Consider the following 123,567-nt stretch of genomic DNA (forward strand, 5'->3'; position numbering starts at 1 on the left):
GGTATTTTGGTGAGCGATAGTGCTGAACGACATACGCAGCTAGCAAGCTGAAAAGGAGGTTCCGCTAGAGGTGCATAGCGGAAGATGCCCAGCTTGCAGGATGGCAAGGGAGAAGTTCCGCTGGCGGGGTTTCGCTCAGTGGAGACTTCGTCCCTTGGCAGATGACAAGGGAGAAGTTCCGCTGGCGGGGTTTCGCTCAGCGGATACTTCGTCACTTGGCAGATGACAAGGGAAAAGTTCCACTGGCGGGGTTTCGCTCAGCGGATACCTCGTCACTAGGCAGATGACAAGGGAGAAGTTCCGCTGGCGGGGTTTCGCTCGGCGGATACTTCGTCACTTGGCAGATGACAAGGGAAAAGTTCCGCTGGCGGGGTTTCGCTCAGCGGAGAGTTCGGACGATTGGTGAACTCTTCCCAAGTGGTTGCTTCCACCAGACGCTTCGTCTGGTGGTGGTTAACACGTGTGGAACCCGTAGAGGGTTAGCGTGCGGAGGCTTGTCTCCTAAGCGTAGCTGTCTTCTCGTCATTAATGATAGTAATTATGGATTTCGTAACCGAGGCGACGCCTCGGTTAATCCGGAGAGTAAGTGAAGAGTTGTGACACGTGTACGGCTGGTGTGTGATGTCGTTTTTTAGCGGACGGCCTAGAACGCGTTGATGTTGACATAAAAGGGGGGGAACCTTAGCGAGATTTGACACTTTGTGAAAACTTCAAACCCGAGTCGTCGTCTTCAAGCTCTCTGTGATTTGCGAATAGAGTTCTGCGGGGCTAAAGCTGTGGAGTTATCGGATCTTGGGGACGAGGTTTCTTTTGGTGAGGACAAGCGCTTGCAATCACAGCAGAGGTTTCATCATCAAGGTTGGTGCTCTGAACCTCATCCCTGTTTCATTGAATTTCTATGTACCTGCTGTTGTCAGTTTTCTGGGTTTTGTGAATTTGGGGTGTTCTGAGTGTGTAAAGTGGGCTTTTGGGAATGGGTTTTGGTATTTCTGACAGTTGGGATTTCTGGATTTGCTAGATGGTCGAATCTGGGTTTAGTAGATGGTCGAATCTGGGTCAAGTGTTTGTTGGTTATTTGTTCTTGTTTTTGTGTTTTCTGGGTGCTGTTGGTGATGTTCTTGTCGATAACTGATCTAAGAATAGGCTAGATCTGTGCTTGTGCTAACTGGTTTGGGTTTTAGGGTTTGGGATGGCTAACGTCATAGAGATATCGAGCAGTGAGGATTCCGGGTCTGACGTGTCGTTCAGCGCGGCGGATAGGATATTTATTGACTCATTGCGTCCGTCTGCCCATGCAGGAACCTCACTGCCTGAACCGCTAGAGGTTGAACCGCTACAGACCATACCTTGGGCAGTAGCCATGGGTCGTACGTCACGTCCGGAGAGCTCTAAGGCGGGTGAGGTGGCGGCGGCCAAAGCTAGGCGCGACGAGCGCTTGGCGAGCAACAGTGCCGCCAGCGGATCCGCTGGGGATGAGGAAACAGCGGGGGAAGACGCTGAGTCCGCGTGGTTCCTCCGGGATGGCACCCCCGTCGACGAGGCGGGAGGGCGAATGACTCTCGCCGCTGTTACCAAGATGAAGCGGACGTTCCGGCTGCCGGGCTCGGTGAAGCTGCGCCCGCCGACTGCGGATGAGAAGGCGTCGATTCTTCCAGTGGGATTTGCGGCCGTTCATGAAGCGATACTCCGCCAAGGAGTGACACTACCGCTGGTGCCGAATCTACAAATCCTGGTGTGTGAATTCGGCCTTGCGTTCGGTCACGTTTGTCCCAACATGTGGCGTCTGCTGCTGGCGATGAACTCCTTGTGGCGGTTGTCCGGGTGCGAGGGGCCAACCGTGGCGGAAGTGCTTCACTTCTACGAGCTGGTGTATGTGAAGCGCCGGGGTTGCAGAGGGCAAGTGAACCTGAGCCGCCGCCAGGGAGCGCCCAAGCTGATCGAGAATCTAAGGGATTCGATGTCCTACTGGCGGGGGACCTTCTGTGTCGCCACGGAGGGATGGGAGTACCAGGCTGGAGCGAACGAAGAAGGGCCGACGTTTAGGATTAAGTCGGAGTTCCAACCTATCCGAGGTTGGTGACCAATTTCCGCTGGCGGTAGCCAGCGGGGTTTCGATCTTGAAGACTTGGTATTCTTACTGACTTGATACACATTTACGCAAGCGTACGTATCATTGTCAAGATAGGGAAATATTATGCCCAAAGTTTATCGTACCACGGGGATTAGTGGCTAACCCACAATCCTTGGGTAATCGGAAATAAAGACACTTAGCAAACAACGAAAAGAAAAAGAAAATAAATAAAAAGGCTAATCTAAGGCACCAAGCCTTAGCAATGCTCGGCTTTGATTTTCACCAAAGCCTAATCAAAACTAAGAGCCTAGTGGTGGATATGCACAAATGAGTGGAAGAGTTTAATGTTTGGGGGTTGATTCTAACTTAACAAATAATAATGATATGTAAAGCAATAAAAAATAAAAATGAAATGTAAACAATAAAAATGAAAATGCCGGGTGTTAGGGAGGTTCCTTCACCCAAATCTCATGTGTTGGAAGCTAATCTAATATAGATGCATATTTCCTATTTTGGCCGTAGTCGTATCCAAGGCGGTTCAAGGCTCAAGGACCGAAATTCCCTTTCATGGTATTCCTACTCCGGTTCAAGGGCCGTAGGGACTCACTTGGCATGAATTAGAGCCGGTTCAATGGTCACTAATTCACATCAAGAGGCGTAGAGATCGAGGAATTAGACTACTAAGCGACCCGCCCGCGCAATCACGCAACGGGTGTAAATCACCATGCTTATAACCCCTCGAATACGAAATTGAAGGTTTCTAGCTTAGGAATTAGAGGAAGTCAAGCCCCTAACTCCATCCTAGACATGCTCAAAATACACACCCTAGAGTTGACTAGGCTCCTAGACATGCATTTTAACCCAACAAAAATAGATATAAGCATCCATCATATGAAAATTGCATCATTACATTAAATTAAACATCTTTTACACAAAATTTGGGTTAGGGACACAACCCTAAAACCCAACAAGAAAATTACTCACAACCCATAATTATAGACATCAAAACTACAAAATTCAAAGAGAAAAGAAAAGAGAAGTGTAGGAGAAAACAATGATAGCCACAATTAGCTAGAAAGCCAACATGACTACTCTTGAATTATAACTCCCACAATTACCCAAATCTTGAATCTTGTAGAGGTTGAGCCCTTTGATGAATCCTTGAAGCTTTGTGTGAGTAATTCTTGAAATCTCAAAAGAAAATATAAAGAAAAGAAGAAAAATGGAGGGGAAGGAGGGAGAGGGCAGTAGCCCTCCCCAAGGTTGCTGTGCGGCGGAATTAGGTTTCGTCTGTTGGGTTGTCTCGAATGAATGGGATAGGTGGTATATATATGTCAATCAATCATGTGGCCTCGGTGGTCTGGTGAGAGATAGGAAAAGATAACAAAACAATGGGTGAGGTGGCAGCATGGGAGAGGCTAAAGAGAGAAAATAAAAGAATTTAACTTAAATAAAAATTGAAAAGATGATCAGGTCACGTGGCTTGAGTGTGAGTTTGGTCAATTAAACATTGTTTAATTGACAACAGTAGTTGCAACACGTTTTTGCTAATTAAACAATTAAGCAATTAAGCTTAATTGTTTAATTAAAATATATCTACCAACTCTCTTTTTGTCAAAAATCTCAAGTTGCTTCATTTTTGCACCATTTTCTTTCGTTTCTGCAACTCCGCTTATTTCCTACAAAATAAATAAAAGTGGATTAATTACATATTAATTGACTTAAGGATTAGCTTAATTCTAGTATTTAGAGTGCCATTACGCGCATAGAAATGCGTGTAATCACTTACTAATCCACTTGTGTTTGTGCAGCGGGACTGCGGTACAACCTAACGCGGGAGGAGGAGTGTCGCATTGCTCGTATCAGAGGCTGTTGGCGGAACCGCAACCTGCTGGACTTTAGACTCCTGACTGGCTGGGAGTTGCTAGTCGACCAGAAACTTACTCGCTCCGTCGGTAAGAAATTTCCGTCAGACCGATGTCTCCTTTGTAATAAGTAGCTGAGACTGACTGGTTTATGTATAATTTCCTAGAAACTCCGCCAGGTAATAAATCGAGTCGCGACGCTTTCGAAAAAGCAATGGACCGCGCCGAGGTGGACAACTTTCTGGAGACCATGTACGCCGAGGGGCTGGCGGCCCAACAGACGCTGGTGAACCCCGAGACGTTGGCGCTGAGTCAGTCCGAGGTTCCAGTGGTGCTGCCAATGCCGCACCACTCCCATCTTGGTGAGGATGGTCTGCCGGTAGTGCAGGCGGGGGTCCAAGTGGCCGGCGGGAAGAAGGGAGGCGCTGCGGCTGGGCAGCAGAAAGAGCGGATGCCCGCCAACAGGCGTGGCCCCCAAAAGGAAAGGGTGGTGTCGCCGGTGGAGGTTGTCACTGCGCCAAGGGAGGAACCGCCGGTGAGGGTGACGAAGACCGCCGCCGGGAACCAAAGGGTGCTGGAGAGAAAACGACGGCAGGCTGACTCTCCTGACGAGGAAGAGGGGGAGGACGTGGAGGTGATCGGGTCCCGCCGACAGAAGAAGGCCCGAGAAGCTCCGTCGAAGACTGTTGTTGTGGAGGGAGAAGAGACCGCCGCTAGCGATCTGGACTCATTTGCCGAGTACGCGGCGTTTATGACAGATGGGTAGCGGGAATTCCTCTTCCACCTCTGCGAACGACTAGGGTTCGGCGGCCTAGCGGGTATTTCACGCCCGACAGCAATCGACCAATCGCCCTTCAACCTGGCGTTTGGGCAAATATCGGCGGGACTGCACGACATGTTTTTGGCGGCGTCGAAGCAGTCCATGGTCGAGGGGGAGCTGAGGGAGGAAATTCAAGGTCTCCAGAGGGAGTTGGCGGAGGAGAAGGAGAAGCTGGCAGAGGCAGAGCGGCGCCTGGCGAAGGCAGAGTGTGACCTTGCCGATGCCCGCGGTAAGCTCTGCGTGGCCATCGAGCGTGACTTGGAGAGGAATGACCGCGTCTCCAAGTTGGAGCGGGACGTTGCGCTGCTGGAGGAGCGGATTGCCGCTAAGGACAAAAAACTTATTATCGTACAGCGGGAGTCCGGCGCCAGGGTGACGGAGTTGAAGCGGTTAGAAGGTGAGGTTGCTTGTCTGAGAGCTGAAGGGAATACCGCTGCGGCAGCCGCTGTCGAAGCATTCAAGCGGTCTGCGGAGTTTAAGAAGGCGATGACCGAGTCGGCGAAGGCTGGGGCTCTAGCAAACATAGATATGCTGAAGCGGAAGGGCGCCATCGACTTCGCCAAAGCGTCGCAGCCGCAGCCTGATGCGCCGCCAACCAAGAGTACTCCGCCAGAGAAAAACGTCGTGGCAGCTCCAGTGGGAGGTGCTCGGTCAGGGAGCGGGGAAAGTGGTGCACATCCGGCGGAAGAGTCCCAGCAGACTCCCAACCCCACCCCATCGGAGGTGTCGCGCGCTGGTTTCCTGGCGGCGCACACCCGTGCGGATGGCACCATAGAGACCCCAAGTCCGACAGCGCGAGGGTCCGATCAGACGAGTCGAGCGGTCGTGCCGCCGCCTGCCGGAGCAGAAGATGCCGAAGACCACCCCTGAGGCCAGTTCGGACCGCTCTCGATTTTGCAACTTCCCTGTTTCCTTTGTAGCCGTTGAGGCATATCATTTTGTAATGTGTTGCTGAATAATATGAAATTTTGAGTTGGTGTTTGCCGGGATGTGTTTGTACCGTTAGTACTTTGAGTTACATTTTGCTTTTGTCAATCAATGACACATTAAAGGAATTAAAATTGGTCCAAGTGCACCTCGTAGCGGACGAGGTCCGCTGACGATCGCTGGCGTTGCCAGTTGCCCTCAGTGCTAGACTTGGTAACAATGGTTTGAATAATTCCTCGTTTCATTGATAGATGATTGATCAGCGTACAAAAGTGGGGTAGTACCCGTCGGGTAGCTTCCCTTAGCTAAATATTAAACAAAAATTTAGCTAAGTCAAGATGCTCCTGGGTAGCGGTCTGACTATTTGTAATAATACCGAAGGTGTTCAGTATTCCAAGGGTGGGCCGATTTGACGCCATCCTTGTCCATTAAGTAGAAGGTGCCTGGGCTCACGACTTCCACAATGTTGTATGGGCCTTCCCAAGTTGGGCGGAGCTTTGTTGGTGGTGGAATGACTTCCTTCATTACCCAGTCCCCCAGTTGGAGGTTCCGGGCTTTGACTCTGGCATTGTAGAAACGCGATACCAGCCTTTTGTTTTGCAAGTTGCGCAAATGGGCCTCGAGTCTTTTTTCTTCTAGGAGGTCCCTGTCCAGTAGCCCTCGACCCTAGCGGTAGGCTGAGTTACTTCAATAGGTAGGACCGCCTCTTTGCCGAACATCATGCAGAAAGGAGTTTCGCCGGTGGCGGTAGTTGGAGTTGTCCGAATGGCCCATAGGACTTCTGGCAGCTTCTCCGCCCATAAACCCTTGGCGCTGTCGAGCTTCTTTTTTAGCAGCTTCTTGATTATCTTGTTTGCCGCTTCGACCTGGCCGTTGGTTTGGGGATGGGCGACAGATGCAAAACTCAACTTGGTGCCCAAGTTGGAGGTGAACGATATGAGTTCCTTGTTGTTGAACTGTGTACCGTTGTCTGTAATGATTGTGTGTGGGACACCATAGCGGCGGTAGGTGTTCTTCCAGAGGAAGCGAATGACCTTGGCGGTAGTAATTGCCGTTAGTGGCTCCGCCTCTATCCATTTGCTGTTGTAGTCGATGGCTACAATGATGTACTTGAACTGGCCCTTGGCGATTTGGAATTTTCCCATCAAATCGAGGCCCCACGTGGAGTGGACCCAAGGGCCGATGATAACTGACAGAGGTTCCGCCGGTGCATGTGGGAGATCTGCGAACTGTTGGCATCTGTGGCAAGACCTCGAAATTTTCCGGGCGTCATCACCCAGTGTGGGCCAGAAGTAGCCCTGTCGCAATGTGCGGTTGGCCAATGATCTGGCGCCTGAGTGGTTTCCACATTCTCCGCCGTGGATTTCCGCCAGGACGATCTTTCCCTCCTCTGGGGTTAGGCAGTGGAGGTTGGGGTAGGTGAACCCCTGACGGTACAGCTTGCCATTCTGAATGTTGTAGCGGGTTGCTCTCCGCTTGAGCTGTCTTGCCTGGATCTTATCCTCTGGCAATGTGCCGCTGCGCTTATATGCCATGATCTCGTCCATCCAGCTGGGGTTGACTTCAATGTTGAAGATCTCTGCCAGGGTCTTTGTGATGCTTGGCTTGTCAAGGTATTCTACCCTTGTGTCCGCTGGACTCTGATGTGGCTGGGCGGTTGCCAGTCTCGCCAGTGAATCAGCCTTGGCGTTCTTTTGCCTGGGGATTTGTGTAATGGTGTGAAATTTGAACTTTTTTAGCAACGTTTTGACGTACCCCAAATATGCCGCTAACTGCTGGTCCTTGGCTTGGAAGCTGTCGTTGACCTGGTTAACGACTAACTGGGAGTCGCTGAATATGTTGACACTGTCAGCCCCTGAGTCAATGGCGAGGAGTAGACCGGCGATGAGTGCCTCGTACTCCGCCATGTTGTTTGAAGCTTTGAAGTTGAATTTTAACGCGTACTCCGCGTTCAGTCCCCCGGGTCCTGTTAAGATGATTCCAGCGCCGCTGGCCTTGGCGCTGGCGGAGCCGTCCACATGCAGGTTCCAATCTGACTGTGGGGGAGCTACCTCCTCAACGGTTACCATTTCTGTTCCAGGCCTTGTCTCAACACCGGGTTCCGGCTGTCGCTCGGTGAGCTCAGCGATGAAGTCCGCCACTGCCTGGCCTTTCATGGCGGTTCTTGGCCTGTAATCTATGTCGAACTCGCTGAGCTCAATGGCCCACTTGCTGAGGCGCCCCGAGTGTTCAGGGTTCTGCATCACTTGCCTCAGCGGCTGATTGGTTAACACATAGATTGTGTGAGCCTGGAAGTATTGCCGGAGGCGTCTGGCAGCGACGATAAGTGCGAGGGCCAGCTGCTCCAAGGGAGGATATCTTGTTTCTGCTCCGTTCATGCCTCTGCCGGCGTAAAACACTGGAAGCTCATCTTGGCCTTCCCGCCGGACGATGGCGCAACTTACCGCCGACGTCGAGACCGCCAGGTAGATGAATAGTGTTTCTCCTTGCACAGGGACAGAAAGGAGAGGGACTGCTGCCAGGTATTCCTTTAGGCCCTGGAACGCCGCCTGGCACTCTGGGTTCCAGTCGATGACCTTCTTGTGAGTTGTTTTGAGGAGTTTGAAGAATGGGGCGCACCTATCAGTGAGTCGAGAGATGAACCGAGAAAGGGCGGTTAACTTGCCCTGGAGGCACTGGACGTGTACCTTATACTCAGGGTCCGCCAGGTCAAGGATGGCCTGGACCTTATCTGGGTTAGCCTCGATGCCTCGCTCGCTGACGATGTATCCCAGGAATTTGCTAGCGGTGACCGCAAAGAAACACTTCTCTGGGTTGAGGCGCATACCGTAGGCCAAGAGAATGGTTACTATGACCTTGAGGTTTGCCACATGTCCGCTGGCCTTTATGCTCTTGACTAGCATGTCGTCCACGTAGACCTCGATGATTTTTCCCAGATGCTCAGCGAACATGGCGTTCATCAACCGCTGGTAAGTTGCACCGGCGTTCTTTAGGCCGAAAGGCATGACATTGTAGCAGTAGAGGCCTTTGTCGGTGGTGAAGGTGGTGCATTCCTGGTCGCTGGGGTGCATCTTGATCTGATTGTATCCGGAGAAAGCGTCCATCATGCTGAGGAGCTCATGTCCGGCAGTTGCATCGACTAGCTGATCGATACGGGGTAGCGGAAAGCTATCCTTTGGGCATGCCTTGTTGAGAGTTTTGAAGTCGACACACATCCGCCACTTGCCACTGGCCTTTTTGACCATTACCAGGTTTGAGATCCACTGGGGATAGATGACTTGGCGGATGAATCCAATGTCCTGGAGTTTGGCGACCTCCTCTCGGATTGCCCGGTATTTTTCCTCATCAAAGGCCCTTCGCTTCTGCTTGATGGGATAAAAGGAGGGTTTGATGGTCAGTTTATGAGTGATAATTTCAGGAGAGATACCTGGCATGTCCGCGTATGACCATGCAAAGACGGCGGCGTTATTACGTAGGAACTGAGTGAGTTCTGCCTCCACCTCTGGGTTTAGTTGGGCGCCTATGCGGACTGTCCGCTCGGGGTGTTCGTCTAAGAGGCAGACAACCTTTAACGACGTGTCAGGGTCGACCGGCTCCTTCCTTACATACTTCTCCTCCTCATCCCTAGGATCCTCAAAGATGTTTGGTGGCGGTGCCTCACTACCCACTGTCAGAATTTCATGGCGGCGCGTCGACCGCGCTATAGTCGTTGAGTAACATTCTCGTGCCAGCTGCTGGCTTCCCTTGACACAGCCCGTGCCATTGGGTGTGGGGAACTTCATGAGAAGCATGTACCCGGCAATGATGCACTTGAGCTTGTTAAGCGCTGGTCGACCAATGATGGCGTTGTACGAACTGAAGCAGTCGACAATAATGAATTCTGTATGTACCTCCGCCATGCAGGGGCTAGTGCCAATAACCAGCCGCATGTAATCTGACCCTAGCGGTTGTGTGACGTCACCGGAGAAGCTGAGCAGTGGCTCGTGATCCTGGAGTAGTTTTTTGTTCCGCTTGAGATGGTCGTAGCAGCCACTGAAGATGACGTTGACAGCGGACCCGCTATCCACCAAAATTCTCCCCACCGAGAATTTGCCAAGAATGGCATCGACCAAAAATGGGTCGTCATGGGGTAGATGCACTCCGCGCTCTTCCTCCTCCGAAAAGGTAATAGGTTCCCAACCTGATCTTGGGAGTTTGGCGGATCTTTCGTAGCGGATGTTGCAGACTTCCTTTGGATGATTAGCGCATGTATAGCGCTTTCTTGCCCTGTGAGACATGCTGGTGATTGGAGCACCGCCATCGATGGTGTTGATGCGGCCCAAGGTCTCAACGTTGGCAATTACTGGTGGTGGTTAACGCACCTTGAACTGCTCCAACTTGCCGTCACGGTACAAGGTCTCAACGGCAGTTTTGAGAGCATTGCAGCTGTTGGTATTGTGGCCGCTGTCCTCGTGGTATTTGCACCACTTGCCGGTGTTCCTGGGTTTGCCTGTCTTTGGGTATTTTGGAGGGGGTGGCGGCGGGATCTGATCCTTGCACTGATTGTAAATGTCTTCATACGAGGCAGTCAGGACCGTGAAAACTGCATACCGCTGCGAGGACTCCGCCTGCTTGTTGCGGTTATCCCCATGAGTTGGGCGGTTGCCCTTATGGTAATGCTGGTCCTTCTGCCGCTTATTCTGGTGGTGGCCCTGTTGCCACTCCCTTTTCTTGTCAGTTGATGGTGCTGAGGGGGTCTTGTTAGCGGTTTCCTGATGACTGGAGGATGGCTGTGTTGACTTTGGTGTTGGTGGTGGCGGTGGGGTTTCTCCATATGTGATGAATTCCGCCTGGGCGTGAATGACCGCCTCACTCATGACGTGGTCATACGTCGCGTTGGGATGATTGTAGTTGAGGTGATAGAGGAACGGTCCCTTGAGCAGTCCCTTCCTGAAGGCCGCTGATGCCATCGTTTTGTCTAGGTCGCGGCACTGAGATGCTGCCGCCCGCCACCTTGTGACGAAGGCCTTCAGTGACTCGTCCTCTCCCTGCTTGACGCTGAACAGCTGACTTGTGTTGTGATGACCGGCGGATAATAAGATGAACCGAGAAAGGAAAGCATGGGATAGTGCATTGAATGAACTGACAGACCCCGGCGGACACTCAAAGAACCAGTTCATTGCCTCGCCATCCAATGTTTCGCTGAACAAGTGGCACAAGGTGGCGTCGTCGAACCCCTTGTTGTTGGTGACCTTCTTGAAGGTGTCCATGTGGACGAAGGGATCAGACATTCCGCCATAATGCGCCATCTTTGGGGTTTTTGCATATGCCGGTCTGACAGCTTGCAGAATTGCAGCGGTGAAGGGCCCGGGTCTGGAAGCGAAGAGCGGATTCTGAGTTGGCGCCGGGACGCCCGACTCCGCCCGGATCAACCTCTGCTCCAGCTGGTGCATCCTTTCCAATATCTGAGCGGCTGCATCGTTGGTGGAATCAGCCTGAACGACCCGCTGGGACAGCCTGCGCCCCGGCACAGGCGGATTATTCTCGGTCCGTGCCCTAGCCTCCGAGCAGTTGGTGTGCGGGAGTGATTCCGCCTCTTGTTCTAACATTGGTTGGGGTATGGGCGGTGGTCCCATTCCCAATAACTCGGGTGGGTTCAGCGGTACCTGCATCTGTATGACCGGCCCTGGTCCCAACGTTCCGGTGCCGGGTCGGCCACGCCTGGTGCTATGTGACTGCTCGCTCTGTGCTGGGCGGGCGGTGGTCTCCAGCGTCTTCTTTAATTCCTCGAAACGTGTCATGAGCGTAGCCACCTGCCGCTGGGCTTCAGCCTTTTCCTTGCGCTCCGCCTCACGTTCCTTGTTTGCCTTGTGAAGATCCGCCAGTGCTAGCTCGTACATAGTGACGAGATCTTGGCCCGGCGGGCGGCTGCTGCTCGGATTTGCCTCACCGCCGGGGTTGGCCGGGGTTGTGAATAGTGCGCGGTTAACGCCTACTGCTGGGTCGGGAGGTTGGGGGACGGCGGGATGGTCTGCCTGCTCCTCAGCGTTTCCCCCGCTACCGTTAGTCATGGTAATTGTGGTGGGATGGCCTTTTGTTCAAGGATTCCCACAGACGGCGCCAATGTTAATGTCTAAAAGTTCGGCGGTAGCTGAACCTTTGTTAACGCTGATCCGGTGGGCGGATCTATACTTGTGACGTTCTCAAAGCCTCCGCTACCTGTCAAGTAAAATACAAAGGGGCGTCAGAGGGAGACCGCGTTGGGCGGTCTTCAACTCTCCGATGCCTAAGTTAGTCAATGTATTTATGTTGACAAAGTAACAGTAGGTAAGTATTGAATGCGTAATTAATGAGGAGAGAGGAGAGGACCTTTTATAGGTGAGGAAGAGGTTGATCTTCTCTTTGTTTTCGATGTGGGACTGATATGCCTCAGTTCCCAGTTTCAGAAGCTTCTGATGTCATCTTGGCGCGGCGCGTGGCGGCGCGTTGGCGGCAATCTGGAGGTGGTCCGACGTTGGGGCTGTAGCCCGCCTGGCGGTGTGTCTGCATGTCATTCCTTTGGTTGGAATTAGTACCTTTGGCGGTAGAATGAGCGTAGCCCATTAGAGCTAATTATGCTTGCAAATGTACATGTATGTACAGCATCAGAAGCTCCTGAAGCTGGGGACTGAAGCACATCAGTCCCACATCGAAAACAAGGAGAAGATCAGTCTCCTCCTCACCTATAAAAGGTTCTCTCCTCTCTCCTCATTAATTACGTAATTACTACTCATTTATTATTATGCTGTCTATATGTTTGGACTGACTTAGGCATCGGAGAAGTGAAGACCGCCCAACGCGGTCTCCCTCTGACACCCTGTCTTTCATTTGACAGCTAGCGGAAATCACCAAGTCTACAGAGTAGCAGTCCGCCCACCGGACCCGCATTAAATGAAGGTTCGGCTACCGCCGGACTTTGAGCATTAACAGAAACACAGATATCACGAGGCATCGACTAATGAACAACCAAAAACGTACTTGCAGGCAACATATTATGATACTAGAGCATTCCACATATAGAAAAGCCTCTAACAAGGAAGGGACAGCTCACCCTACCTGGATATGGAGTGCTCGTCCACATTCGGGTTCGTTCCCGACTTTCGATCATTTGTCTAAATCCATGTGCACACGCTCGAGTCCTTTAACAAAAATCATACCGATAAGTAATTGATTCATAACTCACTTTAAAATTCACCAAATAACCCATGATCAATAATTATTAAAAACCATTCCCGAACAATTCACTTAGAAAAATAAGCTCATTCGGGATATAGTGATCATACTTCTTTCGATAATATAATTCGGATTAAATATTTAATTCCATTATCAAGCATTCCCTTTTCTTAAGCAACAAATATACTTTACCATTCCCAAATAATCCAAATAATCATTGTTGCATTTGAATCATTCGGAATATGGTGATTATATCCCCTTTATTTGTTTAGCATTTCTACTTTAAGAAAACAAATGATAGTTACCATTCCCGAAGGATTACGATTTTGGGATATGATAACTTTAAAATACTTCACTTTTAATTGTTTCCTTAACCATTATTAAAAATCCTTCTTTAACTTAATGGCATAAAGTCCACTATTCACCATCACCAATTTCCGCTCGATATTGTTATTACTTATTACTCAAGCTCCTTACTTATTACCAACTCCTTTCAAAAGCTCGCTAAATAAGCCATTCACCTTCTCATCTTGCATTATAACCATTTCAACATTGATAACAGATTCACTCCCTTTAATTCTCAAGACAACTCTCCTTAATACAACAAACTGATTCATACTTATTCATGCCAAGTTTCCAACATAACAAACCAGTACAACCATATCTCATTCTATTTACTCAACATAACCGTACACTTTCGACCACTACAAAGAACATAGCCAAATAGATCCAAGATGCAGTCCCTTACCATTCTTCTATCCAAAACTAGAAGTCGATTTAACATGACTGCACCAAAACACCATCAACCATTCGAACCCCTAACATGTAGAACAAAATCAACAGTCAACCCATCACCAACTTTCGTATCCAAAACAGAAACTGCAGAGTGTCCTTACCGTATCTGAATTCGATCAAAGCTATCCCAATAGCTCACCTTCTCCATAAACTTCATATCGCAGATTCATAAACCTCACACAGTCCAAATTACATGGCAGTAGGTTAGGGTTTCTAATCCAAACTGAAATTGGATGCTTCAACTAAAGGAAGGTATGACAATTACCTAATCGTGACGACCTGGGAGTATGGCAACACGAGCGGCGGAGTTGCAGTGGCTCACGCGCCAGCTGCGGCGCGTGCGGTGGTTCTGGCCGGAGCTAGAGGTCGAGATTTTGGGGGCTATTGTAAATCGTGAGGCGCTGATTCGAACTATGGAGGTGGTTTAGCTCGATTTGGACTGGAGTCCAGAAAACGAAGACATGCAGAGCTAGCTACGAGTTCCGGCGAGCTCGTACAGTGGTTTTCCGACTTCGAGATTTAAGGCATGGTCTCTTTAAGGCTTGGTGCTTCAATTTCTGATAGTGGTGGTGTGAATCGGCGATTGGAAATCAGAGAATGAGGATGAACAGTGATTTGCAGGTTTGGAAATCGAGTGTGAAGGTTGGGGCTGATGCATGGCTGTGATTTCTCTTAGGTTTTGGTCGGATTTGGACTGTGGTTCGACTGCTGGTAGCAGTGACGAGAGGTGATGGCCGGAATTTGATGGAGGTTAGGAGGCAGCAGCTTTGGTGGTCGCGGGTGGAGGTCGAAGGCAGTGCATGTCGACGGTGAGGCTCTGGTTTGGTTGGTTTTGGGTGCTGGATCACTTGGTGGTGGCGGTTTTGCGAGGTCGTGGCCGGAGATGAGGTTTTCCGGCATTGTCAGTGGGAGGACGAGAGAGAAAGGTCGTGGAGAGAGAGAGAGAGAAAGGATGTGGCCGAGAGGGAGAGAGGAAGAGAATGGGATTTTAGGGTTTCCAAGTTTCTATTTATACCCATGTCTGTGAAATACCCATTTTTCCCTTGCGACAAATTACGGAACTCTCTTCGCTTACTGCTTTCGGTTTTGGGCTCGTAACATTTCTTTTACTCATTTTTCATCGAAAACTTCCTAAATTATTTCTCGACTTCGTCCTAGGTCCAAAACTCAATTTCGTAAAAACCCAAAATTCAAAACTTTGTTACAACTCAATTTATCATCTTCGAAAATTCGACAGACGGTCGCCTCACTAAGCTTTTGTAACCTTCTAGGCCCAAATGAAAGAATTTCGGCCCAAACCTTAAATCATAAGGCCCAGTAGGTGGTCTCGACACCAAAACAATCTCCGAAATAGATTTCTTCACTTAAATTACCTTGCGAAAAATCTTATTGGCGAGAAATTACTTTCAAAAAATTAAACAAAATTTTCGGGGGCTCACAGCTTGGGTCAACCATTTCTTGCTGGGCCTAGAGTTGGGCCTCTTCTCTTAGGTTGCCCTCTAGGCTTTCTAATTTGGGCTGAGGTGTTTTGCCCTAAGCCCATCCCTATGTTTTTAGTTTATCTATTTACAATAATTTCCTTGTATTAGGAAGCTATACATTTTTGTGCACTTTATGTACCTCTAGCGCCTCTGGAGTAGTACCAAAGGAGGATTCTCGCTATGTCTACGTATTTATTTGTCTAATGAGTAGGTCTATATGTATGTACCACTGTGGGTACTACCACTATCTTCTTGTCTACTGCGGTAGGGTATGTAACGGCATGTTCTGGATTGTGATGAATATATATATTGGCACCCGATTTGGGTTTGATTCAAAAAAATGGCATTAACTGAATTGTTGTTTTCATTGTTCTCAATCAAAAGAATTTCCTGCTTAATGACAGAACAATCCAATCTCAAATAATTATTTGAAAACATTCCACAACCAATGTATTCAGAACCCTGAAATAATTTTATTCCACTAAAATCAATAATAAGTTTGCATCCAATACTAACTAAAAGACCTACTGAAATAAGATTCATTTTTAAAGAAGAAATGTAATAAACATTGTCTAGAAAAATAAATTTGTCTAAGCCTAAATCGATCTTTAGGGTTCCAATAGCCTTAACTGCTACCCTTATTCCATTTCCCACACAGACCTGCTGCTTACTTCTTGTTGGTGCCCTCCTCTTTGTTAAACCCTGCAGTGAGGTGGTAATATGAATAGGTGAGCCTGAATCTAACCAATAAGTATGTGAATCTACATTTATGAAATTAACTTCTAGAGAACATACTGAATTAGGAAATGACTCACCCTTCTTGATCATCCAAGCCTTAAAGCCACTGCAATCCTTCTTCATGTGCCCTATCTTTTTACAGAAATAGCACTTATACTTAAAGGTCTTTCCAGCTTTAGCTTCTGCAGGTTTCCCATGCTATTTTGGCGATGGTGGTCTTTTTAGGCTTAAGTTTATTCTGCTTTTTTCCACTTTGGCTTCTCAACTAGATTGACTACAGTGGTTGGTACTCATTCTCTCCTAATTCTTTCCTCCTCATCCACATAGATGGAGATTAGCTTGTTCAGGTTCCATTTGGTCTCTAAGGCATTATATGAAGTTCTCAGGTTGCTGTAGGTGTTTGGCAGAGAATGAAGTGCCACATGCACCACCTGCTCATCTTTAACTCCCATGTCTAGGTCTCTGAGCCTAGAGTTGATGTCAATTAGCTGCATAATGTGCTCCCTCACACTGCCCTTCCCAGAGAAACTCAGTTCATTAAACTTCCTAGACAGCCTAGCTGCTTCTGCCTTGTCACTCTCCCTATACTTGTCTGCTATTTCCTCCAGAAAGTCCATGGCTAGCTCGGGCTCCACTATTGACCCTTTCACTATCTCAGACATAGTACACCCAATCACATTTTTGGCTTTCCTGTTGCTGCTATACCACTCCTGCTTTCCTGTTGCTGCTATACCACTCCTTATAAAGCCTCCTATCCTCATTCGTACTCTTATCATCTAGTTCAGAAAGCTGATCCTCAATCAGGCAAAGATCCATGTTTTGATGCATGGATAAGTAAATTCGACCTGGTTTCTCCATTTCTTATAGTTCCACCCATTAAGCATCTCTATCTGACCTAAGGTCACAACAAGAGGTCCTATACAAAAGAAAAATAAATAAAAATGTAAGTTAATGCAGTATTCTATTTTCTGTGTGTTAAGACTGTATTTTAAATTTTATGTGTTTCATGCATAAGCTCAAAAGAAGGCAACATTACAGAAACACAATCACAAACAATAACCCCACAAAATGTGGTAATATCAAGTAATGCCTTTGTGGCATAAATCTTAACATTCTTAAGGTCCTAAATCATCATGCCATATCCTACACATACCAGTTATTAATTGAAACAATCATATCTTTAGATAAGAAAAGTCTCAAAAAATCAAAATAGGCATTTGTGTTTATACATGATGCTGTACCATAATCAAGATTACACAGCTAAAAACAGCTTCTTTAGAAGAACAAAATATAAGTGTAATTTTAACAATAGTAACACAAGTGTCGATTTGTTTAAGAATTTCTCTAGAAAATGATGAATTGCTTTGTGCAAATATGATCAAGACTGTAATTAGAAATTCACAAATTAAAAGTTAATAATTTTGTGTTTTGCCTAATCGTTCACAGTTTATTAACTATATTCTACATATATGAAAACATAACAAGACTGCAAAACTACATATTGGGAGATTTCTACTGAATTCTTGTTAGCTTCAAAATTTCACATTTAACTGAAAGCATCAGAGTTATCAAGAACGAAGTGGTGTTAGCTCAGTGGTTAGAGCACCCACTACCTATGTATGAAGTCATGGGTTCGAGTCTGTTAATGCTTGGATCCGTGGGGATCCTAATTAACTATAAGTAAGAGAGATAGAGAGAGAGAGAGAGAGAGAATTGACATGAGATGTATAGTGGTTCACCTCCCGCCTTAGCGGGAGACTACGTCCACTTGAATGTGTACTAGTGTGTCAAGCCTTGCGGCCTAACAAGATTACAAGAGATGTAATGAATGTGTTGAGTTGTGGGAGGAGGCATTCCTTTTATAGATGAAGGAATGCCCTTCCTCTACTTATTCTTCGATGTGGGACAAGTTTCCACATATTTCTAGTCTAGAAAGCCTAGAAGCATGTAGAAAGCTATGTTGTGGAGGCATCTTGGCAAGGGCGGGAACGTGGCTTCCCGGTGGCGGATTTGCGACTTCCGGATACCGCCGCGTAGCTTGAACATAGGGCTACAAGATGCAAGTCTCGGTTGGGCCTCACCATGGCTTGTGGATGTCCCAAAGAGGGTGTTACTTATGCTTGGTGATGTAGAGAACTAGCTTGCTAGTGTAGGTATGAACAAGTCCCCGAAGTCCCCGAGTAAGAGTAGCTTCTTGGTTGGGGAGTTCAAATCATGAAGTCATCAAGCATAATTAACATCCGAGGGGCGCACGGCCCCTACAAGTCCCCGAGCTCCGCAAGCAAGAAGAGACTCGCTATCCTGTATCACAAAAGACAAAAATTCGTATATGTAGTTACATCGGAGGTGCACAACCATAGACTCGTGGAGCCCGGAGGCTAGACCACATGTAAGAAAACGTGAAAAAGTGTGGTGCCCGGAGGCTAGACCACATGTAAGAAGCATTGTGAACCAAGAGCGTAATTAAAGCATGTTGGATAAGTGTAGCGAGTTAGGTGTTCGAGCAAGTTAGGTGTAGGCGCTGTATGAGCGTCCGGGGCGTAGCCCAAGCGAGTCGCGGCCATGCTTTGATACCTAAGCGAGTCATAACCGTTTCGCAAGCATTTATCCAAGCATGTTTAATTGAGCTATAAGTGTGTCAAGGTTCTAGATGAATTTAAGCATGTATGTGTGTAGCATGAACTTGTAGGAAAGCTGCTAATAACATGTTGTGGGCATGCTTAAGGGTCATGGAGACATGTATAGTCATGGCAAAGGCTCTAATTGCAAGAGCGTAAGAGATAAGATATAGTGACTTATCTTATGCCGATTTGGAGCGAGTTGGAGTTGGAATTGATGTGAGTACCCAAATCATGTTGGAGTTGTCCAAGCATGATGCTCCATTGCTCCGGCGGTGCATCTTAGTAGAAGGATGATGATTTCGTTTAAATGGAGAGGTGATTGATGATTATATCTCCTTGTAACAAAATAGGTGATTAGTACATGAATTTGTAAAATTGACATCCACAATTTGCACATGTACTTTGCTAATTCATTTGCGGGCTTCTACCAATCATTTGCGGGCTTCTACCACAAATTTCGAAGTTTGGAGTGAACAACTCAATTGCATGGAAGAAATAAGCAAAGCCCATTTGAATGTTTTGATAATATTATGAGCATGGTAGCATGTGTCTAGTAATTAAACTATAGCCGTGTGCAGGCGTATAGGAAACATAATCCAAGTTCAATTATATGTGGCCATGCTATTATAAATATGGAAAAGGAGTTAGTGTGAGCCATGCGTCTAGATGAGAGGCTATGTATGTGCATGTGGCACACAAGTATTGTAGTTGATACGTGCAGCATGGGTAGGAGCATGAATGTGTGCATAGCTACAATGGTGGGTCATGTTATGTGATAACAAGTATATGAACTCATGGTCTTACTGCAGCACGTAAATAACCATATGCATAATTATGTATAGAAAGTGTGCACAGGGGAAAAGCATGCATTGAGTTATGAACCATGCTCCAGTTGACCAACTGTGCTAAGCTAGTTCACCTGTGAAAGCTAGGCACGTGTGCACCAAGGAAAGAGATAGAAATACTTATCTTGATGGCTGGCTTTGCTGGTTGCGCTCTGACCATCATAGAAACCCACAGTTCGACTGCATAAACGAAGGCAGAGTCCACCGCAGTATCCTCCGGCATATGAGAAGATTGGATGATCGTCGCTGATCCAAGAGGATGGCAGTGGGTGTCCAAATCAGATGTCTGGGTGTGCAGGTAAGAAACTCTGCCCAGAAAATTGAACCTCCGCCAGAGATTTTAGCTCCGCCTCCTTAAAGCTCGGCCCAAAAAGATTGAAGCGGAGTATGGCTGGCGGTTGTTGGCGACTAGCGGAGGTTTTTCCGCTGATGGAGTTGGGCGGAAGATACCGCTGAAGAAGTGTGGCGGTGGAGCCCTTCCGGCGGTGTCCGCTTGGCGGAGGAAGTTCAGCGGGGGCTGCGCACGAGTCCGGCGAAGTTGGGCGGAGCGGATCCGCCGGCTAAGTTGGGCGGAGCGGAGGAGAGAGATAGCTCAGCGGAGGTGGATTTCCAGCGGAAGTTGGAGCTGCAAGTTGAAGCTCAGCGGTGCTGAAGTCTGGCGGGAATTTGCTGCCAGCGGAGCTTGGGTCTCCTAGTGGAGCTCAGAGGAGCTGCGGTCGCTATAGCCGGGCGGAAGAGCGCAGCAGAGGCTCAAGATGGCTAGGGACTTGAGGAAGTTCGGCGGATGCTGGAGTTCGGCGGAAGGTGGCCAAGCATCAGTGCAGCGGAGCGGAGGATGCCGCCGCTGGCGGAACTGTGCAGCGGACCGAGGTCGAAGTCCGGCGGAGTGAAGCCAAGTTGGACGCGCAGCTGCAGGCGGTGGTGGAGCCAAGTCAGGCAGTGGAGTTCGGCGGTGAACTTCCAGCGGCGTCCGCCTGGCGGAAGAAGTTGGGGACTTGGGCTTGCTAGCCTGGCTAGCGGGAGGTGGTCACTGGTGTTAGACGTGATTGGAGTTCGGTGCTGCCATGGTTGGACCTCGTCGGTGCCGCTGACGGAATTTAGAGGAAAAAGTAAAAAGTACCGTTGACGGTTCTTAGCGGAAAAAGTACCGCTGGCTGGCTACCGCTGCTGGTTCCGGCGACCGTTGATGCTGACGTAGCCTAGCGAAAGAAAGAGCCGCTGATGGTGCTTAGCGGTGGAAGTTTGGCGGTTACGGAGCTTCGCTGGCGGTGGTGGCTGGCGGAACTGCAGTTGCGGTTTGGCGGAGCGGAGGTTCCGAGCTTGATTTCAGCGGAGCGGAGTCCGAGCTTGAGTCCGGCGGAGATGCAAGTTGGGCGGCATTTGGAACTCAGCGGAGGGGAGAAGAAGATCTGGCGGAAGTGGCTGGGTGCCCAGAGCAAATCTCTGGGTGTCCAGAGAAGTTTGCTGCCCAGAGAAATTTTTTTTTTTTTTTTTTTTTTTTTTTTTTGGTGGCTGGCATTGACCAAGCCATGGTCAGTGTTGACTTTGAGTTGGGCATTGACTTACCCTTGACTGGCGTTGACCAGTCATGCTGAGCGTTGACCAAGTGTGACCAACTCCGCTGGGCGTTGACCAACCCCGCCGGGCGTTGACCAAGCCATATTTGATGTTGAACGAGCGTTGATCGGCCAAAGCTCGTGGTAGGTGACGAAGCCTTTGTGTGCCGGCTTCCCACAGACGGCGCCAAATGTTAATGCTTGGATCCGTGGGGATCCTAATTAACTATAAGTAAGAGAGATAGAGAGAGAGAGAGAGAGAGAATTGACACGAGATGTATAGTGGTTCACCTCCCGCCTTAGCGGGAGACTACGTCCACTTGAATGTGTACTAGTGTGTCAAGTCTTGCGGCCTAACAAGATTACAAGAGATGTAATGAATGTGTTGAGTTGTGGGAGGAGGCATTCCTTTTATAGATGAAGGAATGCCCTTCCTCTACTTATTCTTCGATGTGGGACAAGTTTCCACATATTTCTAGTCTAGAAAGCCTAGAAGCATGTAGAAAGCTATGTTGTGGAGGCATCTTGGCAAGGGCGGGAACGTGGCTTCCCGGTGGCGGATTTGCGACTTCCGGATACCTCCGCGTAGCTTGAACATAGGGCTACAAGATGCAAGTCTCGGTTGGGCCTCACCATGGCTTGTGGATGTCCCAAAGAGGGTGTTACTTATGCTTGGTGATGTAGAGAACTAGCTTGCTAGTGTAGGTATGAACAGAGTCACCATGAAGGCAGGAGTGAAACCCTTTGATCATTTTAAAAAAAAAGAAAAAGCACAAAAAAAATCAAGAATGTCAATCACATATGCATTTGCATATCAAAATCATCACATCCATACATTTATCAACAATTGAAGAATCAGTCTACATTCAATACACGATATGCAATATGACAACCTTTTCCATATGCTAAACAATAATCCATATGACAACCCTTTCCATAATGTAGAAATTGAATTGCAAGTTTTCGATTCTCAGAAAACATACCTTGGCCTCTACTACAGCGCTGCAACAATTATTTAGCGGAAGCAAAAATGGAAACAGGAACCAGTTTTAACCTGTTTTGATAATCCAACATCTCTAAAGCGGGGTCTTGAATCCCAAAAACTGAGAATTTCAATCTCAGCAACAAAACATAACTTAATCCGATCCCTAAAACAAAAATGACCGTTATGTTTTAACGATAACATCTGTTAAATTAATATTTACTTTTGAACTCTGGTTTGGGCTTATTTTCTTAATGAATTCGATTAAAGCCTAAAACCGGGTTAACATATCTTAAGGCATGCTTTCTAAATGCAAGGAAAAATCATTTTATTTCCTTGAAACATATTTTATTGTTTTCTTTCCTTAAATATAACAATGGTTCATGAAGCATGCGTTTTGTGAAAATCCTAAGCTCTGATACCATTTGTTAGAAAAAACAAGATGCATACAAGATCAATCACAAAACAGCATAACACAAAACCTGCACAAGAACTAAACTACATATACGCAGCACACCAGAAGTTTTCCTAGTCAAGTCAGGAATAACCACCTAGATTCACACTTTCAATTCCAGCAGCCACAGCTTGTCCAAGAGCATTCATCGAGGCAGACATCTTCAATGATTAGAGATGAACAGCTGCACAATGGAAGAAAGTCTTCTATGCTTCAACACTAAATGCTTCAGAATGGGGCTGAGAATGTATGCAATAAGCCATGTTGAACATAGGGACTTTCTCTTCCTTTTATATTGGCCAAAACCTTATCTCGGACTCATCCCATAAGGAGTCCTGAATCCATTTCATGTTTATCAAAAAGAGACTTGAGCTTTATCACAAAATCTTATGTTAATCAGGTTATTAACAATGAGAGTCCTACTTCTATTAAGAGATATACATCTCAATAGATAACTGGTACTAGAATTATAATGACATATTTCTTGTTATTTATTTAGTTAAATCAATTGTTTTATTTACTTAATGCAATTAGATAATGTTAAGTCCACTTTATTCTAACATAATTTATTGAAACATTCCCTCAAATCCTTTTTTTCTTACTATTAATGGGATAGAGCCACCCTCGGTCAGTTTTATTGTCAGTCTATTTGTGATTTACTATATCCAGAAGTTTGTCAGTCTTGAAGACATTGTTGCTCTCTTTCTGAAGATAGTCGGCATATGTAGTTGACGGGAAGGTTAAAGTTCTAAATGATGAGGAAGCCCCATCAGACTTCAAGGTCTTTGGTGGAGATGTCATTTTGGGACAGATTTTGAGAGACAGTTTACATGAATGCTTCTGTGACATATCATATGTTTGCGTCATTAGTAACTTTAACATCCTTGTATGCTAAAAATTACTCCTGGACTTCTGTAGTTGTGCTTCTTCAAAATATGATGCTTCCAAATAATCTTATGAAGTTGAGTTTTTACCATGCTACCAAGGTTTCCCGTGCATATGTTATTTTTGGAGTTGGGATAGACCCACAACTGTCTTGGTGACAATTTACACACCGACAAAATGAAACTTTTGAGTTTTGACAATGAAAGCTTATGAATATTTGAAAATTTCGTATCATTAGCATCTTTGCCTCTCTATAACTACTGAAGAATGCTCAGCTCTTCTGTTTTATCTATAAGAAATGGGATAAATTTCTCGTATTTTTAAATTAACGAAACAAAATTCAAAAAAATGGTTTTATAATTCCTAATTAGAGCCGTCAACTCTCTTTCTCTCAAAACCTAGGGTTAGGGTTTCGGTTCTTTGCTTCTCCTTGTCAACAAGATGACTTCTATTGATGCAATGGTTGCTAGACTAGCCTCCTCTCTTGCTATTGCTGAAGGCAAGAGGTAGATCGATTTGCGGCCAACGCAGGGTAAAGGTTTGTGACAGGCGAACGTATTCTTGGAGGGCAAGCTTCTCACAGCCCGAGATTTCAAGGTCAAGTCTTTTATGGGGATGTTTCGCAATGCTTAGAGGATTAATGGAACGTTGCAGGTGGAGGAAGTAGAAGGGCAGAGGGTTCTCTTCACACTGTCGGACCCAACTGATAGGATTCGAATCTGGCGTGGTGCACCATGGGGGTATAATCACGCTCCAGTGGCTCTAGCATGGTATGATGGTGTCATGCCAGTGGAGAAAGTACCCATGACCACGGTATTGTACTGGATTACTCTTCAGGGAATCCCGCTGACATTCCGGTCTGAGCGTGTCATGACCATGATTGGGTATACACTGGGGGATTTTTCAGGAAATTGACAAGAATGCTAAGAAGGTTGGGAAGCTCTAGATTAGGGTTGATATCCCGCTGAACAAACCATTGCCATTCAAGCAATGGTATTTGGTGGAGGATGAGGTTGAGTTTCAGTGCCAATTCCGATACGACAAGCTTTTCGAGAGGTGCTCAATCTGTGGATTGGTAACGCATGTGGGGTTGCCGTGCTCAGGGTTGACGCTAGATGAAGACGATGATGAAGCTGAACGGACCGTTCTGGGGTCCAAGACTACGGTGCCAGAGGCGACTGTTGGGGGCTTGCAGGTGCAAGAAAACATGGCAGGGTCAACCTCTGGTACTGTTAGCAGCAGCGGGGTCAATACTGGTATGAGGGCTAGGGTTTCTACTCTGTGCCCATCACTGGTGTTTCGGACTCCAGATCCTGGTTCGAGTGGTGAGCCTTGCTTAAGTGCTTTGATCCTGAAGCAGAAGAGACAGGTTGTGGTACGAGACCTCCAGGAGACAGTAGGAACTCCGGAAGGCTTAACTGGCGAGCGTCGGGGTCAAGAAGACAGCCTGACTATCTCCGCAAAAAAGTTGAAATTGAGTTTGGATGTGGATAAGAGAAATCTCATTCTTGATTCTGAAAATCTTGGTCTGGATCTGACACTGCATGAGGAGACCAATTCTGGTAGCATGAAGAGGAAGCGAGGGCAACCTATTGGTAGTAAGAATAGGTTGTCTTCTGGTGACAAGCATAAGCCCTTAAAGCATGGTGAGGGTAATGAGAAGATCAAGTCTCCAAAGAAGAAGCAGTTTGTGGGTAAACACTCCAACTCGAAAGGGAAGGAGTTAGCTCTTTTTTAATTTATGTACTTGGGGTCAAGCTTATGTGAGAGTGAATGGACCTCTATGAGTCTTCTATGACGTTTCTAGTTTCTTGCATGTACCACAATTGCGTGATTGGCAAGGAATGGCTAGTTGAATGATTTCCTTTCCGAAGAGGGCAAGGTTTATGCATTCTTAGATAGGCTTGCTTAAAAGCGAGCGTCCCAGAGATTTTAATGATCTACTCTAACTTAGATAGTTTAATTCGGATTTTCTTGCCGAGTTTTGCTTATGTAAGTTATGGTATACTCTAACTTTTTGGTTGTTGATCTAATGAAATCAACTTCTATTTCAAAAAAAAAAAAAAACGAAACAAAATTCAAATATGTACGTGTCCTACACAAAATTGTCTCTATAGAAAGGTACTTATGTGATAAAAGTCCAGAAAACACAAATCAATTGATTATTTTTTTCGATAAAATATTTTCATATTAGAAGAGTAAATATAATTTTCAATAAAATATTTTCATATTAGAAGAAAAAATTTAAATAATGCTAGATGAGCTATATTATTAGGTATCATCTGTATCTCAGCTTATGTGCCAACTGATGTAGCACCAAAGCCTAACCTATAAGAGAATTTCAACAATAAATAGGTTTGCTTTGTGTGCTAGGTTAGCTGCTGCATAAGCTATGATGTATGTGGTACTAAAAAGGTGGCTCACCTTGCCACATAAATTGTGATGTATGTGATACCAAAAACGCGGTTCACCTAGCAGTATTCAAAAGGAAAATGATGTCAATATTGTTACAAAGACAAAACAATAATCTCTGGACCTAGAAAGCCTTTGGGATACTGTGAACTATCCGAAAAGAGGGTAACAAAATAAGAATCACCGACATATCCAACAGCATCGACATCGGCATTGGCCTCACCCTTGCCCACCATGCCGCCTCCAAGGGCGCTAAAGTCTCCATCCTCGCGCGTTCCCTCAGCAAGCTTTCTTCAACACTAGGTTATATTTATTGAAGTTGGTTTTAAACTTATTTACTATTCTTTGATTTTTGTTAGTTTTTTGTCACCAAAAGTTTTGAGATATCCTTATTTCAACTATTAAGTTGAGTAATTGCGTTTAAGAGTTTTGCCTTAAAGACAAACACTCAACTTGAAAACCTTTGGCTTTTCAACTTGTTTATTTTTTTTTTTTTTTAAATGTAGAATGTGAGAATTAGCTAGTATCTTTATCTGATTTCCACAATTCATTTGGTTATTTTACTTATCTTAATTTGAAAACCTTGCGCATTTTAAGGGGTTTGAGTGTATTTATTATTTTTTTTTTTTATCAATACTAAAGCTTCGCATGATTCGCGGCGCTGTAATGTCAACTATGATTACAAAGAGGCTTGGTCAAAAGTCACTATGCCAATAATGCCTTCAGATGACACACTTCAGACGACAAAATTCTTGTTTTTTGTTGTCTGAATTTTTTATACTTCTTTAGACCACATATAAATTAATTATGTTGTCTGAATAGCATGAGAATCCATACTATTTTAGTTTTTTCATCTTTTTTGTAAGTTGAAAAATTCGGACAACAGATAACTGTCGTTTGAAAAAACTGATAAATTCTCATTAAAGGTTGAAAATTTGGACAACATTTATATGTTATCTGAGTAAACAGAAAAATAATTTCCCCTAGTCTGACCAAATTTTTTTTTTTTTGGCACAACTAAACTTATCCATCCTCTTTGCCCTAATACCCCTGTGTTTTTCCCACACTTCACTGAAATTTTAAAAAACTCAGCTTTCTTTCCATCGCGCCTCTCTCGACCTAGAGGTTCATTCCACAGACACTCAGATTGATTCATTCATGTCTCAAAAACTAGGAGAGGTTCTTCTCCCCCAAAAGAGACAGAAGCTACAAACACCCTTCTCGAGCTGGGTTTTGGACAGAGAAGAGTTTTCTCCAGTGTTCTAAAAGTCGTCCCCCCAGGCCGCCTAGGCTAAGCCTAGGCGCTGGGCGCACCCTTACCGCCCCGATTATGGGCTAGGCGACTGAGCAAATCGCTCGTAGCTTTGGCAGATGCCTAGTCGGGCACTAGGCAGTGTAGGCGATCGGGCTTAGGCACTGGGCGCCGTTTTTTGTTTGGTTTTTCTCATCAAAACTGAAACCAAATCTCGACCGTATGTCCTCTCTGTTCTCTCTAAACCCAAAACTCGATTCTGTATGTTCTTTCTCCAAACCCAAAAGCATACTCATTGACTTGTCATTTTTCTCTACTCAATTTGATCTTGCTTCGCACTCTTTGACTCTTGATTACATCATACGTCCCTCTCTCTCAATTTGAAAGTGAAGAAGGGATAGAAGAAAGTAAAGAGAGAAGAAAGATGCAGTCATGAGAAAGAAGAGATGAGAAAGGAGAGATGCAGAGATGAGAAAAAAGAGAGATGAAGAAGATGAGTCCACGTGTGGTGTGGTGGTTTTTTTTTCCTTTTGTTTTTTTTCTTTTAAGAGAGAAGTGGTGCAGTGGTTGACAACTAAAGTTTCATTATCAATTATTCTGATAAGATTTGACTTTTGAGATAAGTTATGCATACCATTAGGTGACTAACAATTATTATTTATTAAGTTTATATCATAAAATAACTAAAAAATTAAGAAAATAAAAACCGCCTAGTCCCCTAGGCGCTAGTCCTCGGATCACTGCCCAACTAGCACCTAGCATTTTTCAGAACCTTGGTTTTCTCAACCTCTCTCCGAGCTTGTGGCTCTCATCACTGTTGGTGGAGTTCTTCAATTTGAAGAAGGAACGAGGCTAAAGAATTCATTCACTGTTGTTCATTGGTAAGCCTCTTTCTTCGTCGATCTTAGGGTTTCGACTTTGGTTTGTTTTGGGTTTGAGGGTTTTCTTGGATATTGATTTGGGGGTTTAATTTGCTTAGGGTTTAGAAATGGATTTGGGAATGGTTTGTTCGATTTGGGTGTTTTATGGGTATAAATTTTCACTAAAATTTGCTGAAAATTTGATTTGGGGATGGTTTGTTCTTTTGATCGAAGGGTTGTCAGCCGAATGAGTAGAGCATTGGGATTTTAGTTCGTGGGTATTCTAGAGCTGGGTTTAGTAGTGGAGGATTGGATGTTTTGGATTGTGGTGTTGTGCCCAATAGGGTTGTGTATAATACTTTGGTTTCAAGTTTTTGTAAAGAAGGCAAGACTGATGAGTCGAAGAAATCAGAGGGTATGTTTTTGGATGTCATTACTTTCAATTCTTGGATATTGGCTCTTTGTAGTGTAGGGAAAATTCTTGAAGCCTCTAGAATATTTAGAGATATGCATATGGATCAGGCTTTGGGTAGATAAGGGAATGGAACCCAATATTTACTCATATAACATTGTGATAAATGGGTTATGCAAAAATGGGATGCTCTATGATGCAAGAATTGTGATGGGTCTAATGGAAAGAAACAATATTTTGCCATATACGGTTTGCTTCTGATTTAGTTATGCATTTGGGGACTACCTAAGTGGTGCTTTGAGACTTGGTGGCTTTCAATTATGTAAAGAACCATATATGTACTTAAACTATCTGATTTTTGCTTATCAAAAGTTTGTAGGAACAATCAAGGTCTACTAGTTAGGGTCAGGCATAAATGTAATGCTTTATGCCTTTATCATGGTTCCTTTAGGTTTCTGCTGCATTGTAAGTTCTGCAACAATGGCAATTCTGATATGGTAGTCATGTTCTCTGTTTCAGTATTCCACTCTTGGTTTTTAGGACTTTCTTTTTGTTTGCTTGTGTTATTGCTCTTCTCTCCTTTATTGCTTGCATGTGGGTTAGTACTTTCTGTATCCTATCATATCTTTGCTTACATGTTTTTTGTGCTTCCAAATGCAGATTGTCCACCTTAGTGTCTTTTGGATGGCTATGTATGTTTCAAGGAGAAGACCTGCTATTGCTTTGAATTTGAAGGTAATACCCTCCCATTTTTTACATCTGTAGAGAATATAAGGGTTTTTAAGTTTTAGAGCTTGCATCATAAGGGCAGACCATTATTGTACTGCTTGCTGAAATGCTTAATGAGATTGACCTTTTCAACTCAAAAAAAAAAAAAAAAAAGTTTTAGAGCTTGCATGTAATGTCTGGCATTTTACTTTTGGGGTTGCTAGTTTGTTCTAATATCCATATACTATGTTTGTCTAAATTGGTTCCATAATGGAGAGTGGTTCTAAACGGGAAGTGGATATCACGAGATGTGATTGTAAGGTTTGGTTTGAAATGGGTTGGCCAGATTTCTTTAATTTTATAATTCAAGGTCTGAGCTTTACCCTTATGTACCTTGCTTTTTGTGTTTGCAATGTGCAGGATATGGTTCAGAATAGTTTATGCCTGTGTAGTGGGACAGTATTCCGGTGCTAAAAATAGAAAGGTTCACCAGGTTGTTGATCCAAGAATTCATGGAAAGGTGCTAACTTCCCGAAGAAAGATAAGTTTGAATCCTTAGCTCCTTCCCAAAGAAAGAACAATTAGCTGGAATTCTGCAGAAACTGCCCTGCAGCACAGCTCTCTTTGGTATTTGTTTTACCCTACTTACTGATCTTCAAATATCCTGAAATTTTGACATGTTTCTGTTATGTTAGTTAACAAAGGATCTGGAAAGTTTTATCTTATTCTAAATCAAGGTGATTTTTCGGTGATTTTTTCAAATTTGGTCTGCATTTGGGAAAGTTCCAGCATTTTGAATGTATCTTCTGATTATCTGTTGAGATTTGAACTCTTATCTGAATCATTTAGCCTCTAGTTCTCATGTATATTGAATTATACATTTCAAATGGTTGTTTTAAAACTGATTTCATGTCAATTGGACTTCCAATGAATTTTTGGTGAATTTTCTAAGTTGACCATAGTGCTGAGATTTTTTTTATATAACTCCTGCAGTTTAGTCGGATTGTGTTCATCTTTTTCCTTGCTTCCTAAACTCCAAATTGCATGAAATTTTAATATGTTCTAAATTAACATGTTTAATATGAGTCTGCAAAATTTCAAGCTCATGGTTAAACAAATGAATTTTTAATAAATTCCCAAATCTAAGCTATTCATGCCTTAACATTCCAGTTCGCTTATGTCTCCTTTTTTATGTGTGATGCAGATTGCTTTGACCCTTTCGTGTCGATTTTACTGGGAGAGGAGAGCTTGCAGATCTTCATGTCAGTTCCACATATATGTATGGCAGTTGAGTAGTACTACGGAACTTTTCTTGTCCCTATACATAGAACTGGTCACTATATGATCATACTTAAACCTAGTATTTTTGTGCCTTCATCGATCATACTTCTAGTATTAGGGAACTGATGGGATTGATCACTATATGTATTGATGTATTTTGGTGGAGACAATGACAAATATGGCTTCATTTTGATGACTAATTTTAGATTGATATGCCTAAATGGCTTTGGTGATTGTTATTTATGAATGATGTTGATATGGTTGAAATCCAACATAGGATTGATGATATATGTTGTCTCAACATATATAGGAACAACTAAACCAAACTATAATCTGTTGTTTCTTCTTACTTGTAAACAACAGAAAAGTGAAATCATAACCAATATGAAACAACATAAAAGTGAAATCAAAATCAATATCAAACAATAGAAATTGCAATCAAACGACAGAACTCACCACATAGATGTTGACTAGAAGAACCATAAGCAACATATAGCTAACCTTGAAAACCAATTCAGTCAACATATTTGTCAACTAAATGCTAAAATTGGTATATTCAAACAACAGAAACACATGTTTTCCAGTCAATTAAGAAGCATTAAAATCACAGATATATGTCTAAGTCTGTTGTCCATAATGCTTCTGGAACAACATTTATCTGTTGTTTCTTCTTGTTAAAGACGACAGAAGGTCACAAATCCTTCAAAGCTGGATTGTTCAGACAACAGACCCTTGCAAAATTTCTGTTGTGTGAAGGAGGTGAGACGACGGAGGATGTCTGTCGTCTGATGCCGTAAGAGACGGCAGCCGGATACACAACAGAAAATTTGCATATCAGACGACAGATGATATCTGTCATCTGAAGGCATTATTGACATAGTGAGTCTTCCTTCATCAAACTGAGGATTTTAGTCACTCCTGGTCGGTTTCTTAATTTTGACAAATTCTTCAACAGAAAACTCCCGTTATGGTTTGTTAGTTGGTGGAATTCTCACGGATGCCCTTTCAACCTCCTCACGAAACTCTTGTAAGACTCAATAAAAAAATTTGCAACCACTCAAAACTTCAACAAACATTAAGAGCATTTCTCAGCAACAATCTACTTCATGTCTAAATTCAAAGTTCCTTAGATATTAAAGTGGCAATGAAATGAAAGATATATTATATCTCGCCATATTTTAGTTAAGTGGTGGGATTGATTCATTCATGAGTGAGTTATCACTCAAGTTAATTAATAATTCCCAGTCAAAACACCACAGTCACAGCAAATCCTTGATGTCTAGTCACCAAGTTGATTCTATTAGCTCTTTCTTGTCCGAAGGGAAGTTCAAAGCAGAATTGAAAGAGCTAGTCATGCAATGGTTAAGTAATGATGATGAAGAGAATGATCATAAATCTAGTTCAGCTTCATCTTCAGCAGCCTCATCTAGTCACACACCTCATCAGAAATCTTGTTTAGCATCTTCAGCAAAGCCAAAGATGAAGATAGGCAAATTACCAGAATAGTCAGGACCGTACCCTTATGATTACTGAATAGTGCCTCCAATCAGGAAAAACACTATTCATGTTCAGCTCAATCTTCAGTAGTCTCATCCTGTTTATAAAATTTAGTTAAGCTCCATACCCTGCAAAAAGGTTTCAGGGTAAGTCAAGACCCTACTGAATAATGCCTCCAGTTAAGAAAAATATTATTTATGAATAGTAAATTATCAATCAAGCTGGCCAATCTCAGCATGGTAGTTACCCCCTCACCCTATATAATAAGGGATACAACCTCAGTTTGAGGCAGGTTTCTCTTCCAGCAAACATTGTTAACTTAGGAGCTCATGTGTTGAGCAAAATATTCCTAGTGTACAATTGTTTCTTTTTACCAGTTAAATCTCTGTAAACACTCTCCAAAGTCCAAACCTTGCATATGCATTCATGGTTTTGAATTTGTAAGTCATCTTTCAGTTAATGAAGAACGACCAAAACAATCTGTTCGTATTCAAGAATTAGGTCAATCTTCAAGACTTTCACATTCTTTTGCAGATTCTGTTTATGCAAACAATCTGTCAAGAAGAGATTCCAACCTAGATAAAGAAATTAAAAATATTAAAATAAAGGAATTAGAAGATAAATTAAAAAGACTTAAATTGATGAAGACAGTAAAAATAGCTTCACAAGTTGTTACCCATGCTACGAGGATACGAATAAAACAAATCAAATACCATATGATCACTCGCTGTCGTCTGATACCCCTCTTTGCTGTTGACTGAGTGGGTGCTGTCTGATGTCGGTATCAGACAACAGCAAGATTCTGTCGTCTGAAGAAAATTTGGACAAGAGCAAGAACTAACAAACCTGTTGTCTGAACACCAGAAAAGACAATAGACAACTTAAAGTAGCTGTTGTCCAAAGTAAATTAAGTCAACATAATCTAAAGAAAAGTAGCTTCTGAGGTCATTAAGACAACATAACTTATAGTGTAGCATTGTCTGTTAAAGTTTTACACTCTATTTTTCTCAAAGTAAACTCTTGTGTGTTGTTTGCTCAAACAACAGCTTTCTAGGTTTTGCAGTTATTGAAGTTTATTTCTAACCATGGTTTTCCTACTTTGATGTAGTGGTTAATGAAGTGAGACAATAGAATATATACCTTTGACATTGTGTTTTACAATGTTGGGCAATAGAACCAGTTTAAAAGATATTGTTGTTATGTTGTACAGACAACAGTTTTTTTATGTGATTTTTTTGTGCTCAATTGTCAGACAATGGTTTTCTGGTGAAATTGCATTGTTTGAGATTGGATAACAAGACATACATTCTGGATATTGCATCTAACAAAAACCTATCAATCAACGCATCCACAAACACATCCAATATTGATACCAAAAGCTTTCCATTGAATCCAACAAGATCTACAATATTTCATCAGCAGTAGGTTCATCCCAATATTAACACATATTAACCTTGCCTATATACTTAAAGGCCAAAAACATAAACTTGTCGATAAATGTGTCAAATGCACATTATCCATGCCTATATATACCTAAAGAGTCTAAATACCAAAACAGATCAAGGTAAGAGGATCTCCACAACACTTCAGTTCCTACTTGCAGCTGCAACATCTATTGGCTTCAAACCCTCCTGTGGTGCAATAACAAGTCTATCAATTAGTAAAAGAACAGAAATCATGATTGTTGCCTTATAAGGTTTCACTCATAATAATCTATTGAACATAAGCAAGTAGTGCTATGCTGTTAGCTAATAAGTAAACCGCAGACTATATTAAGGGAAACCAAGAAAGGATGATTAACATTCATGAAAACCCCAGATTATATGTATTGAAGATAGTCTAGCTTTCTGAATTTCAAGTTGAAGTATCAGACGTTCACAAGCTTTGGAATACCCAAATCCCAGCCAAAACATCAAAATCATATTATAAACAAAGCCTAGCATTATTATATAATCCATATACTCATTGTGAAATCAATAAACCAAACCCAAGACCTATATATATATATATATATTAGTGCAGCGTATAAAAGTGAAATGTACAGCAATATTTTCATATTGTTATATATATAGTGCAGTGGTATAATTATACACACACACACACAATTATACCTAGGTGTGAAGTAGGTATTATGAGTATAGTGTTGTGCATATTATGAGTATGTATCCCCTCCTTTTTAAAATCTTGAAAGCACAACATTGGAGGAGACAAAGGAATTTTGGGGAACAAGGAGTGGTTTTCATTTGCAAACACCATACCCATATATTTCCACTTTAAACATTGCCTTTATTTTATTAAGATTAAGACAGAGAAGATGGTGGTAATGGTATTCCATGATAGATATTAGTTAATAAACCTAAAGTATTTGTCATTTCAACCAAAAGTGAAGCATAATTAGCATATATTAAAAAGAAGAACAACTTTAATCTTTCTAAGCTAGCATATTAGTGCTACTCATAGCTGCTATATAGGGATATACATATAAACTTTGAATCACTCCAAGCAATGTCGTTATGATAAATGTCTATTGTGAACAAAAATATGAATAGAGCAGGGATGACTTGACTTAACCTTCTCCGCCATAATAATGAACATAAATAAATTAATAAAAAATGCTTATCCATGGAGCAGAACTCTTACAACCATATGAGGAAATAATGGATTATAAAGGAACAAAATTGCTATAGAATTCTATCTTGAAAGGTATGACAACAGACTGATTGTCTTTGCAACAGACTGGTGGGATGGAACACAAAAGGGTGGGTCTATAAAGGCTTCTGAAAATTGTGGAGGCCATGTTCTTAAACTCAACTCAATTCGATATCAAACAATGCAGGGGCTTGTCTTTGCAAACATGAAGCAATGCCTGAAAGATAGGATTTTGAATCTAAATTGATGATAAATATCTACAATTGTATAATCAAAACGAAATCATTCACCTTTTTCAAATAATCAAAGCATAAGAGAACCCCAACTCAAGCTATCACAATACACACAAAACCCAATTCCAATATCACCCAAAAACCAACATTCCCAGCATTCACAACTCGTCAAACAAGTGGCGGGCACAATCAAAATGGTAAAGGGAATTCATGGCATTATAGAAAGCACTTGACACAGAAATGAAAACACAATTAAGGGTCCGACAACCAAATCAAAAATACAAATTCCAAACTAAGAATGCACTACCTTGGAAACAGAACTCTTGCTATGTGCACTTATGGGCAGGCTATTTTTCCCGGAGGATTTGAAAAACCGAGTCCGTCGCTGCAGAAATTGAAGCCCTAACAACAATCTTTCCACAGTCATCGATTGCACACTTGGTGGTACCCTCTTATTATTCTGTCCATTTCTCAGCCTTTTCTAGTTTATTTCTTCGAAACTTCATCTCCTGCTTGTTCAATTTCAGAGTATCTTGCTCTTCAATTTTAATTTCAAATCCTGTTTCTGATTATCATGAAGTGGTCTGGGTTTGCAACAATACCAAAATTAGGGGAAATAGAACAATAATAATTAAGAAGCATACATATGTATGCTTCTTAATTATTATTGTTCTATATCAATCGTATATGTTAGTGTAAACGCAAGAAATCTAAGCAAATCATGATAAAATCCTTGGCAATCAACCCATATCAGAAACAATCAAAACTTGGTAATCCAACTATACTAAGCAATAGAAAACAAATCAAAAAATGAAATCTGAACCCAAAAACAACACAAGATAACGATAGACATAAACCCAGAACAAGAACAATCATACAGAAATGACACCCAACAAAGAGCACACAAGCAATCATAAGATTAGCCCAAATTTCGAGGTTAACAAACTATAAAGCATAAATCTTTAATACCCAGAAAGCGATTTCAGTTTGGAACCGAATCCGATCAAGAACCCAGAACAGCAACAGGTCGAGAATTCAAGAATCAATAATGGGTATTGAGAAGAATAGGAGACCAAAGCATCTGAAACAAGAACTAGCTTTTTTCCTCTGTCGGCACATTAAAAGTAAATTTAGGTAGGCAAGCACCAAATTGAGGTGATAATATAAGAGAGATAGGAAAAAAGAAAAATGAAATAGCAGATTGCAAATTTACAATCAAGGGCTAAATACTAGTTAGTACCCTGTGGTTTAGGTCCAAAATCAATTCAGTCCCTGAACTTCTAATTTCATCAAAAACACCCCTGCACTTTCAATTTTGATCTAATAGGTCCAATTTGTTAATATTCTGTTATGGGTTCAAGTTATAGTTGGATTATTTGTTGAAAAACTATTTATTTTTAATAGTAGGACTCACTCCTAAATTGACTACGCAGACCACCTCGACACCACATCATAAACATAGGCCATATATGAGCCACATTAACAAGTTAAATAACTCAATTGTTGGAAAACTAACAAATTGGACCTATTAGATCAAAATTGAAAGTGCAGGGGTGTTTTTGATGAAATTGGAAGTTCAGGGACTGAATTGATTTTGGACCTAAACCACAAGGTAGTAATTTGTATTTAGCCCTACAATCAATGCCCACTAACTAGAACCCAAAATTCAGTGACAAAATCAAAAACCCTTTCAAATTTTATCAAATGAGCAATTGGAATCGAGAACCATACCGAGTGAGTAGGCCTCATCATTTAGCCCTTAGGCCCTAAACCCGCCCTAAGCCCGCCCGGCCCGTAGGGCCGAAGCCCTACCCGGCCCTTACATTAGGGCGGGCCGGCCCTACCCTTTCTCAAATAGGGTAGGGTAAGGGTCATGCAAATGAAGCCCGGCCCTACCCTACGGCCCGGCCCTAAAAGCCCTACCCGGCCCTACCCTAAAATTTATATATTATTTTTATTATTTTTCTATATTACATATTTACATAAAAAGAAATAAGAAATATGTTATTTTAGAGAATGGGTATTAGATTGAACATTTGAACCCAATTAATTTATGTAAATCTAATTTTTATATCATACACTCCAAAGAGCAACCTCTATCAATTCAAAGAAAATGAGAAAATCAACCGTTGGATGTGATTATTACAATAAATTATGCGTGTGGTTAAAAATTTAGTCAATTTCACCATAGTTTCGAACCCGATCGGATTGGTCAACCATATTCACTTGTATGTTTTCTTGGTTGACCGATGGCGTGACAACCGCAAAACGTGCTAATTTTTTTACATCACATTTTTAAATATTTCATCAATGGATGTGCGTAGATATAAGATAAAAATTTCAAATTTAATTACAAATATGTTGGTATATACCAATTTGCCTCCTAAAGTTGTATAACTTATACATTGCATTTAAATGATTGAGGTTACCCTCCATGAGCAAAATGGGGGACGAAATGGAATTTTTTAAAATGAACTGCTGGATGTTGTTTTCATATGAATATATGTTAGTGGTAGAAATTTCAGCAATTTCCGCCTTCGGTTGGACCTCGATCTACCCGGTCAACTCAATACCCTAAATAGAACATAAAACAAATATGCTCTTAACCGGTCCTTGGAAATTCACTTTTTTCGATCTTTCAGCTCCCACACTCTCATGGGTAGGGGGTCTACTTACGGATGTCAAAATTTCGCAACGTTTGTCCGCGCATGGTGCCGCTCCCCTTAGGGAAGTTTGCTTGTGCAAAGCGTTGACCGCTACGTTGGACGCCTTATTCACGGCAGATCGGCCTAATTTCTTTACACAATACCTATCAATGTTGTATAAACATATGAGAATTTTCAGATTGGTCGATTTTCATTTCAAAATTTTTGGATCGCACATAATCCTTATATGCCTTGTAATGTAGTATAACTAATTTATTAGGCTTGTTACCCTCCATGAGGAAAATGGGGGACGAAATGGAATTTTTTAAAATGACCCGCTGGATGTTGTTTTCATATGAATATATGTTAGTGGTAGAAATTTCAGCAATTTCCACCTTCGGTTGGACCTCGATCTACCCGGTCAACTCAATACCCTAAATAAAACATAAAACAAATATGCTCTTAACCGGTCCTTGGAAATTCACTTTTTTCGATCTTTCAGCTCCCACACTCTCATGGGTAGGGGGTCTACTTACGGATGTCAAAATTCCGCAACGTTTGTCCGTGCATGGTGCCGCTCCCCTTAGGGAAGTTTGCTTGTGCAAAGCGTTGACCGCTACGTTGAACGCCTTATTCACGGCAGATCGGCCTAATTTCTTTACACAATACCTATCAATGTTGTATAAACATATGAGAATTTTCAGATTGGTCGATTTTCATTTCAAAATTTTTGGATCGCACATAATCCTTATATGCCTTGTAATGTAGTATAACTAATTTATTAGGCTTGTTACCCTCCATGAGGAAAATGGGGGACGAAATGGAATTTTTTAAAATGAACCGCTGGATGTTGTTTTCATATGAATATATGTTAGTGGTAGAAATTTCAGCAATTTCCGCCTTCGGTTGGACCTCGATCTACCCGGTCAACTCAATACCCTAAATAGAACATAAAACAAATATGCTCTTAACCGGTCCTTGGCAATTCACTTTTTTCGATCTTTCAGCTCCCACACTCTCATGGGTAGGGGGTCTACTTACGGATGTCAAAATTCCGCAACGTTTGTCCGTGCATGGTGCCGCTCCCCTTAGGGAAGTTTGCTTGTGCAAAGCGTTGACCGCTACGTTGGACGCCTTATTCACGGCAGATCGGCCTAATTTCTTTACACAATACCTATCAATGTTGTATAAACATACGAGAATTTTCAGATTGGTCGATTTTCATTTCAAAATTTTTGGATCGCACATAATCCTTATATGCCTTGTAATGTAGTATAACTAGTTTATTAGGCTTGTTACCCTCTCCATGAGCATTGTCAGATTGATCAATTTCCATTTCGAAATTTTTGGCCCGCCCGAATAAGCCATAATTTTTATTTATTTTTTTATTACGTTTCTCTTTTTTCTATAATATGCAATTTATCTCTTTCTTTGTAATTGATTTCATAAGTTTTGTTTTCTTTATTTTCTATTTTCTTTGTTACACAACAATTAATATTGGGAGATTTATATAGATAATTAATTGAATATAACCACCTTAAGTAATATTAATAAATGTTATAAGTTACAAGTATTATATGAATATAAAATATGTTCAATAAAAAACAATGAGTCTTTTATCACCAATACATACCATTAAGCCATATTTTGAGAAGAAAAAAATAATGTTTTTTTTTTTGTTAAACAAAGTAAGGCCCTTTTTGGCCCATTTCGGCCCTATTTGGCCCTATTTGAGGGCCGGCCCGATCCGGCCCTTTCGACCCTAACGGATCGGGCTTTTCGGGCGGGTAAGGGTTAGCATATTTAAGCCCCGGCCCGACCCTACCCGGCCCTAAATTTTGTTGACTTTGACTAGGCCCGGCCCGGCCCGACCCTAAGCCCTAAAATTTAGGGTAGGGCCGGCCCTAGCCCGGTCCATGATGACCCCTACGAGTGAGTGATCTGGTGGATGAGGAGAGAAGGCGAGCTCGAAAGCAGGCACGGAACCAGGAATTAAATTTGAGGTGTGCTAAATTTACCTTATGCTGGCAAGAAAAATTATTCTTAAAAATTTGACAGAGTTTACTATGTTTTGATGGAATATCTCAATTGCATAACACTTGTCAAAATATGATCCACAAGATGCATTTTGTCACCCAAATCTAACAATAGAAAATTGAAACAATTCAAAGTTAAATATTCAATGTCAATACAAATTCAACTACTTAAGTTGTGCTCTTCGGTTACCTGAAGCATAAAACTCATCTATAACCGAATTTGAATCAATAGTATCAACAATTTCTCTCTCAATATGCACTGTCATTAAATCTGCAAGAAAATCATCACTCATCTTGCTTCGAAGTCGGTTCTTAATGAGCTTCATGGCTGAAAATGCTCTCTCTGTTGTAGCCGTAGAAACAGGAAGAGTCATCACTAGACGAACTAGTCTCTCAATCAACAAGAATGGTGTCCTTGTGTTAACAAATTCTTGACATAACTCAGAAAGGGTGCATAAATCTTGAAATTCTGAAAGTTCAGAGAATTGATACTCAAAATGCTCTAACTGGTCTCTTAGATCATTCAAATCAGGCACATCATGAGGATAAAATTTCTCACCCAAACAACATATTTTGTCAATGTCAAATGATTGAAAATCAAATCGAGGATCCAATGCAGAACTAAGAATCAAGAGTTCTCTTGTTTGCTAATTGAATCTACTGTTTAGTTCCATCAATTGAAAATCAATTACAGCATTGAATATTTCAACACGATAATAATGCTCAATAGTGATACAATTTTGTTGTTGAGAAAGACGACCCGTACCTTCCATATGGCGAGCACTAAAATCTGGAGCATCAATTGTATGTGCGTCACAAAACGATACAACACTAGCAAAGAAATCAACCCAACCATTTTCTCTCAACTTTTGAAGACGACCCTTCGTACTAGAAACTAGATTCATAGCATTTATGATCTCTTGAGACTGTTCTTGCAATGACTTACAAAGAGCATTTGTGATTCCCATAGTTTTGTCCAACAACAATAAGCAAAACACAAAGTCAAATGATCTTAGAGCTTTAGAAGCACCTAAAGCCTCTCCACGTATTTTTCCATTGAGTCCATTATCTATCATGTTTTTCAAAACTGAACTAGTTGAGTTATACAATTTCATCAAGTTCTTGATAGAATAATACCTTGAACTCCACCTTGTAGCTCCAGCTCTTTGTAAATTGCATGTCTGATTAGCTCCTTTTCCAGTTTCAAGTTCCCCAGCAGCAATTTGTTCCACAACTTCAACTTGTTGAATAGATTTTAACTCAGAAACACGCTTAGCAGATGAGTCAACAACATTAATGATACTAGTCAGCATTTGAAAGAATAAATAGACAACACCCACATCTTTAGCTGCAGCATTTAAAGCTAGTTGTAGGCGATGAGCAAAACAATGTACATAGTATGCATATGGACACTTTTGCAAAAATAGTGCTTGCAACCCATTCCACTCACCACGCATGTTGCTAGCACCATCATATCCTTGACCACGCAAATTTTCAACTTGAAGATTGTATTCAGTAAGAACATTGTCTATCTTACTCTTAAGAGTTGCAGCACAAGTATCGCTAACACTTACAACATGGAAGAATCGTTCACGAACAAACCCATGAGAATCAACAAATCTCAAGATAATTGCCATTTGTTCCTTCTTTGATTCATCAAGTGCTTCATCAACAAGCAGACAAAACTTAGCCTCCCCAACCTCTTCACGAATTTTTCTTCTAACTCTATTGGCAAGAATACTCAGAATTTCTTTTTGAATCTTTGGTGAAGTATAAGTAGCATTTCGAGGGGCATTTTCTAAGGTGACTTTTGCAACTTCCTCATTCATTCTCCCATAGGAATCCACTATCTCAACAACATTTCCACGATTAGATGACTCAGCAGATTCATCATCACCTCTAAATGCAAGTGCTTGCTTTGCTAACAATCTTACAGCCTCTATAGTAGCCTTGAGCCGCAACCGATTTTGCTGTATCAATTCTGGCGGTTGTGGATTCATGACTTTATCAATATGTCTACACACATGTTTTAAGCCCAACATATCTTGCATAGACTTGTGATGTGGGGAGCCAGTCTTCCCTACATGTTTTTTAAAGCAACATTGAACACCACCGATCCTTCTCCAATTGTCAAACCCATAAGAAGTGAACAAAGAATGCCTCGAAGGATCGCTATCAAAAAGAAAGCATGGAAAACAAAATGCCTTATCATTCTCATCAGAGTACTCAAGCCAATGATATTTTTCAAACCACATCCCATTGAATCTGCGATCTTGATCTCCACAAAGATGAGTTGGATACTCTTCTAATTTTGGTTGATAAGGAACATAAAGTTTATATTTTCTTCGAACTTCATCACGCTCATTAATAGGATATGACGAGATTGCAGGGCGTTTTCCCGGATCACGTTCAATGTGATTAACATCAATTTCATGAGACTCAACTCGTACAGAACAAGAAGGTTCTTCCACAACCGAACTTGGAATATCACCCATAACAACATCATTTTTCAGAAAATATGAATTTACTTTCTTCTGAACTTTTCGTGGCTTAGGATTTTGAGGTTGATCTGTCATTAAAAACAAAACCTAGAAAAAAGAAAACATGAAAACAACCAATCTTAAGTTGCTGCTTGCTGGCCATGTATAAATTACAAACTTAAGTCAAACTCAAATATACAAGGACCACATCCCTCCCCACCAGGCCACCACATCCCTCCCCACCACAAGGGAAAACAAATTTAACTTACTCAAAAGCTAAAAAACACCCAATCAAAAGTATAATCAACTCAACACAATAAAGAAATTGCCACTATCATGAGCAATTGGGTATTAATAATACAAATTCAATATCTTTTTCTACAAATCAATAGATTTGATTGCTTACATCAAGAAATCTAGAAATACCCAAATTCTAACCTAAATTACATTCTAATTTCGTCAAAAAATTTTATTATAGAAGAGAAGTTAAAGTGTAATACCTGAATAAAGTTGAGAGATGATCGAGACTCATGAGAGCAGATTATTAAGGAGAGGAGATAAGAGTGACTTGGTAGAGAGAGGTGAGAGTCTGAGGCTCTGAGCTTGAGAAACGCAGAACAGAGAAAGGGAGAAAAGGAGGTGAGGACGAGAGGACAGAGAGGATAGAGAAAGGGAGAATTTTGTCTGCTAGTTGGTACATACATTAATTATATATGTTGACTTTTTTTATTTTTAAGGGTACTATGACTTGTCTGTTAGTATACATATATTAATTTTTTTCTCCCCAAAATCTTGAGGTGTGCTGCAGCACACCCCAGCACACCCCTAGGTCCGTGCCTGCTCGAAAGAGAGAAGGGTGAGAGCACCGTTGTTCGGCGACAGTGAGCTGGGTTTTGTTCGGCTACAGTGGGTTGGGGTTTGTTCTTCAACCCCCGCGGTACGGTTTGGTGGTGGTAGTGGTGGTGGTGGTGACGAACGCCAATGGCCGGAGGCTGGCGTTGGAGTTGCAGCAACGAAAGCGGTACATGGAGTGAGGCTCCGGCCTGAGGAAGAGTGAGAGAGGGAGAAGTTCCTAGGGTTATAAGTTCCTTTAAATAGTAGTCGACATCAAAGTCAAATTTTGTCGAATGGGGGGAAAGAGTGAAAAATTAAAAATTTGGCTAGGTATAACAAGGGCGGGCAAGCAAACCCTAAAACTCAGACAACATCAATTTAAGTACATTGTTTGAAAGAGAGTGGCACAACAGACAACTAAAAACTGTTGTGTGATTAAAAACAATCAGACAACATCTTTTTCAACCATTGTATTAATAGTAATTGCACAACAGAGAAGTAATAACTGTTGTGTGATTAAAAACAATCAGACAACATCTTTTATCCACCATTTTGTTAATCAACCTTGGACAACATCACATAATAACTGTTGTCTGAATTAACTCATTCAGACAACATCAAAAAAATCAACCATTGTCTGAAATGCTATTGCACAAGAGCCAAGAAAAAACTGTTGTTGGATTCAAAAACTTAGACAACAGAATATTTCTTGCTGTCGTCTGATTAATTCAGACGACAGTTAAAATGTTTGTTGTAGTCTGATATGTGTTGTCTGATTCCGAAATTGGTGTAGTGGATGAACAAATCTCTCCCACGGCTACTGATTAATTGTTCCTCCTATTTCACCCTGAGATAAATACAAGGGGCCGTGACCACTTACCCAATTTTTGGCTAAAAATTGCTCACTTACTCCACCAAGAGTTTTTTTAACCTCATTTACCCAATCTAACAGTGTTTGACAGTATTGCCCTCATTTTAATTAACAAATTACACTCATATCTCTCTCTCCTCCCCCTCATCGATTTCTCTCTCTCTCTTTCTCTCTCTTTTTCTAACCTCGTCTCAGGCTCTCTTTCTCTCTCTCTCTCTAAGCCACCACGCCCACCACTCCACCGTCGATGTCGGCCTCCACCGCCGCCGCTCTGTCCCACCGTCGGACCACCAGAGGATGACGCCATCCAACTCCACGATCCCAACCCCTCTGGGCTTCGCTGGTTTTGTTCGTCAGATGTTCGGGAAGCTCTCCACGCCGGAATCGGGTCTGGGTTTCGCCGGTTTTGTTCGTCAGATGTCCGGGAAGCTCCGAAGCTCCACGCCTGAATCGGGTCTGGGCTTCGCCGGTTTTGTTTGTCAGATGTCCGGGAAGCTCCGAAGCTCCACGCCGGAATAGGGTCTGGGCTTCGCTTGCAGGTCTCGGACGACGTCAAAACTGTGGTCTATTAGGGGGCAATAGACAGATTATTGCCCCCCAATAATTTCTTAACTGTGGTTAATTAATCACTGAAATTAGAGTTTTGATAAGTCTTATGTTGTTTTGAGTTTATTAAAGTACAATAATCTGTCAATGATAGAAACTGGTGATTTTTGGGGTGGTCTATTGGGAGGCAATAGACAGATTATTGCCCCGCAATAATGTCTTAACTGTGGTTCATTTATTACAGGTCATTTCAACAAAATGCTGCTAGATTCATTAACCAAAATAATTAGGTTTATTGGGGGGTCATAAAAAGTTTATTGCCCCCCAATAATTTTTTTATAGATGGTCAGAAGTAACTCAGTTTGGTTTTAAATTAGTTTACAAAAGTACAAGTATTCAAATTCAATACTTGGTGAATTTAAGACCACAACGAATTGGCTTTTTTTTCACACTCTCCACTTCACTTGAACCGCTTCACCCTAGGCCTCCCGGGTGGCCTCTTAACAAGAATAAATGCACCTAACAACAAAAGGATCACCCATATTCCTCCAAAAAATAACAAAACAAATATATTATTGCCCCCCAATAATATATCAGAAATACCAAAACACATTAGAAGCAGTCTTTAAACACAAAGGAAAATATCACTGAACACAATTATAGAGACTTTACAACAATTAAGACACATTATTGCCCCCCAATAGGACGATTATTGCCCCCCAATAATCTCGACTCCGGTTGACGATTTTGCCCACAATTCCAGTCATTTTGCAACAATTCCGGTTGACCATTTGCCTTCACACTGATTTGACTCCGATTGCAACGACTCCGGTTGCAGGCCGGGACTGGAGATACAATCAAGTTGCGATTTCTGTGATGATCAGTCGCCGGCGAGAGAGACAGAAGCAAATCGAAGACGTACCCGATTCTACTGGCGGTCGTCAATTCCTTCAGAAGGTCAAACCCGGCCTCGCCAATCTTCTCAGCGACAAGGACCGTCGGCTTGGCGTCGAGCCTGGCCGCGGAGAACACGACGACGAGTTTCGGCGCGGCGATGGCGAGAGCCGGCGTCGTGGGCGGTGCTGGAGGGATGGAGGGAGGGAGAGAGAGAGAGAGATAGATAGAGAAATCGGTGAGGGGGGAGGAGAGAGAAATCTGTGAGGGGGAGAGAGAGAGAGAGAGAGAGAGAAACTGAGAGGAGAGAGATTGAAGGAGAGGGCAAAAAAGTCCCAAAAATTAATAAAAAAGAATTAATTGGGTATTAGGGAAATAATCCCTTAGAGTGTTTTGGGTAAACGGGGTTAAAAAACAGTTAGTGGAGCAAGTGGGCAAATTTTAAGCTAAAATTGGGTAAATGAGCATTTCCCCTAAATACAATGAACAAATTAAAATAAATTAGAAACATTTAAACAAAGATATAGAGTCAATAGATGATATCTCACAGAGACAAAATTATTGACAAACTTATAACCCTAGTCAAAGGGAAGTCATCTTTGAAAAACGAAAAAAATTTATGCTACACAACCAGAATATGAATGTCTTGAAGATTGACATAATTTTTTTAATACGAATAGATTGTTTTGGTCGTTGTTCACTAAAACCAATTTTTACAGTACTATCAAAGTACTACCGGATACAATTAAAATTTGGAAGATTGTGTTGGATATTGGTTGGTTGTGTTTCATTTGATAGACACCATCCATAAGATATGTGGGACTCGGATATTAGCATTTTCTTGACTACTTTGAATTAATAAAGTTTGATCTTTTTGACGTTTTCATATTTCTTGGAAATTCATATTTGTTCCAATGACTTCAGCAGACCTGTTTTTTTTTAATTCTCATGCGCTAGCATGCAAGGCCCATGCGCAAGGTATTAGATCTTGTGGTCAGATTCCTTCACTTTTTTAATTCTTTCTATTGACAAGTAAATTACGAAACTGCCCTTGTGGTTTGGATAATTTGAATTAACATTGCTGAATGTCAGTAGCATTATAAAGAAATAATATTTCTACATTCTATCTTTGTTTTTCTTAGAAACAACTCATTTATTTAATAATTCCAAAAACTATTTATACATATTACAATATCAAACTTGAACACTATATCATTTATCTCTGGCTTTGCTGCTTTCACATAAAGTTGCTTTGAATTTTAACTCTTCTCATGGTGAAGAAGTTTCTCCAGCAGGATTTCTTCATGTTTGAGGCTCTCTTTGATTTCATTTTCAATTTGTAGCACATTGTCTGCCTAAACACTTCTATCCTGGTTCTTCTCATGTTCTTCAATCAGTACATCCTCTTTGTCTATTGCAGCAGGCCAGCAACCTTTCTCTTTGCCATTTGCGATTAATCTGTGTATATGACAAATGCAAACATATGAGTACTGATGCTCAGTAGTATACTGACTCTCAATAGTGTATTGACCCTCAATTTGATTAAAAAACCATTATAGCTTATAAGAATGCAAAAGACCTAATCAAAAGATACTCACAGTTGCAGCAAATCAATGACCAGAATTTCAAGCAGAAAATAAAGACTAACAGCAATAATAAGATCAAATATCCACAGAGCCTATAGGTAGACATAATTGCAATGACCTTCCCATAAAGTAAGCTTAAAGATGAGGTTGCAATACATATAAAATCAGCTAAAGCTACTGACCCTCCAAAATAAACATAAAAATGAGCTTGCAATAAACATAGGGTTGGTGAAATCATGAAGCTAAAGCTATTGACCCTCAGAAACTGAAGCTCGTACAATTCATTTCGTACTATTGTTGGTCACAGAACTCATCATTTTCCATTAGGACAAAGAAATCTCAGAAACTAAAGCTACTGACCCTCAGAAACTAAAGCTAATGATCTTTAGAGGGTCCATATAATCATAGATTGCACATATTACAAAATTTTAATGCTACTGACTCTCAATAATCATAGATTGCACATATTGCAGCATTTTAATGCTACTGACTGTCAATAAGCTCAAACAATTAATTTTGTACTATTATCAGTCACATAACATCAATTTTCACCACCTAGCTACACATAAAAATGAGGTTGCAATACACATAGGTTTACTGATCCTCAATAGGATACTGACCCTTAATAACCTAAATGTTAATTTCTTTGTTAAAGCTACTGACCCTCAGAATTTCTCAACCATTGAGAATAATCAAAATTTCTCAACCAAAATCATTTACCTGAGGGAGAGACTGTGACAACACGAGGCTGAAGATACTGACCCTCAGAATTTCTCAACCAAAATTTCTCAGCTAAAGCTACTAAGCATAATCAAATTTCGACAGTGTTGAATGCATAACACAAAAATCAAGCTATAGCTGCTACTGACCTTCAGTAACTACAAGTTTCTCTGATCTTCAAGCCCTAGCTTTGCAGGAGCCTCGCCACCGGTGTCGCTCCCTTACTTCGCCGCCGGGGTCTCCCCCTTGCTTCGCCGCCGGGATCGCTCCTAGCTTCGCCTCCGGTGTCGCTCCCTAGCTATGCCGCCGATGTCGCGCCCTTGCTTGGCAGCCGGGGTCGCGCGATTGCTTCGCTGCCGAGGTCGCTCCCTAGCTTCGCCGTCGGGGTCTCGCCCTTGCTACACCGCTGGGGTCGCGCGCTTGTTTCGCCGCCGAGGTGGCGCCGGAGATGTTGATTTAGAGAGGATTTTGATTTTCAGACGGTTTTGATTTTGGGATAGCTTTGATTTTGGGAGAACTAGATCTGATAGATTTGGTTTGAGAGAAAATTGAAATGACAGCTGTGGCAATTGTCGTAATTAACCAGAACTTGTTGTGCCCTTTTGTTTTTGTACAAATGTGCCGCTACTGTTACTCATCCTAAAGATGACCGCATGGGCAACGAAATATAAATCCTGCGCGTGGGAAGAATTAATGGCTCATTGTAGTTATTGGTAAAAAGCTCAAATTATTAAGGATAGTGGTTACTATGTTTCCATAAGTTAGGTTATCGTAATTTATAGTGTCGTTCTCATTGCTTAGAACTTGCCTAATTTTATGGGCAAACAGATTAGGTAGACCGTTGATGAATTTTTCTTTTCAAAAAAATTGATTGCTATTGTTTTGTAGCATGACTCTAGACATAAAAACATCTTACTTTGTACCATCTGAAATCATTTAGGGTGGGACAAGTAACATTACTGAGTTGGTCATGAATCCTAGAGGTGACATTACTGGGTGTTCCTAAAAAGTGTTCGATTATCGTGAAAAATAACGTAATGACTGCATCAGGGATTCACATCTCGATAGATTCATCAAAAATTGGGAATATATCCTTCTTCGTCATGTTTGACTGCATGTTTGATTGCTAATTTTGAATCATCAGTGAGGTGCTAGCTTGTCCTACCAGAAATGAAGCATTCCAGTGAAACTTGTTACTAAGAAATCAATGATCTCCATTTGAGATAGGTTATGGTTGGTAATATAGCTGTTAGGTTATAGGGAAAAATTCACCAACGGTGTCCGGACACTTAGGGGACTTTCAGAATGATACCTGAACGTACAATGTCATCAATGTGATACCTGGACTCATTTTTTCGTATCATCGTCGTACCTGCGACCAATTTCGGTCATGGAGCCGTTAAAATTTTGCACGTGCCAGGCATGTGACTTGATTTTCAAGGGTAAAATTGTCTTATTACACTTTTTATTTAAAAAAAAAATGAAGAAATTTCTTATTTCCTCTCTCTCTCTCTCTCTCTCTCAACCCTATCCTTTATTCTCTCCTTTTCTCCTTGCCAACACCACCGCAACCAACACCAGACCATACCAGTCGATCAGTTCAAGAAACCCAGAAACTCCCACCCATTTCAACGGCGTCTATTATCACCAACCCCGGTTTGGCTTCTTGCGGCTACAACAAATTGTCAAGGCCAGGTTTGAATCTTAGCAGCACAAGAGCCACAACATTCAGAGCTCACAGCTTCGCATACCCTTTCGGAGCCGATTTCCGTCGGAGGACGAAGACTATCGCGTTAGTGAGAGGGAAGTTCAGCCGATTACCCCTGAAATTAGAAAAACTGAGGTGAAGGTTGTGGAATCTATTGTAGTCACTGTGCTCGTTAAGCCCACCCACCCTGATATTCATTCTCTCTTGGAAACACAAAGCCACCAGACCTATCCATTCCCTTTCCTTTTCCTCCCACCACCGAAGCCACCACTTCCCCATGATCATGGGCTACCTTTTGAACAAAGTTTCATCTGGTCGTCTATCCATCCTCAGTTTCTCATTTCAAAAGGCCTCCCATCATGGCTGCTGTCTTCCAACACTTGCCGGCCACCGCCATTCCTCTTCACGACTCTCTCTTGCCCTCCCTCTGGTGCTCCCTCCCTCTCTCTCTCTCATATTTGTTCGATTGTTTGGGTTTTTAAATTCTGGAAAATCAGTTACTGCTCCTCCAGGTTGATAAAGCAAGCACTCAATGACTTCAACTCCAGAAACCATTCCGGGTCGGATTTCACTGAACTTCTATCCGGTTGCATCGCAGCTTTCAAGGACAATCTTCAATACCGAGACGACCCCAGATTCCTCAAGATTTGGTTCAACCCAATTTCCAGATGCAACTCATGGATAGAAACTCAAGCTGAAACTGACTAAAGCAACAAAATTACGAAGAGAAAATTGAGAAAAAGAAGAAGACTAGCTATTAGCTTTGGTCGTGCCAGACAATCTCATTGGTCTTGAATCTGTGATTATTCAAATCAGGGGAAGAAGAAACCAAAAAAGAAGAAGAAAGAAATAAAGAAAGAAAGGAAAAAAAATAATAAAAACTTGTGAGGGTAAATCGGTCTTTTTGTCTTCATTATGTGAATCACGTGCACCGCACGTGTAAAATTTAACGGCTCCGTGACGGAAATTGATCGTAGGTACGACAGTGATACGAAAAAATGAGTGCAGGTATCACATTGATAACATTGTAAGTTCAGGTATCATTCTGAAAGTCCCCTAAGTGTTCAGACACTGTTGATGAATTTTTCCCTAGGTTATATTAACATGGTAGTGTGTGTGTACACACACACAATTTCTATTCACAACCCTTCTTAGATCTTTATTCTTCTAAATCAATTTTATTCGATAAAATGTCACAACTCCCTTGCGTTTGCAATTCCAATTGGCTGGCCTAGTTTGCCTACATCTTTCTTCCTGCAAATTAAACTCTCTCTCTCTCTCTCTCTCTCTCTCTCTCTCTCATGTGTTCAACCATGGGATCTCAGATCATCATTAATGGTTTTGTCAATAACATGATTTAGCAATTGATCCCATGGCAAAAGCAATTAAATGAAACTTAACTAAAATCTGTCGTTAGCCAAGTAGAACTCAGTAGAAGTGGAGAACAAGGACATAATGATGATTTAAACGTTTGAATAATGAATTCTCTCAAACGGGATGCGTAAATACTACTCTGATGCACTGCCATCATCTTTTATATTTCTAAACACGTCTAGTACACCAATTTATTTTACTCAGATTCATATCTCAAATACAGCGAACAAAATGATTGATTTCTATTTCAAATTAAATGTATGCATTTATGTAGCCACGAAAAAGTTGATCAAAATTTAAGATCCCGATAACGAATGATGAAACATCCCAGAAGTACATGTTTAGCCCGATCAAAAAAAAAAAAAGTACATGTTTAGTGTGCCAATTTATATGCTGCTAAAATAAGTCCATGCTCTTTTGAATTAGGGTTGTCGTCATATATTCCTGTGAGTGCCTAGATTTGGGTAGTTGGTCTATTGTCAATATGACCGAGTTTTCTAACGGTTTAAGGTCGTGCGTTTTATTACCAGCATGCATTGATGTAATCAAGAGATCCTGGGACGGCCTACACAGTAATTTCTTTTCTTTTGTTGTCACATATCCAATTATTATCGACTATTTTGGTCAATTTGTCTTCGTCAATTGCTCAATTTTATTCTCATCGTTGAAACCATTGACATGTCAGTCTCTCATTTTTCAATAAAAATGTTTAGTTTATTGCTAAATATCATTGATTTTAATTCCTTTGTGCTGTGATTGCTATCAGTTTATAATCACAATTTATTAAAATAAAATCAATAAAAAGAAATTATCAATTGACACATGTGAAACGGAGTTAGTATATATTACTTCAATATTCACACGCTAAGTATCGATAATCGATTTATCTACCGCCCGCCTAACAAAAGACCTTTTGGGGAAAAAGTTATATGCTCTTCCTAACCCTAGGCGCGCCTCCGCGACCTACTCCCTTCTTCAATTTGGTTTTCTTGCTCGTCCGACTGCGCTGCCATGCAGTGCGGACTTTTGGCTTTGGCGGTGTGTGCCGTTGTAACATCCCGTATCTTAATTCACCGGTTACTAGTCATTTGGACAGTAAACGACAATTCGATTTACTTTTACTCTTTTTCGGTAACTTTAGTGGCCCTAAAAGTTGACTTTTTGTTCGGGTCAAAATTTGAGGAAATGTTCTTTATGAAAGTTGTAGAGGACGTTAAACCGAGCACGTGCATATGTGGTACGTAAAAATCGGAGCTCATATGCGAAAGTTATAAGCGAAATTGTGAAAGTTACTGTTCACGGTAAGTTTCTATAAATATAGGAAGTTACTGTGGTAAGTTTCCAAATTTGGGAAACTTACCCGGCTCTTTCTCTCTCCTCTCCCCCGACCTCTCTCTTTTCCGGTTCGGCCATTTTCGTCCTCCCTTCGATTCTTCACTTTCCGGCCACCAGCCGGCGTGCAACCGGTCACCAGAGGAGCGCCTCCTCCCTCCCAACACGCTAGTAACCTTGGTTTTCGAAGATTTGGTCGGAAAAGCTCGGAATTGACCTAAGAAGATCACTGTAGCAGTTGGGGTTTTTCGGCGATTTCCGGCGATTCCGACCACCTCCGGCCACCAAATCGCCGTCGAAGGTTTGGTTTTCATCACTGATCATTTCCCCTATGGCCTTGTATCATGATTTATTGTGTAGAAGTCGAATTGACGAAATGAAATTCTAGGGTTCTTGGAAATTTCTGGGTTTGTGTTCATCAAATGATTTCGGCTGTTTTTACTTGTTATTTGGATGTGTTGTAGTTGAGAAAGAGGTTAGGTTTGTTGTTTTGCAGCTACTGCCAAAATTTGGTGGCCATCGGAGGTGGTGGCCGCCGGCGCGTGGGGCCCACGCGCTGCCACTGTTGGTGGCGCGTGGAGGTGTGTGGGGCAGTGTTTTAATTCCAGTTTTTAGCCCATTGAATTGTGTAAATGTTGTAGAGCTTGTATGTGAAGTTTGGTGATTTTTGGAGAAGCTTGGAATTAATTATGAATTTTTGAAGTTTAGGGTTTCGATTATCGAATTATGTGAATCCGACCGTCGGATATCTCTCGGTTCTGACTTGGAACCTTTAAGATAACGAATTGGTATTAGTGGTAGAATGTGGGTTGAATCCGAGGAGAAGTGGAGATGTGATTATGAGGAATTGATTTTAGGAATCGTATTAATTTGTTGAATAGTTATTCACGGAATATAATTGTGTACAGGATGACGCACCGAGCGATTGCTCGACGAAGGAACTCGTATGCGTGATCACCGGAATAGTACTGTGAGTGGACTTTTATTTTTAAAGAATGATGCATGCATTTATTTTTCTAGAAATAATAATTTATTTATCATTTTATTATCGAGCATAATATTTTGCCTTGGATTATAATTTTGGCATTGTTTTTCCATATGAATTTCATATACGAATCTATTATGCTCAGATTTGGATTTCATGATTTGTTTTCGGAATATGATTAAATTTTCAGAGATTAATTATAATTTATTTTCAATTATGATTCGGGAATGGATTTTGAGCCTTTGATAAGTATCTTCGATATATGGTTTTTATTTGAAATCATGATTTAAGTGATTTTCGACGAATTACTTTCCGAGGTGATTTCCGGAATTTATTAAAATATTTTATTCGTCGATATTGAGATTTTTTGGAATATTTTTCGAAAATGGGATTTTCGATTGAATTATTTTATCGATTATTTCTCGCCTAATGGTTTATGAATTCTAGAATATTTTGGCGTGCGGGGCCACGTCGTTGGAGTATATATTTTCTTGAGATTTTCCGAGTATGGATGGGATTCATACTCGTGTTGTGTTGCGAGATTGGGGAAGCCTTACTGATTTACTGGTTTTTGATTGTTTTTCCTCACCATACTCGGGTCATTTGATTAGGTCTCCTCCTCACTTACTTTGTGTTTGTGAGTGGCAGTTGAGGTAGCTTATTCTCCTCCTCACTTACTTTGTGTTTGTGAGTGGCAGTCGAGGTGATTTATTCTCCTCCTCACGTGGGTGGCAGTCGAGGTTATTAGTTCTCCTCCTCGCACAATCTATGTGTGAGTGGCAGTCGAGGGTAGGTAGAGCCTGAGAGGCTCCATTCCCGTATGGTGAACTCTCTTCCCCGTATCATTTTATTGTTGTTCTTGACTAGCGGGGCTAGTCCGATTTCTGTTTAACCAGCGGGGCTGGTCCTATTTCTCGAGCATCGGAATTTATATTCTTCTTCGTGGTTATTTGTGACTAGCCCCATTTCTTGAGAGGAGCTTCTCGTGGATTGTTTTCATAATTATTGCATGCATCGAAAGTTTTTAATGAAATAATTGTGGGAAAGTATAAAAATCCATTTTGTTTAAAAATTGTTTATTTTGTCCACTCACGCTAACGTTTTTATATACTTTTCCCCTGGGCCCTTCGGTTTCAAATGCCCAGTTTGCAGGCGAAATTAGTTGAGGTCGGGCGTACATGGAGTCAAGGCATAGCCAACAGCATTGCTTCCGCGTACTCATTCTATTTCTGTTTTCTTTGTTACTTAGGGGATTAGTATTGCTCTGATAATCTATGAGATTAATATTGTCTTTGGGTTGAGACTGACATCCGATGAAATTGGAGTTGTGATTTGGGGAGCAGATGGCTCCAGGAGAATAAGGATGGATGATTTAGAAGTGTAAATGTTTTCCTACAGGTTTTGGGTAGCCTACTTTTAGGGGAAGTTCCGCCAAATTTTTGGTAGAATTTCTTCTAAAGTGGGCCCCGCAGGGCCACTTCGGATTTCGGGGTGAAATCCGGGGTGGGTCTTGTCAGTTGGTATCAGAGCATTAGGTTGTCTGATTCTGTAGACCATTTTCTATCTTGTCACCTTATATGCTTGATGTTACACAGTACCTCCCGAGTGATGGCCCGACTGCAGCGGTTCCCCATCGTTTACTCTTCGGTGCTGATGTATGCATTAAGTGTGTAAGGTGCATGTCTAGATGGTGTTCCTTTAGGTGCTATGCCTCTTGTACGCTGACCTCCTAGGATTTTCGTTGCGTAGCGGAGTGTTTGCATGTTTTGCACATTTCCCTGCTGATGGTAGAGTAAGACTACTCTACATATTTGAGTTGTGCTATGAAATTCGAGGAAATGTTGTGAGTATCTCTTCCTCGATGCCAACAAGTTTGTTGGGGCATGGTTTGAGGTGCGAGACCGGAATTTGATTTTGTGCCTGAATGTTAGAGATGAGCGTCCATTGTTTTGGGCTGTCTCTGAGTATTATAATTGATTCAGAATCAGGATTGTTGTTGGAATTGAATTAGTAATAATGATGGTTATGACTTTGAATCGAGTTTGGGGATTGTGTTACTTGACACAATCGGTCTTGTAAGTGGCATGTGGAACATTACTAGAATTCGATGGAGATTCTTTGTGAATCTTAGTGTTGGGAACTATTTGTAGAGGAATCCAGATTGCAATGATCTCTACTGGGCACCTTATGTCGGTGTCAAGTATGCATCACTCTCCGTTAGACAATAGAGAAATTTAAATAAATATTATGGGTGTTATGGCTAGAGGCTTCGTTTTCAAGTGATTTTGGTCACTGATGTTGGCAAGTGAGAAGTGACGACAGTAATTGAGAGATATAAGTAGGATGAGATTTTTAGAAATTGTCATTTTGAGTCATACCCTAACCAGGGTGTATGGGTATAGTTTTGCTCGGAATAAAAGAATTGATTTCAGATACCACAACTTATAGTTTTGTCTTCCTGAGTCTTGGATGATAACGAGTAGGGAGATTAACAAGAGTGGGCTTTTGCAGTTGATATTAGTGGTTGGTGGAATAATTTTAAGGAAATAAGTTTTCAGTTGGCTCCGGAAATTTTAAGTCAAGGCTTGACCAGGACTCTTGTTATTTTGGGTGGAAGGTATTGTAGCCTGTTTTTAAGTGACGTACTTCGGTAATGATTACTTTGAGGAAATTGGATCATTATTGTGGTGGGACCACGTTCGGATCCGGATATTGCTTGGTGTGATACAAAATGTTGGACGGGTGTCCTTTGATTTATTTTAAGGATTGTCCAGGAAAGACCTTGTGAATTGTGTTAGCTACCTCGGGGAATTAGTTATTGCTTGAATTGAATACATGTAATGGACTTCTTTAGAGAAATTGAGCAAGTTTTACTACCATGGTGACCCTTAATTGGAAATGTATAGGAAGTTGTTGGTACGAGTGAATCCGGTCACCACTTGTCTGACGGTAAGATGACTTGAACAGGAAGTAGGAGTTGAGTTGGTATAAATTGATTGAACTTATGTTCTAGCAAGGTTTCAACAGATATTTAAGTACTAATTGTTGAGCTACTATGGTTAAGTTATGTTATTGGATTAAATCTTAGTGAGAAGATTTGGAAGAGTTTTGGGTACAAGTTTGGTTAGCACAGGAAAGTCATAGAGATTCTTGTTGTAGCTGAAATCTTATAAGTCAAGTGTCGATCGAGGAACGGATTTGTGGCTATTTTATCCTCTTTTCGATATGGATAATAGACGTTTATTAGTATTGGCCTTAAGTTAAATAAGAAGAGTTGGCTATATTCTAGTATTTACAAGTTCAACGTTGTTTGACATGACTGATTCCTAGTGATTCTTGTAACATCAGATAGTGAACTTTTTCGATATCTTATTTTTCTTGTCTTAGGAGGTAGACTGTTTCCGTGGTACGCAAAGTGTTATTTGTTTAATTAATTGACTTTGAGCTTTTCTATTTGGGCTCTTATTCGACTTTCTTTCCAGGTTGTTTTGAGTAAAAGAGTAGTTGCAAATTTTTGCTTAGCAGTGGCTAAGAGTTTTCGGTAATGCTTGAGGGCATATCTATATTTTTTAGGACTGTTGAGCCAACGGGGGATGCTGTGAATTTTGTTGGGATTGCTGTCACTGGCCAGATTCCAGCTGGAGGATTTGGTACATACGGGATTTGGAACATATCCTTGTTGTCGTACTTGTAGTAGAATTGTCATGAAGTGACGTCGGACAGTTGGTTGGAGATGTTCTGCATTGGGCTAGTGAAGCAGTATAAGAGCGAGTTTTCCTAGCTAACTAAGGAAGCTATTTTATTTGAGTTTGATCAGAGTTTTAGTCAAGTATTGTTTTCAGTGGTGGGAATTACATTGGCATATTAATTAGAATTATCGTTGTGGCATTAGAGGCCAGGGAGAACGACATAGATTCAACTAGATTTTAGACCTATGACTATTAAAGAAGTGTAGCCTCAGCTGAGAACAGCTTTAGTGTGATGCATCTCCTCTTGGATTTGAGTCTTTGGGCTGGAATAGAGTGAGTAGTTACGGATCTTTCTCTGCACCAGGTTTCGAAAGACGTTGTACATGTTGTGAGTAGTTTTGATTGGAGACGTTGGTAATTAGTAGATTCATTGGAACACATTTGATTTAGAAGAGTTTTCCACCACATTATATTTATACGAAGTTTTCAAGGGACAACGCAAGATAGCTAGGTTGAGATGCTAGTGTGGCCAGCAGGGTGGCTATTAAATGAGTTTTTCTTGTGACTGGGAATGTCATTTCAAGGCGTGATCGATGTTCCAGTCAGTTATTTGAGTAGCGCAGAGAAAGTGTAGTGACCCTCTTAACTTACATGATTAAGAACTTATAGGTTTGTTCGGAGCTACCCCTTGTTATACTTGACAATTGTGGAACCTTTATGTGAATGATATTTGATTAACAATCTGTGCAAACAGACAAAAAGAAAGTGTTGTTTTGTGGTAACTAAGGAAATTACTTGTTTTGGACTTGTTGGGTAACAGTAACCATCTTGTGGAGTGTTAGTAGCGGTTGGGTTACCCCATGAATGCACGCACGGAGACAAAATGTTTTAAGTATGGATTATTATATATATATATTATCGCAATGTTGTTGGTGAACAGGGTGGATCTTCATCGTACGACTTATATGAAAAGGTTATGGATACTTCTATTCCAACCGAATGACTTGTGATGTCAATACCTTGTGCTATCTGAGCTATAAACATGTTGTGATGTGCTTGGGTAGTTTGGATTGTCAGAGTCTATATAGATTGTCAAAATGGTGACGTCTGAGCTAACCATTGAAATGAATTTTTTTCTTTTACACCGGAATTCATGTGCTTGCAAGTTTATGGTGCAACATGGTTCAACAAGTCAAGTGATTTGACTTTGGACGTTGATGATTTTGGATTATGAGCATGTTTTCATTGCTTTTGTAGTGGGGATCATCAGAGTTTTGTTGGTTGTTGACTTGATGTTGCGAGAAGGAAAGTTTAATCTGAGGAAAAGTTGATAAGTTTTGAGATTATGGTATTTTGAATCAAGGGTGTGTCAATTCTCTTCTAACCGGCATGAAATTTCGAGGGCGAAATTTTTATAAGGAGGGGAGAATGTAACATCCCGTATCTTAATTCACCGGTTACTAGTCATTTGGACAGTAAACGACAATTCGATTTACTTTTACTCTTTTTCGGTAACTTTAGTGGCCCTAAAAGTTGACTTTTTGTTCGGGTCAAAATTTGAGGAAATGTTCTTTATGAAAGTTGTAGAGGACGTTAAACCGAGCACGTGCATATGTGGTACGTAAAAATCGGAGCTCATATGCGAAAGTTATAAGCGAAATTGTGAAAGTTACTGTTCACGGTAAGTTTCTATAAATATAGGAAGTTACTGTGGTAAGTTTCCAAATTTGGGAAACTTACCCGGCTCTTTCTCTCTCCTCTCCCCCGACCTCTCTCTTTTCCGGTTCGGCCATTTTCGTCCTCCCTTCGATTCTTCACTTTCCGGCCACCAGCCGGCGTGCAACCGGTCACCAGAGGAGCGCCTCCTCCCTCCCAACACGCTAGTAACCTTGGTTTTCGAAGATTTGGTCGGAAAAGCTCGGAATTGACCTAAGAAGATCACTGTAGCAGTTGGGGTTTTTCGGCGATTTCCGGCGATTCCGACCACCTCCGGCCACCAAATCGCCGTCGAAGGTTTGGTTTTCATCACTGATCATTTCCCCTATGGCCTTGTATCATGATTTATTGTGTAGAAGTCGAATTGACGAAATGAAATTCTAGGGTTCTTGGAAATTTCTGGGTTTGTGTTCATCAAATGATTTCGGCTGTTTTTACTTGTTATTTGGATGTGTTGTAGTTGAGAAAGAGGTTAGGTTTGTTGTTTTGCAGCTACTGCCAAAATTTGGTGGCCATCGGAGGTGGTGGCCGCCGGCGCGTGGGGCCCACGCGCTGCCACTGTTGGTGGCGCGTGGAGGTGTGTGGGGCAGTGTTTTAATTCCAGTTTTTAGCCCATTGAATTGTGTAAATGTTGTAGAGCTTGTATGTGAAGTTTGGTGATTTTTGGAGAAGCTTGGAATTAATTATGAATTTTTGAAGTTTAGGGTTTCGATTATCGAATTATGTGAATCCGACCGTCGGATATCTCTCGGTTCTGACTTGGAACCTTTAAGATAACGAATTGGTATTAGTGGTAGAATGTGGGTTGAATCCGAGGAGAAGTGGAGATGTGATTATGAGGAATTGATTTTAGGAATCGTATTAATTTGTTGAATAGTTATTCACGGAATATAATTGTGTACAGGATGACGCACCGAGCGATTGCTCGACGAAGGAACTCGTATGCGTGATCACCGGAATAGTACTGTGAGTGGACTTTTATTTTTAAAGAATGATGCATGCATTTATTTTTCTAGAAATAATAATTTATTTATCATTTTATTATCGAGCATAATATTTTGCCTTGGATTATAATTTTGGCATTGTTTTTCCATATGAATTTCATATACGAATCTATTATGCTCAGATTTGGATTTCATGATTTGTTTTCGGAATATGATTAAATTTTCAGAGATTAATTATAATTTATTTTCAATTATGATTCGGGAATGGATTTTGAGCCTTTGATAAGTATCTTCGATATATGGTTTTTATTTGAAATCATGATTTAAGTGATTTTCGACGAATTACTTTCCGAGGTGATTTCCGGAATTTATTAAAATATTTTATTCGTCGATATTGAGATTTTTTGGAATATTTTTCGAAAATGGGATTTTCGATTGAATTATTTTATCGATTATTTCTCGCCTAATGGTTTATGAATTCTAGAATATTTTGGCGTGCGGGGCCACGTCGTTGGAGTATATATTTTCTTGAGATTTTCCGAGTATGGATGGGATTCATACTCGTGTTGTGTTGCGAGATTGGGGAAGCCTTACTGATTTACTGGTTTTTGATTGTTTTTCCTCACCATACTCGGGTCATTTGATTAGGTCTCCTCCTCACTTACTTTGTGTTTGTGAGTGGCAGTTGAGGTAGCTTATTCTCCTCCTCACTTACTTTGTGTTTGTGAGTGGCAGTCGAGGTGATTTATTCTCCTCCTCACGTGGGTGGCAGTCGAGGTTATTAGTTCTCCTCCTCGCACAATCTATGTGTGAGTGGCAGTCGAGGGTAGGTAGAGCCTGAGAGGCTCCATTCCCGTATGGTGAACTCTCTTCCCCGTATCATTTTATTGTTGTTCTTGACTAGCGGGGCTAGTCCGATTTCTGTTTAACCAGCGGGGCTGGTCCTATTTCTCGAGCATCGGAATTTATATTCTTCTTCGTGGTTATTTGTGACTAGCCCCATTTCTTGAGAGGAGCTTCTCGTGGATTGTTTTCATAATTATTGCATGCATCGAAAGTTTTTAATGAAATAATTGTGGGAAAGTATAAAAATCCATTTTGTTTAAAAATTGTTTATTTTGTCCACTCACGCTAACGTTTTTATATACTTTTCCCCTGGGCCCTTCGGTTTCAAATGCCCAGTTTGCAGGCGAAATTAGTTGAGGTCGGGCGTACATGGAGTCAAGGCATAGCCAACAGCATTGCTTCCGCGTACTCATTCTATTTCTGTTTTCTTTGTTACTTAGGGGATTAGTATTGCTCTGATAATCTATGAGATTAATATTGTCTTTGGGTTGAGACTGACATCCGATGAAATTGGAGTTGTGATTTGGGGAGCAGATGGCTCCAGGAGAATAAGGATGGATGATTTAGAAGTGTAAATGTTTTCCTACAGGTTTTGGGTAGCCTACTTTTAGGGGAAGTTCCGCCAAATTTTTGGTAGAATTTCTTCTAAAGTGGGCCCCGCAGGGCCACTTCGGATTTCGGGGTGAAATCCGGGGTGGGTCTTGTCAGCCGTGCTTGGTCGGACGGGACTAGCTTTTCTAGGAGATTGATGAGGCTTGAACGAGACTTGAATCTGGTTGGTGATTTGCTCGGTTTCAAGTTGGTAACGGGCTGGTGAGGGGATTAGAAGTTGATGTGAGGGGTGCAATCTGATGTGATCTCTCGATTTGAGGAGGATATGGCTCGAATGCAGATGGGGGTGGCTGCGTGACTTGGTTATGGCGGCGGGAGGACGGTTTCTACTGGATTCGTCTCGGATGGAGTTTCTCGCAGTTTGGGTTCGGCTGGGTCGGTGCCTTGGTGGGGTGGGCACCTGGGGTGCTGCTGAGACAGCGGCTTCGTTGGCTACCAGTGGTGGCTTCAACGGCGTTCTGGTTAGTGGTGCTGCTGTTTTGCTCGTCGTCAGTGTTCTGGGCTGGTCCTGGTGGTTGGGTTTGGGTGTTTGGGCTTTGCCCTTGGGCCAAGTCTATTGGTCATGTGGGTTGGACGCTTAGTTTATTGTCTAGCTTTCTAGTGGACTTAGGGGCCTTTGCCTTCTAGTTTTAGCCTATCAAATGAATTTTGATCTTTGTTGGCTTAATTCCTAGTTTCTCTAGTTGTACACCAATTGAGGTCTTTAGGCGACTAGATTTACTATTTGGGGGGGGGGGTGTTAAGTTGTAAGGGTTTGGGTCTTTTGGTTTTTAGGCTCGAATAAGTGAGCTCATTTTGTTAATAATGAGGGTTACTTGTCATTTGCCTTGCGGCGTGTGCCATCTAGACTTTTTGGTATAAGACAATTTATGATGTACGTGCCTTCTGGCCATGGATAAGTAATGAAATTACACTAGGCCAATAACCTTAACACACGACACTTTTTACACAACGAAAAAAAAAAATTTGTTGTGTGATGTGGGAAAGTGAATCATACAACTCTTATAAGAAAGCTTCATCGTATAAGGCTGTTAAAATTCAAAAGAGTTTAGTTGGAAGGTGATTGCACAACAATTACAAGAATGATCTGTTGTGTGAATGACAAAAAAAATAGCGGTAAATTTCCCTCATACTTTGACTCAAATGTGGCTCCAAATTTTTACTACATTGCACAACAGAATAGTTACATTTGTTGTATGAGAGTAGCTTGCAGAATGTCATACAACAATTTTTTACTTTGTGTTGTATGATCAAGGAAGATATATTGGGAATGCCCCCAAATGCCACTCATTCCCCCCAAAAACATATATTTTGGAAAACATATTGTAAGTTCCTACAACATAACTCACTTATTTCTGTTGTGTGAATGAAAATGCCTATCCTAGCGCCAAAACCATTGAACATAGCGGGAACTTTCCCTCTTTGGAACCTGAACTGAAATTTAATTTATACATAATCAGACAACAAAATTTAGTATATATGTTGTCTGTTTCATGAATACAAAAAAAAAAAAAAACAAAAACAAATTAAAAAAAAAAAACCCTAGGTCTTTGACTTCATGGACAACCACTTGGACACTAAAACAAAATAACTGCATTTGTTGCTCCTCAAACCTCTTGACCTATAATTTCATCAGTTGCTGTGTTTCCAATACTTACAAAATAGCCTTCTCTTCGAGCATCTCCTCTCAACACCATCTCTCCTGAAAACACCCATCTCCTCACAACATCATCTCTCATCAAAACACCCAGCACAACCATCACTCGACTCAGCCATGTTTGATTAGGGTTCTACTCAGCCGTCACTCGACTCATCTCTATTAGGGTTCGACTCAGTCCTATTTGTGGGTTCTTCTTATTGGGAAGAAGGAGGAGGAAAAAGGGGTTTCGATCTGCTGAAGATTGGGGTTCTTTGACTTGGAGATTTGTGGGCTACTATTTGGGGGTTTCAACTAGTCGATAAATTGAAGGAGGAGGAAAGGGGGGTTTCAATCTGCTGAAGATTAGGGTTATTCGATTTAGGGATTTGGGGGCTAGTCGATAAATTGAGGAGGAAAAAGGGTTTTCATGGCTACTCGATTCGTGGTCAAATCCATCGAGGTTGATAATGGAGGATCTCTCTGAGCTAGAGATTAGGAATTTCGTCAAGTCCTTCCACAAGTTCGTCGACTTGAAGAGGGAGCTCTTCCATAGCCATATTGATGAGCTCCAGAAAATCATCGTCAATCAATGTAAACTCACCGGCACCAATCCTCTCTCGCAAGAGATGGTGCGTTTTTGAATTTTGATTTTGTTCTGATTTTTTTTATATATTTTTTTTAATCTGCTGCGAAATTAGAGAAAAAAGAAGAAGAAAGGGAATTAGAACAATCAGCTCTAATGCTGTGTTTGTTTGGATGTGCAGGCAGCTGGTGCCTTTTCTATTAATATTGGTAAGTCCTGGAATTGAGACTGTTATTGCTAATTTTGCTTAATGGTTGATGTGATGGTCTCAGAGATTTTGAAGTTAGAAGAGAGAGTGCGACTAAGATAAAGAGTGAAGACAAGTAGAAATAAGTAATGGACAATGGCTTCCAGTTTCTCTCCTTGGAGGACTGTCAGGGTTCATTGGCATGTTACAATCTCTTTGGTTTTAAGCATAATGCTGATTCTTCCCTTATTTTCAACTGCAACATGATTAGTGTTTCTTATGTCTCAGGATCTTGCTGATATCGATGTATTTCAAGAAACCAAAAAGGTTATTGAAGCTTTCCAGAATAAGGAGGTAGGCCCTACCCTAGCCTGGTGTGCCGAGAACAAGTCAAGGTTAAAGAAATCCAAAGTATGCATTCTCTTTTTCTTTTGTGTACGTTGGTGGGGAGACCTTGCTATAATTGGGGTGGTTAGATGAGTTTTTTTGTACAATTAGTTGTTGTATTGCTTGTTCTTGAATTACAAAATGAATATGCTATATAAGCTAAATCTGGCAATTCTTTCATGGCATCTCTCCTGCTGCTTGGCTCATCTTAAATTTGACTTACTATTATTCTCAGATTATGGGGTACATGTTTTAGTTTTAGTTACACATATCTCTTGCACGTGTCCTACTTACTTGGACTACATAACATGAGATCAAAGTAAATGGAAAAATGACTTCTTTCATGGATGCTTAATCATTCTTGTCCTATATGGTTGATATGGTTGTCAAAGGTCCACCATAGTGATAGCTGAACTGCTTTGACAGTATGTTGACTCTATCTGATTTCTGATAATTGCTTGTGAAGTTATATTTGGTTGTGGTGCAAAGAAAATAACGATGTCTTTCCTTTTCTGAGGGGGCAATGGGTGGTTTACTTCTGCTAGTTAGATAATTGCTATTGTATACATTTAAGCCAGTTAAAATGGCATATCTATTCTCTTGGCTGTACATGGACTCCATTTATGTGAGTAATTGGTTTGAACTGCTTTTATTAAAGGAGACACATAGGGACTAGTTACTACTTCGAAACTTATCCTAATTGTATTGTGGTAAAATTTAGCTATTTGTCTAATACTGCATCTTTTATTGATGGCGGAGCAAATTAGAGTTTCAGCTAAGACCTCAAGAGTTTATAGAATTGGTACGAGCTGAAAATAACTTGCGAGCTATCACATATGCCCAGAAATACCTTGCACCATGGTGATTCTACCTATATGAAAGAATTGCAGCGAGTCTTCATAACAGTAGCTTATAAGAGTACTACGGAATGTGGTACATACAAGGTGATTATTTTTTCTAGTTCAGGAAGCTCCTTTTCTTGTTGGACTACTTTAATGCATTTTTCTTCTTCTTTTCTGATATGGTGGAAAGCATTATCAGTCTTTACTAGTCTGGAATTAGTTGTATTGCTTTGTTTTATTGGAATGGACTTGCAGATTTAAAGATATAACTCGAATGCGAAAGTAGTAAACGAAGTACTTTTGGGACTATGTTATCTCTGATTGTTTTAGTCGTTTATCTCCTCAGATATGTGATTGATTTTCTCATTGGTTGGTTATGCTATCCAGGTTTTATTTGAACCAAAACAATGGGATTACCCGGTTGACCAATTCAAACAGGAATTCTGCAAGTTGTATGGCATAACGTTTGAGCCTCTGTTGAATATTTATCTGCAAGCAGGACTCTCTGCTCTGAAAACCCCGTATCTATTTACTGATATTTATCTGATTTCTATATTGTGGTCCTCATATACATTTAATCTTCTCTAGGGTGATTTTGGCTAATGATTTTGAGTTGCAGGTCTCTCTTTCAAAACTGACTGGCCTGGAATTGTAGCCACATGCTATTGAGAGCTGTTATTTGTCAAAATATCAGGTTGTTTATATCTACTGATTTCATGTTATGCTAATTGTTTGTTTGTTTGATCAAATCATACTCTTAGCTTTGATAAATAAAGTAAGTGCTGGGATGCGAAGGCACATATATTATAGCTTTGCTTCTCTTAGTGTATGAGGCTTGTTAATGTTACCTTGCAATGTTTCTTCTATTTTAGCTATAAATGTAGTCAGTTTACTTGGTTTCTATCAAGATTGTGGACATAATAGTTATGTATGTCCATGCCTCACTTTGATATAATAAATTGGTTTCAGTGGGAGAGGAGAGGTAGCAGCCAATATATATACCCAAGCAGACATTGATCAGATGCGAAATGAGTGGGCAAAGTTTGTGGTCAAGGCGTATGTGTAGGAGCTGAAGGAAAACATTTTCCGTGACTTAGGTTGTTGCTGAAGGCCATCTTTTTTGTGTGCTTCTCTGTTGGTACAATATTCATGCACCATGTGGCATGTTTTGAAACAAATATTATGTATTTGTATTAGCTTTTGATATGCATTTGAATGTTTTTCTTCTTTTCATTTTGGCTTGGATGATTGGTAAATACTCCATTTTAATATTTGAGGTTTATAATATGGGTTGGATTATTCATTTGATAGTTTGCAATATGATTTTTTTTACAATTGATCACTGCTCATCAGGTCAAAATGGAGCACCATTAGTAATGCACAAAATGCAGGCAATGAAAATTGTCATACAACAGATTTTATATAATGTCAATGTTACGTTGTCTCTACACAAAATTTGGGTACTCACACAATGCATTCTTATATATCACACAATGGTTTTATCAAAAATGTGTCTTCTCATTTACACTCACACAACTGTAAAAAAAGAACTACGTTGTCCACAACTAAGCTACACAACAACCATAGTCTACAACTGAAGTGTGATGATAAATCAGAAGACAGTGAAAATAAAAAAAACGTTGTCTGAAAATGCTTTCCAACAACAGCTTGAAACAAGTTTTGTTGTCTGACGCATGCACCTGCCATGCTCAGCATGACTGCGCGGCAGCTCTGCCTAGCATCTGGCAAGGGAAGGCACAACGCTGATAACAAAAATATGTCGACTATTGTTATATCAGACAACGGTGCAGCACCGTTGTGTTATTTTTCATCACACAACGCGCCGATACACAACGGGAGTTGTCCATATCCCACAACGAAAAATGTCCGTCGTCTGTTTTGTTTTTTGGCCTAGTGTTATCTATTCTTCAAAAATCGATTTATCTACCGCATGTGAATATGTATGAAATAAAATTCATCTGTTCTTATATATATATATATATATATATATATATATATATATATATATATATATAAGAGCTTAATTCATTTTATCACCTTTAACTTTACACCTAAAATCATTTGTCTCCAAACTTCTAATTTGATCACATATGCCCTTATACTCTCCAATATGATCAACCAATGCCATTAGTAAACTAATTTATCAATTTCTTCATAAATTGGTGATCATGAGAGTCCACTTAGGGTCAATTTTTTGCTTTGGACATGTAAATTGTGTGTTTCTTGCATGATTGAAAGCCAAAATATAGTTTGAGTGGGCAACACTATATGAAGAAATTGATGGATTAGTTAAGGATTGGCTATAAGCAATCACATTGGAGATTACAAGGGCACAAGCTATCATATTAGAAGTTTAGGGGTTCAAATGATTTTAGGTGTAAAATTCAGGGTGGTAAAATGATTTTAGCTCTATATAAAATTTCAAAATAGATAAAAGCTTGAATTGTATGACACCTTTCTTTATTGCTAATTTCATACCAATCAATGAAAGTGTAGACAATTGAAGATTGCGCAAATCGGAAATGGATTTGGGTGATACACCATACTAATTGGCAATGTTTCATGGTCAATATTCTCATGCTTTGTTTGTCTCATCGTGCTTAACCTCTTCTTGAGTTCTTTCCCACACACATCACATTATTATTATGGGATTTTAGCCTTTTGGTCTTGTCAAACTCAATAACTGATGGATCATAGATGTGGGGTTTTCCTTATATCACTTCAATATAGGACCTATTTTATTCTCCACTCATTCATATTAGTAATTTATGCTCAAACTTTATCCATTATAGTTTTTTTCTTTCTTCTTATTCTTTGTATTTAGATGAATGAAATTTTGACTTTGTAATCTTTGTTGGGACAATGCCACTCACTTTGAGAAACCTTTTTGCATTCCTTTTTTTCTAATTCTTCTTGGTCAAGCAGATCGGCATACGTTTTTAAAATAATTATTTGATTCATGATCATATATATTATTAGGTAGACAACTAAGTCCATGAAGGACTAGAAATTTTTTTTGAGGTAGAAGATCTGCATATCTTATATTATGTCTTTTCTGGCTGCTAATTCATGGAAGACCAGAACTTTACTTATAGATATAATAGTTTTGTCAAGAAATGTATTGATGTTACTGTAGTTTTTGCGAACATTGGAGTCAGTAAGTTTAATTGGTAAAATAAGATTCTTATCGCAAATAGTACTTAACTTAAATGTCATTGACACTATGATATGATCATGAATCACCACACCAATACCTCCCACTTGGCGGGTTATATCAAAAGTATCATTCATGGTAATGTCACCTTCCCAAAGAATATTGATGTCAACTTACCCGCTCACGTAATTGCTTACGGGGAGCGGCATTGGCTCACTAGATCACCACATCAGTACACATCGTTAGCTTAAATTTCAAATCTTTGCTCTCTAAACAGCCTACAAGAATACCATAACATAAGCAAACTGGAAAGAGGACAAACTCTCATCACAGGTAACCAGGGCTGGAAGGACTAGTTTGAACGTGAAAGGAGAAGCAAAGACAAACGCCCCGCAAAGATGACTCCATTGTCTCATAGAACACATTTTAGCCTTCCCCTCTACATTTTAAACCAAATCTTTTTTGGTTTTGGCCAAATAAGTCAAATCTTTACGAGAAAATTATTGTTTGGTTTTTAAAAAATATTATTAAATTTAGAATTTTATATATCAATTTAAAATTTTTTGAATGAGGTACCGAATTATATGACATATCAAGTACTCAAGTTTGAGTATTACTTGAAACTTTTTTCCCGTAAATTTATAAAAATGAAGGTTACATTTTAACATCACTTTTCCCTTACTCATGTTTTTCCTTTCATTTTTAACTTTAATGTGCTGACTTTTTATAATCATGAAGAATTGTTCAGTGGAGCTGTTTAGGATGGTCTAACCACTCAATAAAATCCTGACTCATGCAGATGAATAAAATCACTCGTCACTACTCACTAATTCTCCTGTTCTCTAAAAATTAAAAATCTTAAGATATTTTTATCCTTTTTTTGTTTTTTAAAGTTTTTACACATGATAACTTTTTATTGGTCAGTTACACAAAATTGTTGGTTAGACGGTCCGACTAGAAATAACATTTCATAATTGTAGCTGTAATGCGGAGTAGTCATGTAAAAAGATCCGAAAGAAGAACAAAGATCCTACTCTACTGCGTAGTTCATCTTAAACCTTTTTTTTTTTTTATTCTCTTTCTTTTCAAAAAATAGAGTTCATCTTAAACCTTAACACATAAAGAGTTCAAAGTTAAAGTGAATCAATATTTAATCGGGCGATGGAGTAAATTGCACTCTTGCATATGCAGATTGGAATAATGGCTACATCTGAGTATCTGATAGCCTAAAAGACTAGAGATCTCAGTCAAAAATTGATATTGAATAATTCAAGGACACTCACATATGAATCAAAATCTCTTTTACCCATTTCCCCACAAAAATTTACTATAAACAATTTTAACAAAAAGCAGAGCAAAGCACAAAAAGGAACACACTCATGTGTCTGCAACTACTGCTCCATCTTTTCATGCCCTTGCCAATTTTTTTTTATTTGTTGCAAAGAATGAAAAAGAATAACCAAAAGCTACTAGGGAAGCAGACTTAACCACACTATAACTTTGCGGGTCACTTGGCGGTCTGTTGGCTTTGCTTGGTCCCAAGATTGACTAGCATCAACAGCAACCACACTATAACTTTGTGCATCCGTTTTTTATTTTTATTTTTTGTAGCATACTGCATACATTTTGATATTAGATTACAGTTGGATAATGAAGAGTAATTAACAATGTTTTATATATAATGCAGACATTAGTTGAATATTCTGGCTTTATTTAAGGTTACAGGGATAATGACTGGCTTGTCAGCCAACCAGAGTCATACCCAAGGCATATTCAAGTTTAAATTAAAACAAAAGAATAGAATCAAAGGAAATTCCCACTAGTAGAATAAACATATAGCCAACTCTAGGGTTTCGAGAATAGCGGAGGCAACAAACTCAGATTAATTGGGTTAACTATTTAGACAACAGCTTTTATTAGGGTTTAGGCTACAACTGTTGAGTATTTGAGATTATTCATTTGAAACTCTATTTAATGTTCTACATATGGCATTTTGCTTGTATCAATTGACTTTTAATGCTAATACAAGGATTTTGTAATTCCAATACGATAGAGAATGGTTTTTTTTTTTTTTTTTTTTTTTTTTTTTTTTTTTTACTTTTTAGCCTTGCAGTAATAAGTGTATCAAAATCTTGTGTGTTGATGACTCACTCAATAGAAGTGTGTTCACAAACCGGAAACATTATCCAAACAGAAATTCAAGACGTACCGCTAACGGTGATAAGTACAAAAATTGATCGGTGTAGGTATAGTTAACAGTGGGCATCATTCATGTGGCTGGCATGGTTGTCCGATCTTCTCAAGAGAGATGGCCGCGGCTCCTTCATAAAACCTTGGTAGAGATAAACCCTAGGTGTGTAGCTAGTTTGATTACTACTATAATTTCAATGGTTACAACGTTAACAATAGCGAGAGCTTAGACAAATGAAAAGGATCAAAATTCTTCTATGCACTCCATTGCAAGTGACTCGGCACTTATTAAGTGATTTGAGCTGTGACCTATTGATAAGTTATAAATCTAATATTGTAAAGGTCATGAGTTCGATTCTCATTGGCATATGTAAGGGCGGGTGGGCTAAGGGTTTAAAAAAAAAGAAAAAGTGATCTGAGCTCTTAATTTTTGTAGTCAATTTGAAAAAAATGTATTTGAGCTGTCTATTTCTATTGATGCAAGTGCATATAGGTGTTCTAAATTCATTTCTAAGAAAAAAAAAAAGAAAAAAGAAGAAGATGAAGATGAGAATGTGAAAAGGAAAGCAAAAAAGTGGGGGAGAGTAGTCAAATCTCCACAATCATGGCCCTTTCCTCAACTTTAATCATTAATCATGATTTTGTGCATACACTCTGACGACACAAAAAATTACCAAAAAATAAAACAAGCATGAAATTTATTTATTTCGCTAGGAAATAATCGCCGCCGTGAACCACATGATCCCACCTATGGGGCACTCCCGTAAATAAACCCAAAAGAAAAGGCAGTGTGCAAAGTGGCGTCACGACGAGCTCAACCCGCACTAGCAATTGGTTCAGACCGAACAACAAATACATCGCAATCTGACTCAAACACGACAAAATAAAAGGAAGAAAACAAGAATAGTGAAAAAAACAAATGCGGAGTGACAGCTACCGTCACAGGCCTGTCTCCCAATCCTTACCTCACCTCACCTCACCTCTCTTTATTGTGGCGCACTTTAGCGCACTCCAACACACACACTCCCAGTCCCAGAGAATTTCACAGAGCATTAGCAGCAGCAGCTGAAGAACACGACCTCACCAACCCCCTAGATCAAACGACGCCGTATTCGCCGCTCTCACACCGATAAACCCTAACACTCCTCAAATTTTCAGCTCTAGGAAAGAAAGAGAGAGAAAATGGAGGCTCTGTACAGGCTCGAAGCTTGTGGAATAGTGTAGGTTCTCTCATCGGCGTTTCGGTTTCTCTCTCTCTAGGAGTTTCACTCCGTCGCGTTCTTCTCAGTCGCTCTCTCTCTCTCTCTCTCTCGTTCTCACTCTCGCACTCCAACATTTTCATGGCTTGCCGGAGATTGAGATTTGCGGCGTGGAGCTTGGATCCGGAGAGGAAGAGCAGCGGCGGATTGAGGACGAAGCAGGCGGGGAGAGGATCGTGCCGTGGAAGTTAGGCTCGACGGTTTCTGACTCGCCGGAAATGTACGGTCTGTAGTCTCCGGTTATATATCTCTGAAGTTTACCCTCGCTTTGAAATCTCGGTTTCGCGCTGTGATTGTGTTTTTGGTATTGGATTGTAAAATTTGAAATTTTTGATTACTGAGATCGGAAGTCATGGGCGTTTTGCTCAAAGAAGCGCTTAAGAGGCTGTGCAGTGCCAATCAGTGGGCTTATGCCGTCTTCTGGAAGATCGGCTGCCAAAACCCTAAGTAAGTCACCTCCATAGAAAAAGTGGACTAGTTTGATTTACAGGTAGAGAGGACTCCATGCAATGGTAGACTAGTTAGGAACTACCTGTGTTTCTGTGTTTATTAATTTGAAAACTTTGTTTGTTTGGTTGCTCAAAACAGCTTGGCAAAAGTTCAGATAGATTTTATTTTTGAGGTTAATTTTACGTGATTTTGCTGTTTTAATTGAGATGTTGTGAAGCTTTTTCCTGTTTTGGTATTCAACAAAATGTTTTTGAAGCTTTTGGAGATTTATTGCTATTTTGTTTTTGATTCAAACAGAGTGGATCTGAAATAAAAATAGACTATTTTTGTTTGGTTTCAAAGGATTAGTAGGAGGTTCGGATATTTCGGGGATGTTGAAGTCTCATTGTTTAGTGTTCTCTTGTATTGGATTCGCTATCTGATGTCTCGTCTCTGTTTTTGGAAGTTTATGTTTTGGTGCTTCTGCTTTGTCTGAAAGAATCCAAGTTGAAAAGTTAGTTTCACAAACCTGCTGTTTATTAAAGGCATTTATTGCTTATGAAAATGTATTCATTTTGTACTTCCTTTGTCTATATCCCCCTCTCTTTTTTTTTTTTTTTTTTTTTTTTAATCATAATATTTTTCCATCAGTAGTGATGGGATAATTTCAAGTCTATTGCTCTCTGTAGTGTAGGAAGGTGCATCTGTCATGTCATCTTTTGATGTCTGTATGTGCATTTTGTTTTTCCTGCTTTGAAAGGCTATTGGTGCTGGAATTATATGTATCTGTCTACTGATATACTGTTGAGACTTTAATTTGATTTTGAAAAGAAAATATTTCCACTTGGTTGCAGTTTGTTAATTTGGGAAGAATCTCATTATGAACCATCACTATCGTCTCGACATACAAGCATTGCTGGAACTGAAAGTGGTGATTCACCATTTGGAGAGTGGGAAGGATGTTGGGTTTCCTCTAAAGTGTGTTCATCTTCTCATGGCATTCAACCAGAGGAAAGAGTCTCTGCACTTCTTAACAAAATGTTGATGGATAAACCATTTACTATAGTGGGCGACGGGTATGCCTTTTTTACATATTTTCTGCCTTACGTGTTACAAAAGTGGTTTTCTTTGTTAGTGAAAACAGCCATTTGAAAAAAACTTTATGTCGGGACTTTTCAGGATCGTTGGACGAGCTGCATTTACTGGACATCATCAATGGATTCTTTCAAGCAATTACTCTAAATATGCCCATCCACCAGAGGTATATATTATTTAACTACCTCATTTTGCTAATAAAAGATTCTTTTGCTTGTCAAGATGGTATAAGAAATTTCTACCATACAAAGTCCATGCTCCTAACTGTGGAATGGAATCAAATCACTGATGTTAATATAAGAAAACAGGTATCCTGTTGGGACTGGACATATTAATCTTTATATTTTGACGGTGTTTGGTGAACATAAATTTTCTAGTGGGTAGAATAACAATATATATATATATATATATATATTTATAGACACGCATATATTTTGTTGAAAATGGTGGGATATATAAAGTAATTTCTTCCTTTGCCAAGAGAGTTCCGCTCTTGCTGAGAAAGCAAAGCTAATCTGTTTTCAGTGTCTTCGTTTATAATACAACCATGCTTGGACAGGTAAAATTAAATTCAAGTGGAAGCTAAATGATAGACTATTCCTAATGGTCAGAGCAAATTGCCATATCTGTAAAAGGGTAAAAGTTTATAAATATTAGGGTTTGGCATTTGTATGTTGGTATGACTTCACCTTCTGACATGGAAGCTCAGTATTGGACCTCATTACAAACTGTTATACACATGGTTTCATTAATGGCTACAAAGTATTTTTAAGTTGCCATTCAAAAAGACATTCAAGTTTGGAAGTTTGGCAGTGCTACTCTGTATGTGACTTAGTTTTTGTTGCTGTTTCAGGTTCTAAATGAGATGCACCACCAATTTTCAGCTGGAATGCAGGTATGCTAGTTTCCTATATATTCCACTGTTTTGCATATTGTATATTTTGTTGTTTCGTTGCTGTACTCGTGTTCAATTTGTTTGCAGACAGTTGCAGTTATTCCTGTTCTCCCTCACGGCGTTGTTCAGCTTGGTTCTAGTTTGGCTGTAAGTCTTCTATTTAGTACTTGTGGTCCAAAGAATTTTTTTTGAAATTCATGTTTCTTAGTCCTTTTTAATATGTGGTTTAATAAATTCACATAGCTGAATATTTTCTAATGAGAAAATCCCTTTAGGCGGCTTTCTTGATTAGTCTGGGCGGCACCTAGGCGGGCCGTGTTTAGAAAAATGTACTTACAAATGACATTTTATTTGTAAATACTCATTGTATGCTCAACTTTTTTACTATATTTTCAATCAATTATACTACTAAGCATATGTTGTATAATAAAATCACATTAAAATGAACATCTGCCTAGGCGCTAGGCCTCTCCCCACCGCCTAGCAATTTTTAGAACATTGTGTGTGATTCCCTTTTTAGAAAATATTTTGTTCTATTGGTTTATCTGCTTTTCCCCCATATCTGATTCCTATCATTTGCTTTCTTACTAAACTACCAGGTCTGTCCAACCAATAGGATAATCTTTGGTTGGTCATCCTGGTTTAATTTCCACCTGTGTGCTCAGGTTTTGGCACTATGTTAAGGCAAGATCTCTGCATTTATTTATATATTTAAGGCAACAACTCTGGATGTATCTAGTCAGAAGTGGTTAGGTTGTAAGGCAAGACCTCCAAATACTATACTATAACCTATTCAGAAGTGGTTAGTTTGTAAGGCATAAAAGATAGTCATGGGACTGGGGACAAATAAATCATATTATTGACTGCCAAATTTTATTTTACAAAAATGACTGTCATTTACACCTTTCTTTTGCAAGCAACAAGGGCTGTTTTATATATTTGAGAAGCTTCTAGCAATATCATTTTATTTTAGTTCACCTCATATGACTAAGTATTTTTTTTTTCCAAGTATAGTTCTTATTTTGTGTCAGTTGCTCCCAATCTGATAAATGTCTCCTGCTTCAGATTATGGAGAATATAGGATTCATTAATGACGTCAAGAGTTTGATCCTGCAACTTGGATGTGTTCCTGGTGCTCTTTTATCTGAAAATTATGAGACAAAAAGTTCAGATGAGAAAGTTGGGGTACCTTATACTATTGGAATGCTGACAACTGTTCATCCAGGTGGACATACAACAAGTTCTACTCATACGACAAGTAGCAACAATCATCAAAACCACCCATCTCAGGCTTCCAGGCTTGTTGGTCAACCTTCTCATTCTCTTTATGAAGAGATTCAGAATATTTCTCAAGCTACTGCTTCAACATTTCAAACTCCTAACCTTACCCAAATTCTGCCTAAAATTCATGATGACCGTCGACAACCAGTGATGAAGCCAAAGTTTCCTCTTGGAGGCCAACTAAGGGATGGAGTTGGGGTAGCTGAAGTGATCTCCTCCAATTCTGATGCATGGTTGAACCACCTTGCTCCTTCTAATTTGAGGTGTGGACTGAAGTACCCATGTGGTTCTGTTCAATCAGCTGCAAGTCAGGGAAGCTTAGAGTTGATGGAACATCAGATCTTGTCTGGTGGTAGCATGAGGCCTACTTTTAGTAGCAAAATTAGTGCATCAAACGGTTTCATGACTGAGCCTAGAACAGGTGGAATTCTAACCCTTGATCAGAGAAAAAGTTTGATAACCACTCCAGCATTGCTTGGGGGAAGTCAAACACATGGTGGATCGAGTACTCATTCGAGGCCAACTTCAGCTACTTGTTCTCATATAGAGACACATGGGGCAGCTGACATTAATCTCTCTGGAACATATCTGTCTGGGGTTGAATTTCAAAAGGCTGATTCATTCAAAACAGACAGGATTTCTTTATCTAGTTTGGCAGATCAATCAGCTTCTCAGGATATACTTTCAAAAGGCTCTGACCAGAGGCAGTTTTCCACGGAAGTGAAGCTTACTCAGAGTGATTTGCCTCCAGTGGAGCAAAGGACAGATAATAAATTGTTTCAAGCCCTTAACATCCCATTGACTCATCCATGTGAACATATATCTTCGAGTGATCACATACCTCAGATTCATGATGGTCTTGATAAAATTTGTACCCCAGGATCTGTAAATGCTACAAATGATGATATGTGTACTCAAACAGGGGATGACTTGTTTGATGTTTTGGGTGTGGATTTCAAAAATAAGTTGCTTAATGGTAATTGGAATAGTTTGCTGGCTGATGAACCAGGTTCAAACAAAAGAGATCTTGCTGAGACTACTTTGGCATTCACAAATGTGAAGGATCTGGTTTCTGATTATTATTCAGCAAGTGAAGGCATATCAAACAGTAGTATCTTCTCTGGGGCAGATGCTGACCATCTTTTAGATGCTGTGGTCTCGAAGGCGCACTCTACTATCAAGCAGAGCTCTGATGATAATGTGTCTTGTAAAACAACATTGACAAAAATCAGTACCTCTTCTGTCCCTAGTGGTTCTCTCACTTATGGACAGGTTAGCGTGTCTAATCAAGTGCCGGGGGAGACATTTGACCTTCCTAAGGATCTTGGAAAAGCAGGCTTAGTAGAAATCAGTTCTTTCCTATCTGGGTGTAGCAGGGATGATGCAGGAAACTGTTCCCAGACTACCTCCATATATGGATCTGAAGTTAGTTCTTGGGTTGAACAGGGAAATAATTCAAAGCATGAGAGTAGTGTTTCAACTGCATATTCTAAGAAGCCTGATCTAATGGGGAAATCAAATCGCAAAAGGCTGAAACCTGGCGAGAATCCTAGACCAAGACCTAAAGATCGCCAGATGATCCAAGATCGTGTGAAGGAGTTGCGTGAAATTGTGCCAAATGGAGCAAAAGTAATGCCTCTCTTCTTTGTCTCTTATTTCTTCTTTTGGAATTTATGATATATTCAGATGCTGATGCCATTCTTCTGATCCCATTATATGGTTTTGCAGTGTAGCATAGATGCACTGCTTGAACGTACCATCAAGCATATGCTTTTCTTGCAAAGTGTCACTAAGCATGCTGACAAGCTAAAACAAACAGGAAGAGCCAAGGTACAAACACTTTCTACTGGCTGGATATCTTTAAACAAATAATCTAGCTCTCATAGATGTGATATATCATGAGGTTAATATTGGGAAGTTTAGATATGAGATATTTAAAAGGATTGATGTATTGGGCTTCATTGGTACTCGTAATTATATATGCAAATATATTGCAATATATCCACAAACTGTATATAATACACCTGATGCCATAAATTAGTAGTAGAAAATCATAAAATGTGGAAGAAACAACTGCTTACGTGCTGATGTGTTATCATGATTTAGTGGTACATTGTTGTTTGCTTTCTGTTATAACAATTATGGGAACCTTTTGAGATGGTGTATGTTTTTTTCTGCCTATGCAGATTATTGGCAAAGAAGGTGGACTGCATCTAAAAGATAACTATGATGGAAGGGCAACATGGGCTTTTGATGTTGGGTCACAATCTATGGTCTGCCCCATCATAGTTGAGGATCTAGATTCACCTCGCCAGATGCTTGTGGAGGTAGTGACTAAAATTTAATCATCTGAAAATTGGAATATCGCTTATCAGTGAAGTGTATTTATCACCTTTTTTTATATTCTATTTTGGCCAGATGCTTTGTGAAGAACAGGGTTTCTTTTTAGAAATTGCTGATATAATTAGAGGTTTGGGTTTGACCATCTTGAAAGGGGTGATGGAAACTCGGAATGATAAGATATGGGCACGCTTTGCTGTAGAGGTAATATTCAAAAAGAAGCCTTTTGTGTTTCCAACTATCTTTGTTGGAACTCTTGATATTCCTTTATTTGTTCCTGTCTAGGGGTAGTTTTCGTTACTTTAATAGTTTTTCCTTTTCCTAATTTTTTTTCCTGTTGTTTTCCATTAGTAAGTTGTTGTCAAGTCTACCAATGAATTCTGGAACTCTGTGATCCAAAAGAAAATGGAACGTTTGATGGTCAATTTATCAGTAGTTTTTGCTCTTTATTTATGGCCAGAGTCAAACCTGGTTCAAGACTCTAAAATTCCTTTCAATACCATGCTGAACATGGCACAGCAGAGCATGGAATACCTGCTGAAATTCCACCCAACTTGCCTGGAATTTTGCATCAATGAAGTGTTCAATCTCCTGCAACCAATGACTTTTTCTATTTCCACACACTCATGCACCTCTTTAACTCTTCAAACCTGTTAGATACATAGAATGACATGAATTTGGGAAACCCTACATATCAGTAACAAAGAAGCCTGCAATCTTTAATGTGAGAAGTTTGTTCTAGACCATGTCTCGAGTTTTTTTACCGTTACTTTCTTGATTTGAAGTGATAGCGGTTTCGAAATATTTGATGTCTTATAAATGGAAATGCATGCAATAATATAGACTTTGATATGACTTGCAATTTGTACATATGCCTTGTTCATGCTATTATATATAGTGTTATTTCTGAAGCTGAGCTTTAATCTTTATCCTGTAATATCAGTCCACTTGTTACGCCAGGCTTTTGCTTCATTGCACGTATTTCTTCATTTGTGTGATTCTATTTTCCATTTCAAATCTTCTTTCTAACCTTATTTTGTATATTTGATATTACTTGTTTTCATTTGTCAACTTTTTTTTTCTAACATACTGTTTCTATCTGCAGGCAAATAGGGATGTAACAAGGATGGAAATATTTATGTCCCTTGTTCACCTTTTGGAGCAAACTGTAAAAGGCACAGCGCCATCAGTCAATGCTATCAAGAACAACAGTATGGTCCACCATTCTTTCGCCCAAGCAGCCCCAATACCTGCAACTGGTAGGCCCAGTGGTTTTCAGTGAACCACTTGCTAAATACAGTGTGTTAATCTGGACACGTTGACCTAAACCTGCAATGCATAGGCCGGTAGTTTGAGATGAACTGTTAGCTCAAGTTGTTGGTCTGGACATGTTCAGAGCGAGCCACTTTTTTGCTTGCCATGACAAACATGAATTCTAGACACAAGCACCCTGGTAGTTCTTACCTTCACCAAAGTCATCTAGCACAGCCCAGGATTCCTGACCTTTCTCACTTTTGGCGAGGAGAAATTTGTCAAATTATTGAGGCTCAAACATTTTTCATGTGTGTTTTCTTTTACACTAGATAAGTATCACATGCCTGGATTTTAGCCCTACTGAACTACTAAAATTCTTAGTCACATGATTGACACTGGCAGTTTATGTAGAGGCTAGTGATTGCGTTTCATTTAGGGGATATAGATTTCTACAAATGTATAGAGGCTGAAGGTTTATTTTCTTTTCTAAAGTTGGTGTATTGATCATTTCTGGTTCATCTGTATTGCATCCTTTGCAATTCTGTTTTAGTTTTGGCTTAATTTAACAGTTGCACATATTAGACGTCCAAGGAAACTGCATCACTCACATCAGTCATTCACTTGCATTGTCCAAATATCTCTACAGTTATTTTTGTAGTTTTGTTCTCATGAAATTATAAGTGATAACCTGAGGAATTTTCATGGTCAGGCGTGAAAATTCTTCCCCTGTGGAGGACAGAGGTCGAAGACTTTCTGGACAATCTGGACAGAGGTCGAAGACTTTCTGGACAATCTAATAATAAATTATCTAGCTTTAATCAAGTTGCTAGCTAATATGTGGAAGTAATTTGTCAACCTATTTCTATTGTTCTCCTTTGAAAGCTGAAGAATATCCAACCATAGTTCTTGCACGCTAGAAGACCTTCCTTCATCTGGAGAAATCTACTATATATGCAGTCGAGAATTATCAAAATTTGGCACTAGCTAGGTGGCGAATCAGAAATTGGTTTGAGCTTGAGAATGTATGGAAGGAAAAATGAATCAAAATACCAGTGTAGGTCTGAGCTGGTAAGAGCTTCAGGTTCTTTTCTGCCACATGAAGAAGATTTGATTCTCTGTGTAGTTCTAAACACGGGGTGGCAGCCTGGATTTCACTGCCAATCCGGGTTCTGGGCTGCACGGCAAATTAGCGGAGTCAAGTAAGCCATCGTTTGTAACTGGCAAGTACAGGTGGAAGTAATGCTTCAGGTTTCTCCAAGAATGAGTGGGAATTTAAAATCAAAGAATTTCTCTAGCGTGCATGCAAGGGGTTCTTTCCCTGTGCGATCACTTTGACGTAGATGATCCTTATCATACAGTACTCCAAGCATGCTCCTACAAGAAGGTATTGAAATTACCTTTCCTCAGTGGTGACGCAGTTGATGCAGTCGAGCGAACATGGGAAGGTAATTTTGATACCTTGACGGTCCTTCCACATGACCCACTACTAATGGACATTGCACCGATATTCTCCAACTTAATTCCATATGCACCCAATTGTGGTACGTTGAAAACTAAATACTTCTATAAAGATTCTTAGAGGAGCTTCCACAAGTATAGACTATAAAACAAACCTAGCCACTAGCAAATAGATGGGTCATCAGCCCAAACCCATAAATTGGAGAAAAGAGCCCAAGCATACCCTGCACCCCTGGGCCTTCTACAGATATTGGGCTGCACAAATATTTTGGGCACCCAAACTCGTGACACCCCAAAATCAGCACGGACATTGGCTACCACCCATCTCAACCATCATCTTCAGTTAGGTTTCTAGATGGACATTGTCTTCGTCATCGCACCTGTCAGATTTTCAAGCACAAATAATAAACAAGTTAAACAACACAATTACACAGGGCGTGATGATTCAGACATTAACACTAAATATATAGAATTTTTTTTTCTTTTAAAACAAGTACACGCTGTTGCACTGAACTCATAATGTCAATACAGACTTGTTCTTTAGAGTCATATATTACATCACACAAAGTTTACGAATTAAGTTGCATTAACAATTTAATAAGTAAACGCTCCCTCAGGCTTACTACATAGTGAAGTCTAGTAAAAACAAAGCAATAAAATTAGCTTCCGACACCTACAGTTGCGACTGTAAGACCTCAACTTCAGCCACGATTACCTTGACCTATAAGATTAACCCGTACACCATTGAATAGTGCACTGAGTTGCAACAACAAACCCGGTAAGCTTTTGAAGCTCGTATGAGTAAACTCCAACCAAAAAAATAGAACACCAGAATAGTAAAATCAAACAATTCAAAAGCATAGTAACTCCTGCATAAAGTTTAGTTCAGGAGATTACATTAAAATCAATCAATTCAGAAAACAGTAATCCCTGTATATAATTTAGTTCAGGTGATTATGATGAAAACAATTAACAAAGATCCAAATAATGCAACTACACACAATCAATAATCTCGAAATCAACATGCTTTCAAATACAAGAAAACAAAAGTCACCGCAGTGACATTTCAAATAACAGTTATCTCATCAAATCAATTTCAAATCAATGTCCCTTTTGGACAATAAAAGTGAGAATACACTTTAGACTTCTTTTGAAAAACAATTTATGAGTCGCAATAACTGCGCAGTTACCCCCATTAATACATTGGCAGACAGACTAAAGCTCTAACTAGATCAAACCAATCACCGAAGGGCATGGTTTCCAATTTCCTTGCCACGGTCACACTATACCGAAAAAATTTAAAGAGATCACACAAGACAGAAAACATTTAAGAAATGTCACACCAGACCCATGGTCACACTAGACTGAATACATTTGAGAAATGTCACATAGGCCAAAAACATTTTGCAAAACTCAATAAAACAATATCACAATTGTACACTTTACAACTATCGTTTCCACAACTAAAAGCATTTTCAAAACAATATAAATCATCTTTCTCACAATATATTGTTTTCTAAAAGAGTCAAGTCTCAAAACAATAATATGTTCGAAATCACAAAAATTGTTTTCACCACAATACAATTCCACTATATATATATATATATATATATATATATATATATATATATATATATATATATATATATATATATATATAATTTAATGCTAAAGACCTCTTTAGATTTAAAAATCTAAGAATTAACTTGAATAGACTCACTTTTCGATCCCATATCCATATCTTGACTGTTCAGTTTTTAGGTCCTAATGTATAGATCACTTCTGCAAATTTGCAGCTAAATTGATGATCGTTAAAGTATAGAACTAGATTAAATCGATGAACGAACCGAATCTGTCCAACCTGAACCGTTCGTGTTCATAATTGTAAATCGCTGTTTTGAATGTCTTAGCGATCATCAATTTGGCTGAAAATTTGCATAAGTGATCTATACATTAGGACGTAAAAACTGAACGGTTGAGATGTGGATATGCGAATGAACTGTGTGTGTGTGTGTGTGTATATATATATATACAGTCCTTCTCAGGTAAGGATATCATTACCTTAGCCTTAGGAACAGATTTTCAGTTTTGACCACTTTTCGATCACATATTCAGATCTTAACCGTTCAATTTTTAGGTCCTAATGTATAGATCACTTTTGCAAATTTTCAGCCAAATTGATGATCGTTAAGGTATCGAACTCGATTAAACCAATGAACGAACCGGAACTGTTCGTGTTCATTATTGTAAATTGTAATTTTGAATGCCTTAACGATCATCAATTTAGCTGAAATTTTGCAGAGATGATCTATACATTAGGACATAAAAACTGAACGGTTAAGATGTGAATATGTGATCGAAAAGTGGTAAAAAACTTGAAATCCGTTCCTAAGCTAAGGTAAGGACATCCTTAGCCAAGAATGACTGTATATATATATATATATGGTTGGACAGATTCGGTTCGTTCATTGATTTAATCTAGTTTGATACCTTAACGATCATCAATTTGGCTGAAAATTTGCAGAAGTGATCTATATATTAGGACCTAAAGATGTGGATATGCGATCGAAAAGTGAGTATATTCAATGAAATCCTTAGATTTTAAAATCTAAGGAGGGCCTTAGCATTGAAAGACTGTATGTATGTATGTATGTGTGTGTGTGTGTGTGTGTATAGGGAGGATCAAGAGAGGACGTCCGTAAACTCTTAAAGTGAGGATGTTTTTATTTTTAGCATGTATTTTAATAATCACACCATTCATTCTCTAGTAACCTACACACATATGAATCCAACAAAAAATTAGCCAAATCAGAAAACGTTTAACCATTTGATTAACATAATGTTTGTTTTAATTTTATCTAACAGACTACATTTCTTTACACACTTTTGAGTAACCAAATTATTATGGATTTCATTGATTTTTTGTAGACACAATTACTGCATAGGAATCTAAAGGATCAACGATTGAAATAGTTGAATTATGTCATATACTAACATAAAATAGTAAAAATCCTCAAATACTTAAAGTAAGGATATCCTCTCTTGATCCTCCCTATATATATATCACGTAAATATATACATGTACGTATCATTCTCTCAGGAATGTCATTAATACGAACTATAGTTCACAATTATGAAATTAATCCAAAGCAACAATGTAACTCTGTTCATACAAGAACATCGTGAGATTTACTCACCTCAATATCCCGCTGCGTCTTCTTACACAGAACAAGATAAATTACATAACACACTCTGTCAAGCACCTAAGGAAGTTAGTACCCAACGAATAACGAAAGCGTTTAAAATTCGACTCGTTCACTTGAACTAAAAACCGAAGGTTACGCCAATCGAGATGAAAATTCATACGAGACGCCATAAGGTATCCGGAACACTTCTAGGAGAACTGATCGGGTCAGGCGCCGCCGTGAGTTCAAGCTTTGATCCACTGTGTACGGAGCAAAGCTAGGGGAAGAAGGCGAGGTAGCGGCGAATCGATCTGGATCGGTGGCACTGCCGGAGGATGCCAAACGGCGAAGAAACAGCCGAGTCGGGTTGACGGTAAGGATTTAATGCGAAATGCTTCCGAGTTATAGTCAAGAACTGACTTGAAATGACAGAAGCGGAGGCTATGCCATCTCACTTCTAGGTCAGGAAGCAGGGAGTCACGGACATTGCCAAATCTTTCTTCGAGTGAGACCCACATCCTTCTGGGGTCTTCTTCATTCATACACTCGTATTGGAGCGAATCATCCATATGACGAGTCATTAGGATGATGGTTTTCGCCTTATTTGCCTCTAAGGCTCTATTTGCTTCCAAGGCTTGAGCTTGCTCAACAGTTAGCACGTCCTGGCTAGGCTCGAAAATCGTATCCAGGATTCCATCGGCCTTGAGATGCTGGCGGACATCACGAACCCACCTGTGATATTCAGAGCTATTTGTTCCCAATGGAGCAAAGTCCAATTTGTTCAGGTTACTCATCCTGAAAGAGAACAAAAATTAGGGTTAGTTTCGGAGCGTGAAAGGCTACCGTTAGTTTCGGAGCCTGAAAGGCTACCACGAAAACATATAAAATTTCTGAGCGTAGTCGCTTCCAAGAAATTAAGAATTTCCGAGCGTAGTCGTTTCCAAGAAATTTGATTCCAAGAGGGGTTGGATTAGATCGAAACAATGATATTTGCGGTCGATCATTTTATCTCAACAAACTCTAAGTTTGGAGGACTCTACAAGCTCCAAGCTTGGAGTGAGCACGAACCCCCATAGTTCGGCTTAATTTAGTCTCCCCTATGATAAAGAAAGGGGGGTAGAAGAAGGGAGGTTGCAAGTCCCCGAGAAAATGAAGAGAAAAGAAATAAAAACTTCAAAAACGGGAACTTTTAGTAAAAAATACCTTGAAATAGGTCGCCGGGAAATTTGACCGGAAAAAGTCGCCGCCGGTGGCCGGAATAGTGGCTGGAAAGTTGACCAGAGACGGTCAACCGGCGTTGAGTGAAGTTGACCGGTGCTGATGTGGCAGGGGCCCGGATGCTGACGTGGCAATGGGGTCCCTGATGATGACGTGGCTGCTGACGGCGTGCTGATGGGGCAGGGTCTTTGGCAGTGGGCCTCTGGGCTGCGTCAAGTGCTTGGGCCGGTCATTTTCTTCTCTTTGGGCCGCGTCCTTTTCTTCTCTCTGGGCCTCCTCCTTTACCCTTTTTTTTTTTTTCTTTCTTTCTGCTTCTGCCGGTTTTTCTGGACTAAGATCAGTCGGCCGGTTCAGTACTGTTGAGACCTGTTTTTATGATTTTTCTTCCGGTTCCTGAAACTTCATGTTGAGGGGTGTCTACGGACAAAATTTTGTTGAAATTGGGTGCCCAGAAGATGGTGAACAGGTGGAATATTTGCTGCGGGTTGGATGGAGCTTCCGGTGGCCGGTTCGGTAGGTTTCCGACCGGTTCTTGGGGTGGCGCCGCCGGTTCTGGACTCCTGGGATCGAATTCTTCTAGGTGTGAGGTGGAGGCAGAAAAGGCTTCAAGGTTTTGTATTCGGATTCAAGGTTTTTAGCTTCTTGAATCAGGGTTTGGCTATTTGTTTCAGGGTTAGGGCTTCGTGCTGATAACGTGTTGTAGAGAAACTGAAATTGAGAGGAAATCGTTGTGTGTTCTCATTGATAATAGGGGCCTCTTTATATAGAGGATTACAATGCATAGAGTCTGAATCATACAAGGAAAGATAATCTCTAGATTCTTTTAATTAAACCCTATTACCACTAGGTCAAGTAACCTAGAGTTTGGGCCAAATACAAATTAGGGTTTTACTTGAACAATAGAGAGAGCTTGAATGAAGTCCAGAGATGGGCACATGGTCGGAGCCGCTGTGCTCGTTGCTGCCACAAGATGGTAGCACTAGGATTAGCACAAAGGGGAGCGCCACTAGAGAGAGAATACGGTTTTCCATATACCTATTTGAGCCTTTAATTTGCTTACATTTTATTTTATTATTTTTCATGCAAAACGAGCTTAAAAATTCAGTGTGTTCTAAACATTTGTGACCTCTTTTTGGTTCTTCTTAAAACAATAAAGTGTAATCTTCGAAGTCGACTCGTCTGCATAGCAGTTTCAGTAATCTAGGTGTAATACCCCGGAAAATCCAAATTAAATTCCGTGGATTTTTAGAAATGATTTCACGATAGTAGGAGCGAGTACGAAGCTTGGAGAAGTTGTGGAATTAGTTCGAACGATTTTATTTTCGAAAACGAACGTTTTTAGGGGGTCAACAAAGTTGACTTTTTATACGTTCAAAATTTGGGAAAACTCCCTTCATGAAAGTTGTAGAGCTCGTCGATACGAGTTCGTGGACATGTGGAACGCAATATTCGGAGTTCGTATGATTAAGTTATGAATATTTGAAAATTGGGAATTTTCTATAAATAGGAAAAATATCAGATTTATTCATTAAGGACGAAAAAATGCAAATTTTGCATTTTGGCCCCCGGTTTCCTCCGTTCTCTCTCCTCCCTACGCAGCCGACCCGACTGACCCGACCCGGACCCATCTCCCTCCTCCGGCGTCCTCCGGCCACGACCCGGCCCTCTCCGGACTCGCCGTGCCACGCCCAGCCGCCTGGTGGCCTCCCCTTGCACCGCCGCTGCCCCCAGACGTGGATCGAAGCCCCCCAGAGCCTAGCATTCGACCCGACCGGATCTTGGCCGTGCCGGCGTTGCACGGGCCGATCCTCCCCATTTTCGTGATCTCCTCCTCCCCCTGATCATCCCCATATAGGCCTTGCTTGACGATTTGGAGTGTGGAGTGAAAGATCACGAGTTGAAGATTTCGACGTCCCTGATTCAATCTGGAATCTGATCAGACGGACGAGATTAATCCAACTTCAACGCTTGATTTAGGACGATCTAGGCCGAACCAGGCTTAGCTCCAGGTATGAAAGTCGACCACCCTTTCATTTTGAACCAGTTTGTAGTTGGTCACTTTGCCATCTGAGGTGGTTGACCGGCGTTGACCGCCGCGTTGACCGCCCACTGACCACCGCTTGTGGCGGCGCATCAGACCATATTTCGAGTTTTCATTATCTAGGCGATGATCTATGCATCCATACGAGCGTTTTGATATATAACATGGTCATGTTAAAAAAAGTTGATAAATAGTGGATTTTCGTTTTGACGTTACTATTTAACGTTTTTACGTTTATCTTCGGTTTACGATCTGTGAAGATCTGACCATCGGTTTTGCTTCAATTTTGGATATGTTGATCGTATGACTGTCCCGGTGACTTTGTGAGGTCACGGGCGAAGATCCGACCGTTGGATCTTCGTATAATTGAGAAATAGTGATTCGGAAGGCGATTCGTGAGAATCTGACCGTCGGATTTTCATATAATTTTATGGAGATGTTTGTTAGAGTGATTCAAGAAGATCTGAGTCTTTAATGATAATTTTGGAGGATGATCCTAAGGGCGATCCGTGAGGATCCGACCGTTGGATCATCGTATAAATTCGATCTGACCGTTGGATCATCATTAAATTAGAATCCGACCGTTGGATTTCCGTATATGTGTGCTTTTGAGTTGTTGGCTAAGTTAAGATCATTATTGGATTAGGTGATCGATGGATTTATTTGGCGGACGATTCGTGAGATTGTTAATGGAGCTGTTAAGAAGACGCAGCTGGATTAGAGGTGAGTAAACCTCACGTGGTTCATATTACGAACCCAATATATTTAATTGCTTTATTTTGCAATCATATGAACTATTGTTGGTGTATTAGACATTCCTGTGTGAATGTCTGTATATATATTATTACGTGAAATAATATGTATTGTTGGAGTTGTGTTGAGTTTATTGTTGAGAAACAATATATTGTGAGAGGTGTTGAGTTTTATTGTTGAGGAACAATAAATTGTTGTGATCTGTGGAGATCACTAGGTCACGAGGTGACCATGGCATCTATTAGTGAATCACGCTCTCGTACCGGGCTGGTGGTTATTAATAGTATTAAATCGTAATCACGTCTGTGGCCGGACGAGTGGTTACGTTCAGTTAGAGCTCTAGTCTGTCTGCCAAATGTGGAGTGACCTTATGAGTGAAATTGAGAGTAACTCATAAGTGTCAATATATATATGGTAACCTTATGAGGGAAATTGAGAGTAACTCATAAGGGTCTATATATATATATGAGTCTGTCTACCAAATGTTGGGAAATCTTATGAGCGAATTTGAGAGTAACTCATAAGTGTCTATATGTATATATGAGAGTGAGTGATCTTATGAGCTAAATTGAGAGTAACTCATAAGTGTCTACATATATATATGAGAGTGAGTGATCTTATGAGCTAAATTGAGAGTAACTCATAAGTGTCTATATATATATATGAGAGTGAGAAAGTAACGTGGGTTTGTGGTAGTCTTGAAATCTAATAAATCAACAGTTCTTTCTTGTTTACTCATACTGGCTGTAAAAAGCTTACCGGGTTTTGTGTTGTTGCAACTCCCGGTACACTATTCAAATTGTGTAGCGGGTAATCCTACAGGACAGGAGAACCAGGACGGTGATCGTGCGGTTAGAGCAATTGTTAGAGTTTTACAACAATTGTAAGTTGTGAGGTGTGTTATGCTCATTTGAGCTTTATAATATATTGTGAGAGTGAATTGTAATAATGAACTCGAAGTTTCGAGATTTGGTTTTTTTGTAATTGTAATTATTCAGGTTTCGGATTTGAATTTATCATTCAAAATCCGGGGCGTGACAGTTTGGTATCAGAGCGTAAGGTACATATTTGGTGATAATCAGTACCTCCCGAGTGATGGCCCGTCTGCAGCGGATCCCCATCATATACTCTTCGGTACTGGTAAAATCATTGGGTATGTCTTAGTATGGGGTCTAGACAACGTGTAAGTCCGTAGGACGGTAGAGTTGTCTACTAAGTTCGTATTAGAATAAGTTTAGTTTCCGCGAGTTGTGATCTTCGAGGAATAGGAACCTCTGGATTTAACTCTGATGAGTCGGTGAGGTAGAGGTCGAGTCTGATGTAGGGACAGGACCTTTCTATGGAGACAGTTGAGGATGAGGTGGAGGCATTAGAGGTTGAGTTGCCTAGTCTACCTGTAGTTGATGTGATGGATGTTATTCTTGGGTTGAAATGGTGAAAGAGATTGAGACCCTAGGAATAGTTGAAAAGAGAATTGATCTCACCAACTCAAGATGATAGGAGTGTGAGAGATTATGAGACAGAATTCTCAAGACTATATTGGTGTTCGAGTGTAGTGATGTAATTTGGGAGATACTTATGTTACCTTTAATAAGGGTAGTATGTCAAGTGATCATGGCATAGGTTGACTTTGTAAGTGAAGTGGTGGAGCTTGTGTAGCTTCTTTGAGTTATCACCTTTGAGGAATGGGAACCTTTGGATTAAACTCTGGTGGAGTTATTGAGGATGGTTTTCACGAAAAACAGTATCCTTATGTGCATTGTAGTCGTTGGTTGTTGGGGTCATGGTGTTTGACCAATGCTTGTATCTAAAGTCGTTACGAGTATTTGACTAGTAGTTGTGATACTTTCCATTAGTTGGATATGCAGATGTTTTGAGTTGAAGAATACTTAGCAGTTATTGGTTGCTTAGTGATGGAATTGTGTTATAATGGAGCATTCATTCATGCACAGTTGTTTGGTGTTTAGGATAGCTACTATATATTAGCTAAATGTCGGGGTGTGGTTTGAGATCTGCGGATGGTATTGGAAATTATTGTGGAGTGCTGGTTCACTGACTATTGTTGAGTAGTAATGCATAATTCGTTGTTACTATGATGGATTTTGTGTATGGTTGACTTAAGGAAAGATTGATATGACCTCGTGATAGGATTGACTGTGAAGAGACATTGTGTTGATGTATGAGCTTAGGTAATAACGTTGTTTTCAACTCTAGGAGTGCTAGGGTTGTATAACTAATTTATGAGGCCAGATACTGTTGTGAGGACAGATTATGGATTATGACGTGGTTAGTGTGAAGTGCTATAATCACAGAATTTTGACCCACTAGATGTTGACTTACCACCAAATGAGCAGTGAGGTGATTCGTGGGTGAGATACTGAGTGTGGTACCAGTATCGATTAGTGGATGCTAAGATGGTACATATTGCTTGTTGAAGCAATTGATAGATGGAGTGATCGAGATTTTTTTTAGAGTTGTAAGTGTGACTCTAAAGATGTGGGTTTTTCCTAGCTAACTCAGGAAGTGTTTAGCTTTATTAATCCCTAATTCTAGCGACGAAATTATTGTGTTTGGTTTGACTCAGAGGATACTAGCTTGACCTCTATGTGACTTAATTGATTGCTAGGTTTTGAATGATTGTTTGTGATAAATCATTTTGAAAGATGTGTGCAGCAGAGTCTCGATGGTTTTGAAAAGAGTATTAAGTGACCAAGGTTCGATCCTTGGTGTTGTTGTGGTTAAACAAAAAAAGAAAAAGAAAACATGCACACAATCTTATTGATTTTATATTACAAAAAGGGAAACGAGGACTATGCTATACTAAGCCTAGTCAGCAGCTCCGGATGGGTTGAGGCTGAGCTCAAGAGAAACGTTTGAGCCACTGTGGTAACCGCCTGAGCCACCAGAATAGTAACCAAAAGCGCTACCTTCCTCGGAAGTAGCCTTCAGGTTACCAAAGACGTCCTCGCCGTGCACGGGGAACAGAGGAAGAGTTTGAACCTCCTGGTGATCTCCTCCTCGTTGTTGCAGGGATGTTTGTCCTCCTGTTGTGCCAAAAGAGTTGTACTAGTATTAGTGTTGAAGTGTGAGGAAGAATATGAAACAGAATTTAAATCAAGAAATCCTTCATTACCAGTAGAATAGGTGGAACCAAAGTTGAGATCAATGGATCTACCATCATCAGTAGAACTAGTGGACCCAAAATTGATGTCAATGGATCCACCAGCTGGCCCAAAATTGATGTCGATGGATCCACCAGCACCAGTAGAACCAGTGGACCCAAAATTGAGATCAATGGATCTACCAGTACCAAGAGAACTAGTTCTCATGGGCACTGGAGCAGCCTGATTACACCTATTCATCTGCTTCTCTCGAGCCCTGACGTTCTGGAACCAAAAGTAAATGTTCTTACCCTCAACATACCCATACTGGTTCAGCTGGAGACAGATCTCGTGAATCTGCTCTGTAGTTGGGCACTTAAATCCCTTGACGTAGTAAAGATCCTTGAGGATTCTTATTTGTTCTGGAGTAGGAATCCACCTGGTACGGCTTCGCCAGAAATCCATGTTGGCACTACTTCCAGCTGCTTGGGTGTTTCCTCCCTCCTCTGTTGGTTGCTGTTGTTGTGGTTCCATTTGTTGCGGGGTTTGGAGCTCCATTAGTTGCAGAGTTCGTGGCTCTTGGGTCATGGGGTGAGAGGATGTGGAAATCGAGGAATACATGGTTTAGTGTTTGAGGGAGATTTTGTTAGAAGGATTGGAGTTGTTGAACTGGTGATTGGAGATCTGAGATTCTCAGAGGAAAGATGAGATCGAATCTTCAAATGGAAGAAAAGATCTGAGAAAGAAGGATTGAAGATTTGGAGGAAAAGATTGAAGATCTGAAAGTTCAGAGGAAAGATGGGATTGAATCAACTAGATGGGAGAGAAGATCAGAAGAGAAGGATTGAAATTGATGAAGAAAGGATTTGAGAAGAGAAAGGCTGAAGAGTTGAGAGAGAAAGGCTTGAGCTCGGAAGAAAATTTCTTTTCTTTTGGAGTGAACAGTTTTTCCCCAGAATGCACCTATTTATAGAACAAGGTGAGCAGATCTCCACCGTTGGATGAACGATCTCAGAATTTGAATCCACGCGTTGGATTAAAGTCATCCGAAAACCCGGAAAAGTTGTTGGCGCGTGGAGAGCGTGTAAGGGGACAGGCCGAACCTCGAGATGCTGTGGCAGACAGCTTTAGCCGAAAGCAGATTTGACTGCCGTAAATCACGGAAGGGATAAGCCGTGACACAAGTGGGCCGTACTTGGGCCTGTCTCGGATCAAGGCATCACTGTAGCTGTGGGTGGAGGCCTGATGGGCCGAGTTTCAGAAACAGTTTTGGACATGATGGGCCGAGTTTCTGAAACAGTTTTGGATGAGTTGGGCCGGATTTCTGTAACAGTTTTGGATACGTTGGGCTGGGTTTCTGCAACAGTCTTGGATGTTTTGGGCCGAATTGTTGAAACAGTTGGTTTAAATAAAAGGATTGGTATGGATAATAACGTGAGCAGCCGTGCTCGAGTGGTTGAGTGTACAGTTCGTGTACAAGAGGTCTGAGGTTCGAACCTCGCCTCTTGTTTATTTTTATTATGTTCGTTTATGACATAATAAGTATAAAATTTGTACACATTATATTAAGCACAGCTTGTGCTCCAGTGGTTGGGGGACAAAGGTTTCGTGCGGCAGGTTGAGGTTTCGAACCTTGCCTCCCCCGTTATTTTATTTATGTCGCTTATGACATAATAAATATAACACGTGAGCATATATTAATGAAGGCAGCTCTTGCTTCAGTGGTTGGGAGCAAAACCTTCGTGTTTGAGGTCGGGAGTTCGAACCCTACCTCTTACAAATATTTTTGGGTCTCGTATATGCTTGATATACGGACGTATATACGGTATGTACGGTATACATACGTATATACGGTCTGTACAGTATGCATACGTATATACAGTTGTACGGTATGCATACGTATACACGATCTGTACGGTATGTATACGTATATACGGTATGTACAATTTCATACCGTAGCCGAGCTGGAAGTTGGTGGGCCGATTGGTAGGCCCAAATAGTAAGCCCAATTGTTCGGCCCGAATAGTAGGCCCAAATGTTAAACCCAAAGTGGTTTGGGCCGGTTCGAAATTTGGATGGTTCGGTTTCTTCGGCCCAATTGGCCAGCCCTAGTGCTTAACCCAAGGATTGAGCAAGCCCAAGTCATCATCATTGGATGACATAATTTATTGGCGTGCTTTTGGGGATGATTTGTTTTGAGTGATGCATCTTAAGTTTTACTATGGAGATTTACCGTGATGCTAATTGAGTAGCGAAACACTTTGTGAGAGTGTTTACTGTGCTTGTATGCCAGTACAGAGTGATGATCTATGTGAAGATCTATGTGATGATCTATGTGAAGATCTATGTGAGGATCTATGAGATGATCCATGTGATGATTTTGTGTAATTGATGTGGATTGATGTTGAACAATTGTGTTGTGCGTTTACGTTTGTGATGAAAGGATTTAGTGGCCATAGGAATGTATTTTTATACAAGGGTTGAGGCTTTGTAGATTACTACAGCTTTGGGAAAGATGGATATTCGATGGTTAGGTCAACCTTAATCGAGAGGAATTGACTTACGCTCAAATTTCGGGACGAAATTTCTTTAAGGAGGGTAGACTGTAATACCCCGGAAAATCCAAATTAAATTCCGTGGATTTTTAGAAATGATTTCACGATAGTAGGAGCGAGTACGAAGCTTGGAGAAGTTGTGGAATTAGTTCGAACGATTTTATTTTCGAAAACGAACGTTTTTAGGGGGTCAACAAAGTTGACTTTTTATACGTTCAAAATTTGGGAAAACTCCCTTCATGAAAGTTGTAGAGCTCGTCGATACGAGTTCGTGGACATGTGGAACGCAATATTCGGAGTTCGTATGATTAAGTTATGAATATTTGAAAATTGGGAATTTTCTATAAATAGGAAAAATATCAGATTTATTCATTAAGGACGAAAAAATGCAAATTTTGCATTTTGGCCCCCGGTTTCCTCCGTTCTCTCTCCTCCCTACGCAGCCGACCCGACTGACCCGACCCGGACCCATCTCCCTCCTCCGGCGTCCTCCGGCCACGACCCGGCCCTCTCCGGACTCGCCGTGCCACGCCCAGCCGCCTGGTGGCCTCCCCTTGCACCGCCGCTGCCCCCAGACGTGGATCGAAGCCCCCCAGAGCCTAGCATTCGACCCGACCGGATCTTGGCCGTGCCGGCGTTGCACGGACCGATCCTCCCCATTTTCGTGATCTCCTCCTCCCCCTGATCATCCCCATATAGGCCTTGCTTGACGATTTGGAGTGTGGAGTGAAAGATCACGAGTTGAAGATTTCGACGTCCCTGATTCAATCTGGAATCTGATCAGACGGACGAGATTAATCCAACTTCAACGCTTGATTTAGGACGATCTAGGCCGAACCAGGCTTAGCTCCAGGTATGAAAGTCGACCACCCTTTCATTTTGAACCAGTTTGTAGTTGGTCACTTTGCCATCTGAGGTGGTTGACCGGCGTTGACCGCCGCGTTGACCGCCCACTGACCACTGCTTGTGGCGGCGCATCAGACCATATTTCGAGTTTTCATTATCTAGGCGATGATCTATGCATCCATACGAGCGTTTTGATATATAACATGGTCATGTTAAAAAAAGTTGATAAATAGTGGATTTTCGTTTTGACGTTACTATTTAACGTTTTTACGTTTATCTTCGGTTTACGATCTGTGAAGATCTGACCATCGGTTTTGCTTCAATTTTGGATATGTTGATCGTATGACTGTCCCGGTGACTTTGTAAGGTCACGGGCGAAGATCCGACCGTTGGATCTTCGTATAATTGAGAAATAGTGATTCGGAAGGCGATTCGTGAGAATCTGACCGTCGGATTTTCATATAATTTTATGGAGATGTTTGTTAGAGTGATTCAAGAAGATCTGAGTCTTTAATGATAATTTTGGAGGATGATCCTAAGGGCGATCCGTGAGGATCCGACCGTTGGATCATCGTATAAATTCGATCTGACCGTTGGATCATCATTAAATTAGAATCCGACCGTTGGATTTCCGTATATGTGTGCTTTTGAGTTGTTGGCTAAGTTAAGATCATTATTGGATTAGGTGATCGATGGATTTATTTGGCGGACGATTCGTGAGATTGTTAATGGAGCTGTTAAGAAGACGCAGCTGGATTAGAGGTGAGTAAACCTCACGTGGTTCATATTACGAACCCAATATATTTAATTGCTTTATTTTGCAATCATATGAACTATTGTTGGTGTATTAGACATTCCTGTGTGAATGTCTGTATATATATTATTACGTGAAATAATATGTATTGTTGGAGTTGTGTTGAGTTTATTGTTGAGAAACAATATATTGTGAGAGGTATTGAGTTTATTGTTGAGAAACAATATATTGTGAGAGGTGTTGAGTTTTATTGTTGAGGAACAATAAATTGTTGTGATCTGTGGAGATCACTAGGTCACGAGGTGACCATGGCATCTATTAGTGAATCACGCTCTCGTACCGGGCTGGTGGTTATTAATAGTATTAAATCGTAATCACGTCTGTGGCCGGACGAGTGGTTACGTTCAGTTAGAGCTCTAGTCTGTCTGCCAAATGTGGAGTGACCTTATGAGTGAAATTGAGAGTAACTCATAAGTGTCAATATATATATGGTAACCTTATGAGGGAAATTGAGAGTAACTCATAAGGGTCTATATATATATATGAGTCTGTCTACCAAATGTTGGGAAATCTTATGAGCGAATTTGAGAGTAACTCATAAGTGTCTATATGTATATATGAGAGTGAGTGATCTTATGAGCTAAATTGAGAGTAACTCATAAGTGTCTACATATATATATGAGAGTGAGTGATCTTATGAGCTAAATTGAGAGTAACTCATAAGTGTCTATATATATATATGAGAGTGAGAAAGTAACGTGGGTTTGTGGTAGTCTTGAAATCTAATAAATCAACAGTTCTTTCTTGTTTACTCATACTGGCTGTAAAAAGCTTACCGGGTTTTGTGTTGTTGCAACTCCCGGTACACTATTCAAATTGTGTAGCGGGTAATCCTACAGGACAGGAGAACCAGGACGGTGATCGTGCGGTTAGAGCAATTGTTAGAGTTTTACAACAATTGTAAGTTGTGAGGTGTGTTATGCTCATTTGAGCTTTATAATATATTGTGAGAGTGAATTGTAATAATGAACTCGAAGTTTCGAGATTTGGTTTTTTTGTAATTGTAATTATTCAGGTTTCGGATTTGAATTTATCATTCAAAATCCGGGGCGTGACACTAGGATTGCAAATAAACTGCAAGAACCTACAAAACCTACCGAAATACACACACAAAAAACATAAAGGAAGGTGAATTAGGCACAAATATCAAGATTTAGAGATATAAAATTATGAAAAATTATGCACACATCATTAACAAAAAAAAAGTCAATATTTAAAATTATAATCGAGTAGGAAATTTATTAAAAAACATATATGGACGTTTTGGCTAAAGTAAGGAAATTTATCTCAATTTAATTTTAGCGATTTAGTTTGTTTCTATTATTTATTTTAAAAGTTAATCAACAACGGACGCTTGTACGGGTTGCTTTCAGTCATTTTTATAATAATCAATTGATTGGTTCGGTGCATTTAACAATTCACCGAATCAGTAACTTTAGTATCAGTACATTGTTTTTCAATTCCAAAAAAGCCACCGCTAGTTCTAAGTAATTATATCCTAGGGAAAACAAAGCATATATAGGTTTGTATAAGTGGAAGTCTTAATCCGTTCATAGGAACCAAATTGAATATGCCTATCTTTCTAATTTAAACAAACATTAGATGGTGTTTGCTACAACTGCATGGCATAATTTGATCTGGATCAAACAGTAGATGTCTTAATCATCACTCCATCCCAAAAGTTTCCTAATATTGTCAAAAGAAGATGCTGCTCCCTATTTCCCCTAGTGACCATTCTTTTGAGGCTTAAGTTGATTTTAAAAGCCCTATTTGGACGGTTCTGGTCACCTGAAAATCAATAGAGCAATCAAGTTAGTGGCCGGCCTAGTGTCTACAGGCTGCATTATCATCCTCTAAAGCTGCATTATCATCCTCTAAACTCTTCTAAGTTCTTATGCGGATCAAGTAACCTTTAGAAGATGATCATGAAACTTGGTTGAAAATTACACCATTACAAAATTTTATCTTTAAGAGGAGTAGGTATACAACTAGTTCATCGAATCTTATTAACAGGTGTGGTACGCTCTAAATGAGCTACTGGCTAGGAGCAAAGGGAAAAAGCTATGGGTTGTGCCCAACGTGATTAAAGGTTGAAGGCTAAATCCAAACTCGAACATATTCAATCCGAAAAAGATGTAAGATATTCTAATCGTACCTCCAAAGTTTCAGTGGTTTGCAGTCCATGTCCATCACCAAATGAGTTCTTTTTTCACATCCAGATTTTATTTGGAGATGTGATATTCGAGTACGGTATGTGACCCGACGCTGGCTAGTAATGTATGATGTAGATTGTAGAGTAAAGGCAACAGAACATACGTTCAATTAAAAGGTGGAGAAAGAATTTCAGAAAACAAGTCTAATCAAGTGGATGAATTTTTTTTTCCCCGCTATGGATGACAGATTTTGTTCCTCAAATTATGGAATGAAAAAAAGAAAAGAAAAAAAAAAAGAATTTTGCTATTGGAACCTCCAAATTTACTCACTTAACCTCTATGTTTTTTGCACCTCTTATCAAATTTTCAAATACTAAATTTACTCACTAAACCTCACTAAAGTTCCTCAAATAACCTCACTCATATAATTTGCAAACAAATTATTATCTTTAAAATAAAATACTTAGTCTTTTCAATTATTTAATTACTCTATAAATCTTAATTACATATACATTTCTTAATCAAACACCATGCATAAATCTCTTTTCCAATAAAAAAAAAAAAAACCAAACACAAGATATTGAGTTTCAAGAATTAATTTCTAATCAATAAGAAAATACAAGTCTAGTTGGTGCTTGTTAGAATACAAGTCTTCTGTAAATATTTCTAATATTATTTCAGAAAATATTCTAGATGTTTATTGTAATCAGGGGTTTAGGCTCAATGTCCCCCCCTTGTATTCGACGGTTTCATTAATCAAGACTTGAAAGCAGCCGCACCAGCCCTTTATTCAAAAAAAAAAAAAAAAATATGAACTATTCTATTTTTTTTATAATTTTTTTTTTCTATTTTAGCTGTGCAAAAAAGATATATGAAGAAATCATTTTTTTAATGTTTATTTTTTTCTCTATTTTTTGTACCTCATGATTAATTATTTAAATATTTTTTTTAGTTTTTTTTATTGCTAGCTAGCTCTTTTTTTTTTTCCTTTTTTTTTGCAAATATAATAGATAGACTTAGATTTAGGTCATAAATCATAATAGGATTTATTTTGTTTTTCCTCACCAATATGCGTTTAACATATATATCATACATTTTTATGTCACATGATCTTACTCATATTTTTAATTCTTATTGAATATATATGAAAGCTTTAATGAGTATCTAGTGAAATTGGAAAATGAAAATAGATAAGGAAAATAATAAAGAATACAATCTAATATTATTGAATTGGAAAGTCTACATAAAATAAATATAATATTTTGGTATCATTATTGTCCTTAATAGTCATTTTATAGTAGGTTATATATGTCATTTAATAATTGATAATAGAGTGAGGTCAAGTGAGCAGATTTAGAGGTTCCAATAGAAACACTCTTTACCAAAAAAAAAAACTGATTTTTTAATAGAAACAATAACTTTATTGATGAATGTGGTAATGTTATAAATAAAATTACATGCCACAAAATGGCTCGATAAAGGTAAATTTCTTACACATAACGCTACACTAGTATATGTTTGAGCACAATAACACATTAAAATAATAAACTGTATAAAGCAAACTAAAAATAATATGACACTGCATACTTAATTTAACTATGTGGTCACCATTACTACATCAATGACATGTTTGTTTCACAGGACTGTCATACCTCGCCTTAATTTCTATAAGAGTCTTGGACTCCTCAAGCCTAGATTATGCTATATTATTCCGTAACTTATGTTTGGTCAGTTAGGACTAAAACTAAAGCCAACACCATCGACCTGAAGACTCGCGAAGCTCCAAAAGGCAGCCGATCGGAACTCTACCGTCAGGCACACCAGTTGGGTTTGATCCATGTCATCGTGGCCGACGTTTCCCTATCCTCGGCTGGTCTGGTTGTTGGGTGTGGAGAGAGAATCGGACTTCGAAAATCTTGGGTTCTCCTGCAGTTTCCGTACAAATTCCGGCGACTCCGGCAATGTTTTGAGGTGCATGTGGTATGAAAGTTGATCTACTCTTCTACATGCTAGCATACATGGTTTTTGAATTTGATAATATTTTGGAAAAATTGATTTTTGGGTATTTGGTCACCATCGCTACAACCTTCTGTGGCGGTGGTTCCGGGTTCAATTGGGGATAGAAAATGAGGTGTGCTTGTGTTCAATATCAGAATTGGTAAAAGTTGTTGAGAAGGAGAGCAGAATGAGAATTTTCAGTGGAAGGTGAGAATGAGAGCTTCCAAAATCCCATGTTTTTTGGGGTCTCTAGGGCAGAAGGTGTTAGAGAGAATTTGGGACTCTAGAGTCTCATTTAAAACAGTCCTGGTTGTTGCCAAACATGAGATTAATGTAACACAAGCCGATAATGATGTCCAATCCTATCCAATCCCATGTAACAAACACCCCCCAAGAGATCTAAATGAGTCTTCTCATCCAGCCTGTCCATTAAAGCCTTTTTCAAAGCAGCATTGAGAACCCTCGAGAATGATTCTTTCTCTATAGGTGATGTTTTCTTCCTCTTGGATGAAACATGAGCCTTCAATTTGAAGCTTGCAAAAAAATTTAAGTGAGTAAATCTATGACTGAGGCCTATCCTAAATCTTTTTTCTAGCTGAAGATTTGATTGATGCAGCATTAACAAAGATTGAGTGAACTGCTTCCACCACAAAAACATCTGGTCTCCCAGGATGAACATGGACATTGGAACCCCTAATTCGCCCCTTCTTTAGAGGGGAGGAAGGAGTATCAGACTCACATGTTTACCCAAATTTAAGGTCTTTAGATCAACATGCACCTGGGAACTACCGACGATAACAACAGTAACACAAGGAGTCTCTAACAGCAGTGAAACAAGACCAGAGGTTGTGGATCCCACAGCAGCCACCAGGTTCAGGGAAGGAAGCCAGAGCATGACTCGGGCATTGGGTGATATCCTATTGGCCTCACCAGAATTAGTTTGTAAAGCTGGAGCTAGCAATGGAAGACTGGGTTCGACAGATGTCCCGACTACACCAACTTTCGAAAAGTTACCCATAGATGAGTTCTTCGGAGGAGGAGCCACTTTTGGCAAGGAGATAAGGGCTGATGGCCTCACCGAAGATAGACTAATCAATAATATCAAACTCGCCCTTTTGGGGAGGTCCCCAACAGTCTTTAACCCATGCTTAAAGCAATTACAAATCCCACAAAGACCCATAGTATGTTAATACTGAAATTTCAGCTCATAGGAGAAAGAATCGAAAAATTGATACCTGTTAAGAATGACAATTGCTTTGTCCATGTTCTTAACCACAAGCTCACATATCTCATCCACCTATCAACATGAAGCAGTTGTCCTAAGGAAGAGCCAATGCGTTGAGCCCACATGTAGTTGGTCAACACCGGAGAAGCACCAAAGACTTTGTTCCATATCGACAAGAGATGAATATGGACATCCTTCACCTTGTCCAACCCATCGTAGTCAGCAAGGAATACAATGGACGTTCGATAAAACGATGGGCTCTTCAACAACATCCGTTGCTTGTCCTAGGGCCGCTTAAAAAAGGCAAAGGTTGCAGTCGTTCGGATATTTCTGAATCAAAAGCTTGCCAGTTGAGACTGACCAAATCTGCGAGATTGTCACAATAAATCGACCAGGCAGGATTTGGCTCGAATAAGGGGAGACGAGATGCACCAAGAGAAATACATTTGCACACTCCTCTTCAATAATGACCGTCTTGTGCTTGGGGAACTATGTTGTATACAAATGGGTTAAATTCATTTCACCTCCATGAAATTTACACCTAAAATTCTAATTTGATCATATATACCATTATACTCTCAAATTTGACTGACCTTAGTCATCAATAAACTAGCTAATTGCCTAATTTTTCCATGAATTGTTGATGTGACTAGTTCACTTGGGTTAAATTTTAGTATTACAATGTAAATGTTGTACTTTTCAGGTGACATAGAGCCAAAAATTAGTTTAAATGAGCTTGCCACATTAACACTTTATGAAAAAAAAAAATTAATGGATTAGATAAGAGTTGGCTATGATCGATCAAATTAGAGACTACAAGGGCATATTTCATCAAATTAATTAGAAGTTTGGAGGCACGAATGATTTTAGTGAAAAGTATAAGAATGTAAAATGAATTTAGCTCTATAAAAATTTATTGTCTAATAGTGAACTGCACTTTACATTCAGAAGTTTTTATTGTCAATAATAAATCTATTGCCTCATAATAAAAAACCTGAATGAGAGATCTGGTTTTGGATATCCATCAAGTTATGCCAGAGCATCTCCACTATATTCTCTAAAATATTAGTTTTTACTAAAATATTAATTTTTTTATTTCTCAAAATTTAAATGCTCTAAAATTTATGTTTTCATTATGTAATTCTATACCGAATGAAAAAGAATATAATGGAATTAGTGGAAGTTGTAAGCAAATCTATGGAATTTAAAAGTCTGGGTGTATTCAATATAGACTTTTAGCAGTCCATGAAAGTCTTGGGGTATTCAATTAGGATATTTAAAGACTTCATGAATTTCACCAAATCTAGGGGCATTCAATTAGAATCTTTAAAAATGAATGAAAGTACTTCAAAATATCATTCATACTTATGGAATTAGAAAGTCATGTATAATTATAGACTTTGTAGTGTTAACTATACATGCCAAACTCTAAAATATCATTCATACTTATGAAATTAGAAAATAATGTATAATTATAGACTTTGTAGTGTTAACTATACATGCCAAACTCCAATAATTTTCCAGCCATCATACCAAAGATTTGAAAAAGTCTATCAAAGTTCCCTTTCTTAAAAAAAAAAAAAAAAATCTATCAGAGTTCTTCTCTCTACGCGGGGAGAGGTTGATCCTCCATCATCTCTCTTTCTTGGTTTTTTTGTCTTTTCTTTAATCTTTTATGATATATATGTTAATCGGTGAAAACAAAATTGATGAGAATAAGTAACCACAAAATTGATGAGAATAAGTAACCTAATAAAACAAAATTGAAGTCAATTTCTACTAGAAGATACTTGACCATTGAAGAGACAACGAGTTATTATCTTGTTTTTAGTTTTTATTTGTTGTACGTGCTATGAAATCTATAGAAGTCATTCATAATAAAGTATATAGATTTTCATGAATCAATAAAAAGTTTGTTGCTAACATCAATGGTTTAAAAAAATTAATAGCAGTCTATCAACTTTTTAAAGAGTCTGTGAACTTTTCAAAAAGTTTGTTATTTAAAAAAAGTCCGCACAAATCCAAATACAATACACTTCTTGTAATGTCAATAGTTAAGACAATTGTGACATGTGATTAGTTACTTCGTTTTATATTGTAAATATGCTTAATGATTTACTAGATGTAATAGTTATTTTTCATTAACTAATTAGAAATCATTAATTATTCAAATTTAGCTAACAGTTATTTAAAAATCATTAATTTATAAAGAAGAAGTAAAACACTGCGTTAATTCCTCAATGTTTTACTTAGAAGTATAATTACTCTTAGAAGTAAAATCATTAATAATTACTCTAACAGTGTAATACTTCTAAGTAAAACACTGTTAGAGTGAGTCATTTTCAAAAGTGAGTAATTTAAAATAATATAAGAAAATTTTTAGATAATGCTATTGGAGTTGTTCTAGGTAGGTTGATTATGGGTCTTTATCTAGTTCCCTATTTTGGATGAAGTCAACAAAATTGGGAATGGACTATTCCATTAAAATATGAAGTTTTGGGTGAAAAGAAACACTGAAATCTTTCAGACGAAGCATGAAATACTCTTAATGTACGATGAACTAGTTAATTGATCGATTTGGGGTGAATGCGGTTATTTACGTATTAGTTGCCAAATACTTTTGATAAAAATGAAGGGCTCAATAAGGGTGGTGGATGCAGATCATACATGCAACTTCACGTTATTACTGAGTAGGAGAAGAAGAAGCAAATGGATATACCGGTCATTGCCAGGTAGAAAGAAAGAAAGAAAGCCAGTTGATCCATTGATGGGACTCCTCTTTAGCTTAGCTTTGGGCACTGAGGATATCTAGTTGTGCGTGTGCGTGTGTGTGTGTGTGTGTGTCTCTCTCTCTCTCTCTCTCTGTTCATGGGTAACACCATCCACCCCGAGCTGCAACGCACTCAAATCTTTTTCACTTTGTATAACTTTCAACCCTTGGTTTCACAGAACAGCTCTCTCGTACCTTCCCCGTACAAGAAAACAAATATAGACACCAAAACGTGTTCATAGCCTACCCAAATACATATGCATGTGTATTATATTATTTTTAGTTCCTCAGTTCCATTCTCTTTTCGCCTATAAATAACAAGCCTGTAGTGCGCTTCCAAAAGCATCAATTATATCCTCCAGCCTCTAGCTGCAGCCGTTAATTGTCTCTCTTTCTCTCATCACTTTCTTTTGATTTTGTTCATGCAATTAGGCTGATACTTATCGATCGTGATGGGGTCTGCAAGTAATGAGAAAATAGGGGTACTATTAGCTAGTTTACCTGCAAGGTTGACTGGCAAGGTCTGTGAGATTGCAAATAGAACCAAAAAGCTTGGGCAAGATGACCCTAGAAGAATTACTCATTCCCTTAAAGTAGGATTTGCACTCACCTTGGTCTCATTATTCTACTACTATCAACCACTTTACAACAGTTTTGGTGCTTCTGCAATGTGGGCTGTTGTGACCGTCATCGTCGTCTTCGAATTCTCAGTTGGTACGTATCTATATATGTTCATGGTCTTATCTTAACTGAACTCATTGGTATATCTATTAATTTTATGGACACATTCATGTAATTTAATTTCAGGAGCTACACTTGGAAAAGGTTTAAATAGAGGATTGGCAACCCTAGTAGCCGGTGCTCTAGGTATTGGAGCTCATCACCTGGCTAGCTTATCTGGGCACATTGGTGAACCCATACTACTAGGCATCTTTGTCTTCCTACAAGGTAAATATATATCTTTTAACGTCAATCAGCAAGTTTCTTATTCTCTTATGTGTTCGCTTTCATTGTTAATTAATCCAATATTATGTATGTCTTTCAGCTGCTACATCAACGTTCATACGGTTCTTCCCGAAAATTAAGGCACGATATGACTACGGGTTGTTGATTTTTATATTGACATTCTCTTTGATATCGGTATCGGGTTTCCGGGATGATGAGGTGTTGGATTTGGCTCATAAAAGGATATCCACCATCTTCATTGGTGGCTTTGCATGTGTTATTGTATCCATACTGGTTTTTCCTGTCTGGGCTGGTGAAGATCTTCATAACCTCATAGCTGCCAACATTGAAAAGCTAGGAAATTTCTTGGAAGGTATTTAACTATTTATTTCTCATATATACATGCATATGTCACCCCAAACAGTACAATAGCGCACCAAGGCCAAATATTCTTTTCCCAGACACTTTGCTCTTTAGAAAGATTAATCCCATTAGGAGTCACTTTCGTTCTTCTCATATTTAGGAGTTAAACTATAACGTAAGAACTCACAAGATAAACAAAAATTGTTCAATCTATAAGTTAAGCTACCCTAACTATTTCAAGTCATTGTCATTTAATTTCTTATTGTTGAGTATATATGCAACTAAACACTTGATAAAATGGAACACCTTGTAGGATTTGGGGGTGAATACTTCAAAACGTTGGAGGATATTGCAGAGTCTAAAGATGACAAGACATTTCTTCTAGGATATAAAAGTGTTCTCAATTCTAAAAGTAGCGAAGAATCCTTGGTGGGTTTAATGCTCTCTCTCTATCTTCTCTGATGTACTACTCACTGAAAGTGCCTGATTCTAAATGTCATGCTCAATTTGCAGGCTAACTTTGCAAGATGGGAGCCAGGTCATGGTAGGTTCAGTTTTCGTCATCCATGGACGCAATACCTTAAAGTCGGAGCTTTAATTCAGCAATGCTCCTACCGGATTGAAGCACTTCATGGCCGCCTAATAACCGCTGACGTTCAAGTAAATACTTAAACAAACTCCATACATAACGTACTACATTGTCTAAAAAAACTAATTTAGCACCGGCATGCACATATCGACCTATATATTAAAAAAAAAAAAAAGTAGTTTATATATAATATAAGAAGAAGAGTGCTTATACATGTTGGGATCCTAAATAGTATGGGAAATTATAAAAGAAAGAAGTAAAGAAATGATGGTAGTTACATTAATCTCAACTGACCATTGTGTTTAACATGTGTTGCAGGTATCGCCAGAAATTCGTAACAGAATTGAAGAATCATGCACAAAATTGAGCTTGGAATCTGGCAAAGCACTCAAGGCACTAGCATCAGATTTCAGGACAATGACCAAATCACCCTCTGCTGATCCCCACATTGCTAATGCAAAGGCTGCAGCGAAGTCCCTCAAGTCCTTACTTAAATCTGGCTTGCGGGAAGACATTGATCTTTTAGAAGTGGTACCAGCAGCAACAGTAGCCTCACTACTACTTGATGTTGTCAACTGCACTGAGAAAATTGTCGAGTCTGTTTATGAACTTGGGTCTCTTGCAAATTTTGAGACTGTTGAAGCCACTGTGTCACCGGAAAAATCACACGAGTTGGGAAAAATTTGTAGTGATAAAAAAAGTCCGATGATGGACTGTCCCCATGTTGTTATCAAAATTACGGAGTCACCCCCAGTTTTGCCAGTAAATATTGGTAAAACGAGTCAACAGGCCCTTGAAGTGTAAATATATGTTGCTGACATATAAGTTGTATAACACATTGATGGCAGTGACATAATGCCCAAAACTGATATTGTATTAAGTTTGGGTATCTATGAAGCCAGAATTCAATTACCATAATTTGAAACTTAATGTTTTGTGTTGAGTGAGTGGTGTGGTTTGATTCACTCTCTTCTACTCCCCCCGATCATAAATTTTCTACATATGAAGTGCTCTGATTGTAAGTTTTTTGTTGTATCATTTCATTTTTTTATTTTTATTTTAATTGAAGGCGTCAATTTTATTTATTCACCAAATTAAATTACATATAAGGTTCTACTAACAGGACATGATAAAAAAAGAGAGTTATTGCCTAACCAATCTCACATTCAACGTACTATTGGTTATAGCACTTTTAGAAAACTAAAAGTAAAACTCTACAACGAGATAATCTGAAAATGAACTCAGGACTTGTCTCTTCCTACGATGCATCTACAAGAAAGTCACAATAAGGGACTTTAGAGGATTCAAATCCGGCCTCAACATCTTGATACAAGACGGAACTCACAGGTACCACAACATCACTATAACCCATAGAAGTCTGAACTTGACCAGGGGATACAACTGTAGTGACCAACACACGCAATTAACCACGTACAACCCCGGTTATATGCAAATGACACAATCCACCTGTCTCATTATTAGCCACCACCGATTTCGATTTAAGGGGCGGTTGAGCAAAAGTGCAAAACTAAGTATATTCATTTTGGAAAATTCGATCTTGATCCTTTTAGTAGTTCCTCAAAATTAACTAAGTATCTTCATTTTGTGGAATTCGATCCAAGGGGCAGTTCCCCAAAACCAAGTATATATGGTATATTCATTTTTCAGTAGTTTGAAATCAAATACATCAAGGGCACGTTTACTTACTTAGAAGGAAAGGGAATGATTACGGGGTAATTAAAAATATTCATGCGTTTACTAACACATAAAGGAATCAGAATGATTCCGGGTAAAAGAATTCATGCGTTTACTAACACATGAAGGAATCGGAATGGATGTAGATCCCACCTCCTTATCAGGAATCGATTCCTGAATACTCAAGAATTCGATTACGAAGGGGGGAGATGAGTTTAGGAATCATTCCTCCGGAATCAATACCAATTCCTTTCTTCTCCTATTCCACTTGTCTCCGATTCATAATTATTTTTCATTCCAAGTAAGTAAATGTGTCACCAAGTTTAATCCTCAAAGACAAAAATGACTAAGATTAACAATGTGGCGACTGCCAGCATCAAACTCAACAAACTATTACCGCCAAAGGGATGCTTAGGGAAACTCAACAAAATCGACTGCGATGCTATGAAATGGAGTTGGGGAAGATTTGGGGCTCGCGAACACGATCACTGACGGCAGGGCAAGGCACCGTTAGGGTGTTTTTTCATCATATAGCTTTCTATTTCAGATTGATTGATTTTCTTTGCTGTTCAAATTTGAATTCTTTTTTGTTGAAAAGACAAATTACAAACACATGCAGCATATATATGAGTCAATAACAATTAATTTATGGACTAGTATAGAGCAAACATCTTGCCTAATTAATAATATTTGTCGACACTGAAATACAGCCACAACTCTCATAATGGAATCGTCCTTACAAGAAAATGACTTCATAATTTTCTTTATATGTCTTTGGTTCATGTATTTAATCCATAGAAGTTAATATCTAAACTAAGCACATGTCTTGCTTGCTAAGATTTGAAGCACGAAAAGGTATAAGAGACACAAAAGGTAAGTTTATCCAATGGATTAGTAGTTGAACAATCCTATGAACATAGACAACATAATAACAAATTAAGCTGTCAAAGACAGAAAGTCGTCCAAACTTGGCCATGATGAGTTGAGACAACTTTTCGAATTGTCACCCCGCCCACACAAACTCATTAGTTTAAAGTTTAAAGTTTCAAACCAAGAAATTTCATATAGCACTAACCAAAAAACCATAATGACCTAAATAGACAAGATATTCCCTGCTGATTCCTCACTGCACTAATTACGAAGGTAATGAGTAGAACACAGGCATGTTCTAATCACCTTCATGGGGCAATTTGTCCTATATATTCATTCTTTTTACATTATTCTAACACAGCCAAAGATAATTATGTAGGACTTCCTATTTCTTGGTAATAGATAAGTTGAAAAAGGTTAAAATGTGGGCTACTAATGTTTTCTACCTAGCTACAGGTTAACCTGCGAATTAAATATTAAAGATGAAATTAAAGGAAGCTAGGACAAGATGATTCGAGAAGAATTGTGTAAGATTTTCCTCAAGATTTCATGTTTGTCACTAAAACCATGCATGGCTGCTTGTTCACTTAGCCATCACATATTGGCACAAGGTACGTAAATGGTAAACCAGACAGTACAAAAATAAGTATAGTATTTTGAGCCATCGTGTATTTTGTATTTATATATACTTTGAAGTTCGCAGTTTTGCTTATGGAGTTTTATATAGGATACATATAAGTTTGGTCATTATACGTAAACGTTGAGTGTCATCATTCCTTTAACTCCAACATCAGTCCCACATTGTAGCTTAATCGATCAGAAGGTCGTTTTAGAACGTCACTTAAGGAAAGAGACCAATATTGCAATGTGATTAAACATTAAGATAAACAATTAATTCATCTTTCCGTAGTTTTTCTACGTTTGAGTTGTAGTAAGTATCAAAACCCTTTCTACATCACATTGAGAGAAACAATATATTAATGGATGCAGGTGCACTTAACTAAAAATGAAGAGAGTACCTACTTTGAGAGATCGTTGTTTTTCTTTTTGAATATGTTTTTCTTTTTGAATATTTCTAAGTGGCTGCAGAGTCCCAGAGTCGACGCTCGCCACACAAAATGAACAAGAGCAAGTGGTGAACAGAGAAAAGCAATGCAAAGGTGGGATTTGAGTTGGTCTCCACTAGAACCCTAGCCAGTTTCCTTTCTGCTTCTGCATGCTGCTGAGCAAAAGTGCTGCTTATATATTAATTATTTAATTTTGTTTCATACTATAGCTAATAGTGGAGTGACTGATATAGGATCTGTGCGAGCATCTATCATCTTTTACAACACTACTACTCTTCTTATCAATTATCATACATTTCCTCCTACCTACATAAGTACATATCCGACTTTTTTAGGTTTTGACTTCTTGCCCTGGTGAGAAAATTCTTATATAATACGATCACCGGAGATAACTTTCCTTCTTTTACATTTAAGAACAGAGAAAAAGACAGCTTTATTATCCCAGACCGCCCAATAATATAGAAAAAGAGTTCTTCCACGTTGGAGAATCAATTTTTTATGCATAGTCAGTCTATCCACTTTTTACCCTTGGTATATATTTGCTATTAACTCCGAGTACATACAGTATTTTAAAAGTCCATATTGGGCTCATTTCCATCGAGTTTAAGTCCACAAGTACTAATAGAATCATTGCTGAAAAGTGGAACTTAGCTACTACTTAGCTTTTGTCCTTGCTTTGCTTCCTTTTTTGATTTGATTTGCTTTCTTTATGGATGGCTTGTTTCCCTTTGTTTTGTGTTTTTGCCTCTGGCTTTGGTTGTACTGGGCTTTTGCCCTCCCCTCTTTAGTTTAATATACTCGTTTATTTACCAAAAAAAAAAAAGAGTCCATATTGGGCTAGATTAGTCCTTCAGTTATCAGTTAATGTCACAACAGTTGCTCTTACTACCAAAGCAGAATAGAACTGAGACTCCCAACAATCTCCCAGCCCCATCTAGGTCACACAATTGCCCACAAGACCAAAGTCGGGCCTGGCCCAAACCCTACCCGATCCGCCTCATTGTTTTGATGGTTTGCTCTTAAGATCGGGTTAACAACTCACCATGATGGAGCATTGGAGCTTATGGAAGATTTCCCAAACTACAACCATAACCCAATGTCCGGTTCCCCATACTAATACAAAATACTTTAACAATGATCAATCCTGAAGAACTATCAGCTTATAGGGAAGCTAAAATTACAAACTTTTATCCATCCTTTCGAACTTAATTACCAAAACATTTTAGATATCCTCGCCTTTTTGCAATCATGGTCACCCAACTTAATATATAGGTCTTCTTAATCATGACCTCCTAAGTTTGTAACCGGCCGGAGCATAGAAACATGTTTTGTTTTGTCCTCTATACCGGGATGGGAATGAACTGAACTACATGACTTGTTCTAATCAATCTCAACCATTTTCTTTACCATTTCGCGTATAATCTTCAACACACATATATTCGTCAACCAGTTGTTTAATTTCATACAATAGTTGTTGAATAATGATGATAGCATGATGCGCGCGGTCCATTTGTTACAGGACTTGCATGATCCAGTTTTGAGCAACTTTGTATCATTGTATGATTTTGCTCCGTTTTTACTTCAAGTATACACGTGAAAGGAGGCTTGTTCTTGTATGGACTTCTCAGTTTGTTCAGCGTACGTATGCAATCACATCAGATAGCAGCGAAGCTACAGTCACAGCTAGTACAATTTCTCTAGGAGGTGAAGTCTTCACCCAATCCTGGAGCCTTGATGTTGTCAAATTTTAAATAAACTTCGCAAGTGCACGAATCAGTTGTAGTATAGTTTGTGCAAGTACGAGGTCGTTCCAACTGGGGATTGATAACCAACTCCTACGTCTAACTAAATTGACTAAATTACACTAACAATTAACAAGAAAAGACACGCAAATGTTTTTATGATTTTCATAAACAGAGAGAAAAATAAACTAGTTACCAACACAAATTAAGCAATGCAATCGATGTGATTTTTGAAAGAGTTTTAAGAACAACGATGACAAACACTAGGGCTTCCAACTTCACCGTCGCAATCCTATTAATGTTTCTAGTTTTTCCGATCATTAATTAACAACTCAATGTTGAAGATTCTGTCATATAAGCCTTATGGCAGAGTACTTATATGCATAGGTTCTCCCAAGTATGAAAACTATCTTATGGCAGAGTATAGAATTCAATGTATCCCTAAAACATGGCATCTGCTTAGGAACCTATTTAAGCACAAAGAGAACAAAAGGAATCACGTAAACCGATATAGCATGGCATCTACTAGACCAATTTATGGTTTTTAATCACAAGAAGCATTCAAGATTTGGCATGGGCATCTACCTACTCTTGCATCATATAACTTGAAACAAAATCCTAAAGGTAGCTAATCAATAGAATTTTGAAATTAGTAACAATTCTTATGGTGATTAAAAACTCAACATTGAATTCATAACTAATAATCTCCAAACCAAAAACATAGAATAGTCAAGCTAGGGATCCATCGTGACCCTAGCAAAGAGTTTAGCTACTTAGAGTCATCACAAAAATGATGATCTTAAGGAAAAGCATAAAATAAACTTGTGAAAGAGAAGGATGGAAACTGGTTGAAGGAAGCAACCCTCCAACTCCACGCAAAATCAGAATCTTCACTCCCAATCCCCCTTCTTTTTTCGCGTCTTTTTCTTTTTATATGGCTCAAATCCTCATTCAAGTAGGGATTCCTAAACCTCCTTTGACTTGGATCTTCAATAATGATGATGCGGCACACTGAAGATTTCCAAATATATGTGGTGGGCCTTCTAGACATGAACTTGTAAAAGGTGTTGAAGATTCTCGTCCAAGCTGAACTACCTTCACTTAAATAGCCATAACTCCTTCCAGAAAAGTCAGAATTGCAAACCGTAAAATTCCTCAGAAACTAGACACATGGGGCTTTCCGTGAATATAGAGTACATCTCCCAATTCCATCCGAGAAGTTCCCAGTAATTCAGCGAAGTTAGGTCTTCTGCACAACAGTTTCTGTGTTAGTTAGCTCAGCTTAGCTTCTTTTCTTCTTTCTTTGAAACACACCTACAAAAACACTAAACTAACGTAAATGAACCACAAATAAGGAGAGCTAAACATATATACCAAGAGTAAGAGGCATAGAAATATAGAAAAATATGAGCACATCACTTGAGCAAAGATTTCAGGCTATTATAAAGATGCAATTCATGATTTTGTGATGTCAGAGCTGGCAGATCTCGGTCCAGTAATTGTTTTGATGGCCAATGGCCCAATGCTAGCTACTCTTTTGATGCATGCCTTGCCCGACTTTGTTCTCATTTTCATACACACATCTTGAATTTTGTTGCTTTAGATCTTTAGGTAGTGTTTCCAAGGATGGCGGAACCTAAATCGACTTAATCAAGATTGAGTAGAAAAGAGTATTTCGATTTAGGGTTTTCAATATGTTAATTCTATTCATCCCACAAAGGGGTATATATACAAGGACATAAAAGAGTAGTCTAACTCTAATAGGAAACAATCCTTTCTATAATTACAGAATAACCTAAATAAATAAGAATCCTAATTACATACAGATTTACAGCGATTCTACACTCCCCCTCAAGTTGGTGCATAGATATCTATCATGCCCAACTTGTCAACCGAGCTGTCGAATATCTTCCTGGACACTCCTTTAGTAAGAACGTCAGCTAACTGCTTTTCTGAGTTTACAAATGGAAAACGAATAACCTTTCTGTCAAGATTTTCTTTAATAAAATGATGGTCAACCTCCACATGCTTTGTTCTATCATACTGAACTGGATTATGTGCAATCTCAATGGCAGCTTTATTATCACAATGCAAATCCATAGGTTGTTTAAGCTTGTAACCTAGATCTTTCAGAACATTACGAATCCATAACATTTCACAGACTCCATGTGCCATACCTCGAAATTCAACTTCTGCACTTGATCTGACAACGACTTTCTGTTTCTTGCTACGCCAAGTGACAAGGTTCCCTCCTACAAAAGTGAAGTACCCGGATGTAGAACGCCTGTCAGTTTTATCACCAGCCCAATCTGCATCTGTGTATCCAACAACTTCCAATTCATCCTTTTTCTCAAACAGTAACCCTTTACCTGGCGCCATCTTCAAGTACCTCAAAATCTGAAAGACTGCATCCATATGCTCTTCACTAGGACAATGCATAAACTGACTGACAACACTCACAGCATAAGCAATATCAGGTCTAGTATGTGAAAGATAAATCAACATTCCTACAAGACGTTGATACCTTCCTTTATCAGTTGGAACTTGATCAGGATAAATAGCAAGTCTGTGATTCATCTCAATGGGTGTCTCGATTGGACTGCAGTCCAGCATCCCCGTTTCAGCAAGTAAGTCAAGAACATACTTCCTCTGTGACAGTGAAATCCCCTTCTTAGACCTCGCAACTTCAATACCCAGAAAATACTTCAGTTGTCCCAGATCCTTCATTTCAAACTCCTTTGACAGATACTTTTGCAACTCATTCATCTCTTTCGGATCATCCCCTGTAACAATTATGTCATCAACATACGCAATAAGAGCTGTAATCTTGCCATTCTTGGGCTTGATAAACAAGGTATGGTCAGAATTGCTCTGTTTGTATCCAAAAGCTCTCATGGACTTTGAAAATCTCCCAAACCAAGCTCTTGGAGACTGCTTCAGGCCATACAAAGATTTCCTCAACTTACACACCTTGCCAACTTCACCTGGGTAATTCCTAACACCTGGGGGCACATCCATGTACATTTCTTCCTCTAAATTCCCATTAAGAAACGCATTCTTCACATCAAACTGGTGCAAGGGCCAATCTTTGTTTGCTGCAAGAGAGATTAGAATCCGGACAGTATTGATCTTTGCCACTGGTGCAAAAGTCTCTTCATAATCAATCCCATAGCATTGTGTGTATCCCTTGGCAACCAACCTCGCCTTGTATCTATCAATAGTTCCATTGGCATTAAGCTTCACAGTAAACACCCAACGACATCCTACAGTTTTCTTTCCAACCGGCATAGGTACTAACTCCCATGTTGCATTCTTCTGAAGAGCTTCCAATTCTTCATTCATCGCCCTTGCCCATTTTGGATCCGTCAATGCATCCTGCACGTTACTAGGAATAGATACAGTAGACAATTGATCAACAACAAGTGCATGTGACCTGGAAATCCTATGGTTAGACATAAAGCTAGCTATAGGGTATTTAGCTTTGGCTTTGATATCTGGTTCATATTGTTTCTTAGGAATTCCCTTGGTAACCCTTTGTGATTTCCTAGGTTCAACACTTTCTAACCCAGAAGACTCATTAAAGTTTAGGGGTACCTGAGGTGGATCATTCTGAGCAGAATCTTCAATTGGTGATGTAGAAGGGGAAACATCTTGTGTGTGAGCTTCAGATATATCTAGATTTTGATTCAAACTATCCAAACAGGTCGTCTCAGGAAATGATTGATCGTTAGGGGCCAAACGATCGATCGTTTGGCTTCTGGAAGTTTCTGCTTGTTGAAACGATCGATCGTTAGCTTCAAAAGATCGATCGTTTGCGTCATCTGCTTCTGCCTCAGTCTCTGCCTGTTGAAACGATCGATCGTTTGTGTCATCTGCTTCTGCCTCAGGAAACGATCGATCGTTAGACCCGAACGATCGATCGTTATGTCCACTGGAAGTTTCCGTCTCTCGAAACGATCGATCGTCAAGGTCAAACGATAGATCGTTTTTGGCTGTTTCAGAATCTCTTCCTTCAAATCGTTCCTCCAAATTTTCCAGGTCTTCAAAGACATCAAAATCAACAATAGGACAAGGATTCCCTTCACAACCTCTCTCCCCTGAAGGGAAGACTGAGAAGCTCCCCATGAGTAATATGGCTCAGATTCACGGAACGAGACATCAAGAGATAGATGTACTGTGTTGGTGAGCGGGTCATAACATCTGTAGCCCTTCTGAAACTCGGCATAACCCACAAAAATACACTTCTTTGCACGGGGATCAAGTTTTCTCCTGTGTGGCTTTGGTATATGAACATAAGCTGTGCACCCAAACACTCGGGGCTCCAAATTAGGCATAGAGGGGATGGTCAAAAGTGTATGAAGCTTTTGATGCGGATTCTGAAACTCAATTACCCGTGGAGTACGGTTGATGAGATATGCTGCTGACTTCACTGCTTCTCCCCAATAGGACCGAGGTGCATTCATGCCAAACAAGGAAGCCCGAACAACTTCCAGCAACTGCCTGTTCTTCCGTTCTGCCAAACCATTCTGTTGAGGAGTATAAGAGTTGGAGGTTTGATGACGAATCCCATGTGACCGGCAAAACTCAATCATAGGGCCATTCACAAACTCTCCACCATTGTCAGATTGAAACACCCTGATGGATTGTTGATACTGAGTTGTCACCATTTTGTGAAATTCGGTAAACATCCCAAATACTTCACTCTTATTCTTCAGTAATGACACCCACGTCATGCGAGTGCAATCATCAATAAATGTGACATAATATCGAGCTCCAGAAAGAGAAGAGATTTTTGCAGGACCCCAGACATCAGAGTGAATTTTCATAAAAGGAATAGGACTTTTATTAAGACTTGGTGAATATGAAATACGGTGGCTTTTGGCCAATTCACAAATGTCACAATGGAAATCCAAATCACTGGCAACCAAAAACAAATGAGGTTGCAACTTCTTAAGATAACTAAAAGATAGATGACCTAAACGGTGATGCCATAACCATACAGCTTCCTTTGCATTCTGTACCCCATTAATCTGATTAGCTTGCCCCAAAAGATGCTTCTGGTTCTCTCCAGTCTCTGTCAGATCCAGGTTGTATAATTTTCCCCTTCTAACACCATAACCAAGAATCCGCCGAGTCATAATGTCCTGAAACACACAGAAAGATGGATAGAATGTCACAATACATGCAAGTGCTAAAATAATTTGACCAACAGATAGGAGATTATAAGCTAGTGATGGAACAACTAGGACAAATTCAAGGGTTAAGGTATCAGATAGAGCAATAGAACCTTCTCCGGTGACCGGAGTTGGAGTACCATCAGCAGTAGAGACAACATTTTGAGGGGAATGTCTAAGGTTTTTCACAAGATTAGGGTCATTGGTCATATGATCAGATGCACCTGTATCAATTATCCATGTATTATTCAAAGTAATCTTACCCTTCATATATACCTGACTGCGCTACATTAGCTGAGCCATTGTCTAGATGCTCTTCCTCTGTAGTAGCAATGGCCACCTTGCCCAGATTCTTTCGCGGTTTCTTGGTGAAGTCCCACCAATCAGGGTAGCCAATCACTTCATAGCACCGCTCCTTGCTATGGCTTCCCCACAGATAACGCATTTTTTGTTTGCATATGGGTTTGGTTTACCTTGAGGACGGCGTGGAGAAAGACCTGAGAAGCCTGGAGGAGGACTCGGTTTGCGATGAACAGCCATAACAGAAGATTCGGTAGGTACCGAAAGCCCCATAGCTTGTTTCTCTGATTGCACCTTGCGAATGTAAGCATAGCTCTGCTCCAAGGAGAATTTAGGCTCCTTGCGCAGGATTTCTCCACGCACCTGATCATACTCTGGGTCAAGTCCACTCAAAAACATGTGAACACGCATCCGGGACATTGCTGAAGTTTCTTGAACTACAGCTGCAACATTATCATTCTGAGAGGCCACCATTTGATCAATCTCCTGGAACATTGCCACTAACTCATTGTAGTAGGTCGGAATGGGCCGTCCATTCTGCTTTGCTTCAAAACACTTTTTGTTCAACTCAAAGATTCAGGTTTCATCAGAATCATCATAAAAGGTTTTCTCTACAGCTTCCCAAATATCTTTTGCAGTAGGAAGACGAATATAGCGGTTCTAAGAGAGGATTCCATGGAGTCAATGAGCCAACTTTTCACCTTTTCATTGTCCGTGGCCCAAGCTTCATACTCTGCAGAATTCATGGCGGGTTCAGCCTTTACTCTAGTCAGATAACCAACCTTCCCTCGTGCTCCAATGCGCATTCGCATAAGAGGAGCCCATATGGAGTAGTTGGATTCATTCAAGACAACACTTGTGGGGAAAGCAGAGTTGTCTTGTTGGGTGGTGTAGTGGTGATGGATGATTTGTGAGGATGGCACCATTGCCTTCTCGGGACTTGACTGTTCGCCTTCAATTTCAGGTCCGGCCATGGAGGAATTTGGGATTTTTTTTAGGATTGGTTTTTCTAGGGTTTCAAAAAATTGGTGGTTTTGAAATTCAAGGATGGCTTGATTTTAATGGTGGTGGTACGCAGCGGTTTGTGGTGTGCTTTGGGATTCAGGATTCAGGATTCAGAGGATGCAGGCAAGTTCAAAGGATTGAACCTGCTCTGATACCAAGTAGAAAAGAGTATTTCGATTTAGGGTTTTCAATATGTTAATTCTATTCATCCCACAAAGGGGTATATTTACAAGGACATAAAAGAGTAGTCTAACTCTAATAGGAAACAATCCTTCCTATAATTACAGAATAATATAAATAAATAAGAATCCTAATTACATACAGATTTACAGCGATTCTACAGATTGGGGTCCTAGAAAAATTAGCTTGCAAAACTTATGGTGTAATATAATTCAATCTGTATGTAACTTCTTTCATCAAACATTACTTCTACCATGTTATTTTACTCTAGACAATGAATGACAGAAATTTAATTAGATGGAATTATGTGTACTAATAGTTCTGATTTCTTGTTTGCCAACATACCTTTGTTATTTTTTTCACTCTCTTTTTTCACTCTCTTTTAAGTGGAGAAGAATATAATGCCCTTGCAAAAAGCACCTTATTTGGCCCCAAGACCATGGAATTAAGGATCACAGTAACAATGCAATCACACCATATATAGAACTGCATGCTAGTCCTAGTTTGACATAATAAACAATCCTTCTCGAACCATCTTGTCCTAGCTTCCTTTAATTTCCTTGGAACTTCCGGCGACAGCCATGTTCTTCAGCTTATTCTCACAAGAACCATGATCATTCATGGCAAGCTTTTCCACAATCATTCGTATCCTGCTACTTCAGATGCCGTTATACGTACGGTCTGCATGCATTCGTAAATATATATGTCGTGCTCATGTGGAAGTAGCATGAGCCCAGCTTCTTAGTTTCGCTGTCAATGAACTGAATATGCCTTGCAATATGAGAACTTATAATCGTAAGAGCATTCAATTGTTCTCCAAGAAAACAATTATAGTAAATTAAGAAGGAAATATGGAAATTACTTTACATGATTTGTTGTCTCTTTTTATGTCTCACTCAATACTTTCGCTCAAGTTGGATAGTGTGTATTCTGAACTCCAATTTGTTAACAAAAAATAAAAATGATAACCCTAACAAGCTAGACTGGTGAAAACCTGCTCTTCAACCTGTTGCAACAAGGTGTGTAGGCTGTTTCAATCTTTCAAGGCTTTTTGTATTATCATACCACATGGAAGACAAGATTTGTTGCAATGTATAGAGTTGATTGGTTATGAGAACGCTGTAATCACGAAAATCCTGTCACGAATGAAAGAAGGACACATATACAAAATAATATATTTTTTTAATTAATGAATTTGAGGGTTACAATCTCTGTAGTTACTCTTTCACAAGAATACCTCTGATTCGATCTCCGATGTTGGTTTGATCCAAGAGTGGCGATCATTTGATCTTGAATCGAACTGTTGTAGTGTGAACTTCTTGTTATGTTGACGATTTGGGGAAGATTGGTTGACCAAGGGCCGTAGAGGCTTGATCTTGATCGAATTAGGCCACGAGTGGTGTCATGTGGTGAGCGTTCTTCGGCTTTGGTAAAGGTTGAACCGACACGTGTGTTTGGTGCTTGTTGATTCTCCACGAGCTTGATGAAGAACTTGGCAGAAGATTTGCTTTGTTGACGACCTGTAGAAGGCGGTTGATCAAGGGATGCAGAGGCTTGCTCTTGATCGGCTTTGAACCACGAGTGGTATCACGTGGTGAGTGTTCTTTAGCTTTGATGGCGGATGAATCGACACGTGTGCTTGGTGCCCGTTGATTCTCCATGAGCTTGCTGAAGAACTTGGCAGAAGCTTTGCTTTGTTGACGCCTTGAAGAAGATGAATGATCAAGGGTTGCAGAGGCTTCAACTTGATCAAATTTGAACCACGAGCGGTGTCACGTGGCGAATATGGCTTTGATGGCTGATAAATCGACCCGTTTGCTTGGTGCTTGTTGATCCTCCACGAGTTTGACCACTTCGGAGCATATAAGTGATTTCCCTTGTTTGTCTGAAGCCGGTGAGGTGAATAGACCGGCTATTTGGCAGCTTGATGGTTCTTCACGAGCTTAATTGGGAGACTTCTGAGCTTTGGAGAGGTTTCTTCCGTTTGCTTGCGTCTGTTTGTCCCCTCTTCTCTTAATTTGAGAAGGGGTATTTATAATGTCGACGTCTCTCTCAACTTGGAATGCAATATTGATGACAGAGGGTTAATCACATTCCTTCAATGTGTACTTAAATCAATCAGTTTTAATTAATTGATTTAATTATTTTTTTTAATTTAAGGAATATGCCAATCAATTATGATTTGATTTAATACTTTATTTCAATCAGAATTAAAGAATTTAATTTGATCGATATTTGTATTTAATGCTTGATTTTCATCGAGATCAATCAGTTTAATTAATATCCGTTTTAATGCTTAACTTGAGCAACAACCAATCAGTGGTAAATTGACACTTCCACGTCATTCCATCGGTGGACCACTCATGTTTTGACATGTGTCATCTTCGGAGCTCACATAATTTTGGTGACGTAAAAGCCACGTATACCATTTGCAAGACCCATGAGCCAACTAAGCTTGTTTGGTCAAAATTTCAAAGATTGACCGATTTATTAAATGAATTTAATTTTCATTAAATTTTCTTGTGTCTACAAACGCAACTAAGCCAGGTTTGAGATCTTGTAAGATGAATTGTAACCAAACTAGTTCACAAGTGATGTTTGCCATGAATCAATATTTTGCCTTTGTTATTGGTCTTACAACTATGTCTTACTTATTGGAATACCAGTGATGAACTGTTTTTGTTGTTGGACATCTAACCGAGTCAATATCACAATATGCGATTAACTGAAGAGAAATTGTTCACTAAAAATAAGATTCCTTGCCATGAGATTCCTATTAAATAATGCAGGACTCCAAGTGCAACTTTTAAGTTTGGCTTTCGTATTCGGTTCATGAAGTGACTTAATACATGGACAAAAAGAACACTGTCATCTCAATACACGATTTAGGGAATCCAACTGTAAAATATTTTTGAGCCTCCGCTGAAAAAAAAATGGTGTTTTATAACTAATGTGTTAAAAATCGGTCGGTGGTAGGTAGGTGGTGAGGAGGGGCGTAGCGGCTATGTGATTAGGCGGGGTCTAGGCGGTGCCTAGGTAGATGTTTATTTTAGTTTTTTTTTTTTTGGAAATAATGGTAATTCCATTAATAATAGCGCATGCCAAGAATTCGAAGACCATTACATACTTATCCGCTGACACATAATAATGGCCAGAACAAGGATTCGTGGAGGAGCCACAGTGGTACATAGGATAGACTAACTATATTTGAACTTATCGCTCACTTAAAAGCGAGCCTATAAGCTATGAAAAAACATAGCGAATAGACAAGCCAAACTACACTCATTAGGTTCCAAATACAAAAAACTTATTGTAATTAGACAAAAAACTAAAAACATAGGTTTGGGCCAAGAGCCTAAACCCTAGCCCAAATTAGAAGCTATTGGATTAGGGTAGAACCCCAGCCCAGAAACTTAAAGCCCACCAAAGCAAAGGTCAACCCAAGGCCCATCAGCCTAGTCCTGTCCAGTCCTCATACGCCCACGCCCCGTCGTACGTAACAGCCAAGCTGCTCCATCCGCCGCGTGCCGCCACGACCTGCGCCTGCCTCAATTCGCGCCGCCACGACCTGCGCCCGCCTCAATCCGCGCCACCACTACCTGCGCCGCCACTAGCAATCACCCCCTGCGACCTAAACTGCACGGGCCACGCCACCCAACCCACGCCACCACGGAGAAGACCAACCTCGATCCAGGCCCTCTCACCTCACACCGCCATCTAGTCAGACCGGTGGCGCTGTCAGCAGGATTCGATCGCCGAACCTGTTAGCATGACCACCGCCTCTCACCATCCCAGCTAGAACTACCGACAAGCCCCGAGCAAACCCCATCTGATGGAACAAGAGCAATAGCCATCAATACCTGTCCAGCAGCAGACCCCATGAAGACGGCAAGGCCAGCCCATGCGTCCGGGCGCTACCGGACGAGGATGATTTCTCAGATCGGAACGCCGGCGTTTAGGGTTTTCTCGCGGAGAGAGAACCTCATGTTTAGGGGCTTAGTTTTTTGTTGTTTGTTTATTTTAGTTTATTCTTACTAAATAAATATGTAAGTGCAATTAGAATAAAAAAAACTATACTTAGTAGTTACATAGAAAAAAATAAATATATAATGAAGACACAAATAAAAGATTATTTTTAAGTATTTGATAAATGTATATATATATATATATATATATATATATATATATATATATATTTTTTTTTTTTTTTTTTTAAACCCAGCCCTCCTCCTAGGCGCTTCCTAAATCAATTGAAATGGTTGCCATTAGCCCATCACGTAGCGTCGCCCGGGGATTTTTAGAACACTCTTTATAAAACCACAATTTCCTCGAGCTCAGTTTTAATTGGTCCAACAGTTCAAGTCCATAGCATACGTCAGGAGTCCAAGTCATGGTGCATAGTGTGTCCCTGCTGCCCCGAAGAGCAACCGTAACTGTTTGCCGGACATATATGAACACCTCTCGTTCCTTTACACCTTAATGTGGGAACTTTTAACAAAAAAGGGAATCCGAGATTACCAATTCTACCCCGCTTCTCTCTTCCAAAGCATTCGCAATTGAAAGCTTTGATTCAATGGCGTGGTGTCCTACTGCATCTTGTCTTTCTCCCTCTGGGTCTAAGAGGATTGATGTGGTGGTGTGGTTTATCCTCAGTTGACAAGGATTGAATGGTTGAGGCGATAATACATGCTACAATTATTCAGGTACGGTTTCTCCTCTTCTATTTTTTGTAATAATATCATTGGTGATCAGTAAGAATGATAAGGAATGATGCATCTCTATTCTTTGCTATCAATTTCATATATGCTTGACTGCTGTAACTGTAATTAATTACCTTTGAACTGTCTGCTTCAGCTCAAATTGTATCCTATGATTCTGTATGTGTTGCAGAAACAGAGTCTAGTTGTTTTTTGTTTTCACCCAGGTGTTTCCTAATGTTGTATGTTCAATTCTATGCCCTCTCTTTAAGCTCATTCAGTTGTTTCAGTGTATTGCATTCCATGAAACTATGGTTTTTTTTATCATCCCCATCTCTTTTTATCGTGGATTACATTTTGTACTTGTTTGTTATGCCTACAATGGAAATTATAATCGTTCAAGTTCCTCCGATCACAAGCGTTTTTTATGTTCGATATGGTACAGAAGACGGCAACAAACACACAAACACCTAAACACCTAGCTGCTTTGTGCCACTACTAGATTTCAAATCACAGACCACCTATCCTATCACTAGGTTAGCAAGTAATATTATAGGATTACATTCTTACTTTTGATCAGAAAAAGCTTATGTGATCTGAATGGACATAACAATCATGCAGATTTAATAGGTTGGTACTATCATTTATTCATGGAGAGATAGTAATAAGGAGCTCAAGAGGGACATGTATTTTCAAACAGTCAAATCGAACAGTTCTGGATGCTTATCTACATTTTACTCTGCATGTATATGAACTTGTCATCTACTGTAGGTACAAGGGTTGTACTTGGTATATTGGCATTCCCATACAAAACGTTGAAGTATCCTACTCACTGGTCTCGGAGAAATCATAAAGGTAATTTCATCTCATGAGTCAGTATTTGCACCTAGGTTGTAGGAAGTTTTCGTTACGAAAGTATCTTTCTGTTTTCTTAATCTTTATCATGCAAAGATACTTCCCGTATGTTAAGTTGCATTGGTGAAATCCAAATTAATTTAGGATGTGTCCAAATTGATTTAGGATTTGTTTATTTATTTTGGAAAATCTTTTATTTAAAGTTTTTTCCTATTAGGAGTCCAATTAGGGTAAATCTTGGTTATTGAGGATTTCCTTTTTGGACGTGCATATATTCAAAAACATGCGTTCTTTTTGTTACGGCTCTTGAGTAGCAAGAACCATTGTTCTTCTTGTGTTGCTTAGAAAGGATTACATAAGAGTCTCAAGACACTTGTTCCATGTAGAAGAGTCTCACCAATCATTCATTCATATGCATTGATTCTCTTGAGATCAGTAGAGAAGTTGGTGCTACAAGAGAAGCAATATTTGCATATCGTTCAAGTGAAGAAGAAGGTCAAGATTCAAGACAAGCACCTCTTTAGTGAGTCTAGAGATTGTAGCCGCGTAGAGAGCTATATGTGTTTGTAAAGAACCATATTCTTCACTATTATTGGATTGATCTTATTTTGGGTTCTCAAGAGTAAGAGCCCCGCAGTGTTTTTAATCTCAAATTTGAGGTATTCACTGCGTAACCAAAATTGTGCTTTCTGTGTGAATTTTTTGATTTCTGCCCAGTAAGGATTGCAACGTGCCTATCAATCCCCAATTTCCAGAAAACACGTTCTGTTCTTGTATTTTCATTTGGCATCAGAGCAGGTTCTAAAGCTTTTTAGTAGATCCGAGGACGTGATGGAACGTGAATATAACAGAGCCTCCAGTTCGATAAACTGCCCCCCTTTGTTTGATGGTGAAAATTACTCACAATGGAAGATGATGATGAGGGTCTTTCTCTACTCTCTAGATGAAAACATGTGGAATATAGTTGAGATTGGATGGGAACACCTAACCAAGGCAGAAGACTCAAAGAAAGTAGAAGGGACATCTGCAAGAGTTCTTAAGCCTAGGAAGGAATGTACATAAGAGGAGGTTCGTGACAGAAGTTGTGATTTCAAGGCACGAAATTCCTTATTCACAGCTTTATCCAAGAAGTAGAGGGTGAGAATCAGCTACTGTGAGACAGCTAAACATGCATGGGATCTTCTTGAGATCACTTATGAAGGCAACAAAAAGGTTAGAGGCCAGAAACTTCAGAGACTTGTCTTAGAGTTTGAGAACATGCAAATGGGGGAGGATGAAACAATAGATGACTTTCATGCTCGTCTTCTGAACGTGACAAGTCAGTGTCACAGTCTTGGTGATCCTTTTGAAGAGCATCGGATTGTCATGAAAATTCTTAGGTCTTTTTCATCAAAGTTTCAATCCAAACAGACAGCTATAGAGGAGGCTCAAGACCTGGACACCTATTCTCTCGACGAACTGATAGGTAATCTCAAAACCTTTGAGATGAGGATCAAGCCCGAGAAAAAGGTAAACAGTGTTGCTTTCTCTTCTGTTAAAAAGAAAGATGATGTTGATGATGATTATGTGGATTTATCGTTGTTGACAAAAGAGTTCAAAAAATTTCTAAAAAACAAAAACTCCTCTAGAAACTCCTTGAAAAATTTTCCTAACAAACCTAAATGCTTTGAGTGTGGTGGAATTGGACATCTTGCTGCCGATTGTGGCAACAAGAAGTATAACTCAAGTGGGAACAAGGCCTTAAAATCCACATGGAGTGATAGTGATGAAGACTCTCAATCTGATGGTGAAGACGTAAATCTTGCTCTTACTTCCTCTCTTGATATTGATTTATCTGATGATTTTGACTTGGAAGATGATACTCTTGATGAAGAAACGAATGCAAAATGTAAGCAATTGTATAATGCTTCAAAAATTATTCTTCGAAAAAATTACAGACTTGAAAAAGAAGTTGAATCATTAAGAGTGGAAAAAGAAAAAGTTAAGCAAAATTTTGAAACTTCTTTAAAAGAATGGGAAGAAGAGCGTACTGACCTTGTTAATAAAATTAAAGTTTTGC

General features: G+C 39.9%; 5 protein-coding genes and 1 long non-coding RNA gene across 11 annotated transcripts; 4 read left to right on the plus strand and 2 right to left on the minus strand.

Moving 5' to 3' along the window:
- Window positions 1-2,958: 2,958 nt before the first annotated feature.
- LOC133732342 (uncharacterized) lies at window positions 2,959-14,971 on the minus strand. 6 transcript variants are annotated; one of them, XM_062159871.1, is made up of 6 exons: window positions 13,935-14,971; window positions 13,771-13,843; window positions 13,623-13,692; window positions 12,758-12,840; window positions 3,861-12,205; window positions 2,959-3,750 (listed from the first exon to the last, which is right to left on the minus strand). In XM_062159871.1, exon 5 carries the CDS (start codon window positions 9,958-9,960, stop codon window positions 6,319-6,321), a length of 3,642 nt encoding a protein of 1,213 aa, XP_062015855.1. In that variant the 5' UTR covers window positions 9,961-12,205; window positions 12,758-12,840; window positions 13,623-13,692; window positions 13,771-13,843; window positions 13,935-14,971; the 3' UTR covers window positions 2,959-3,750; window positions 3,861-6,318. The 6 variants fall into 6 exon arrangements, 3 of the variants coding, with proteins under 3 accessions (XP_062015855.1, XP_062015853.1, XP_062015854.1); XM_062159869.1 differs by having other exon boundaries at window positions 3,861-12,218; window positions 13,771-14,966; XR_009857054.1 differs by lacking the exon at window positions 3,861-12,205 and having other exon boundaries at window positions 2,959-3,431; window positions 13,771-14,665.
- Window positions 14,972-27,619: 12,648 nt separating this feature from the next.
- Window positions 27,620-30,337, plus strand: LOC133730087 (uncharacterized). Its single transcript, XR_009856584.1, has 4 exons — window positions 27,620-27,776; window positions 28,828-28,902; window positions 29,296-29,502; window positions 30,080-30,337. It is a non-coding gene; the product is annotated as an uncharacterized LOC133730087 (long non-coding RNA).
- Window positions 30,338-39,193: 8,856 nt separating this feature from the next.
- Window positions 39,194-42,399, minus strand: LOC133734411 (uncharacterized). Its single transcript, XM_062162050.1, has 2 exons — window positions 42,197-42,399; window positions 39,194-41,804 (listed from the first exon to the last, which is right to left on the minus strand). Exon 2 carries the CDS (start codon window positions 41,790-41,792, stop codon window positions 39,864-39,866), a length of 1,929 nt encoding a protein of 642 aa, XP_062018034.1. The 5' UTR covers window positions 41,793-41,804; window positions 42,197-42,399; the 3' UTR covers window positions 39,194-39,863.
- A 19,676-nt stretch (window positions 42,400-62,075) lies between these two features.
- Window positions 62,076-63,422, plus strand: LOC133730176 (uncharacterized). Its single transcript, XM_062157817.1, has 3 exons — window positions 62,076-62,621; window positions 62,757-62,784; window positions 63,051-63,422. Exons 1-3 carry the CDS (start codon window positions 62,554-62,556, stop codon window positions 63,240-63,242), a joined length of 288 nt encoding a protein of 95 aa, XP_062013801.1. The 5' UTR covers window positions 62,076-62,553; the 3' UTR covers window positions 63,243-63,422.
- Window positions 63,423-70,359: 6,937 nt separating this feature from the next.
- On the plus strand, window positions 70,360-78,458 carry LOC133732353 (transcription factor LHW). The gene is made up of 10 exons (XM_062159892.1): window positions 70,360-71,062; window positions 71,899-72,120; window positions 72,224-72,305; window positions 72,993-73,034; window positions 73,122-73,181; window positions 74,100-75,944; window positions 76,044-76,145; window positions 76,502-76,642; window positions 76,734-76,859; window positions 77,761-78,458. Exons 1-10 carry the CDS (start codon window positions 70,968-70,970, stop codon window positions 77,935-77,937), a joined length of 2,892 nt encoding a protein of 963 aa, XP_062015876.1. The 5' UTR covers window positions 70,360-70,967; the 3' UTR covers window positions 77,938-78,458.
- A 23,707-nt stretch (window positions 78,459-102,165) lies between these two features.
- On the plus strand, window positions 102,166-104,805 carry LOC133733936 (aluminum-activated malate transporter 2-like). Its single transcript, XM_062161592.1, has 6 exons — window positions 102,166-102,740; window positions 102,834-102,974; window positions 103,072-103,344; window positions 103,648-103,763; window positions 103,848-103,994; window positions 104,242-104,805. The coding sequence occupies exons 1-6, from the start codon at window positions 102,479-102,481 to the stop codon at window positions 104,725-104,727; spliced, it is 1,425 nt and encodes a 474-aa protein (XP_062017576.1). The 5' UTR covers window positions 102,166-102,478; the 3' UTR covers window positions 104,728-104,805.
- The last annotated feature ends 18,762 nt before the right edge of the window (window positions 104,806-123,567 follow it).

This window comes from Rosa rugosa, chromosome 2, assembly GCF_958449725.1.
Source record: "Rosa rugosa chromosome 2, drRosRugo1.1, whole genome shotgun sequence".
NCBI classification, from domain to species: Eukaryota; Viridiplantae; Streptophyta; class Magnoliopsida; order Rosales; family Rosaceae; genus Rosa; species Rosa rugosa.

Excerpts from the sequence above, each read along its gene's own strand:
- LOC133732342 (XM_062159871.1), bottom strand. The coding sequence starts at position 9,960 with ATGTCTCACAGGGCAAGAAAGCGCTATACATGCGCTAATCATCCAAAG.
- LOC133734411 (XM_062162050.1), bottom strand. The coding sequence starts at position 41,792 with ATGACAGATCAACCTCAAAATCCTAAGCCACGAAAAGTTCAGAAGAAA.
- LOC133730176 (XM_062157817.1), top strand. The coding sequence starts at position 62,554 with ATGAGCTCCAGAAAATCATCGTCAATCAATGTAAACTCACCGGCACCA. Across the intron at positions 62,622-62,756 it reads ATCCTCTCTCGCAAGAGATG|GCAGCTGGTGCCTTTTCTAT; the intron begins GTGCGTTTTTGA and ends TTGGATGTGCAG. Across the intron at positions 62,785-63,050 it reads TGCCTTTTCTATTAATATTG|GATCTTGCTGATATCGATGT; the intron begins GTAAGTCCTGGA and ends CTTATGTCTCAG.
- LOC133732353 (XM_062159892.1), top strand. The coding sequence starts at position 70,968 with ATGGGCGTTTTGCTCAAAGAAGCGCTTAAGAGGCTGTGCAGTGCCAAT. Across the intron at positions 71,063-71,898 it reads ATCGGCTGCCAAAACCCTAA|TTTGTTAATTTGGGAAGAAT; the intron begins GTAAGTCACCTC and ends ACTTGGTTGCAG. Across the intron at positions 75,945-76,043 it reads TTGTGCCAAATGGAGCAAAA|TGTAGCATAGATGCACTGCT; the intron begins GTAATGCCTCTC and ends ATGGTTTTGCAG.
- LOC133733936 (XM_062161592.1), top strand. The coding sequence starts at position 102,479 with ATGGGGTCTGCAAGTAATGAGAAAATAGGGGTACTATTAGCTAGTTTA. Across the intron at positions 102,975-103,071 it reads CATCTTTGTCTTCCTACAAG|CTGCTACATCAACGTTCATA; the intron begins GTAAATATATAT and ends TATGTCTTTCAG. Across the intron at positions 103,345-103,647 it reads GCTAGGAAATTTCTTGGAAG|GATTTGGGGGTGAATACTTC; the intron begins GTATTTAACTAT and ends AACACCTTGTAG.